Source organism: Somniosus microcephalus, chromosome 14, assembly GCF_052327205.1.
Source record: "Somniosus microcephalus isolate GS21.2 chromosome 14, FLI_Smic_1.0, whole genome shotgun sequence".
Lineage (NCBI taxonomy): Eukaryota > Metazoa > Chordata > Chondrichthyes > Squaliformes > Somniosidae > Somniosus > Somniosus microcephalus.
This window is the reverse complement of record NC_141000.1, coordinates 110,551,020-110,695,198: the sequence shown is the minus strand read 5'-3', so window position 1 is coordinate 110,695,198 and position 144,179 is coordinate 110,551,020. Positions and strand designations below refer to the sequence as shown.

The 144,179-nt window shown below is 44.6% G+C and overlaps 1 protein-coding gene across 4 annotated transcripts; it reads left to right on the top strand.

Moving 5' to 3' along the window:
• The first annotated feature begins 27,825 nt into the window (after positions 1-27,825).
• Positions 27,826-130,504, top strand: ttc3 (tetratricopeptide repeat domain 3). 4 transcript variants are annotated; one of them, XM_086007191.1, is made up of 45 exons: positions 27,831-27,979; positions 36,965-37,041; positions 40,599-40,647; positions 43,506-43,674; positions 44,713-44,800; positions 47,055-47,105; positions 48,857-48,986; positions 52,431-52,504; positions 53,649-53,743; positions 59,121-59,183; positions 61,426-61,480; positions 65,737-65,896; positions 71,393-71,444; positions 71,883-71,975; positions 72,894-73,005; positions 73,477-73,629; positions 74,248-74,328; positions 75,946-76,058; positions 77,509-77,635; positions 80,708-80,830; positions 81,065-81,166; positions 83,750-83,842; positions 86,316-86,462; positions 89,320-89,384; positions 90,350-90,486; positions 92,481-92,792; positions 93,186-93,437; positions 94,405-94,451; positions 97,567-97,623; positions 102,600-102,682; positions 106,099-106,251; positions 108,473-109,448; positions 112,023-112,091; positions 112,612-112,761; positions 113,508-113,647; positions 115,895-115,963; positions 116,105-116,201; positions 117,415-117,518; positions 119,046-119,139; positions 119,575-119,676; positions 122,311-122,753; positions 123,422-123,548; positions 125,683-125,910; positions 126,930-127,022; positions 128,166-130,504. In XM_086007191.1, exons 2-45 carry the CDS (start codon positions 36,976-36,978, stop codon positions 128,289-128,291), a joined length of 6,120 nt encoding a protein of 2,039 aa, XP_085863317.1. In that variant the 5' UTR covers positions 27,831-27,979; positions 36,965-36,975; the 3' UTR covers positions 128,292-130,504. The 4 variants fall into 4 exon arrangements, with proteins under 4 accessions (XP_085863313.1, XP_085863314.1, XP_085863315.1 ...); XM_086007187.1 differs by lacking the exon at positions 71,883-71,975 and having other exon boundaries at positions 27,826-27,979; XM_086007188.1 differs by lacking the exon at positions 86,316-86,462 and having other exon boundaries at positions 27,826-27,979.
• The last annotated feature ends 13,675 nt before the right edge of the window (positions 130,505-144,179 follow it).

The following is a 144,179-nucleotide window of genomic DNA, read 5'->3' as shown; positions in this document are numbered from 1 at the left end:
AGCGATACAGAGAAGACTCGAGTAGACAGGTGGTTGGATGCAAACAAAACCAAGATTTTATTGAAGAGGAAAACTTGATACAGTCTTATGGAAAAATTACTGGTGTACACTTCTACAGGCAAAATTACAAGAGAGTCATAATAATACTATACTTATACAGGGAATGGGGAACACACGGCACATCGAGGGAAAACAACTATCTTAACAATCTCCTTATCCTTATCCCACCCCCTACACCTAACTAGGTTAAGCTATGAGGGGTCAGAATTCATGCTCACCAATCAAAAAGGGTTTGTTAGACTCAAAACAGCGGTTGGGTTTGGGGTTCGCTCTTGGTGCTCTCTGGAGCCTGCCGTCGTCACATCGGCTCCGGGCACTGCAAGGGCGTTGTCAAGTTTGAGTACGCCAAATTTTAAAGTCTCTGCTTGGGTACTTTACCTTGCAGGGATGGTCCTTCGTCGACAGCTTGAGTTTGCATGAAGATAGTCGCAGGTCGGCTGAGGCTGAAGGCCCGATGAGTCAAAGCCTACCCTCAGTTGGTCTTCCTCAGGTGGCCTTCCCTCCGGTGGTCTTCCTCCTCCTCCCCTCATCGCGTCCCGCTTCACCTGGCCTGAATTGCCCATGTTCGCCCGACCCGGTGCCGGGGCGAGTCCAGATAGAGTGGGAGAGGGCACGGGCAAAGGCCAGGGGGTAAGCGCGGGACGAGGGCAAGGGGCTGAAGAGCCGGGGGAACGGCAGCACCAGCACCGCAGCGGAGCAGCAGGAGAGCAGAGCAGGAGTTCACCGATTGCTACCTGGGGGCCTTCAATTATACCTTCGTCAAAAACCCTTATCTGCGCGCCAAATCAGGTTAGTTCTTTGTTTTAATTTTGGCGGGCTAGTTAAAATAATGGTAACAATCTATACTGACAGTTTTTAGATGGCCGGTAATTGCATCTACCGGCCCGATAATCGACTTGTATTGTCCTGAAAGTCCTTGATGGGCTTGTCCAGCCTCGATGGATGTGCTTAATCTGTTTCCGATTATGTATGCAGACTGTTTGATGGCTTTAACTGTAGGCCTCATTGAATTTAGATCTGTCTCCAATTCGGTCTAACACATAATTCACAGTTCTGTCTGGGTCCCAAAACACAAAGTTCTTTTCACAGAAAGCCTGCAGCCTTAGTTTCGATTTCTCCCACGCTGTCTGCGCTGCAGAATCCATTTTGGAATCCCGCAGGCTTTCTGCCACGAGGCACGGACGCCATCTTGGGTACCCTTTTTAATTCAAAAATGTCCACGCAGGGCCCCTTTTATTAATAATAACCTTCGGGGAGATGCACAAATTTTGAAAATCTTACATTACAATGCCTGAGACCGGCATTTCCGATGTCCCTACGGGTGGGCACACAGCGCGTACACACCTGTAGGGATCGGAATATCCAGGCCGTTATCCGCTGCCCCTGTCCAAACTCGCACCAAGTCCCGTTCACCCATCACCCCTGTGCTCGTTGACCTACAATATTTTAAACACAAGTTTAATTTTTTGAAAAAATAATTAAAGCTTTTTACAGGGCTAAAAATAAACTTACCTTTTTAAAAGTATTTTTAACTGATAAATGACTGAAAAAATACATTTTTAAAAACTTTTTTTCAACTTTTGTCCTGGTAAAAGCAGGCCTTATGCCTGCTTTTACCAAGCGTAATAATTCTAAAGATTTTCTGCGGGCGAAGGGGCTCCAGAAAGCGGAACTGTCTGCCCGCAGAGACCCTTCTGCAGGGCAGGCGTCCGATCTGTCAAGAGCATTCTTGACAGATCGGAAATGCTGGTTTTCAGTGCATGCGCTGTGCATGCCTGAGACCGGCATTTCCGATGTCCCTACGGGTGGGCACACAGCGCGTACACACCTGTAGGGATCGGAATATCCGGGCCGTTATCTGCTGCCCCTGTCCAAACTCGCACCAAGTCCCGTTCACCCATCACCCCTGTGCTCGTTGACCTACATTGGCTCCCAGTTAAGCAACATCTCGATTTTGAAATTCTCAACATTGTTTTCAAATCCCTCCATGGCCTCGTCCCCTCCCTATCTCTGTAATCTCCTCCAGTCCCACAACTCTCAGATATCTGCGCTCCTCCAATTCTGGCCTCTTGAGCAGCCCCAGTTTTAATCGATCCACTGTTGGTGGCCGTGTCTTCAGCTGCAAGGCCTAAGCTCTGTAATTCCCTCCCTAACCCTCTTTATCCTCCTTTAAGACGCTCCTTAAAACCTACCTCTTTGACCAAGCTTTTGGTCACCTGCCCTAATATCTCCTTATGTGGCTCGGTGTCAAATTTTGTTTTATAATGCTCCTGTGAAGCGCCTTGGGATGTTTTACTACATTAAAGGCAGCACCTCGCAAACCCGTGACCTCTTCCACCTAGAAGGATAAAGACAGCAGGCGCATGGGAACACCACCACCTCCAGGTTCCCCTCCAAGTCACACACCATCCTGACTTGGAAGTATATCGCCGATCCTTCATCATCGCCAGGTGAAAACCCTGGAACTCCCTCCCTAACAGCACTGTGGGAGTACCTTCACCACACGGACTGCAGCGGTTCAAGAAGACGGCTCACCCCCACCTTCTCAAGGGCAACTAGGGATGGGCAATAAATGCTGGCTTTGCCAGCGACGCCCACATCCCATAAAAAAAAGAATTTAAAAAATATATCAATACAAGTTGTTGTTGTGGACAGTTACTTAATATGTGCCAGGGCATATTTGAATTATTGGGGTACTTGAGGCTTGTTTGAGTAGCTTTTCGCATTATGTTTGAACTGTTCTGAACTACAAGTGCCCTGAACAATTATTCAGTCCATTATTTATGCTGCAATATTCCTTTGTTTATGACCAAAAGTTTTGAACTTATGTTCTCTGTTCTGGCATCTTCTTGATTCGAGTTTTCTGCCCCCTACAGTTTTTACGTATTGTACAGTAACACAGTTCATACTATAATTCCCATTCACTGCCACGGATGTCACTGTTGCAGCCGCACTCACTAACACCCCTGTTGTGGAATTAAGTGGTAAAATGCTGCCTCAGTCAGGAATATTCAAAAAGTACATAATATTAATTAAACATCTATAAAATTGGACTGCAAGAGTTAGTCTTGTTGATAAGCAAGATGACATTAGAATTATTCATTAGCACCAAGAAGGTTAAGGGTCGAGGTGTTCGAAATTATGAGGGGCTTTGATACAGCAAATCAGGAAACAGGAAAGGAATTCTCCACTGATGATTGAGTCAGTAACTAGAGGGGCATAGATTTAGGTTCATCAGCAAAAGAGCGAAGGGGGAGGTTAGGAGAAACGTCTTTACGCAGAGGGATGTTAGGACCAGAAAGAGTGCTGATAATTTTTTAAAAGGCAAATGGATAGATATTTGAAAAAAAACATTTAAAAGGGTATTAGAAAATGTCAGGAGAATGGGATGAGTAGAAAGCACTTTCAGAGAGCCAGTGCAGGCAAGATAGTCTCCTTCTGTGGTGTAAAATTCAATGATTCTATGATATTGTTAGAGATTAAGATTGAGAAATAGTAAAGGAAACAAGTCTACATGAAAGTCTACTTGTATTCCATTTTCTGAAATTATTTCTGTAGTTTAAACACCCAAAATTTGAAAGATTGCCAGTGTATCTGCTGAAACCCTCATCCATAACCTTTGTTACTTCTAGACTTGACTATTCCAATGCCGTCCTGGCTGGTATCCTACCTTGCACCCTCCGTAAACTTGTGTGCATTCACAACTCTGCTGCCCGTATCCTAACTCACACCAAGTCCCATTCACTCATCACCCCTGTGCTCACTGACCTACCTTGGCTCCCAGTTCCGACAACACCTCATTTTTAAAATTCTCATCCTTGTTTTCAAATCCCTCCATGGCCTCCCCCCTCTTGATCTCTGCAATCTCCAGCAGCTCTACAACCCTCCGAGAGCTCTGCGCTTCTCCAATTCTGGCCTCTTGCGCATCCCCGATTTTAATCGCTCCACCATTGGCGGCCGTGCCTTCAGTTGCCGAGGCCCTAAGCTCAGGAATTCCCTCCCTAAACCTCTCCATCGTTCTCTCTCCTCTTTTAAGACACTTTTTAAAACCTACGTCTTTGATCAAGCTTTTGGTCACCTGTCCTAATGTCTCCTTATTAGGCTTGGAGTCAATTTTTGTTGGACAATGCTCCTGTGAAGCGCCTTGGGGCGTTTTGCTATATAGATGCAAGTTGTTGTTGTTGTATCTGTACCATAGGTCATGCCCAACCTGCTTCTTGTTCAAGCTTGCACATGTTTACCTTTAGATTCACTTTATCATTCTAAACTGTAGACTCAATATTGTTGTTTTGATGGCATGGCTCATTTTGTGTCATGCTGACCCCTAAAACACCAATGTTTTTCTGTACAACTCAGGGTCAGAAGATGTCAGAATTGGCATTGAGAGTGGGAGAAGGGTCATGGAGGAGGTGATGTAATGGCCTTTCAGCAAAGCTTAAAAACAGGAATACTACTGTGCGTTGGAAGATGAAGAGGGAGCCATCTGGGGGGTGGTGGTGGGGGGGGGGTGGGGGTTAGACTCACGAATGTGTGTAGCTTCTCCAGAAAAGCATCCGTTGTAATCTCGGTGTTTGTTGATAGTATGTATGTAACATATAATTATTAATAAATCTTCAAGCGTTTGACTGCGTGTTTGAACTCATTCATATTCCTAAACATAGGACAGGGGTTGGTATTGTGAAACGGAAAATTTTCTATCTCAGACACCCAGTGCCAGCAATAAGTACTCCCAACCGAACTATAATTTGCATTAATATTAAGCCCTTCCCCATACAAAATGTTGCAAAGCACTTCACAGTGAAGCGTGAGGCCACTGAGTGGTATTAAAAGAGTTGTGGGTAATGAGCGACAGCAGAATCAAAAAGAAAGCTTTCAAAGGCAGGAAAGTAGCAACAGACGGGTATAGGGAAGGAGTTTCAGGGTTAGATGGGGTAAGGCCAGGGAAGGATTTGCAAACAAGGATAAAGATTTAGGTTGAGAGGGAGGGGGCCATTGGAGTGATGGTTGAGCAGGACTTAATACAGAACAGGATGCAGATGGCAGTGCTTTGGGCAAGTTGAAGTTTGTCTAGGATGGAACTCGGGCTGGCAAGGAAAGTGTTGGAGAAATCAAGTCTTGAGGCAATTAAAATGTGGATGAGGGTTTCAGTGGTGGTAAAAGTGAAGTAGAGGCAGAGGTGGGCGATGTTTCAGCGGTGAAATAACTAGTCTTGATAATGGTTAGGATATGGGGTTTGAAGCTCAGCTTAGGGCACTAAAGATGTACACTGGCTTGATCAGTTGAAGCAAGGAGAAAGAAGACAGATTATGGGAGGATCCTAGTAAGATAGCTTTGGTTTCCCCAGCATTAAGTTGGAGAAAATTCTCCCTCATCCACGACTTAATGTCAGATAGGCAGTCTGGCAACACAGAAGTGCCAGGAAGCCAAGGTTGGTGGTACAGAGGTACAATAGGATGTGATCAGCACAGATATGAAAACTGACTCCAGGCAACTGATGCTTGGAGTAATTTCTAACCGCTGCCTAGGTGGTAATAGCAATGGGATGAAATTTGGATGGGTTCCATAATGGGCAGGCGATCCATTCCGCCACATTAGCGCCCAGGTGGTGAAGTGAAAGTTACCCTCAATGCCACCAAGGGGCAGAGTGTAAATGAGGAAAAGGAGGGGGCCGAGGATTTCTCCTCGGGTTACTCCAGTGATGACTGCACAAGGGCAGGAGGAGACACCATTGCTGGAGATGTGCTGGTTATACTGGGGTGTGAAGGAAGAAGCCATAGAATCTATTCAGAAAAAGACACCATCTTATGGAAACATTCTGGCCTCATTAAAACATGACAAGCTGGGTTTGGAAATTTAGAAACCTAACGATGAAATAGCTATGAAAACATTCTGGCTATTGAGATAAGATGGTTGTTGACCCTGAATAAATAACCTTATTGAAACAGAAGGTGAAGGGCTCTGACAGGCTGCCCTTTGGGAACAAAAACAATGGTTCACCATGACTAAGGTGTTCTAATTTACACTTCGTAAAGAAGCACATAAGATAAGGAACACCCGCCATCACACCGTTTTTATATGGTAAACTTAAAAACACCTAGAGATGAGACACGAGTCTGGCTGAGGTGGCAGTAAGAGTTGCAGAGGTCGGCAGAAAAATGACTAGAGATAATTAGCTTGCATCAGCAGAAAACCTTAAAGGAAATACCACTGGAAAAGAGTATAAATATTGAACTCTCAAATGGGATAACAGACTCGCTTTAATCGGGCAAAGCAATTCTTGGCTTCAGAGGCGGCTCTGTAAGTCTCCAACTCTTTGTACCTCGGGGATCAAAGGTATTTGATTTTGGTGGATATCTGTAGAACACTAAGAACTGTAATACTGTAGTGAAGTTAAGATTTAAAAGTAAGATTCTCTGTTAATAATAAGATTGTAAGTTTTCTCTTTTTGGAACTGTTAATGTTGCGATTGACTCACCAACTGTAAATTACATGTCGGTTCTTTAATAAATCTATATATTTTTAGAATTGTCTCACATAAGACTTCTGTATCAAACTTGCAAACTCAATCTCTGTACACTCTTTGGTGAGGAACTGCAGAATTCTGGGGGCGTTTTCTGGACCCTCATAATATCCAGAACATTACATTGTAGCTAAACTTATTAAAAGTGCTATCTGGAGGACGATAACATTCTCGGGTTGTTCCTTTCCTTTAGGGAGAGATAGCCCGGACCTTTAGATCCAATTAAGCATCTTTAGGATTCGGCTACCTCAAACTTTAGTTGAAAGTGAATGTCTTGAGAAATACGCCTGATCCGGGGTAGCCCTAAAGGGGCTAGGACTAGTAATTATCCCTTCAGGGGTAGGTAGGAGTTATACCAAGTGAATACTATCCCCCAGAGGTGGACCAGAGGCAGCGGATCAAAAAGACTTTCATCCCATCAATTTGGACTGTATTTGAACCAAAGTAACAGAGCTCAAAAGCCACTTGAGGTGCCAATTCTGAAAATCACCATGGTTTCAAGAGGTCCGCATGCACAACTGCACATGGTGGCGTTTCTGTGCTTTATTTGGGGATCTAATTTGCAGGACATTGACTGATGCACAGAATAGCCACACACATCGCCCTCTTGAAGATAACTCTTTTGAACAGGAAAGACACACACATAGCCTGCAAGAAAGTCTGGCAGCAAGGTAATGATTTTTGGTTGAATTTTTGCAATTAATAAGTAAACTCTTCTAGTATAATGATAAAACTCTTGGCTAGGAAAATTTAATTCTTGCAGTATAAAAACTAAACATGAAAAATTTCTGGTTAAATTAATTTTTAAATATTTCATTAGCAGATTTTTCAGATAGACTTATACAATTTGAAACTGTCTTGGAAAGATAAGGCATTATTTTGAAATAGGCACAAACAGTATGGGTGGAATCGCCCAACTTCTTGAATTCATGACTACCTAACGTTAGAGATTGGAAGCACTGAAATTAAGAACATAAGAAATAAGAGCAGGAGTCAGCCATTCGACCCTTCGAGCCTGCTCCGCCATTCAATGAGATCATGGCTGATCTTCAACCTCAGCTGCTTCGAACTTCTGTCTTCTATTGACATATATTTACAGAGCAATCTCCTCTGTTTCCTGATTGGCTAAGAGTCAGGAAGTGAAAGGGGCACCGCCCCACATGATCCCATGTACGCATACGTACAACGGTGCGTCCCTGGGATCCGTGGGCTACTACGCTGCGCACAATTCTGCAGCGTTTGAAAGCAACTTTTCGAAGGGGGGTTCGCACGAGGTAAGTGCGGATTCCGTTTGGGTGTCGGCAGCGTATTCCTCAGCTACACCGCTGACCGCGAATTCGGGGCAAATTTCAGCCAATTGATAAAAAAATACTTTCTGTCCTCATAATCCTGATTCATCCAACAACAACAACAACTTGTATTTATCTAGTGCCTTTAACATAGTACAATGTCCCATGGCGCTGCACAGGAGTATTAAAAGACAAAAAAAATTGACATACTATGAATCATCAACCTCACAAAAATGTATTAAAATTCTATGAACTGTGAAATAAAAACCTGCTCTACAATTAACAAATGCAACCACTTTAGTATACAATTAAAATGTGCTAGGGTGCAGCCCTTGAATCACGTTGTGGATGGGGGGGTTGGTGGCGGGGGTGGCTGGGAGGGGTACTATTTGGAAGGAATGTGTACAATTTTTAATTTTCTGCCTAGACCCAACCAAGCAACATTGCCATGTTGGCAACAAATTGAGCAATACATGTAATTTGCAGAACTGTCGTCATTGGGAAGGTCCTCGGTGTGGTCATGAGTCAGCCATAAGCCTGAGGCATTCCTCAACACCAGAAACATAAAAATGGCAAGGAGCACCAGTCAAACAGGCCTCAGAAGATGGGCTGCCCCGTGCTTTAATCCAACTTCACTGCCCTGTCCCTGCGGCAGCTGCTGATTCACGTCAAGCCACCTCTCATAGTGAGTGACTGACTGGATTCCATCTCCTAGCAACTGAGGAAGAAGCATTTTCAGCCAACAACAACGTATATTTCTATAGCGCCTTAACATAGTAAAACGTCCCAAAGCGCTTCACAGGAGCATTGTAAAACAAAATTTGACACAGAGCCACATAAGGAGATATTAGGGCAGATAACCAAAAGCTTGGCCAAAGAGGTAAGTTTTAAGGAGCGTCTTAAAGGAGGAAAGAGAGGTAGAGAGGTTTAGGGAGGAAATTCCAGAGCTTAGGGCCTTGGCAACAGAAGGCACGACCACCAATGGTTGAGCGATTATAATCAGGGATGCTCAAGAGGGCAGAATTAGAGGAGCGCAGATATCTCTGCGGGTTCTGGGGCTGGAGGAGATTACAGAGATAGGGAGGGGCGAGGCCATGGAGGGATTTGAAAATGAGGATGAGAATTTTGAAATCGAGGTGTTGCTTAACCGGAAGCCAATGTAGGTCAGTGAGCACAGGGGTGAAGAGTGAGCGGGACTTGGCGTGAGTTAAGACACGGGCAACAGAGTTTTGGATGACCTCAAGTTTGTGGAGGGTAGAATGTGGGAGGCCAGCCAGGAATGCGTTGGACTAGTCAAGTCTAGAGGTTAAGCAGTGCCTCGATTTCAAAATTCTCATCCCTGTTTTCAGATCGTTCCATGGCCTCACCCCTCCCTATCTCTGTAATCTCCTCCAGCCCCACAACCCCCCGAGATATCTGCACTCCTCTAATTCTGCCCTCTTGAGCATCGCTGATTATAATCGTTCCACCATTGGTGGCCGTGCCTTCTGTTGCCTGGGCCCTAAGCTCTGGAATTCCCTGCCTAAACCTCTCCGCCTCTCTACCTCTCTTTCCTCCTTTAAGACGCTCCTTAAAACCTACCCCTTTGACCAAGCTTTTGGTCACCTGCCCTAATTTCTCCTTGTGTGGCTCGGTGTCAAATTTTTGTCTTTTAATACTCCTGTGCAGCACCTTGGGACGTTTTACTACGTTAAAGGCGCTATATAAATACAAGTTGTTGTTGTAACAAAGGCACGGATGACGGTTTCGGCAGCAGATGAGCTGAGGCAGGGACGGAGTCGGGCGATGTTCCGGAGATGGGCGGGTCTTAGTGATGGCGTGGATATGTGGTCGGAAGCTCGTCTCGGGGGTCAAATCTGGCACCAGTCACCAATTAGAAATCATTTGGGAAGAGGTGCCCTTGCACCAGCAAAGATTGGCATTGCTACAAGATAAAATTAGCCAATGCAAATCCCTGCCCAAGAAAAGGTAACTTTTTTAGGTAAAAGCAAATTCTGGTGGCCATTAAAGCACCACTCATAATTTTAACATCTGAAAAGAACTGACAATCTTCTCAGCTCTTTTCAATCATCAAAAATCTCTCTGGTGCTGGGAGCTTACGAGCACCAGCTGACTCTTATTTGCATAACAGCAGTTGGTACGAGGAAAAAACCCTTGGCACGTATTACACCCTAAAGGATCTTTGCATTCCGTCAGGTTGACCTTCGGACCAGTTCAGTGCTGGCGTTTTAAAGGTCAGGAAAAACTGGCCCCTTTGTTAGCACAGCTGGGAAAGGCTTAGGCGTGAAATTTTCAGTCACGAATCAGCCACTTGCCTGAGGCATTGCTCCAGGTCAGTTCCCTTCAAAAGCTTGTAGCCCCTTGTAAGCCTTTTTATTGAAGTCTACTCAAATGGGACTGTCGTGCCTCAGAGAGGAAGATTTCTGCATTAAATCATTTCTTTCCAAGGACTTCAGAGGGACAAGGTAATGTGGATTAAAATAAAGCGACTTAACTTTGTTGCAATTGAGAGGTGTGCAATTTTCGAATAAGCTGCCTGCTGTTTGCAAGGCCCCTCTGGGGTCCATGAAAATTTCATTAATATACTTTTTTGTCCCTGTGGCCCAAGGGTAGAGAATACACAAACCTCTCTTACATCAGCCAACTTATTTATTGATAGAGGTACTGATTTCTACTGGTTTCTTTCATTTGATGCTACTGCCTGTATTCAGTTCAATGTTTCAGAAGAGTACAACAACCGCAGCAATAACAACAACTTGCATTTACATAGCGCCTTTAACGTAGCAAAACTCGCAAGGGTAATGGGACAAAAATTGATACCGAGCTAAAGGAGACATTAGAAAGGTGACAAAACACTTGGTCAATGAGGTAGGTTTAAAGCAGCGTTAAAGGAGGAGAGAGTGGTGGAGGGGCGAAGAGGTTTGGGGAGGGAACTCCGGAGCTTAGGGCCTAGGCAGTTGAATGCACGGCTGCCAATGGTGGGGCAAAGGAAGTGGGCGATGCACAAGAGGCCAGAGTTGGAGGAACGCTGAGTTCTCGGGGGAGCCGGAGGAAGTTACAGAGATGGGGGGAGGGGGTGAAGCCCAAGAGGGATTTGAACACAAGCTTGAGAATTTTAAAATTGAGTACTGTGGTGTATGTAACCGTTCCACCTTTAAGAGAACTATTTTAAGAGATGCACTACTTTATCTTGGCTGCTGTATACTGTAATACCGGTGGTGACCACACCGGTATATAAGTGCTGTGTAATGATTTATTGGGCAGTTCAGCCTGACCTCCGACTAGTAAAGACCTGTTAAATTTACTCTTGTGGTCTGTGTGCAGTGATTCTTATTAACAATAACTAGAACACACAGACTTAACAGTGGTGACGAGTACGATCTTACCCTGCGGCAGAGACATATCCAAGGCAGTTTAACGGGTGTCGAGAAGAGGCATCCGCCCTCATCATCCTGCTGAGAAAAGACTCGGGTCTGAAGAGCAAGGAAGAATCCTGACACGAAGCCTTCCATCAGCAACAGGCAGTGATCATCCCTTCTATCACGGTGGTGGGTAAGCCGATCAGCGACGAGCAGCAAGTCGGCCACGTTGGCTGTGAAGTAGGGGAGGGAAAAACGGAGGATATAAGGGCGGAGAACTCGACCACGGCCGGGGAAAAGAGCCGGACAGAAGTTGGGGCCAGAGGCGCTGAGACTGGGGCAGCGTAAGGCACGGGAGCCGCGGTGAATGCAAACGCAGCCGGTGTAAAAGACCGGGCTGCAAGCGGGCTGGGAGACGCAACAGCGTCGAGAGAGAGCTCGACCGCGACCGGGGAAAAAGGCCGGGCAGCTACCGAGGCCGCGAGGCGCGGGATAAAATTTTAAAAAACCGCGGAGAACTCAGCCGCAGCCGGGGGAAAGGACCGGACTGCAAGAGGGGCTGGGAGGCACGATTTGAGAACCGCTGGGGAGGGCGAACGCAGCAATACGGCAATCGCCATTACAGCCAGCGGGGGAGAAAGGCAAACGGGGGAAGCCGCCATTTTCGTAGGCGGGGGAAGACAACAAGCGCGGGAAACCGCCATTTTGAAAAAAAAAAATTTAAAAAAAATTCTTTTTGTTTCTCAAGAAGATTGCGAGGATGCCTAAGCGTGGTAACATCAACGATTTCGATCCCGATGTTGAAGATTGGGCCACGTATGTAGAACGCATAGAGATTTATTGTAAGGCAAATAAAATATCAGATGAAGATAAAGCACTAACCTTACTAAACTCAATGGGTGCGAAGGCATACGGGCTATTGAAGCATCTTCTATCACCAGCTAAACCGACGGATCAGGCTTTCGCTAATATTGTTGCTGTCCTGAGAAATCATTTGAACCCCACACCGCTGATGTTAGCGGAACGATTTAAATTTTATGCGAGAACGCAACTGAAAGAGGAAAGCAACGCGGAGTATTTAATTGAACTGCGTAAGCCAGCGAAATACTGTCAGTTTGGGGAAAGACTGACAGAGGCACTGAGAGACAAATTCGTGTGTGGGTTGTCGAAAGAAGGAACACAAAAGCGGCTGCTTGAAGAGAATGATCTTACACTTGATAAGGCTGTCACTATTGCAGCATCGCACGAAGCCGCAGCGAGAGGCACTGCGGAAATGCAGCTGAAGGCAGTGGTACTCAGCGTAGATCAAATGGCTTTGGGTACAGTGAAATGTTATCGTTGTGGAAAGACAACACACGATCAGAACCAATGCTGGTTTAAAAACCAGGAATGTAGAAAATGTGGCAAGCTTGGTCACATAGCTAAAGTATGCCGGTCAGGAAAGAAGACCAGCAACAAAAAGTCACCACAGGAAAAGTGCAGAAAGGTACATAAGGTGGCTGAGAAGAGTTCGGATGAACAGAATTCGGATTCAGACTCCAACAGCAAGGAATTGGGTAGTCTGAGAATTCACAATGTGAGTAAGGAAGCTGACCGACAAACTATCTGGGTCACACTTCAGATAGCAGGAGTCCAAGTGAAGATGGAATTGGACACCGGATCGGCGTTGACGGTCATGAATAAGCAAGATTACAAAAGGTTATTCACACATATTCCCCTACGGGATACGGAGATAGTATTGCAGACATACACGGGGCAAAGAGTATACCCCATCGGAAAGATAAAAGTCAAGGTGGTACACAAGGGCAAAGAACACCAAGGAATGGACTTATATGTACTACCTGAGGGAGGTCCACCACTTCTGGGACGGGAGTGGATCAGGAAAATAAATATGGACTGGCACTCCCTAAAAGCAATAACGGTAGATTCTGGAAAAAAAAAGATGTCAAACCTGAACGATTGTCCAGAATATTGGATGAGGGCATATGCAGCAGTGACAGTGACAAAGCAGAGAGTGAGAACTCGGTGAAGACAATCAGCTCAGACTCTGGAACTGATGATGGTAAGACCAGCCCATGTGCAAAAGACAAGTCTAAAATGGACTTGCAGACTAATGATGGAAAAACAAAGGAGTGCATAAATGCTTCAGAAGAGAACAAAGTATCAGAACAGGATTCCACTGAACAACAACAACATAGTTTGACAGAGAATCCTGAGTCTGTCCAGCCTACAGACATGCACATTTCTGAGGGCACTGCTGATTCAAAGAATGAAAAAGAATTGCTAACCAGAAATGAAAAGGAAAGTAAATCTGATAAACAAGTCACTCTGGTCCCGGATTCATTAACTCTCAATGGAGCAGTAGATTCTACCAATAGAAAGTCAAAGAGAAATTCTGATTCGGGTAGCATATCTGCATCCAAAAGCGCTGACTTGAACATTTCCCTTTCAGGTGATCTCTCTTTAAACAAGGAAAGTGGCTCTCTATCAATACGGGGTAACCAAGCATACAACAAAACTCTGAAACGAACTAGAAAATTTGTTGTCGATGGAGTGGAAGTGAGTGTCACTACTTCAAAGATTATTGGTGAGGATGAGAAGAAAGCTGAGGAAATGCGATTCCTAAGGCGGCAGGAGCTGCGAGAGTTGCGGTTGCTTCAGAAGGAGGAACACCGGGCTCGAACTCAACTCAATTTCAAACTACAACAGCAATTAGAACAAATGATTCGCCGTTTTGAGCAAGAGATGAATGCAAAGAAAAAGTTCTTTGACACAGAGTTGGAGAATCTGGAAAGACAGCAGAAGCAGCTGATTGAGAAAATGGAACAGGAACACACAAACCGTCTGCGCAATGAGGCCAAACGAATCAAAGCTGAGCAAGAAAGGGAATATGTCAAATTCATCGATCAGTTGAAAGCTAAGAAGAAGGAGCACCATTTTGTGAGCAGTGTCAGCAGTAATAAGCCACTCAGGGAATTGGTGGCAGAGGCAAAAGCTGAAGTGATGGAGGAAATAGAAGACAATAGAGAGGAAGCAGAAGATGATGACTCATCTGAACCATTATCACCCCTACCAGGTCACGCAGGTGGTCCCTCCGAACTGAGCCAAATCAGTCTGGAAGCAGAAAAACTTCCCAAGGTACTCGAGCCTTTAGAAGTCAACAATGCTGGTTCTGAAGTTACGAAAGTTCAAGCTGTTAAGTCCAGTGAAGGACTATTAGATGAGTCACCCCAGCAACGAGAACCAGAGACCCCTGAAAGGCATTATCCGTCTCGGATCAGGAGGCCTCCTCAGAGACTGAATCTGTGAACTGTTTTTACATGAAGTTGTGTATATATGTTATTATGTTATGTTAATGGGGAATATATACTGTTAAGCTAAAAAGGGAGGATTGTGGTGTATGTAACCGTTCCACCTTTAAGAGAACTATTTTAAGAGATGCACTACTTTATCTTGGCTGCTGTATACTGTAATACCGGTGGTGACCACACCGGTATACAAGTGCTGTGTAATGATTTATTGGGCAGTTCAGCCTGACCTCCGACTAGTAAAGACCTGTTGAATTTACTCTTGTGGTCTGTGTGCAGTGATTCTTATTAACAATAACTAGAACACACAGACTTAACAAGTACTTAATATCTGGATTGGTTAACGTATGCAAGTGTGCACACAGCGAGAAATGGGTGAAATCTTCATCTCCAATCTGACCCACCAATGGCATTTTGGAAGGGAGGCAGTAGCAATCGTAGTTGCCTGACCATTGAGAAGAATTCTTTCAATCTTGAAATGGAGCTTGTCTTTCGAGTGCCAAGAGACTATGGGGGAAAAATTCAGTATCACCCCGTTTGGGGCACCATTATCAGCCGTGCGCAAAGTTTAGCGCCTGGCACTAATTATCGCCTCCGACAGCAAACTTGGCTTTTATCGCCCCTGCAGGTGATTGGAGCGCTGAATCAGGCGCTTCACACCTGTCTTAAGGCGTAAAGGCCGAGGAGCGAGGCGCTACCTCAGAGCGCTGGCGAAGCAAGGAAGGGCAAATCAAAATAAACCTGCAAAGTGCTGCTCAGTACTCAAAACTCCTTCACACAGCGTTGAATCTCTCCAGAAGTCTCCCTCTCTCTCTCTCAGAATGTGTGGTACAAAAATGTCACCAACAAAAAAAGGCAGGAAGCGGTCGCCTTTAAATAGCGCTCCCTCAGTCCCTTTCTGACTGCAAAACGCTCCCCTCAACCTGTCGTTGCTAGTGGCAGGCGGTAAGGCAGGGGGCGCCGCTCAATATCCGGTCCGGGGCGCTACCGGGCCGTTGCGCACTCGACTGACGTCACGATCTGCCGGCGCAGGAGATCGTGGTGGTAGTGTTTAGTGCCGCCACAAAAGGTCTAGTTAATTTCACGAGCGGCGCAAACATCGCCGCGCCCAGGCACTAGTTGCTTTGTGCCCCATTAGCGCCCTCTTAAGGAGCTAACGGGAGGTGCAAACAACTGAATTTTTCCCCCTATAAAAGGTTCCCTGTAAGCTTTAGCTCCTTGCTTCACAACAACAACAACAACTTGTATTTATATAGCACCTTTAACGTAGTAAAACGTCCCAAGGCGCTGGACAGGAGTATCTTAAGACATAAAATTTTGACACCGAGCCACATAAGGATAAATTAGGGCATGTGACCAAAAACTTGGTCAAACAGGTAGGTTTTAAGGAGTGTCTTAAAGGAGGAGAGAGGTAGTGAGGCGGAGAGGTTTAGGCAGGCAATTCCAGAGCTTAGGGCCCAGGCAACAGAAGGCACGGCCATCAAAGGCTGAGCGATTATAATCAGGGAAGCTCAAGAGGGCAGAATTAGAGGAGCGCAGATATCTCGGAGAGGGTTGTGCGGCTGAAATAGATTACAGAGATAGTGAGGGGCGAGGCCATGGAGGGATTTGAAAACAAGGATGAGAATTTTGAAATCGAGGCGTTCCTCAACTGGAGCCAATGTAGGTCAGCGAGCACAGGGTGATGGGCGAACAGGACTTCAAGTTTACGTAGGGTGGAATGTGGGAGGCCAGCCAGGAGTGCGTTGGAATAGTCAAGTCTAGAGGTAACAAAGGCATGGATGAGGGTTTCAGCAGCGGATAGAGTTTTACAGCACAGAAAGAGGCCCTTCGGCTGAGGCAAGGGCGGAGACCAGCAATGTTACGGAGGTGGAATTAGGCGGTCTTTGTTATGCTGCGGATATGTGGCCGGAAGCTCATTTCAGGGTCAAAAATATCACCAAGGTTGCGAACAGTGTGGTTCAGCCTCAGACAGATGTTAGGGAGAGGGATGGAGTCGGTGGCTAGGGAACGGAGTTTGTGGCGGGGACCGAAAACAACGGCTTCGGTCTTCCCAATATTTAATTGGAGAAAATTTTTTCTCATCTAGAACTGTATGTCGGACAAGCAGTCTGACAATTTAGAGACTGTGGAGGGGTCGAGAGAAGTGGTAGTGAGGTAGAGCTAGGTGTCGTCAGCGTACATGTGGAAACTGACGCTGTGTTTTCGGATGATGTCACCAAGGGGCAACATGTAGATGAGAAATAGGAGGGGGCCAAGGATAGATACTGGGGGGACACCAGAGGGAACGATATGGGAGCAGGAAGAGAAGCTGTTGCAGGTGATTCTCTGGTTACGATTAGATAGATAAGAATGGAACCAGGCGAGTGCAGTCCCACCCAGCTGGACAACGGTGGAGAGGCGTTGGAGAAGGATGGGGTGGTCAACCGCGTCAGAGGCTGCAGACAAGTCAAGAAGGACGAGGAGGGATAGTTTACCTTTGTCACAGTCACAAAGGATGTCATTTGTGACTTTGATGAGAGCCGTTTCGGTACTGTGGCAAGGGCGGAAACCTGATTGGAGGGATTCAAACATGGAATTGCGGGAAAGATGGGCACGGATTTGGAAGGCGACAACACGTACAAGGACTTTGGAGAGGAAAGCGAGGTTGGAGATGGGGCGATAGTTTGCAAGGATGGAGGGATCAAGGGTTGGTTTTTTAAGGAGAGGGTGATGATGGCAGATTTAAGGGAGAGGGGGACAGTACCTGCCGATTCCACGTGAGGTGGCTCATAAATGAGCTCCGTGGAATCATCACCCACATAATGGCCCAGAACTTGATGTGCACTTACCCGGCGCGCCGACATCTGAAACCTGGCCCGCAGTGGATTTCCTGTCAGTGGCCCGGTTCTGATGTCGGCACGCTGTGCTAACCTAACCCAGCGGCGTAGTTAGTGCGATGTGCCGGCTGGGATCAGGTGAGCACTGTTCAGCCAATCAGGGGAGGGGAAACTTCATTCATAAGTTTGAGAGTAAGAGCTGTCAAACTCATGAAAGGTACTGCATCCCAAAACACTACTTAAACTTTAAATAAAATTAAAAAAAAATCCCAATTATTAAATTAAGTATAAATAAGTTAAAAAAATAATTTAAACAATAATTTTTTTTTTTGAAAAAAATAAATTTTTAATAAAAAGGGTCTAAAACTAAACTTACCTTATTGTAGATTCTTTAAAATAATAAACCTGTGAGGAAAAAAAATTCTAAATTGCACTAAAACACCACTTACCTGTAAAAATAAATACTGACGTGTGCTTTTTACAAGCGTAAAGACCGGAGGCCTTTACACATGCGCAAATCCCCCAAAACTAGCCTCTTCACCTCTTGGGTTAGAGGAGAGGAAATGCCGGTTTTCAGCGCATGCGCTGTGCATGCTGAAAACCGGCATTTCCTCCGGCCAGACGCGTGAGTACCCCTTCCGTACTCACGCATTTGGGGAGGAATTACTGCCCCAATATTTCATCAGAGGGACTCAGTCAAAAGCTGCTTCTAAGATGTTGGACTTTTCTTTATTGCTTTGGAAATTTATTTATCATGCAAGTTTTATGCTCTAGTCTCTTGTGTAATTATCTAACTTGTAAAGAAACCTATTAATTTAACCTGATTGTTACAATTTGGCTGATAGTTACTGCATGTTGGAGTGAAGGAGAGAGTGTGGTAGGCAGCCTATGCAATGCCCAGTGCATAAATCTGTGCTAAAAGGTGTTGGAATGGTGTCAGAGGTCTGAGTTATGAGGAAAGGCTGGAGAGATATTGTAAATAGTTTTCTCTCCTTAGGGATTGTCCCCCTGAATTTAGAAACTGCCAGCAACCTCCTTCTCAAAAAAAAACACCCTCGCCCCCTCTGCCCTTGCAAGCTGCCACTATATCTAACTTCCCTTTCCTTTGCAAAGTCTTTGAACGTGTTGTCATCTCCCAAATCCATGTCCTTCTCTCCTGTGACTCCTTGTTTGAATCTCTCCAATTAGCTTTCTGACCCTGCCACAGCACCGAAACGGCCCTAGCCAAAGTCACAAATAATATCCTCTGTGAGTGTGACCGTGGCACACTAGCCCCCCTTGTCCTCCTCAACCTCTCTGCGTCCTTTGACACAGTCAAACACACCACCCTCCTCCAACTCCTCTGCTCTGTTGTTCAGCCCTCGCTTGGCTCCACGCCTACCTATTTGATCGTAGCCCGAGCTACTTCTTTTCTTTCCCCTCAGCTATTCCCTCTGGAGCTCCCTTGCACCACCCCCCAGCACCGCCCCCCTCTTCCTCATCTAAATGCTGTCCTTTGGCAACATCATCCACAGGCACAGACATGAGATCAGCTTCTACATATAGGTTGAGGGGACACAGCTCTACCTCTCCGCCACATCTCTTAACCCCCTCCACTGCCTCTGCATTGTCAAACTGCTTATCCAACATCCTGTCTTGGATGAGTCACAATTTCCTCCAGTTAAACTTTGGGAAGACCGAAGCCATCATCTTCAACACGCCACTAAAAAAAATTCCACTAACTCCATCCTCCTTCCCGGCTACTGTCTCGGGTTAATAAACATTGGTTCCTGGATGCACCAAAGGGAGGGGTGAGAGGTGAGTTATATAAAATAGTATGTTAAAGACTAATCTGGAACATGACTTATTAAACTGTGGGAGTAGGACAAGGGGACACAGGCTCAAACTAATAAAAGGTAACTTCAGGTAGAGGAAGGATTTGGTTAATATAATAGCAAAATACTGCGGATGCTGGAAATCTGAAATAACAACAGAAAATGCTGGAAATACTCAGCAGGCCAGGCAGCATCCGTGGAGAGAGAAACAGAGTTAACGTTTCAGGTCTGGGACCCTTCATCAGAACTGGAAAAAGCTGGAGATGTAACAGATATTAAGCAGGTACAGAGACAGGGGCGGGGGGGGGTGGTTTTAGGAGGGGAGGAAGGAATAGAAAGAACACCCTGTATTTTTGTAAGAGGCAGGAAAGATAAAATGTTGCAAATGGGAGTGGCAAAAATCATACTGCATGAAAAATGGGGGCAGGGATAATTATCTGAAATTGTTGAACCCAATGTTGAGTCCGGCAGGCTGTAAAGTGCCCAATCGAAAGATGAGGTGCTGTTCCTCGAGCTTACGTTGAGCTTCATTGGAACAATGCAATAGCCCGAGGACAGAGAGATCAGAGTGGAAGTGAAGCGGTGAATTAAAGTGACAGGCGACCGGAAGCTCAGGGTCACCAGTACGGACTGAACGGAGGTGTTCCGCAAAGCGGTCGCCCAATCTGCGTTTGGTCTCCCCAATGTAGAGGAGACCGCATCATGAGCAGCGAATACAGTATATTAAATTGCAAGAAGTACAAGTAAATCGCTGTTTCACCTGGAAGGGGTGTTTGGGGCTCTGGACAGTGGGAAGGGAGGAGGTAAAAGGGCATGTGTTGCATCTCCTGCGCTTGCACGGGAAGGTGCCAGGTGAAGGAGAAGGGCTGTTGGGGGTGATTGAGGAGTGGACCAGGGTGTCGCGGAGGGAGCGGTCCCTTCGGAATGCTGAAAGGGGAGGTGAGGGGAAGATGTGTTTGGTGGTGGGATCACGTTGGAGGTGGCGGAAATGGCGGAAGATGATCCGTTGAATGTGGAGGCTGGTGGGGTGAAAGGTGAGGACAAGGGGAACCTTATCGTGGTTCTGGGGGGGAGGGGAAGGGGTGAGAGCAGAAGTGCGGGAAATAGAACGGACACGGTCAAGGGCCGTGTCAACCACGGTAGAAGGGAATCCTCGGTTGAGGAAAAAGGAAGACATGTCGGAAGCACTAGTATGGAAGGTGGCATCGTCAGAACAGACGTGGCGGAGATGGAGAAACTGGGAGAATGGAATAGAGTCCTTACAGGAAGCGAGGTAGGAGGAAGTGTAGTCCAGGTAGCTGTGGGAGTCGGTGGGCTTGTAGTGGATGTTTGTTGAAAGCCGATCACCAGAAATGGAGACGGAGAAGTCAAGGAAGGGAAGGGAAGAGTCGGAGATGGACCATGTGAAGGTGAGGTAAGGGTGGAAATTGGAAGTAAAGTGAATGAACTTATCTAGTTCAGGGCGAGAGCAGGAAACGGCACCAATACAGTCATCGATGTACCGGAAAAAGAGGTGAGGGAGGGTGTGGTAAACCACTGTTATTGTATATTGTTACCTCTGGGTGGCGCTGTGTACCAAGGCATGCCTCAGCTGACTCCGCCCACATGACCAGGTATAAAGGTGGGGGTTTCGCCGACTCACTTCCTTCTTGGAACCAGCCACCCACGAGAGGCATGCTCTGTTCTCTAGTTAATAAAAGCCTTTTCATCACCTTCCTGATTCATCGTCTTTTATGGAGTAATTGATAAGCGTATCAATTTTATTAACTAGAAGTAAAATGGCGACACCTGAACAGCAACAACAGCAGGCGTTGCTGCGAGCCCTCAGACCGGCATGCCTGGACCTCGACCCTCAAGCAGCGGGTTCATCAACCAATTTCGAACACTGGCTGAGCTGCTTTGAATCCTTCCTAGGAGCCTCCGCCGTGACATCGGAGGAGAACAAACTAAAAGTTTTGACCGCCCAGGTGAGCCCTCAAGTATATACGCTCATCCGGGACGCTACTACGTACACGGCGGCCCTCGAACTACTAAAAGGGCAATACACGCGCCGAGTGAACACGATTTACGCCAGACACCTCTTGGGATCCCGCAGGCAGCAACCGGGGGAATCGGTAGAGGCATTTTTACGGGCGTTACAGACACTCTGCAGAGACTGCGACTGTAAGGAGGTAACGGCTGCGGGGCACGCGGAGGGACTTACTTGTGATGCCTTCGTCAGGGGCCTCCAGTCCGACTACTCCCGGCAGAGACTGCTCGAAAGCAAGGAGCTCGACCTGAAGACGGCCGTAGCCCTTGCGCTCTCGCTAGATGCGGCCCACCGAAACCTCGAAGCATACTCACGTAACGGTGCCGCGCCATGGCCATCGCGACCGTGGGACATGGGACCGCCGCCCCCGGCACCAACTGCTGCAGCGATGTCCCGAAATCAACTGGGACAGCCGCCCCCGGTAAGAACCGCAGCGATGCCCCGTAACCAGGCCCAAAAATGCTATTTCTGTGGCCAGTTAAAACACCCTAGAGCGCACTGCCCGGCTAAGACTGCTACCTGCTCGGGCTGCGGGAAGAAAGGCCATTACGCCAATGCCTGCAGGGGAAAACCAGCGAACGCCAGCAGCGCCGCGTGCGAACCATGGGGGCAGCCATCTTATCCGCCATTTTGTGCACCTCCGGCCGCATGGCCGCCGCCATTTTATCCGCCGCACTCAACCGCCACTTCGTCTCCGGACTCGACCACCGTCTCGTCGGACGACCATACCGACTCACTAAGCCATACACTGGCCTCCGTTACGCTGGATCAAGCCCTCCCTTATCATCTATCTAGCTCCATGATGGATATCACGGTAAACGGCCGCGCCACCACTTGCCTAATCGACAGCGGGAGCACAGAGAGTTTTATTCACCCAGACACGGTACGTAGCCACTCCCTCACGGTCCTGCCGACGCGCCATCGGATTTCTATGGCGTCCAAGTCCCATTCAATGGACGTCGGCGGCTACTGTGTGGTGACCCTTTCGGTTGGGGGCACAGAATATAAAAATTTTAAACTTCCACTCCTGCCCCGTCTCTGCGCTGCCGTGCTGCTAGGGTTGGATTTTCAGTGCCACCTTAAAAGTGTCACATTAGCATACGGTGGACCCCTCCCCCCACTCACAGTCTGTAACCAACACCTTTTAAATCGCCCGCCGCAAACCACCTGCAGCCTTTCCACACTAAAAGTCCCCCCCCCTCCCTTGTTCGCTAACCTCACCCACGACTGTAAACCCATCGCTACCAAGAGCAGGCGGTACAGCGCCGGGGACAGAGCTTTCATTAGCTCTGAGGTGGAGCGGCTCTTGAAGGGGGGCATTATCGAAGGGAGCACTAGCCCCTGGCGAGCCCAGGTTGTAGTCGTTAAAACCACTGATAAACGCCGCCTGGTCATTGACTACAGCCAAACCATAAACCGGTACACTCAGCTGGACGCATACCCCCTTCCTCGCATATCTGATATGGTCAACCAGATTGCGCAATACAAAGTATTCTCCACCATTGACCTTAAGTCAGCATACCACCAACTCCCTATCCGCCCTGAGGACCGCCAGTATACTGCCTTCGAGGCAAACGGCCGCCTCTACCACTTCCTTAGGGTTCCCTTCGGCGTCACCAACGAGGTTTCGGTCTTCCAAAGGGAGATGGACCGGATGGTTGACGAGAACGCGCTGCAGGCCACCTTTCCCTATCTGGATAACGTCACCATCTGTGGCCACGACCAGCAGGACCATGACGTTAATCTAGAAAAATTCCTCCGTACGGCCCAACGGCTGAACCTAACGTACAATAAAGAGAAATGTATGTTTCGCACCAAACGCCTCGCCATTCTCGGCTGCGTGGTGGAGAACGGAGTCATCGGACCCGACCCCGACAGAATGCGCCCCCTAATGGAGCTACCCCTCCCCCACTGCCAAAAAGCACTGAAGAGATGCCTGGGGTTTTTCTCCTACTATGCCCAGTGGGTGCCCCACTATGCAGACAAAGCTAGACCCCTCATCAAATCCACCTCCTTCCCCCTGACACCAGAGGCGTGTGCAGCCTTCACTCTTATCAAGAGCGATATCGCGAAGGCCACAATGCACGCAGTGGATGAGTCGATCCCCTTCCAAGTGGAGAGCGATGCATCCGACTTCGCCCTAGCTGCGACCCTTAACCAGGCGGGCAGACCCGTGGCCTTTTTCTCAAGGACCCTCCAGGGCCCCGAGACCCGACACTCCTCTGTCGAAAAGGAGGTCCAGGCTATTGTGGAAGCGGTGCGTCACTGGAGGCATTACCTGGCCGGAAAACGGTTTACCCTGCTCACTGACCAGCGTTCAGTAGCTTTTATGTTTAATAATAAGCAGAGGGGCAAAATCAAGAACGACAAGATCTTGAGGTGGAGAATCGAACTCTCCACCTACAATTATGATATCTTGTACCGGCCCGGGAAACTCAATGAGCCCCCAGACGCCCTATCACGTGGTACATGCGCCAACGCGCAGGTTGATAGACTGCAGACCCTCCACAATGACCTCTGCCACCCGGGGGTCACCAGGTTCTTCCATTTCATCAAATCCCGTAACCTGCCCTACTCCATCGAGGAGGTCAGGACCATGACCAGGAACTGCCAAATCTGTGCCGAGTGCAAACCGCACTTTTATAGGCGGACAGAGCAAGCCTGATCAAGGCCACTCGCCCCTTCGAGCGCCTGAGCGTCGATTTTAAAGGGCCCCTCCCCTCCTCTGACCGCAATGTGTACTTCCTCAACATAATTGATGAGTACTCCCATTTCCCGTTTGCCATCCCTTGCCCAGACATGACCAGTACCACGGTCATCAAATGTCTGAATGACCTCTTCGCCTTGTTCGGGTTCCCTAGCTATATACATAGCGACAGGGGCTCATCTTTCATGAGCGACGAACTTCGGCAGTACCTGCTAGCGAGAGGTATTGCTACGAGCAGAACCACCAGCTACAACCCCCGGGGGAACGGCCAGGTGGAAAGAGAGAACGCGACGGTTTGGAAGGCCGTCCTCTTAGCCTTAAAATCTAAGGGCCTTCCGACCTCTCGCTGGCAGGAGGTCCTCCCTGCGGCGCTCCACTCCATCCGGTCACTGCTTTGTACTGCCACTAATGCCACCCCTCATGAGCAAATGTTCATTTTCCCCAGGAAGTCCACATAGGGAACCTCGCTACCGGCATGGCTGACTTCTCCTGGGCCCGTCCTACTGCGGAGGCACGTAAGGACCCATAAAACGGACCCCCTGGTCGAGAGGGTGCACCTCCTACACGCCAACCCCCAGTATGCCTGGGTGACTTACCCAGACGGGCGGGAGGACACGGTCTCCATACGAGATCTCGCACCCTCGGGTACCCCTGAACTACCACCGCTATCCCCCACCAACCCTCCCAATCCAACCCCTGTAGACGACATGCCGGAGCCCCAGGACCCTTCGTTGACCACCCAGACACCAGATCCGACGTTGGATGCTGCAACACCGCCGCCGCCACCACGACGATCAGGACGTCAGACAAGGCCTCCTGATAGACTTAACTACACGAACTTGTAGTACCCTTCACCCTGCCGGACTTAATTTTAAACAAGGGGTGAATGTGGTAAACCACTGTTATTGTATATTGTTACCTCTGGGTGGTGCTGTGTACCAAGGCATGCCTCAGCTGACTCCGCCCACATGACCAGGTATAAAGGTGGGGGTTTCGCCGACTCACTTCCTTCTTGGAACCAGCCACCCACGAGAGGCATGCTCTGTTCTCTAGTTAATAAAAGCCTTTTCATCACCTTCCTGATTCATCGTCTTTTATGGAGTAATTGATAAGCGTAACAGAGGGGACCTGAGTAGGCCTGGAACAAAGAGTGTTCCACATATCCCATTAAAAGGCAGGCATAGCTAGGGCCCATGCGGGTTCCCATAGCAACACCTTTAATTTGGAGGAAGTGAGTGGAGTCAAAGGAGAAGTTGTTCAATGTGAGAACAAGTTCAGCCAGGCGGAGGAGGGTGGTGGTGGATGGGGACTGGTTGGGCCTCTGTTCAAGGGAGAAATGGAGCGCCCGAAGGTCGTCCTGGTGGGGGATGGAGGTGTAGAAGGATTGGACGTCCATAGTGAAAAGGAGACGGTTGGGGCCAGGAAACTGGAAACTGTTAAAGTGACGGAGGGCGTCAGAAGAGTCGCGAATGTAGGTGGGAAGAGACTGGACAAGGGGAGAAAAAATAGAGTCGAGATAGGAAGAGATAAGTTCCGTGGGGCAAGAACAGGCTGAAACGATTGGTCTACCAGGGCAGTCCTGCTTGTGGATCTTGGGAAGGAGGTAGAAGCGGGCTGTGTGGGGTTGGGGGACTATGAGGTTGGCAGCCATGGAGGGAAGATCTCCAGAGGAGATGAGGTCAGTGACACACTTGGAAACAATGGCTTGATGTTTGCTAGTGGGGTCATGGTCCAGGCGGAGGTAGGAGGAGGTGTTGGAGAGTTGGCGTTCAGCTTCCGCACGGTAGAGGTCAGTTTGCCAAACAACAACAGCACCACCCTTATCAGCAGGTTTAATGTTAATGTTAGGGTTGGATTGGAGAGAACGGAGTGCTGCAAGTTCAGAGGGAGGTAGGTTGGAGTGAGTGAGGGGAGCAGAGAAATGGAGACGGCCAATGTCACGTCGGCAGTTAGCAATGAAAAGATCTAGAGAGGGTAAGAGGCTAGAGGGAGGGGTCCAAGTAGAACGAGAATTTAGAAAGCGGGAGAAAGGATCAGCCATGCGGGGGGAAGACTCCTGGCCAAAGAAGTGGTCACGGAGACGAAGGCGACGGAAGAAGAGCTCAGCATCGTGCCGAGCTCGAAATTCATTCAGATGGGGGCGTAAGGGGATGAAGCTCAGGCCTTTGTTGACTGAACGTTCGGGGTCAGAGAGGGGAAGGTCAGAGGGGATAGCGAAAACACGGCAGGGGGTGAGATTGGAAGAAGGGATGGGATCAGAGGAAAGTAACGGGAAAGAAGGTTCTGGGGGGGCGTTGGTGTCCACGAGTTGATGAAGCTTGCGATCCTTGACATCAGAAAGGAAGAAAAAAAGTTTTTTGTTGAAGCGTCGGATGAGTCGAAGGATGAAATGGAACTGTGGACCCGGACAGCATTGAAATAGAGTGCGTCGGTGCTGCTGAAGAGAGAGGTCGAGGTTGTTCATGTGGCGGCGCATGGCGTTGAGCGTGGATCTCAAGATGCGGCGAGAGCAGTAGTTCGAAGAACGATGACTATCGAGGAGGTATTTGTAATCCTGGGTGGATCCGAAACATGAAGGGTGGAAGTTTAGTTGGAATCCACGTGGAATAACTCTGAACCGGACAGTTACTGAGGAAAGAGATGTGGCTGTGAAACCGAGTCTTGGCAGATACCGGATCAAAAACGAGAAGGGAAACTGAAAGCAATGAAGATGAACAAGGCTGAATAGATAAACGGAACTCCCGTCGGAGAGAAGAGCAGAACTTCTTCAAGGTAGGCATTCCAAGAAGAGAGGTGGCAGTGAACCAAACACTAATAGCAAAATACTGCATATGCTGGAAATCTGAAATAACAACAGAAAATGCTGGAAATACTCAGCAGGCCAGGCAGCATCCATGGAGAGAGAAACAGAGTTAACGTTTCAGGTCTGGGACCCTTCATCAGAACTGGAAAAAGCTGGAGATGTAACAGATATTAAGCAGGTGCAGAGACAGGGGCGGGGGGTTAGGAGGGGAGGAATAGAAAGAACACCCTGTAATTTATTTGGTTTATTGTTTCTCTGTATATATTGTTTCCCATATATGTGTCAGCTGTGGCTCAGTTGGTAGCACCCTCACCTTGGAGTCAGAAGGGTGTGGGTTCTAAATCCCACTCCAGAGATTTAAGCACAAAAATCTAGGCTGACACTGCCAGTGCAGTACTGAGGGAGTGCTGCGCTATCGGAAGTGCCGTCATTAGGATGAGATGTTAAACTGAGTCTGCCCTCACAGGTGGACGTAAAAGATCCCCCGGCACTATTTTGAAGAAGAGCAGGGGAGTTAGCCAGAGAGTCCTGGCCAATATGTATCCCTCAACCAACAGATGATCTGGTCATTATCACATTGCTGTTTGTGGGAGCTTGCTGTGCGCAAATTGGCTGCCGCATTTCCTACGTTACAACAGTGACTCCACTTCAAAAAAAAGTACTTCATTGGCTGTAAAGTGCTTAAGGACGTCCAGTGATGGTGAAAGGCGCTATGTAAATGCAAGTCCGTTTTTTTCAAAAAATATCTTATGATCGTGACACAGCACGTCTGGGTTTGAAGTGATTGGCAAGGAGGCTGCGGGCTTTGAGCGTCGCAGGACCAATCGGAGATGGGGTGGGGAAACGGGCGACGTCACAATGGGAGGGTAGGTAGGTATTGGAACGGGCGACGTCACAATGGGGAGAGGTGCGGGAACGGGCGACGTCACAATGGGGAGAGGTGCGGGAACGGGCGACGTCACAATGGGGAGGTGCGGGAACGGGCGACGGCACAATGGGGAGAGGTGCGGGAACGGGCGACATCACAATCGAAGGCGTCTCAGTCAGAATCACTCGGGCGGCGGAGCGGACGACGTCACAATGAGGGGGCGGGGCGGCAGGGGCCCAGAAGTGACGCGCGGGGCAGGACAGGCGGTGTTTTGTCCGTCGGTTGGGCTGCGCAGTCGGTAAATTATTTGACGCTGGTGACGGGAGACGGCGGCAGGCCCAGTCAGTCAACGAGGAAGGAAGCGATCGTCAGCGGCGGCCAAGGGTGGAGAGAGAGAGAGACGGTAATCATGTCGGGGAATAAAGGGGCTTTGATCTCCCACTAGTCGGGACCCGTCGGCCTGCGGCCCACCCCGAGCTCCCCAAGCCTGCTGTGCATGTGTTGTTGGCAGGATCCCCTCACCCACCACAGGAGCCCCCTCACCTTCCACAGGAGCCCCCCCCCCCACCCACCCACCCACCACAGGAGCCCCCCCACCCACCACAGGAGCCCCCTCCCCCCACCCACCACAGGATCCCCTCACCCACCACAGGAGCCCCCCCACCCACCACAGGAGGCCCCACTCACCACAGGAGCCCCCCCCCCCCCCCACCACAGGAGCCCCCCCCACCACAGGAGCCCCTCCACAGGAGGCCCCACTCACCACAGGATCCCCCCACCCTCCACAGGAGCCTCTGTCTGTCTGACTGCACTTTGTGTGACTTGTTCCAGGCGGGGGAAAGAGGCACCAAACTCCTCAGCGCTGGACTCCAGAGGCAGTGGGCCCACTCTGCTCAAGTGTTTCCCCCTCCTCTCTCTCTGCGCCCTGTATAGAATCAAGTCCCGCGGCACTGATTTCCAGATGCTATTTAAATAACCCTCAACTCCTTAAAGTCGGGTACAGCTGTGCAGCACAGAAGGAGGCCATTCGGCCCATTGAGTCTGTGCCGGCTCTTTCAAGAGCGGTCCAGTTAGTCCCACTCTCCCGCTCTTTCCCCATATCCCTGCAATTTTTTCTCCTTCAAGTATTTCTCTAATTCCCTTTTGAAGGTTACTATTGAATTTGTATCCGTCACCCTATCAGGCAGCGCATTCCAAATCCTAACCACCCGTTGCGTTTAAAAAAAGTTTTTCCTCGGGTCACCTCTGGTTCTGCCAATCACCTTAAATCTGTGCCCTCCCATTAGTGACCATTCAGCCATTGGAAACAGTTTCTCTTTATTTACTCTATCCAAACCCTTCATGATTTTGAACACCTCTATCAAATCTCCACTTCACCTTCTCTGCTCTAAGGAGAACAACCCCAGCTTCTCTAGTCTGCCCACATAACTCTAATCCATCATCCCTGGCTGGTAATTCTGCCTCTGCTTCCCCCTCCACAGATGCTAACTCAACTGCCATGTGTTTGGGATTACAATAATACAGCACGCAAAGAGATCATTCGGCCCATCGTGCCTGCGCTCCCCTAACTTTGCTTTATTGTTTCTGTTCCGCTTTCCATCCTGGACAAAGTTCCCTTCTTGATTAATTTTGTAGACTGCCCCTCTTTGAAAATGTCAGTTTTAAGGGGAACTCTTTAATAGAAGAAGGACTTGCATTTTACACAGTGTTTGGCAGGGCAGTCACTGTTTTGTAATATAGGGAAACGCAGCTGCCAATTTGTGTGCAACAAGGTCCCACAAACTGCTACGAATGAGTAAAAGCAGTTGAGTTGCTCATTTATGTGATGTTGGTTGAGGGATAAATGTTGGCCAGGACATTTGGGAAAATTCCCCAGCTCTTCCAATGCTATGGGATCTCTTATGCCTGTAAGAGAAGGCAGACAAGGCCTTGGTTTAACATCCCATCTGAAAGACGGTGCCTGTGAGAGTCTAGCACTCCCTCAGTACTGCAATGAATTGCTGACGTAGATTATGTGCTCAAGTCTCTGGAGATGGGGTTTGAACCCCCAATCTTGTGCCTCAGGAGCCCAAGATTTCTACCACTGAGCCAAGGATGACATCCTAGGCCGGGGAGGGGGAAAATCAGCCAGGGTTCTCGCTTCTAATCATTAACTAGTAGACTAGTCCAAATGTGTACTGTCCCACAATGTATTGACATCAAAATCCTGATCTTCAGATTGTTCTGTGGGCTTTGCCCTACCCCACCTCTACAATCTTTCCAGCACGCAACCTCTGCTGTTCTGACTCTGGTGTGCTGCTTGTTCCATCTGTACCGTTCCAACTGTACAAGACCTTGGTTATGCTGTAGTTGGAGTGTTGTGTGCAATGATGGGAACCCCATTGTGAGCATGCTATAAAAGTAATGGAAAAGGTGCGCCATAGATTCATTAGGAAGTTACCAGGAATGAAGGGGTCCAGTTATGAAGAGAGACTTGAGAGGTTAAGGCTTTTTTCCACGGGTTGAGAAGGCAAGGAGCGACATGATGGAGGTCTTCAAGATTATAATGGATTATGATGAGGTATATAGTGATAGATTTTCTGCACTGGTGAGATGGTACCAAGAGGGCACAAATTTAAGATGATCGCAAAGAATTGAAGGGGAGATTGGAGAATATCTTTGCACAGTTGTTAGAATGTAGAATTCTCTGCCATAAACTGTTGAAGCAGAGTGCAAAATGCTTTTTTAAAAGGGAATTCAGTAGTTGTTGAAAAAGAGGAATATTAAAGGGTTTTGGGAGTGATCAAGAGAATTGGATTAGACTAGGTGGTTCATGTGCGGTTGGAAGGGAGATCGACACCAGCACGAACTTGATAGACAAAATGGCCTGTTTCTGTGCTGTAGCATTCTATGATTAATGTCCCTGGAATCCCCTCCCGAAACCTCTCCGCGCCTCTACCTTTTAAGAGACTCCTTAACACCTACGTCATTGATCAAGCTGTCCTAATATCTGCTTATGTGGTTCGGTGTCAAATTTTGTTTCATAATGCGCCTTGGAATGTTTTACGTTAAAGAAGCTATGTAAATACAAGTTTTTGTTGTCCCTGTCTTCTGAAATTATCTCTCTAAACTCTTTGGCTGTCTTTGATCGCACCTTTCTTATTTCCTGCTGCTTAGTGTTCTGGTTTTTTTAATTTTTAATTCAATTCATTAAATATATTCAAGAAGGAGTTAGATATATTTCTTAAGGCTAAAGGGATCAAGGGATATGGGGAGAAGGCAGGTGTAGTGTATGTAACTGTTCTACCTTTAAGAGAACTATTGTATGTAACCGTCCACCTTTAAGAGAACTATTTTAGGTGTGGCACTACTTTATCCTGGCTGCTGTATACTGTAATACCGACGGTGATCACACCGGTATATAAGTGCTGTGGCAGAATTTATTGGGCAGATTCGCCCTGACCTTCGAATAGTAAAGTCCTGTTTAAGTTACTCTTGTAGTCTGTGTATTACTTCGCTATACAACCCACAGACTTTACAGCAGGGACAGGGTACTGAATTTGGATGATCAGCCATGATTGCATTGAATGGCGGAGCAGGCTCGAGGAGTCGAATGGCCTACTCCTGCTCCTATCTTCTATGTTTCTATGTTTGTATATATTGCACATTGTTGGTCTTTTTTGGGTAATTATAGTGAAAACCTTTATGGGGAGAGGTATAGTTGATAACGGCAAGCAGCAACTTGGTTCTGGTTGGACTAGTTTCCATGAATTAATTAAATTTAATGTTTAGCTTGGGCTCCTTGTGTCTTAATTGGTAAATATACTGCCAAATGTGACTCGTAGGCTAAGAAGGTTCTAAATAACGACAGAAAATGCTGGGAAAACTCAGCAGGTCAGGCAACATCCTTGGAGAGAAATTTGAGTTGACGTTTCGGGTCGAAACCCTTCTTCAAAACTGGAAAGAAAAGAAAATAGATCGAAGGCAGGGCTGCGATCGAACAAAAGAAGGAAAAGAGACAATAAAAGGTATTTGAAACCAGACGAGATGGTAATAGGCCAGTGGAGACAAAAGACAGCGGGGGTGGGGGGGGGGAAAGGAAGACCCAAAACAAAGGGGTGGAAAAAATTATAAGTAAAAATGTAATAGGGGCCGAGGTTATGATCTGGAATTGTTGAACTCGATATTGAGTCCGGAAGGCTGCAAAGTGCCTAATCGGAGGATGTGGTGCTGTTCCTCGAGTTTACGTTGAGCTTCCGTGGAACAATGCAAGAGGCCAAGGACGGTGAGGTCCGAGTGGGAATGGAGCGGTGAGTTAAAATGACAGGCGACTGGAAGCTCAGGGTCACCCTTACGGACTGAACGGAGGTGTTCCGCAAAGTGGTCACCCAATCTGCGTTTGGTCTCCCCAATGTAGAGGAGACCGCATCGTGAGCAGCGAATACAGTATACTAGATTGCAAGAAGTACAAGTACATTTTCCAGCAATTTCTGTTGTTAAGGTTCTAAGTTTGATTCTATTTTTATTTATTCATTCACGGATGAAAGTGTCGCTGGCAAGGCCAGTATTTATTGCTCATTCCTAATTGCCCTTGAGAAGGTGGTGGCTTGAACCGCTGCAGTCCGTGTGGTGAAGGGAGGGAGTTCCAGGATTTTGACCCAGTGACGATGAAGGAACGGCGATATATTACCAAGTCAGGATGGTGTGTGATTTGGAGGGGAACTTGCAGGTGGTGGTGTTCCCATGTGGCTGCTGCCCTTGTCCTTCTAGGTGGTAGAGGTCATGGGTTTGGGCGCTGCTGTCACAGAAGCTTTGGCGAGTTGCTGCAGTGCATCTTGTAGATGGTACACACTGCAGCCACGGTGCGCTGGGAGTGGATGTTTAAGGTGGTGGATGGTGTGCCAATCAAGCGGACTGCTGTCGAACTTCTTAATTGTTGTTGGAGCTGCACTCATCCGGGCAAGTGGAGAGTATTCCATCGCACTGGCACTCCTGACTTGTGCCTTGTAGGTGGTGGAAATGCTTTGGGGAGTCAGGAGTGATCACTTGCCACAGAATACCCAGCCTCTGACCTGCTCTTGTAGTCACAGTATTTGTGGTTGGTCCAGTTAAGTTTCTGGTCAATAGTAACCCCCAGATTTGATGGTGGGGAATTTGATGATGGTAATGCCATTGAATGTCATGGGGAGGCGGTTAGACTATCTCTTCTTAGAGATGATCATTGCCTGGCACTTGTGTGGCGCGAATGTTACTTACCATTTATTAGTTCAAGCTTGGATGGTGTCTAGGTCTTGCTGCATATCTGAGGAATTGTGAATTGTACTGAACACTGCAATCATCAGCAAACATCCCCACTTCTGAGGGACCTTATGAAGCAACTGAAGATAGTTGGGCCTAGGACACTGCCCTGAGGAACTCCTGCAGCGATGTCCTGGGGCTGAGATGATTGACCTCCAACAGCCACAAACATCTTCCTTAGTGCTAGGTATGACTCCAGCCAGTGGAGAGTTTTTCTCCTGATTTCCATTGACTTCAATTTCACTAGAGCTCCTTGATGCCACACTCAGTCAAATGCTGCCTTGATATCAAGGGCAGTCACTCTCGCCTCACCTCTGGAATGCAGCTCCTTTCTCCATGTAAGGACCAAGGCTGTAATGAGGTCTGGCGCTGAGTGGTCTTTGCAGAACCCAAATTGGGCACCGATGAGCAGGTTATTGGTGAGTAAATGCTTCTTGATAGCGCTGTCGATGACACCTTCCATCACTTTGCTGATGATTGAGAGTAGACTGATGGGGCGGTAATTGGCTGGATTGGATTTGTCCTGCTTTTTGTGGACAGGACATACCTGGGCAGTTTTCCACATTGTCGGATAGATGCCAGTGTTGTAGCTGTACTGGAACAGCTTGGCTCGAGGCGCAGCTAGTTCTGGAGCACAAGTCTTCAGCACGACAGTGGGGATGTTGTCGGGGCCCATAGCCTTTGCTGTATCCAGTGCACTCTTCCTTTTCTTGATATCACTTGGAGTGAATCGAATTGCCTGAAGACTGGCATCTGTGATGGTGGGGACCTCAGAAGGAGGCCGAGTTGGATCATCCACTCGGCACTTCTGGCTGAAGATTGTTGCGAGCGCTTCAGCCTTGTCTTTTGCACGCGTGTGCTGGGCTCCGCCATCGTTGAGTTCGCTGATCACAAATGGAGTGGAGTTAAGGGTGCTACCACTGAGCTAAGGCTGGCACCCTAGACGTGGGAGGGCGGGGGGGAAATCAGCCAGGGTTCTTGGTTCTAATTGTTATCCAGTAGTATGCTGAAAGTGTCACACTAGGACAGCATGGTCCCCACACTCCATATTCAACTGACCTGCCTATTCCTAACTTTGCTCTGATTAGGTTCATGAAATTGTATTCCACCTACATGAAGTAACAAATGTGATTTGGTCACTGCTGTTCTGAGTCACATGAATGCCGTGTGACTGGATGGTGTGGAATTTTCAGCTATCCGATATTTTTCCTAATTTTGGTAAGTCTAATGACTCATGAGTGACGATTTTGTTTCACCAGTTACAATTATGTATGAGTTACCTTGGGAGTTGCTCAATCGTGACATTTAATTACTTCCTTGAGCATTCTTTATTGTCACAATGAAACCAAAATTGGGTTAAATTATATTTACCTTTTTTTTTTTTTAAATTGATGTTGTCGGACTATTTATATCATTTCTGAGAAAGTTGGCTTATTGTGTGTGGGCAATATTCTGGGAAGGAAGTTTCCTAATCCCCCACAATGGCCTGTTCACCATTGCAGCACCTCATTTTGTGAAGCAACAAAACAATCCATTGTGATGCCGGGGTCTATTCATTCAATGGGGAATCATTCAACTCTCGTATCCTTTCTTGTTACTCCTAAGCTTCAAATATGTTGCCCTAAATGCACCTTTTCTTCCATGTATTCTGTATTGAATCATTTCTACTTATTTCATTCTTTCCCTCAACATTATTGAATTCCTTGCCCACTCTAATTTGTACAAACTTTTAAGATCCACGTTTAGTGTCATCGAACCACTTTATCTCGCCATTTGTCCTGCTCATTTCAACTTCAATGCTCTGAACATTAGACTATGGCCATTCACCTAGGTTCCTTCATTAAAAAAAAAGTATAGAATAGTAATCTGTCAGAAAGTTGTATGTCTTAATTGGAGTTAGTAGAATTACTAATATTGTGATTCTGCCATCAATACTTGCCTTTTCTGATGTTGGGGAGTGGGAACCATCCAGACAGATGAAGTTTTATACCATCATTGGATTATAATACCGCTTGGGAAATGTGTCCAGAGAGAGTCAGGGGTGTGGAGATAGTATGGCCATTCTGTTTTTCATAGTTCATTTTTTTAAAAACCTTTGTTGCTCCACCTTGCATTGCTACAAAGATAGTGTTAGTAATCTGGTGACTGAGACAGGTGAAAAGGTATTGACATTAAAAACAGAAACTCATCTGTACATTATACAGTGCATTACACTTGTAGATCACCTGCCTGCCTTAATACTGGGAGTGAAACTGAGAGAGAATTTCCCATTTTCACTTGAGCAGGAGAGAATCACATGAGTAACAATGAACTCGTGGCATCAAAAATGGTGTAATATGAAGATGGAGTTTCAATAAAATGATGCATTCAAACATACATTCATTGAATCCATGAAGTCCCTGGTTTAATGTCAACAAATCCTACACCAAAAAAACCTGAAATCCACAATGTGACTGCTAGAATGTGTCTTTCCCCAGGTCAAGGCTGTTGTACTCCACAAGGTGAGATAAAAGTGTCTTCTGTCTCCCAGCATCAACATTTCTCAAGCTATGCAAGGTCTGAATTTGGAGAAATCAGGTAGAAGGAAGCATCATTAACCCCTTGTGAGACCATGGAGAAATGGCTCATCAGCATTAAAACCCTTGGCAGTATCCAGGTTCAGTGGGGGCACATCACTCAAAAAATCAACTCGGTGGGCAATCAATCGCCTGATCTCTTATAAGTACAGGAAACTTTGTGCTATCCGGCACCGGCGGGACCGAGCTGGTGCCGTCCCATCAAAACTGCCGGACAAACCAGTGCTAATGTTGAAACATACGGAGATCTCCGTATCTGGCAACAAACCCTGTTGCTTAGCAATAGCTTCTAAACAGTCGGCCGTACTCTCTGTAGCTTAGCAACAGCTTCAGCGAGACCTTGCAGAGCCTGACTGTTGAGAAAAAAGCAACGAAAAGAGAAAAAACCTAACGAAATGGCTCCTGATTTTTGCCGGTGGCTCGAGCTTGCCGGACATTTAGCCTCCGGATAAACCAAAGTTTCCTGTACATGACTTTTTAAAGAAAAATACTTTTTAAAAAGAAAAGTGATTAAGTGTAGTTGTAAAATAAAAATTGGAGTTGTTCACATTAAATATATGTTTAAAATGTATTTGCAAGTCAGAATTGTAGGAATATTTTTTTCCCCCTGATTTTCTGCTCTCCTTGGGTACAGAGTTGTAACCTTTTTATAAAAAATAGTTCTCTGGCTGTGGTTGATGCTGAGGGAGCCATACCATATCTATTGCCCATCTCTAGTTGACCTGACTAGGCGGCGGTGGGCCTTCCCCTTGAGCTGCTTCAGTTCTGATGGTGCTTGCTCCCACAGTGGTGGTAGGTTGGGAATTCCAGGGTGCCTGTTGTGACCGTGGGGTTTTAGGAGTCAATCCCCTATACCCTGGAACAGGGATTGAGCTCAGTATACACTAGCGCAGATTAAAGATGAGTGCCTGGGACCCATTAAAATTCTTGAAGCAAGTGCAGTGCCAAAATGATGCTGTACGTTAAAAATTTGTGTCACTTGGAGTAATGCTGATGGCTTTCAGTGCGTTGATTTTCACCGATCAACAATGTTCCCGAAACAAGTTCTTGTCCGTGTTTTATTTTCAAAAAGTAGTGAGTTTAAACTCGCCCCTCCCCGCCCCCTGGGTCATGAGGATAGGAGACATCTGTAATGGTTCTCTGTTTCCGACTCGAAGAGGCACACTTGAACAGGAGAGGACTGCACTCCGGACAGTTTGTCCTTCCGATTGCAGATAACCATGCCCAGGACTGCCAAAACATTTCCCTGTATAGTCTATGCAAACGTGAATGTTCCTTCAGGCTGGGATTCAAATTTCTGTCTCCTGGCTTAGGAGCTCGTGATTGGCACGGCATTGGCAATCAGGTGGAGGGAGCTTCTGGTTGATACACGAGGGAAGTTGAGTTCAGCAGGGCGCTCATCTCTAGTGAGTGATATTGTGTACTGGAAGGAGCACTTCAGGGTATCTTGCAGTCTCTTAGGGACTTGTAGGGCAAGTTTACGCAGTCCTTTGAATTACTTTATTATCGAAATAATACGGTGAATGTTGTTTCAGGTTCCACAGCCATGGATGATTCCAGCTCCGACTCGGATGACATGAAACTGAACGGCTATCATCATTACACGTTTATGGTATGTTCTTATAAAATCTGGGGGGGAGGAATTGGTTTTCAGATATTCCCAAAAAAAAAATGGGTGGTCCTTTGTTATCTAACATACACTGTGACTAAGCAAAAAGCTGCAGATTTTGAAATTGTGAGAAAACACAGAAATGTTTGGAAACAGTGAGCAGGTCAGTCAGCTGTATTCAGTACAGTGTATTTAAGCTTGTTAAAAGTTCCTATTGAATTTGTGTCAGCTGTGGCTCAGTTGGTAACACACTCGCCTATGAGTCCGAAGGATGTTGGTTCAAGTCCCACTCCAGAGACTTGAGCAGAAAAAATCTAGGCTGACACTCCAGGGCAGTACTGAGGGATGAGACATTAAACCGAGGCCCTGTCTGCTCTCTCAGGTGGATGTAAAAGATCCCATGGCACTATTTTGAAGAAGAGCAGGGGAGTTCTCCCCGGTATCCTGGCCAATATTTATCCCTCAACCAACATCACTAAAACAGATGATCTGGTCATTATCACATTGCTGTTTGTGGGAGCTTGCTGTGTGCAAATTGGCTGCTGCATTTCCTACATTACAACAGTGACTACACTCCAAAAAAGTACTTCATTGGCTGTAAAGTGCTTTGGGACGTTCAGTGTTAGTGAAAGGCGCTATATAAATGCAAGTCTTAAGAAATTATGGCAATTAGGAGGTTTAAAAACAAACACTTCCCTTTGTGGAAGAAAGGCAATTCTTTGTCATTGATTGTCATCAAGGCAGGTATCGTTAATAGGCGAGTTTAAAAGTTTACCAATCACTTTAAACGTACATCTGTTAACTTTAGCAGAATAAACATGGGGAACTGCAAGTGCTGGACATCTGAAGTAAAAACATAAAGTGCTAGAAATGCGCAGCTGATCAATCAAAGATGAAGGACAGGAAAGACCTTGGGTGTGTGTACCCTTCATCAGATGGGAACTAAATGTGGTTTTGCCAGTGTTGCTTCATTCTGCAGACTAGGCTTTTGTGGGGGGACTCGCTATATGGAGAAAACAAGGAGAGCCTGTACCCTACAATGCTAATGTTCGTTGTACTTGGATCAGAGCGTATATATTTTAATTAACTTGTGTATTTATGAATGTTAATACAGTGAACCTCATTTCATGGCACGTTAATAAAATCCACACTTTTTTTCCAAAATTCGAATTCATTTGCTATTGTCTTAATGTTAACTATTCTGGTTAAATATAGGTCCTGCTTAAATTCGAGTGTTTCACAGCTTCTAAATGTTCACTCATCCAGTCTGCAGATTGCTGCTTCACCAGCCTGTAGCTCGATGTAAAAAATTTAACGCTTTGCATGTTTCTGTGCGTGTGCATTTCTACCAGCTCCCTCAACCTTGGCTTGTTCACAGTTAGGCGTGCAGCTGATCGAGCGAGACCCACATCTCCCACCATCTGCATATGCCTCTCTTCTAACTGTAATCGCTATTTCTATAGCTCCACATCAGTGAAAACTTCTCGACCTTTTCATTCCTGTCTGTCACCAAGGTCTGTCATTGAGCTGGCCTTTGAAAAGCAAATAAGTTCTACTACTTCCAAAAAGAGCCAGCCACCTGTGGGCATGTTAATTTTTTAACTCGTGAACCTATTTCAGATATCCAAATGAATGTTGCGTTAATACAGTATAGGCAATCTGCATGGAACCAGCTACTAGATCGCGATTAGAATTATTTTTTGTATGCATGTTTGTGTTGTAAAGAGCAATAATTGGTTTAGCACCCAATCTGAAGCACAGCACCTACATGAGAACCTAAGAATTGGGAGCAGGAGTAGGCCTGCTCTGCCATTCAATAAGGTCATGGCTGATCTTCTACATCAACTCCACTCTCCCGTCCTATCCCCATATCCCTTGATTACCTTCGAGTCCAAAAATCAATCGATCTCAGTCTTGAATATACTCATCAAATGAGCATCCACAGCCCCCTGGGGTAGAGAATTCCAAACATTCACAACCCTCTGAGTGAAGAAATTTCTCATCCCAGTCCTAAATGGCCAACCCCTTATTCTGAGACTATGACAAATGTTCCCTCTAGGCTGCGCAGCTGTCTGCTGGTCCCGCTCAGCCCGGGACCGGCTTTTACAATGTGAAATTTTGCGCCTGTGTGAAGCTTTGAATGGGTTGCGCAGCCCGTTAAAGGGCTCGCGCACCCAAATTTAAAATTAAGGGGGACATTGACTGTGATCCCTAGTTCTAGACCCTCCAGCCAGGGGAAACAGCGTCTACCCTGTCAAGCCCTCTTAAGAATTTTATATGTTTCAATGAGCAGCGAGTTTGAATGCTGAAATCCTAGGGTGGTCTTGAACCCTTCTAACTCAGAATGAGACTAGGCTCAGTTGGTAGCAGTGCTCTTAGATGCAGATTTTTCTTGTTAGTACATTAAGATGTCACCGAACACTTTACAGGGTAAATTTCACATTGAGCAGCAGAAGAGGGGAATGAATGTGTTTGGGAGCAGAGGTGTGTTCTGCAAGCCTAGTCGAACAGAAACACTTTTTTGAAAACAGGAAGGAAGGTGGTAAAGTTTGAGGAGTTTAGAGAGATCTTCCCCAAGGGAATGACATTGTGACTAAAAGAGTGGCTGGTGATGGAGTACAGGGCCAGGAGAAATGGTGTCCGTGGGAGTAGAGGAGGCATACGAGTTATAGGGTATGACAAGAATGCTGACGCAAGCTGCTGTTAATTGGAAACAAGTATGTATATCTCTCATCCTACGCATTGATTTATTCTGATAGATTGTTAAAATGACTAATTGGCACAACTGTACAGATCAACTTTCATAGTTTTTAAGGAACGAATTTCACTCTTTGTAATCCCTTTGTTTTTAAAACACAGTCAAAGCTATAAATGTTTGTTTGAACGATCTAGTGGTTGAGTTGCTTTCCCGGGAAGAGGATGTGCTAAGTTGGTAACTGACTAAGTCAAAGATCATAGCATGAACAGTAGCTTCTGCCTTTTCATTTCTTTTCATTGAGCGCAATTAAACCTCAAGTTAGTATCAAATGGACATAAGCTGTTGTCTGTACAGATCATATTTGCGTGTGATAAAGGTAATTGTCAAAGTGCATACATGCGTTAATGTTTTACAGTGCTAGTGTACTATTTAAAGCCTGCAAAGGCCCCTCCAGTTTCAGTGCTGGTGAGTATTGTTAAACTAGTAGGGAATATATTGTACATTAAATAACTTTTATTTAAAAATGAATTACAATATTTCTTGGTTATTAAGGCGTTCTTTCATTGTATCAAATTTGCTTAGAATGCCATGCTAAATCAATGAGTTGTGTAAATTAATATTCCCTTCCATAATTGCCTTACAAGTGACTTATTATTTGCGTTGGTAAAGGTAAACAGACCGCTGTAGATAGATGATGAAACCTGCGGTGGATGACAGAAAACTGCCGTCGAGATGGATTGTCGTAGTGTTGTTCTGGATGAACAGTTTCTTTGTGTGATTTTGTTGAATGATTGATTTATAAATGTATGTATTAGACTTAACCAGTGACAAGGCAGTAATTACTTACGTTGTTTCCTTTCAGAGTGAAGCAATATCGGAAAGATATAATCAAATGAAGCCAAAAAATAATAGTAAGTACATCAAGCTGTTGTAGTGGGGGGGGGGGGGGGCGTTCTGTCTGTATTTAAAACAGGATTTTTCCCTCCATTTTCCTTTTTTCTCCTTGCTTTTAATACTGGACCGTAGTTCAGTAGGCAGTGGCACCTCTCCATTGTGGCCTTGGGCACTGAATGTCAGTATTTGTGGGGTTCTTGCAGCTGGTATTCACCCTGCCCTCATCCAGAATTCGCACATTCTTGTTTCTAGCAGGGGTTCCCGGATTGCAATTGCCCAGGAACTTTGAGACCATTTGTATACCCACTGTGGCCCTGGTTCAGAGCAACTAGCATAGATGGGGAATTAAACGGTAGATTTTCTTGGTCTGCTTGACTCCATGGCACATCACACTGCATATTCACACCGTGTGGTGAGAATAGACTTCTAAAACAGCAATTAAGACTTGGGGACTTGCTTGGTTATTGATGATGGTTGTTTACAATGTTGAGTCTTGGGTTTGCTTGACATTAAAGTTGTTGTATTGGAGGGTAGCAACAACACCAACAACAATAACTTGCATTTATATACAGGAAACTTTCTGGTATCCGGCACTGACGGGACCGAGCTGGTGCCGTCCCATCAAAACTGCCGTAGAAACCAGCGCTAATGTTAAAACATACGGAGCTTCTGAGCTCCGTGTGAAGCAACAAACCCTGTTGCTTAGCAACAGCTTCAAAACAGTCAGCGTAGCTTGCAAGTGTCTCTGTAGCTAAGCAACAGCTTCAGCTAGACCTTGCAGAGCCACGACTGCAGAAAAAAAGCAACGAAAAGAAAAAAAACTTATCTGAACCGACTCCTGAATTTTGCCGGTGGATAGAGCTTTCCGGACATTTAACCTCCGGATAAACGAAAGTTTCCTGTAGTACCTTTGATGTCAAAAAATGACCCAAGGCAAAGAAATTAGCTATAATCTCAAGAAGTATAAACCGACGATAAAAAATTGACACCGAGCCAAAGAAGCAGATATTAGGAGGGGTGACTAAAAGTTTGGCCAAAGAGGTAGGTTTTAAGGAAGGTCTTGAGACGAGAGAGATGTGGAAAGGTTCGGGTGGAAAATTCCACAGCTTGGGACCTAGATGGCTGAAGGCATGGCACCAAATATGGGCGAAGGAAGTGCGGGATGCACAAGAGGGCAATGTTTGAGGAACTCTGCGTTTGCGGAAGATAAATGTGCTGCCGGAGGTCGCAGCATTTGGGGGGGAGGGGGGTGGGGAACAAGGCCATGGAGGGATTTGAACACGAGGATGAGAATTTTAAATTGGAGATGTTGGCGACTGGGAGCCAATATATGTCAGCGAGCAGATGAGTAATGAGTAAGTGGGACTTGATGCAGGTTAGGATATGGGCAGCAGAGTTTTGGAAGAGCTGAATTTTAGAGGGTGGAAGGTGGGTGCTTGGCAAGGAGAGCATTGGAATAGTCGATTCTGGAGTTAAAGGCATGGATGAGGGTTTCAGCAGCAGAATGGCTGAGGCATTTGGGCATGGTAGTGTAGTGGTTATGTTACTGGATGAGTAATTTGGAGGCCTGGACTAATAATCCAGTTCGTTCAAACCCCACGATGGTAGTTTGAGAATTTGAATTCATGTTATTACCTGTTTCAGTGCTGTGGCAGGAATGGAAACCTGATTGGAGAGTTTCAAACATGGCGTTGCGGCATGGATTGGGAGGTGACAGTGTTCAAGAACAGTGGGGTCAAGGATTTTTTTTGGGAGGGGGTGAGGTTGGCTGACTGGCTTTGAAAGGGAGAGAAACAGTAACCCAATGAGAGGGAGCCATTAGAAGGGGCAGGAAGGGAAGTTGGGTGGTCAGCAGGTTAGTGGCAATGGGGTCAAGAGGGCAGGAGGTAGGTCTTGTGGACAAGGTGAGCTCCTAGAAGGGCATAAAGGAGGATGGGCGAGAAGCTAGAGAAAGCTGCAGTTCAGAGTTAGGGCAGCAACAGGTGATGGTGGTATTGAAGAAAGGGCTGTGTGCTTTGTAATTGCTTTGATCACGAGAGAAATGTCCTGCAGTGCATACAATAAGTAATTGTCCAGTCATTTTTGTTGGCTGCTATTTAGATTGCTATATACAGGAAACTTTGGTTTATCCGGAAGTTGTATGTCCGGAAACCTCGATCTAACGGCAGAAATCAGCAGCCGTTTTGGTTAGGTTTTTTTTCTTCTCCCATTTTTTTTTTTTTTTTAACAGTGAGGCTCTGGAAAGCGTCTCTAGCTTAGCAACAGCTGCAGAGACACTTCCAAGGTAGGGGCCGAGTGTTTACAAGCTGTTGCTAAGCAACAGTGTTTGTTGTCAGATACGGAGATGAAAACCTCCGTATCCTTCAACATTAGCGCTGGTCTATCCGGAAGTTTTGATAGATCGGCAGCAGCTCGGTCCCGTCGGTGCTGGATATCGCGAAGTTTCCTGTATTTGTTTCTCCATTTGTGTCTTAATTTTCTCAAAATCTCCACTTGAATACCTGGAAGAACGTGCAGGTCGCTTTTAAATGCTGTGCTCACTGTAGTTTTGAAATGTGGTGTGTTTTAGACCAGAAAGGTCTTCAGTACAGAGTTAGCTGAATTTAACCAGGACAATAGTGGGAGAACTGCATTATTGCCTCAGTTGTTTCAGGCTAGTGAGGTGTCCGCCTCACACAGTCGTCACAGTTTAGACTTGCACGTGAAAGAAGGCTACTTGGCTAATGTGCTGGAGATTTGTCAGTGCCTGTGGAACAATATACCAGCATGTGGCAGAGACAATTTGCAAAAAAATTAAATCTATTGTTTGATATGCTCAGTGTTCTTTACTCTTTTTTTTTTCTTTCTCCCCCCCCCCCCCCCCCCCCCAATTCAGTGGAAACAGCTGAGATTTGGTGTTCTGACACACACAAAACTCATCAGATGGGTTACAGACGTTGGCATATGATACATTTGCACATCCTATGGCCCTATTTATTTGCTCAGAAGAAAAAGGATGATCGCTATCAACAGTGGGCCATTGCAGCCAAATTCATAGATGCAGAGTAAGTGTTTTTGTAGTACAGTTTCTTTGACCTTGGTCTGGATAACATAGTGGTTGATAACATGGATTCTGAACTTGAACGCATAGAAATTATCCTTGCTGTTTGCTGAGTATGGTGTGCAGGTCATTAAGTGGCAGTGGAATACCACACTGTTCCTGTGCTTTAAAATGGAAAAGAAGGGGGGAGGCGGGGAAATAGAACTTGTATTTATAGAGCACATTTCACATCCTTAAGATGTTCCAATGAATTACTTTGAAGTGCAGTCGCTGTTGTAATATAGGCAAATGCGGCTGCCAGTTTGTGCTCCGCAAGGTCCCACAAACAGCTCTGCGATAAATGACGAGTTGAATTTTTTTTTGATGGTGTTGATTGAGCAACGAGTGTCAGCCAGGGTACCGGCGGGACTACCCTGCTCTTCTTCGAACAGTGCCACAGAATCTTTTGCATCCACCCAAGCTGGCAGATGGTCCTCAGTTTGACATCTCTTCCATAAACTAGATAGTGCTCATGTTAATCAGATTCTTACCATGGATGTTTAAGAAGTTATGAATGAGAATTGTGTGGAACTTTGGTTCAAATCAGTCCAGACTACTAGAATGAAAGTCTCTTCACTTAGTTCGAAGGGTTGTAAGTGACATAAAATGAGCTTCACCATTTCTCAACCAGGTTGCTACTGGGTGTGAGCCTATAGTGTAGAGCCGAGCTAAATTTAGCCCTAATTACCAAGTTCACTCATGGAAGCCATAAGGATGGCTGGTGAGAATGGAAAAATTCACACTGGCACTCTTCACAGGTGCAGGATATGGCACTTGTTGGCATAGTGTTAATGGAGCTTTACCCTACACCTGCCTCTATATGTGAGTGCTAAAGTGTTTGGAGAGGACATTGGGTCTCAACATTTCTCAAGTATTCCACTACTAACTTTTTTTCTTTCAAGAAGTGGTAGCACACGCCCAGACATTAAAAGTGCCACAGCAGCTTAATGGGTGAAGATTGCAGAAGCTTCAATCTTAAGTCTTGGTTTTTTTCCCCCCCCAGGAATTATGATGTCTTTGAATTGAATTTGATAAAGCTACAAACTATTGAGCTCCTGGAAGCGGTGCTCGAGGTAATAAAGAAACGCAACGTAAGTATGCTTTTGTAAATTGGGCATTTTACAGTTGGTAGAATATTTTGTTGATCTGTTTGAAGTTGAGTCAGTAGATAGGATCAGAATCATTTACAGTCCAGGAGCTTTTGAATCAACACCTTCTGCTGGGGAGTCAGTGGGAAGGGGTCTAACAAGGAAGGGAAAATGGAGGGGTGGCAAAAGTGCACAAATTTATAATTATCCTTGCAGGAATTTTCAGGTATTCAATTGCATGGACGTAATAGAAATGTGGCTATTTTTCTTTGATACTCAGTTTATGCTGAATGATCTGATCTCAGCTGCTTAAATTCAATTTAAAAAGAAATTTGGAATAAAAAGTTGGTATTAATAAAAGTGACTATTCGAATTGTCGTCAAAAACCCTACTGGTTCATTAATATCCTTTAAGGGAATGAAACCTGCCGTCCTTACCCGGTCTGGCCTTTGTGTAACTTCAGCCCCACACCAATGTGATTGACTCCTCACTGTCCTCTGAAGTGTCCTAGCAAAGCACTCTGTTGTATCCAGAGCAATACATTCTGGCCTTGCCTGTGATGCCCACATCCCAAGAATGAATGAGTTTATAAAAAAAAAAAAAGCTACACTGTCACAATTGGCCTCAGAGTTGCCAGTGCAAAGAATGGGGAAATCACCCAGTGATCTTCTTCCTGATTGCTATCTGGTGACACATTTTGGAAAGTTACCGTTCATGGGTGTTGGCTGAGGAAAGAATGTTGCCTGTGATGCCCTTCTACAGTTGAATGAAATGACATTGTCACGTTCCGGAGAGCCTCTGACACATGTCAAACTTTGCCCCAGCAGGGAAGGAGGGGAGAAAATTACAATTGCTTTCCAGTAAAAGAAAAGAAAGAACGTGCGTTTATACAGTGTTTCACAGCCAATTTAAGCAAGATTTAAGTGTAGTCACTTGTATTGTAGGCAAACACGGCAGAGTGGACAGCAAGGTCCCACAAACAGCAACAGGATAAATAACCAGTTAATTTTTTTTGGTGGTGTGTGTTGAGGAATAAATGTTGGCCCGGGGAACTTCCTGTACTGCTCTTCGAATGGTACCATGGAATACTTTGGGCTGGATTTTCATTCAGGAGTCGGGTTGGAGGCGGGACTATAACTTTCAGGGTTGTAGTCCCGCCTCCATCGAGATGCGGCCAATCCACGCGATTTTAACTTGATTGACCTTGTTGAGCCCACCCAGCGGGCTCAGCAGGCCAATTAAGGGCCAACCTGCAGCAGGTGACGTCACAGACTGAAATTTCATCTGTCAAGAGTTTTTGACAGATGAAATATCAGCGTTTCACAGCTGTTTGAAGCTGTCAAACTCTGACAGTCTTACTTCTAACCTGAGTCCTTCTCCACAGACTCAGTTAGAAATCTCTCCTGCACAGAAAGCTGCAGGCTGTCACTTTTGACAGTTCGCAGCCATTCTGCTTTCTGTGCCGGTGAGATGAGGGACTCCCGGGACCTAAAGGAAGGAAGGCTGAAAAGGTAAGTAAAGGTATGTAAAACTTATTTAATCACTTTAGACACACCAAACACACTTACCTTTGCACTCATGCACACATCACTCACCTAAACACTGACATCTCGACCCCTCCAAGTCCTTCAACCCGATGGCCCGCCTCCTCTAACTTGGCATGGTTTGGAGCCGTTGGGAATCCCACACTCCAGCCTTAAAAATAGGGATTAGGCTAAAAACTGCCTGTTAATAGGCAGTTAATTGGCACTAATCCCCTTCCCGCCTCGGAGGCAGGTCCCAGTGCGGGGTGGGTACCCGCCTCCTTTGAAACTGACATGGAGGTGGGTTTGGGTGCGGGATGGGGTCGGGACCCCTGATTTTGGGATTTTAACCCCCCCCCCCCCCCCCGGCACACCTCCAATCCCGACTCCACGGCCCAATGAAAACCCTGCCCTTTATGTCCACCTGCGAGGGCAAACAGTTTAAATCTCATCCAAAAGATGACCCTTCGAGTAGTGCAGCACTCCCTCTGTACTGCAGTGAAGTGTCCGCCCAGGTTATGTCCTCCAGTTTCTAGAGTGGGGTTCGAACTCCCAACCTGTTGATTCAGAGACTAGCGTGCTACAATTGAGCCAAGGCTGACTATTAATTTATAGAAAATAGTGGCATTTATAAATACTTAAAGCTGAATTCAGCAAATGTTTAACTTTTATTTAAGGCTACTGCAAGTAAATTTGAGAACCTCAGTTATGCTTCTGCTTTTCTTTTGCAACAGTCTACAAAATTCCTGTCCTGTTTATTGGATTTATGGGATAAAGTAGATGGGGTAAGTAAAATAACTAAAGTAACTTCACGGAACAGTTTATTGCTCTTAAGTGGTTGTTTGCGAAGAACTTTCATGGAGTTGTAAAGTACATTATTTGACCAATATCCTAGTGTTGAACAGCAAATGAATAGAATTTTTAATGAGGATCTTCTGAACTATCTTCATGATGCAGTAATGGTGTCAGAAATGTTGGGCCGTATATTCCGATGCCTACGGGTGGGTACGTGCTGTGTACACACCTGTAGGGACAATGCCAAGCACATGCGCTGAAAACCGGCATTTCCGATCTGTCAAGAATGCTCTTTCTGGAGAACCTCCACCCGCAGAAAACCCTTAGAAATCTTACGCCTGGTAAAAGGAGGCGTATGGCCTGCTTTTACCAGCATAAAAGTTGAAAAAAGTTTTTTTTTTTTTTTAATTTCACTCATTTAACATTTAAAAATACTTTTTAAAAAGGTAAGTTTATTTTTAGCCCTGTAAAAAAACTTTAATAATTTTTTTCAAAATTAAATTTTTGCTTAATATATTTAATTTATTGTAATTCAACTAATTTTAAAAATGTGATTTAAAAAAAAAAAAAAAAAAAAATTATTTAATGTTTGTGTTTTTGGGGTGATCTCCATTCATATATTTGACAGGTCTGTCTGTCAAGTGTATGAAGGGAGATTCCCTTCTTCGATTGGCTCCCCATGGCCTACGTGATCCCAGGGCCGCCTGCGAACCGCCTGTGCCTCTGGGATATGTGGGCCCTGTGCATTTCGAGTTTGGAGAGGCCCAGGAGCGGTAGTGTACGCACCTTGGGAGCCCTCGGGTAAGGGCATAGATTTTTTTCCAGATCGGAGGCCTCCACACACAGGAAGCCTCCAATCGGAAAATACGGGCCGTTTTATTTTAATGGATAGCCAGATATAAAATTTTTGCTAAGGCAAGGGGATGCGGTTGGTAAGGTTTCCTCCTGTCTTTTACTTCTCATTTGTTTGTAATGCATAAATTGGCATCTACAAGGTGGCCTCCATGAAATGAAATGTGTATATATATTAATTAATTGTTCACAATCTGAAACATGGCAGAGGACACTGGACTATCAAAGGACAATTCTAGAAAAGTGACTTAAATACTGTGTTGCCTGCATGCAGAAAAATGCAAATTGAAGAGTTGAAGCTTATTGAAAACCTGCGTAAAAGTGGGACTTGTAGATCAGTTTTCCAGTGCTTGAATATAGACTATTCAACCTCCTGTCGTAAGTCTTGTCCAGGGCCATATTTTACCCCGCACCAAGTCCCGTTCGCCTGTCATTCCTGTCCTTGCTAACCTGCATTGCCTTTCCCTATCTCTAACCTCCTCCAGCCCTACAACCCTGGAACTATCCTTTTAACTAACTCTGGCCTCTTGTGCATTCCTCCCCCCTTCTCCCCATCATTGGCAGCCACGTCTTCAGCTGCCCAGGCCCCTCACTCTGGATTTCACTTCTTAAACCCCCCCCCCCCACCTTTAAAACCCTCCTTAAAACCACTTCTTTGACAGAGAAGCTTGTCACCACTCCTAATATCTTTTTTTTTAGCTCAATTGTCATTTTTGTCTGATTGCACCTCTTGGGTCATTTTTCTAAATCGGTGGTGCTAAATAAATACAAGTTATTGTCATTTAACTTTATAAACGTTTGTGTGTTTGAAGGAGCATATATGCTGAAGTTGGGAAGAAAAGCAAATTGTAATTTCTGTGCAGTTCTCAGTTTAATTTCCTTTACACAGATTAATTGTGACCTCGATGATGCCATTGATATGATCGAAAAGGCGGGAGAATTTAACGCTGTGCGAGCAGAGGTGAATTCTGAAACGAATCGGTCACGGATGGCAGCTATTGCAATTGGCTGTTTTCAGTGTAAGTAGTCTTCGAACTGTACAACATTAATGGAGAATACCCACATCGATCCTGGTGCGTTAACACATTTAAGCAGCATGTCAACCTGACAATACAGCAGGTGGTGAAGCCTGGAGCATTATGCCTGGTGGGATCTGTAAGTTGTTTAAATGTGATATCCCATTTACAACAGCGTGATGACCCTCTCTTTTTTAATGGTGAATGATTTTATTAAAGTTGTTAAATATATTTATTTGTTTAAATATAGAAAAATAAATGCAGAAATATCCCATTAATGATGGTTATTGAGGAAAGTTACAGCTGTGTACAGTGGTCACTTAATGTAGTGAAAGTTCCCAAGGGGCTTTACGAAATCTGACCGCAAGCAGGAGTTGGGAGAATGTGGTTCGGGAATGTGACTGATGTTGTGTTTGAGGGCGTAGGTTTTTCAGAGTCTTTTGAAAGTGAGGAGAGATGTAGCAAGGTTTGTGGGTGGGAGGGTGGGGTGGAATCAAGAGATTAGGCCATGATGGCTGAATGCTGTACTACTATTGGAGCAGAAGGAGGAAGAATTACACATGAATCCAGACCTAGCAGAACAGAGGGATACAGGACAGGAGGAGGTGACGCTGTGAAGGGATTTGTAAACGAGGGAAAGAACTTTTAATTCAATTTGCTAATGATTGGGGAGTCAGTGGAGGTAGTCAAGGTCTGTGGTAATGGATGAGGGGGATAGCTGTTAGGGGATGGAGTTCTAGATCAGTTGTATTTGTACTTTTATGGAAATTTGTGATGGGCACCATAAGTAGTGGGTTTAAATGTGTCTGAAGAGATTTTTTAACATTTCATGAAATCTTCAAAATTTTTCATTTTTTAAGTTTCTTGATGGTCTTTTTCGTAGAATCATAGAAACTTAAAGCACAGAAGGAGGCCATTCGGCCCGTTGTGACTGTGCTGGCCCTTGGAAAGAGCAGTCGTGCTGAGTCCCACCTCTTCGCTTTTTGTCCGTAACCCTGTAAGTTCCTCATCCTCAAGTACCTGTCCAACTCCCGTTTAAAATTATTTATCAAGTCAGCTTCCGCCGCCTTTTTTCAGGTAGAACGTTCCAGATCCTGACAACTGAATGAAAACAATTCTCCTCCTAGATCTTTTGCCAATGATTTTAAATCTGTGACCTCTGATTATTGACCCACTCACCAGAGAGAATAGATTTCCCCCTATCTACTCTTATCAAAACCTCTCATCATCTTGAAAACCTCTATTAGGTCACATCTTAACCTCTGTTCCAAGGAGAACAGTCCTAACTTTTCCAACCTCTCCTCGTAACTGAAGCCCGTCATTCCTGGTAAACCTCCTCTGCACCCTTTCTAAATCCTTTACATCATTCCTGAAGTGTGGTGCCCAGAATTGTCCACAATACTCCTGCTGAGGCCTAATCAGTGATTTATAAAGCTCTAGCATGATCAATTTGCTCTTACATTCTATTCCTCTGTTTATAAATCCAAGTAACCCATATGCTTTTTTAACTACCTTATCAACTTGCCCTGCCACCTTTTTAAGGATTTGTGTATAGGGACACCTCTCATCTACGTTTTTCAGTATCGTGCCATTTATAATGTATTGTCTTTCCATATTAGTCCTCCCAAAGTACATCACTTCACTTTTCTCCACATTGAACTCTATTTGCCAAGCTTCTGCCCATTTAATCAATGTCTATGGATTGTGACCAATGATGTCTATCATCCTGAACTATCCTCTTCACTATCTATTACGTTGCCAAGTTTAGTGTCGTCTGCAAACTTTATAATGCTGCTCCATACACGCGAGTCTAGGTCATTCATAAAAATTGAAAAGAGTAATGGATCCAAAGCTGACCCTTGGGGAACACCACTGCAAACACCACTGCAAACCACCTCCCAGTCTGAAAAACATCCATCCACCACCACCCTCTGCTTCCTGTCACTGAGCCAATTCTGTGTCCTAACAGCCACTTTCCCCTTAATTCCATGGGCTTCCATCTTAACAAGCCTCCTATGTGGCACTTTGTGAATGCCTTCCGAAAGTCCATGTACACATCTACTGCACTATCTTGATCAACCTCCTCTGTTACCTCGTCAAAGAATTCAGTCAAGTTAGTCAGACACTATTTGCCTTTAACAAATCTGCTGGCTCTCCTTGATTAGCCAAATTAAATATTATTTTGTCCCTGATAATGACTTCCAATAACATCCTCACCACCGGTATTAGACTGACTGGCCTGTAGTTTCCTGGTTTATCCCCCTCACATTTCTTGGATAATAATATAACATTAGCAACCCTCCAGTCCTTCACTTGATGGTAGTTTCCATTGTGTTTTAGATTAATAGATTATCAATTCCAGTGTTTTTAGTTTTTTTTACTATTTTAGTATCTCAGTCCTTTAAAGGTCAGTTTCTTAGAGGTCCGTTTCTTAACAGTGGAAAAAAAAACAATTTAATGAAACATTTACCTGTCGTCCACCAATCCGCTCCCTCCGCGGCAGTGACGTCACTTTAGAATTTCTTGCTGTGTTCCGCGTTTAGCTCATGCTCTGGCTCTGACATAACTGCTCTCACTGACCCTCTGCCACCAGTTCTTCCGCTTTTATCTGTTAGCCTCTCGCACTGTTTCCCCTCGGGCTCGCTCTCTCCGCACCAATTTTTATCTTGGAAAAGTTGATAGTGTCGTGCATCATTGTATCAATTGGAAACATGGTACGTGGCTGCTTTATAACAGCTGTTGTCAGCTCTACAGTTCTGTCCCAAAGCAACTTTCCAAATAATTTTATCTACTTCCCCCCCCCCCCCCCCCCCCCCCCAACCAGTGGGGTAACTACCAGATCTCAGTCAAGCATCTCCCGCAGTTGAAATTGGGAACTCGCTTTGTGGGATTGTCGAGCACTATGGAGCATTTCTGCTCCAGTGTTAGTGTAAGCAACCTGCGACTTTATTAAAAGTTTGAGATCTTTTCACTTGAAAATGTAGTTTCTGCATATGGGTTCGTTTTTTTTTGTTCCCTTTCCTTATCCTCTCCTGAAAGTTTCAGTTCTTGCTAGGCATGGTTCCAAGGATGCCAGGCATGCCGTGCCTAAGTGGCTATTCATGTGTGAGTCTGCGTAGCAAGTGTTTCATATGGGAGGCATGGTAGCTGAGTCCAGTCCTGTCGTCATGTGCACATGCAATTGCGTTCAAGGAGGGGGCGATGGATAGCAAGTAGGAGCTAGAACCTTGCCAAATTTTCCTCTCTCTTGCCTAGGGACACTGAGGCAAAGTGTCCCTACTGCCACCTTATGACATCAGCCAACTCATCATAGACTGGGAAGCAAACCTGGGATTTTGTGGTCTGTATGTCTCAGCCACTTGCTAGTTTTACCAATTGGGCTGTCCGAAACCTAACTTTGTACAAATTGTGAAAGAACAATGTTCATTTTTAACTTTTTTCTTGCAGATGCATATTTTGTAAAGATGTTGTTTCTCGGCAGTGAGAATATTCCTAATCTAGTGCCAAAGAGAGAGGACCAGGTATGTAGAAAGAGTAAAGGATTCTGTTAAAAGGGTTTTGTGCTGCAGGATACTGAACTGATGAGTTTTCAGCTGAACTGTGCTCTATACATTTCCTTCAGGTATAATTGTTAACTCACTTTTCTATGACGGCTGCTGTGGAGACTCATTCTTTTTCATCACCTGTTCTTTATGTTGAAATTATTTCGCCTGTTTCCCTCGGCGTAAAAAAAAGTAGCAATTCACATTAAACTACATAAAGAAATAAATACCTTCCATTGCAAAATAAGGTGAATAGGTAGAAATGGTGACCTGAGGCAGATTAAAGGGCAATAATCTTATGACTGGTTTAGATATCAATAATGTCTACAGTGATACTCAGTTGAATTCTAACCTGCCATCAAGCTCACATGTAACCATTAATTGTTATAAAGTGGTGTTTGTGGGGCAGTTTTATGTGTTTTATTTCTGTGGCGGTGTGAGTTATAAGTAGATCAAGATTATGACCACTCTGAAGAATTAATAACTCTGAAATAAATTTAAAATACATCTTGTGCTAATCCACAGTTGATTACCAATAAATAGCACAATCTGTACATATATGGAGGACTGTGCATAGGCTTTAGTGTGTTACAATGCTCGTGGCGGTTCAGATGTGAGCAAAGCTTGAAAAGCTCATCAACAACTCCCTCTCCTGCAGCCTGGGATGATATGTTCTTGAAATGCGTCCCAGCCCACATGTAATCCTATATAAAATGTACTGAGGAGAAACATAAAATGTCTTTTATAAGAAGCAAAAGGGGAAAAAATCACATGCTTTGTATTTGGGCAAACTACAGAAATGACTCTGCGATTCCAACATTTATTGAACTTATTTTACAGTGGGGGAGGGGAGGAGCAGGTGGGGAGGAACCTATCAAAACCTTTGCTGCGATGCACTTCTAGGTTTCCCACTCTTGTGATTTTTGCAGATGCTGCTAATAAATTAAATCTGCAGTTTGTATCTGGATCTAGGAGGTCTGCCTGTGATTTTGGCATCCTTGCAGTAATTGCTTTAATAGGGGGGAAAAAAATAATACTGTCAGAATTTAATGATTTGATATTAAAAAGTGCAGCAAGTGAGAAGTTTGTATAACATTTCAGAATCTCGATCCTCTTATTTCAGATAAGTGAAGAATATAGAAAGAAAGGCAATGAAGAATTTGAAAATGAAAACTATGAAGCTGCTGTAAACTGGTACTCCAAGGCGATTGATTTAAGGTAATTGTCACTTTCAGAGCAAGGGCATAGAAATGCACTTGTTCAGTTGTACAGATGGATATTTGCAGCAGATGTTTTGTTCTGTGCTGTTCTAAATGATTTTAAAAAATCAAAATGCTTTATTAGCATTAGAAATGATCTCAAACTACACAGGTTTGAAGATACGTAGCAGTTTGACTATCCAGTCATAAGGGCATAGAGCATAAGTTGATTTTAATTCCGTTTTTTGCTACCAGTGGATTAAAATTGTTGCAGTGTCTGATGCAGTGCAACACACAAATTAACTAATTATGCTGTTAATTGATCTCCTCTGGCAAATCTTTACCACAAATTGCTAAACTTAAGTCATGCTTTTAGCAGTAGCAAGTCCAATCCCCTTTTTCACATGGGCCCGGAAACAATGATGTCATTAAGCTGGCTAAGCAGCCAATCACATTGAAGAATTCTCGGACAGCAAACCAGGAAGTGAAATGCCCAGATTCTAATTTACAGAGAGCGAAGTAAAGATTGGGACATACACATAGGATTAAGGCAGAATCTGAAATATCATAAAACTTGGAAAAAAATTAAAAACTTGTAATTCTTAATCATAATGGAAAAATTTGACAAACCACAAATATAAAATTAGTTTTTCAGGGCCAGAACAGTTCAGCAGGGGAAGTTTTTGTCCTTGTATGTGATTTCAACTGATTGCCAGCTCTGAGGAGTTCCGCAGCGCAACCTGGGGCAGAACAATGAATGACTGACTGCAACTCCTGGATTTCTGTGTTCATCTGCACATGTTCTAAATCCTGAAGTTACGATCAGTCTCCGAGGGGTAATGACGACGAATGCTGACGGCTCAGTCGCCATTACCACTGCAAAATCTGGGCCATAATTTCTTGTAAGCACTTAGCTCACAGAAACATAGAAGATAGGAGTAGGCCATTCGGCCCCTCGAGCCTGCTCCGCCATTCAATGAGATCATGGCTGATCATCCAAATTCAGTACCCTGTCCCTGCTTTCTCCCCATATCCCTTGATCCCTTTAGCCTTAAGAAATTTATCCAACTCCTTCTTGAATATATTTAATGAATTGGCCTCTACTGCCTTCTGTGGTAGAGAATTCCACAGGTTCACCACTCTGGGTGAAGAAATTCCTCCTCACCTCAGTCCTAAATGGCTTACCCCTTATCCTTAGGCTATGACCCCTAGTTCTGGACTCCCCGGCCATCGGGAACACCCTTCCTGCATCTAGTCTGTCCAGGCCTGACGGAATTTTATAGGTTTCGATGAGATCCCCTCTCATTCTTCTAAACTCCAGTGAGTATAAGCCCAATCGACCCAATCTCTCCTCACACATCATTCCTGCCATCCCAGGTATCGGCTTGGTGAATCTTCGCTGCACTCCCTCCATGGCAAGAATGTCCTTCCTCAGATAAGGCGACCAAAATTGCGCACAATACTCAAGGTGCGGTCTCACTAAGGCCCTGTACAACTGCAGCAAGACATCCTTGTTCCTGTACTCGAACCCTCTCGCTACGAAGGCCAACATACCATTTGCCTTCTTAACCACCTGCTGCACCTGCATGCTTACCTTCAGCGACTGGTGCACAAGAACACCCAGGTCTCTTTGCACTTTCCCTTCTCCCAATCTATTGCCATTCAAATAATAATCTACCTTCCTGTTTTTGCCACCAAAGTGGATAACCTCACATTTATCCACATTATAGTGCATTTGCCATGTTTCTGCCCAATCACCCAACCTGTCCAAATCGTACTGGAGTTTCACGACATCCTCCTCACAGCATACCCTCCCACCCAGCTTTGTGTCATCTGCAAATTTGGAGATACTACATCCAATTCCCTCGTCCAGATCATTAATATATATTGTGAACAGCTGGGGTCCTAGGACCGATCCTTGCGGTACCCCTGCCTGCCACTCGGAAAACGACCCGTTTATTCCAACTTTCTATCTGCCAACCAGTTCTCTATCCAAGTCAATACCTTGGCCCCCAATCCCATGTGCCTTAATTTTACAAGCTAATGTCTTATGCGGGACCTTATCGAAAGCCTTCTGAAAGTCCAAATACACCACATCCACTGGTTCTCCCTTATCTATTTTACCAGTTACATCCTCTCAAAATTCCAGTAGATTAGTCAAGCACGATTTACCTTTTGTAAATCCATGTTGACTTTGCCCGATCCTGTCACTGCTTTCCAAGTGCTCTGCTATTACATCTTTTATAATGGACGCTAGCATTTTCCCCACTACCGATGTCCGGCTTACTGGTCTATAATTCCCTGCTTTTTCTCTACCACCTTTTTTGAATAGTGGGGTAACATTAGCTACCCTCCAATCCATGGGTACTGTTCCAGAGTCTATCGAGTTCTGGAAGATGACCAGCAATGCATCTACTATCTCCAGGGCCACTTCCTTGAGTACCCTAGGATGTAGATTATCAGGCCCTGGGGATTTATCGGCCTTCAATCCCGTCAACTTCCCCAACACCATTTCCCTACAAATACTGATTTCTTTCAGTTCCTGCTCCTCATTAGTCCCTATGTTCCCTGACATCTCTGGGAGGTTATTTGTGTCCTGTGTGAAGACAGAACCAAAATATGTATTTAATTGGTCTGCCATTTCTTTGTTCCCCATTATAAATTCCCCTGATTCTGACTGCAAGGGACCTATGCTTGACTTCACCAATCTTTTTCTCTTCACATATCTATAAAAGCTTTTACAGTCAGTTTTTATGTTCCCTGCAAGCTTACTTTCATAATCTATTTTCCCCCTCTTAATTAATCCCTTTGTCCTCCTTTGAATCCTAAACTGCTCCCAATCCTCAAGTTTGCTGCTTTTTTTTTGGCCAATTTATATGTCCTCTCTTTGGATCTTATGTTATCCCTAATTTCCCTTGTTAGCCACGGTTGAGTCACCTTTTTTTGATTTATTTTTATGCCATACTGGGATAAACAAATTCTGTAGTTCATCCATGTGATCTTTGAATGTTTGCCATTGCCTATCCACCGTCAACCCTTTGAGTGACATTACCCAATCAATCCTACCCAGCTCGCATCTCATAGCATCATAGTTCTCTTTATTTAAATTCAGGACCTTAGTCTCTGAGTCAACTACTTCCCTCTACATCTTAATGAAGAATTCGATCATATTATGATCGCTCTGACCCAAGGGGCCTCTCGCACAACAAGATTGCTAATTAATCCTTTCTCATTGCATAATACCCAGTCTAAGATGGCCTGATCCCTAGTTCGTTCCTCGACATATTGGTCCAGGAAACCATCCCGTATACACTCCAGGAATTCCTCCTCCACAGTATTGTTACTAATTTGGTTAGCCCAATCTATATGTAGATTAAAGTCACCCATGATGACTGCTGTGCCCTTATTGCACGCTTCTCTAATTTCCCTTTTAATGCCATCCCCAACCTCTGCATTACTGTTTGGGGGTCTATACACCACTCCCACTAATGTTTTCTGCCCCTTGGTATTTCTCAGTTCTACCCATACAGATTCCACAATATCAGAGCTAATACCTTTCCTTACAATTATGTTAATCCCCTCTTTTTAGCCAGCAATGCTACCCCACCTCCTTTTCCTTTTTGCCTATCTTTCCTGAATATTGAATACCCCTGGATGTTGAGTTCCCAGCCTTGGTCCCCCTGGAGCCATGTTTCCGTAATTCCAATCATATCATATTCATTTACCTCTATTTGTGCTGCTAATTCATCCACCTTATTACGAATGCTCCTTGCATTAAGACACAAACCTTCAGGCTTGTTTTTTTAACGCTCTTAGACCTTTTAGAATTATTATTTATTGTGGCCATGTTTGTTTTAAACCCTTGATTTCTCCGATTGCGACCTTTTGTTATTCTCCTTCCTGTCTTTTGCTTCTATCCTTGTTTCCCTTTCCTTTGTCTCCCTGCTCAGGTTCCCAACCCCCTGCCATTTTAGTTTAAACCCTCCCCCACAGCACTAGCAAACACTCCCCCAAGGACATTGGTCCCTGTCCTGCCCAGGTGCAGACCATCTGGTTTGTACTGGTCCCGCCTCCCCCAGAACCGGTTCCAATGTCCCAGGAATTTGAATCCCTCCCCCTTGCACCATTCCTCTAGCCACGTATTCATTTGAAGTATCCTTCTATTTCTACTCTGACTAGCACGTGGCACTGGTAGCAATCCTGAGATTACTACCATTTGAGGTCCTATTTTTTAATTTACCTCCTAACTCCCTATATTCAGCTTTTAGGACCTCCTCCTGGTTTTTACCTATATCGTTGGTGCCTATATGCACCACAACAACTGGCTGTTCACCCTCCCTTTCCAAAATTTTCTGCAGCTTCTCCGAGACATCCTTGACCCTTGCACCAGGGAGGCAACACACCATCCTGGAATCTCGTTTGCTGCCGCAGAAACGCCTATCTATTCCCCTTACAATAGAGTCCCCTATCACTATCGCTCTCCCAGTCCTTTTCCTCCCGTTCTGTGCAGCAGAACCACCCCTGGTGCCAGGAAGTTGGCTGCTGCTGCCTTCCCCTGGTAAGCCATCCCCCCCCCACCACCCCCCCCCCCCCCCCCCAATCAGTATCCAAAGCGGTATATCTGTTTGAGAGGGGGATGGCCACAGGGGACCCCTGCTTGCGCCTACTACTCTGCCTGTTGGTCACCCGCTCCCTCTCTGCCTGTGCCAACTTTACCTGCGGTGTGACCAATTATCAAACGTGCTATTCATGACGTCCTCAGCATCGCGAATGGTCCAGTATGTATCCAATCGCTGCTCCAGCACCGTAATGCGGTCTGCCAGTAGCTGCAACTGGACACACTTCCTGCACACATGGTTGTCAGGGACACCGGAAGTGTCCCTGAGTTCCCACATAGCGCAGGAGGAGCATACCACGGCACCGGGCTCTCCTGCCATGACTTACCCTTTAATTCATTGCAATTAAATTAAACAAATGAATCCCACCAATTTCACTACAGTTAAATGATATATTTAAGGGCCCTGATTTACAAACTGTCCCCGCTACACCACAGAGACCTTAAAAACTATAAACCACGGAGTTAAAGTTTTAAAAAGAGAGAAATACTCTAACCAATCACTTACCTGTTTTGTGGTGAAGTCACACCTCGATTTACTTTTTACTCCTCTCCTTCCCTGAGGTTGGAGATTAGTACGCCTACCTGAGCCTCTGGGGCCTTTTGTAGTCACTCCGCCGCTCCGAGATTCCTCCCGCTGACGCACAGGAATTAAATAATCCCAAGCCACGTGGAAGTCAAAATTAAAAACTGTCTTAAGAGTTTATGATTCTTTAGCTCTGCTTTTCTTGGCTGAAGGTAAGTTGTGGATTAATGAGTACATTCATTTTCAATCTTTCAGTCCTGACAATCAAATTCTTTATGGAAACCGAGCTCTCTGCTTTTCACGTATTGAAAATTACAAGTAAGTGAAAAAATTATATAATGATCATTAAGTTAAATAATTTACGTGTAGTTGAAACAAGTCCAGTCAGTAACGTCAGGCTATGATTTCCTTGTATTTGTGTTGGGTTCAGGAAGCAAAAGTCCCACTTTAGATCTTTACTGAAGAAAAAGCAAAACACGCCAAAAAAAAAGTAATGCTTCAACCAGTAAAGATTGGAGGTGCCTTGCAATTCAACAGAAATATGTCCAGTGTTCTTCTGCTATACTTGAAGGAAGAAAGAAAGACTTGCATTTATATAGCACCTTTCACGACCCCAGGACGTCGCAAAAACACTTTACAGCCAATGAAGCACTTTTGAAGTGTAGTCACTGTTGTAATAATAAGTAGGAAACGGGGTAGAAAAATGTCACACAAACACTTCTAAAGTCCAGCAGCAAGCTTTCTTCCACTTAAATGAATCGTTTAAGGAGACTTTGGCAGTTGGGCGTTGCTTGGAAAATAGTTACATTTTATGTTTCTGAATCTTTCCAGTTGCATATAGGTTTGTTGGAGCTTGCTCCCCTGATGGTTTAGCATGTTTATCCAGTAGCTAGCTGAGCCACGCGGATCTGGAAGGTCCATATTCCATGCCCAGTTTATGCCGTTGGCTGATTTCAGCGGGGTCAATTGTAGGGATGCAGCTCTACATATCGTTGGATCATCAATAAAACAGCAGATTATCTGGTCATTATCACATTGCTGTGTGAGGGAGCTGCTGCCTTTCCTACATTACAACAGTGACTACACTTCAAAAAGAACTTCATTGGCTGTAAAGTGTTTTTGCGACGTCCTGGGGTTGTGAAAGGTGCTATATAAATGCAAGTCTTTCTTTTCTGTCTTAGGCCTACAAATTGATTTTTTTCATGGAATATTGCAGCTCAGAAACAGGCCATTTAACCCTTTGCCAGTTCAGAAACGGGCCATTTAACCCTTCGCCAGCTCAGAAACAGGCCATTTAACCTTTCGCCAGCTCAGAAACGGGCCATTTAACCCTTCGCCAGCTCAGAAACAGGCCATTTAACCCTTTGCCAGTTCAGAAACGGGCCATTTAACCCTTCGCCAGCTCAGAAACAGGCCATTTAACCTTTCGCCAGCTCAGAAACAGGCCATTTAACCCTTCGCCAGCACTTTTTTTTCCTATTCTAATACGCTCCTTGTTCCCCCCATACCATTAAGTATTCCAGCAAAAGACACCCCTCCATCTAACTTTTTTTAAAGCACTGCAGTGGTCAGCTTTCTGATCAGGGCTGCCATTTCCTCTGTGTTTCCAAGGTGAGTTGCTGAAATGTGATCCTTTGTAGTCTAAGCCCTGGAGCATTGCACTCTTTGAGGAGCGGGGAAACGTGTACAGAAAACGGGACTCCGATGCAATGACACATTTCAGGCTGACCGTGACAACTCGGGTGGTTCCGGTGATCAGGAGGCCAGTCACTGTGGAGAGATTACAAATAATGGGACTTTTTAAAATAAAGATGTACTTCAGAGAAATACCTGAGGACAAAGACTTGATCATTCCTTTGAGTTTTGCATACAATTGCCAAATTGGTTTCCTTTGCCTAGTTTCGTTCCATTCATTCAGTGGCTAATTATTTAATTTCAGGCATACTTTATGCAAATTGCAAAGATTTAATTTGAATTAGATTATATTTTTAATGTACTTCCCCAGGTTCAAGGCCATAGTTTGAGTGTGAGACTCTGGAGAAGGGGACCTGAAAAAATCAACACGGTTTGCAATAATTGATGAGCAGATTGTTAGTATGATGTCAGCTTTGGGTTACATGAAGATAAAATCTTATCAGAAGCCGTGTCTCGTTACAGTTTGCATATTGCACTAGGGAAAGCAGCAAGCAGATTGTTACCAAACCAGTTTTGGGTTGGGCATGACTACATTTTACACCTGTTCTACAGTTGAGATTGCTTAACATGCAATAGTTGAATAATGAAATAAGCATGCATAACACATCCGTATTGTGTCAAGTACATTGTGTATTTGCTTTTTTTCCTTGCTAGTTTTTTCTTCTCCCTCTCCTGAAGGTATTGACTCCTTGCTGAGATACGGCACCATGGGTGGCAGCGGCCCTCCAGTGTCTTTGTCGTTAACTTAACTGCGTTTAAGTAAAAATGCATTTGTTGCATTTTTTTATTATCACTGAAATAATTGCACTTTTGTTGTCATGATCAGTTGAAAGGGTTATTGTAATATTTTTATTTTCCTTTATAGAAAAGCACTTGGCGATGGAAAAAGAGCCATAGTCTTGAAACCTAATTGGCCCAAGGTTAGTTTTTTCTGTGTGCATTTCTCTCCCTTCTGTCCCACCCGCTGTCATGTATTGATTCATCGTATCCCATTTCATGGAGATGATGCATTGAGAACAAATTTATACTAAAATAAAAGGCTTTGCACTATCACTGGAACCTGCCTGCAATCCACCCTGAAGTAATGCAAATTTTGATGACATTCAGATCTTATTTTAATTATGTAGCTCGTAGGATGGTACGAACAGAAGACATAATTGAGAGATATAGTTTGAAGCATTTATCCTAATTTGCTCATGGTTTAATTGCTAATGATTTATTACTTGCTGGATAATTTTGTTGTATCCCACGGCTCCATCATGTTTCAAAGCTAATCTTAGTGATCATAGTATCATAAGGTTTAGATTAGCTATGGAAAAGGACAGGAAGCAATCTAGAGTAAAAATATTTAATTAGACGAAGGCCAATTTCAGTTGGATGAGAACAGATCTGGCCCGGATAAATTGGAATCAAAGATTGGCAGGCACAGCTGTAATGGAACAACGGGCTGCCTTTAAAGGAGAAATAGTTTGGGTACAGTCGAGGTACATTCCCACTAGGGGGAAAGGTAGGGCAACTAAAGTCAGAGCTCCCTGGATGACAAGAGATCGAGTAAGATGAAGCAGAAAAAGTGCGCGTATGACAGATGTCGGGTCGAGAATACATCTGAGAGACAGACTATATATAGAAAGTTCAGAGGAGAAGTGAAAAAGAAAATAAGAGGAGCAAAGAGAGGGTATGAGAATAGAATGGCAGCCAACATAAAAGGTAATCCAAAAGTCTTCTATAGGCATATAAATAATAGGGTAGTAAGAGGAAGGGTGGGGCCGATTAGGGACCAAAAAGGAGACCTACGCATGGAGGCAGAGGGTATGGCTGAGGTGCTAAATGAGTACTTTACATCAAGGAAGAAGATGCTGCCTTAGACATAGTGAAGGAGGAGGTAGAGGAGATACTGGATGGGATGAAAATTGCTAGAGGAGGTATAGAAAGGCTGGCTGTACTTAAAGTAGATAAGTCACCAGAACCGGATGGGATGCATCCTAGGATACTGAGGGAAGTGAAGGAAGAAATCGCGGCGGTACTAGCCATAATCTTCCAATCCTCCTTAGAAATGGGGGTTGGTGCCAGGGGACTGGAGAATTGCAAATGTTACGCCCTTGTTCAAAAAAGGGTGTAAAGATAAACCCAGCAACTACAGGCCAGTCAGTTTAACCTCTATAGTTGAGAAGCTTTTAGAAACAATAATCAGGGACAAAATTAATAGTCACTTGGACAAGTGTGGATTAATTAAGGAACGCCAGCATGGATTTGTTAAAGGCAAATGGTGTTTAATCAACTTGATCGAGCTTTTTGATGAAGTAACAGAGGGGGTTGATGAGGGCAATGCGGTTGCTGTGGTGTACATGGATTTCCAAAAGGCGTTCGACAAATTGCCACATAATAGGCTTGCCAGCAAAGTTGAAGCCATGGAATAAAAGGGACAGTGGCAGCATGGATACGAAATTGGCTAAGTGACAGGAAACAGAGAGTAGTGGTGAACGGTTGTTTTCGGACTGGTGGAACGTATACAGTGGTGTTCCCCAGGGTCTAGGACCACTGCTTTTCTTGTCTTGCTATATATTGGATGTGGGTGTACAGGGCATAATTTTCAAAATTTGCAGATGAGACAAAACTTGAAAGTATAGTGAACAGTGAGGAGGAGAGTGATGTACTTCAGGAAGACTTAGACAGGCTGGTGAAATGGGCGGACACGTGGCAGATGAAATTTAACGCAGAAAAGTGTAAAGTGATACATTTTGGTAGAAAGAATGAGGAGAGGTAATATAAACTAAAGGGTACAATCCTAAAGGGGGTGCACAAACAGAGACCTGGGGGTATATGCACAAATCGTTGAAGCTGGCAGGGCAGGTTGAGAAAGCAGTTCGAAAAGCTTATGGGAACCTAGGCTTCATAAAGAGGTATAGAGGTCGATTTTCATGGAGCCGTCAGACAGGGTTTCAAGTATGTGTGTGTGGGGGGGGGGGGGAATCCCGAATTCGGGGGTCCCAACACCATCCCGCCCAAAACCCCGTTCCACGCAAGTTTGAGGTGGCGGGTACCCGCCCCGCACTGGGACCCGCCAACCCCAGGCGGGAAGGGATTAGTGCCAATTAACTGCCTGTTAACAGGTAGTTAATGGGCAGTTTTTAGCCTATTTTGAGGGGTGTCATGTGGGATTCCCGACGGCTCCAAACCACGCCAGGTTAGAGCAGGCGGGCCGTCTGGTTGAAGGAGTTGGAGGGGTCGCGATGTGGGTGCATGAGTGCAAAGGTAAGTGTGTTTGGTGTGTCTAAAGTGTGTAAAGAACTTTTACTTACCTCAACAGCCTTTCTTCCTGTAGGCGTCAGCAGCCCATCACTCAGCCGGCACTTAAAGCTGAATGGCTGCGATCTGTGAAATGTGACGGCCTTCAGCTTTGAGTGCTGCTGAGAGTTCTAACTGAGTCTGTGCAGAAGGACTCCGGTTAGAACTCAGACTGTCAGTGTTTGGCAGCTTCAAACAGCTGTGAAACACTGATATTTCATCTGTCAAGAACTCTTGACAGATGAAATTGCAGTCTGTGACGTCACCTGTTGCCGGGTGGCCCTTAATTGGCCTGCTGAGCCCGCTGGGCGGGCTCAACAAGGTCAATCAAGGGGAAATCGCGCGGATTGGCCGGACGTCGATGTAGGCGGGTCTAAAACCCGAAAGTTGTAGTCCCGCCGCCTTCCCGACGGCTTCAGGAAAATCGACCCCATAGAGTACAAAAGCATGGAAATTATGATGAACCTTTATAAAACACTGGTTTGGCCTCAACTGGAGTACTGTGTCCAATTCTGGGCACCGAACTTTAGGAAGGATGTGAAGGCCTTAGAGTGGGTACAGAAAAGACTTACGAGAATGATTCTAGGGATGAGGGACTTCAGTTACGTGGATAGACTGTAGAAGCTGGGGTTGTTCTTAGAGAAGAGTGAGAGGAGATTTGATAGAGGTGCTCAAAATCATGAGGGATCTAGACAGTAGATAGAGAGAAACTGTTCCCATTGACAGATGGGTCGAGAACCAGAGGACACAGATTTAAGGTGATTGACAAAAAAACTAAAGGCGACATAAGAAAAGGCTTTTTTATGCAGTGAGTGGTTAGGATCTGGAATGCACTGCCTGAAAGGGTGGTGGAGGCAGACTCGATCACTGCTTTCAAAAAGGAATTGGATAAGTACCTGAAGGAAGAAAATGTGCAGGGCTTTGGGGAAAGGGCGGGGCAGTGGGACTAGCTGAAGTGCTCTTGCAGAGAGTCGATGCGGGCTCGACGGGCCGGATGGCCGCCTTCCGTGCTGTAACCATTCTATGATTAACATTACTAATATCTATCATTCTTCTCAGCCTTCGAATTAATGGGAATTGAAACTAATCCTAGTTAATACATTTTTGTTCAAGACCAAGTTAGAGGACTTGTTTCAATCAACTTCTGAAATGATTAATTTAAGAAGTTAACTATGTGAAGCTGACCTGGCTCACTCGTGACCTTGCCACTCTTAAGGCATCTCGTATTTGCTTAAGTACTAGTGTCTGTTTCAGTAAATATATCATATTAACCCCTTCTGCTGATCTTAAAAGACTTGGAGGGCCTCACTCTGATACTTAAGTTCTCATTGAAACATATCAAATTCTTAAGGGACGTGACAGGGTAGATGCAGGGAGGATGTTTCCCCTGGCTGGGGAGTCTAGAACCAGGGGTCGCAGTCTCAGAATAAGGGGTCGGCCATTTAGGACTGAGATGAGGAGGAATTCTTCACGCAGAGGGTTGTGACTCTTTGGAATTCTCGACCCCAGAGAGCTGTGGAAGCTCAGTCGATGAGTATATTCAAGACTCTGATTTCCTGCTCCTATTTCTTATGTTTTTGAGTTCCTTTTGGTTAGCTACAAGCAGCCTCTTGGACTTCTGTTTCCTTGACCCAGCATGGGAATTATGGGGTAACTGAACAAAATATGTTTTGTGTACAAAGTAATTTGGAATGCCCCACTACAGTGTTGTGGTTAGAAGTTATTTGTTAATTCAGGCCCATGAAATGGCAAGTTGATGTGCTCACATGTTTGGCAGTGTAAATGAATATTGTACACTACTGTTGTATCATTTTCTTTTTTGTCTTTATATACCTTGTGAAAGGATTCTAGCTCCAATTTCCTGCTTTGATGCTTGACTTTAATTTGCCAGGGTCATTATCGTCTTTGTGATGCCTTATTTTCGATGGGAGAGCACAAGCGAGCTATTGATGCTAACGACAAAGCTCGAGAATTGTGCAAGGATGTTTCGGGCGGAGTTCGGGATTTAATTCAGCAGAAAGCAAAATTCCTTAAAAAGCTGCAAGATGAAAGTAACAGCACTTTTATTTATCTATGCACCCCTTGGTGGTACCCTTTTTAGATTTAAGAAAAGTTCCAAATTTGGGCATTTCTACCTCTGAGAGGAGGCTATTGCTGAATTTTCATTTTTATCTTGCTTGCTAGGTGCTCTTTGCATTAGTGAATGATGCCCAGTGACAGTGTTGGAGTCACTGCAAGCCTATCCAGTGATATTTCGCAGTCAGTTACTGGGAAATGAATCTGGGTGTGTGTGTGTGTATATTGTAAGAATTTAATTCTACCAGAAAATTGAAGATTAAAATTAATTCACATTGTCTTAGATGCAGAAATCTAGATTTTCAATTTATCCTTCGTAATGCAGTTTTACAAAGATGGAGATCATGGTTGTTTTTGGCTGTGTTTATCTTGTGCCGTACTTGTACTCTACGAATTCTGTGTTTGAGTGTCCATTTTCTTGGCACACACTAACTGCATTTTCTATTGCCTTTACTCAGATTTTGAGTACATTTTATTCTTCAGCTGCCAAGGCCCTAAGCTCTGGGATTCCCTCCTTAAACTCTCTGCCTCGCTACCTCTCTTTCCTCCTTTAGATGCTCCTTAAAACCTACCTCTTTCACCAAGCTTTTGGTCATCTACCCCAATATCTCCTTTTATGTGACTTGGTGTCAAATTCTGTTTGGTAACACTCCTGTGAAGCGCCTTGGGACATTTTACTACGTTAAAGGTGCTACAGGAAACTTTCTGGTATCCGGCACTGACGGGACCGAGCTGGTGCCGTTAGATCAAAACTGCCGTATAAACCAGCGGCAATGTTAAAACATAGAGCTTTTTGCTCCGTGAGAATCAACAAACCCTGTTGCTTAGCAACAGCTTCAAAACAGTCTGCTGCAGCTGCAAGCGTCTCTAGCTGAAGCTGTTGCTTAGCTACAGACCTTGCAGAGCCTGACTGGGGGGGGAAAAAAAAGCAACGAGAAGTAAAAAAAACTTACAGCAAACGGCTCCTGAATTTTGCCGGTAGATAGAGCTTTCCGGACTTTTATCCTCCGGTTAAACGAAAGTTTCCTGTATATATAAATACAGGAGGTGGTGGTTGTTGTTTAGTCCAGTTCAAGAGGAAAATCTATCTATATATAAACGAGTCGATCTGTCTGTCCTTCTGTCCTCGGGTGTGCGTCTGTCCGGCTATGCGCTCGAAAGTTATAGAGCGTACCTACGCGCGCGTTACCTCCGAAGAAAGCTTACGCTTCCGGAACGGTCATAAGCGTATTTACTTTTCGGTCGGATGAAAATTGTTCGCGCCTTATGCAAAAAACCTTCAAAATTAAACTCATTATCTGCTACTTAGCATTGATTGACTGACGTCAAGGTTCGACCAATCCTGTGCCGTCACGATTGACCAATCCTACAGTGCAGTCCCCTGATGGTTGGCCAATCGGTGTGTGTGTGTGGGCGGGACTAATCGTTTTCATCTCAGGGATCTGGCAGCCATTGTTTCACTGCCATTACTTCAGCTTCCAGCTCAAACTACTTTGATCATCCAGCTTTGAAAAAGTTAGTATCTCTTTTAAAAATAACATAAGATTTACCAAAAACGTTTTATAAGTACTTTCACTTTCATCTTTCAAGGTATTAAAAGGTAGAAATGTTGCCCGGCAGCAGATTGAGAGAGGGACACAGACAGGGCCCAAAAGCCTGGGACTCGATTTAAAATGTTGCCCGGCAGCAGATTCACAGAGGGACACAGAGAGGCCCCAAAGCCTCGCACTCGATTTAAACCGCCCGGCCCAAAACAGCCCTGGCAAAGCCGGGCTCCCCCAGCTAGTAAATCTATCTATCTATCTATATATTCTATTATATATATATACGAATCGATCTGTCTGTCTGTCCTTCTGTCCTCGGGTGTGCGTCTGTCCGGCTATGCGCTCGAAAATTATAGAGCGTACCTACGCGCGCGTTACCTCCAAAGAAAGCTTACGGTTCCGGGACGGTCGTAAGCGTATTTTTCGGTCGGACGAAAATTGTTCGCGCTTTATGCAAAAAACCTTCAAAATTAAACTCATTATCTGCTACTTAGCATTGATTGACTGACGTCAAGGTTCGACCAATCCTGTGCCGTCACGATTGACCAATCCTACAGTACAGTCCCCTGATGGTTGGCCAATTGGTGTGTGTGTGGGGGCGGGACTAATCGTTTTCATCTCGGGGATATGGCAGCCATTGCCTCAAGCTAAAAACACCATTTACTTCCAGCTCAAAATCTGCTGATGCAGCTTCGAAAAAGTTAGTATCTCTTATGTTATTTTTAATAGATTTACCAAAAACGTTTTATAAGTACTTTCACTTTCATCTTTGAAGGTATTAAAAGGTAGAAATGTTGCCCGGCAGCAGATTCACAGAGGGACAGACAGACAGGGCCTGAAAGCCTGGGACTCGATTTAAACCGCCCGGCCCAAAACAGCCCTGGCAACAACCTGCGACTCGATTTAAACCGCCCGGCACAAAACAGCCCTGGCAACGCGGGGCCCCCCCAGCTAGTTATTGTATAAAGGGAGTTAGTACATCAGTACCCCAACTTTTTCTTTCTGCATTTTATCCCCCTTACTTGTGTCCATATGCAGCCTTCTGCTTTCCAGGCTTCTGCCTGTGCCTCTCTGTAGCTGACCCCCAGGACCTGTGACATAGGCCAGCTGACTCTCCCTCCTTGTGGGCAGCCCAACTGAGCTCAGTAGATCGTCCTGTCAGGAATTGAGGGGCTCACAATCACTCATTATAGTTTTGTGGTGCTACATGATGTGTCTGTGTGCTGTGCCATTTCAAGAATTTTTCCCTCAAAGACGTGTATTGATAGTAACGTGTTCAATTGCGCATCAATTTTTATCATTCTTGCAATGTCTGTTTTCCATCTTCATTCTCCACAGAATAAATGGAAGAATTATCTTGGGTCATTGCTGCACCACCTTCATGAAAACAGAGTCATCTTAGCTTTTATTTTCACTGTTCCAAAATCTTTATCCTAGTAGTGCATCATGATGTTGTATTTGTTGCTGTAGTGCAGTGCGAAGACTGGTTCAGTGACTGGTCACTGAATTTGATCTGCATTTGAAACATTTCCCATTTATCTTTAAGTGCTGATGCTTTCAGGATTATTCTAAGCATTTGCTTCTCCAATAAAATTATGCCATTTTAATGTGTTTTAGGGCTAGAAATTGGGTACCTTAGTGCCTCAAACAGGCGTTTTTACCGATTTGAGCTTTTTCTACTTGAAGGAGTTTTGCTCCTGAGAGAAATTTATCACTTTCATTTGGTTACATTTGATAGTGCAACATTTCCAACACTTAATGGGGGCTGTACTGGCACTGGTACTTGCCCTCCAGCATCACAGTCAGAGGCAGCAGGGACAGAGAAAGAGGAGGGCCAACAGGGCTCTCAGCAGGAGACCTCACCCTCCCAGGGTATTCTGGGAGCAGTTCTCCTACATTCATCTCTGAGGAGCAGTGCCTTAGAAGGCACCACTTCAGCAAGGAGGTGGTCACCGAGCTTTGCCACCTCCTGCAGCCAGACCTCCAGCCTCAGATCAGGACCAGGGCATCTCTCTGTGGCAATGAAGGTCACAGTTGTGCTCTCACTGGGCCTCTGATCAGCCATGAGATTTGTCAATGATGGTTTGCAGCTCCTTGTAGGCCCAGGTCACGAGCAGCAATGATCAGAGAGGCTGTGCAGCATGATTGAACCTCCCCTTTAAGAACTAGAAGGCGGCAGTCTGTGTGAGTACTTGTAATTGACAGCGCCAGTACTTGAGTAGCGCTCCGCGGTTGCGCCCCGCTCTGACGTTGGCGCCCTAAGAGGAGTGTATAGCGCTTGATTTAGCGCTCCAGTTCCCTCTTCGGCGCTAAAACTGAATTTTGTGGCCGCTGGTGCTAAAGTTGGTGCCGGCAGGTGATGTTAGTGCCCCAAAATGGTCGATACCGAAATTTTCCCCCTTAATGCTTTCCACAGCTCTTTAAAACACAATGGGCCATATTTTGCAATCCCTACAAGGTGCGCTCGGATGTGTACGAGGTGCACTCGCGCCCGTAAAGGCCGCGCAAGTTCCGGGTTTAGACATGCGAAGCGCATGCGCTGAAACCCGGCACATGCAATCTGTCAAGAAGTCTCTTGACACATGATCCGCATCCTGGGAAAAGGGCCTCTGCGGGTGGAGAGTTGCGCTATTTGCCCAACTTACGCCCGCTGAATGCCCGTGAAATTCTTACGCCTGGTAAAAGGCCTGCTTTTACCACCATAAGAGTTTTAAAAATAGAAAAATAAAGTTTTATCACTCATTTATACATTAAAAACCCTGACCAATAAGGTAAGTTTATTTTTAACCCCGCTAAAACATATACTGTACTTTTTTTTAATTAAATTTTTGTTTAAAATATTTAATTAAATGGCATTTTAATTCATTTTAAATATGTAATTAAAAATATATATTTAATGTGTTCGTGTATTTTTTAAGTGATCCCCATTCATACTTATGGGAGTTCCGTACGTACAGAATCTCCATAAGTATGAATGGGGATTACCTTTCATTGGTTGGGCCGGCCCACGAGATCCCAGGGCGCTTGTGAACCGCATGCGCCCTGGGATACGTGGGCCTCTACCCATGTGTACCCGGAGAGGCCCAGAATTGCAAGGTTAAATGCATAGATTTTTTACTGGTCGGAGGCATCCGACCGCAAATTTTGGGCCAGTGATTTTTTTAGGAAAAGGAATGGCCCAAACAGGGTCATTTTTTCTTGATCAACCTCGCATACCTGCCATTTTATCGTATCTGTCAATCCCTTTCTCCAGAAGTGCATCGAATTATTTCCTTGAGCCTTTATATATTTTTCACTTCAATGGCTGCTTCCAGTAACTTATCCCATAACTCACTCCTTGCTCCTCCCACCTGACTACAATGACCAATTTTGTGTAGAACAGTTTTGTTCTTTTCATAACCTTTCAAACTTCAATTAGATCACCTTCAGTTGTCTCTCTTCGGTGTTGATTTTTGAGGAAAATTGTTCATTTTCCTAATTTATTCACCATTTATTTTGATTTTCAAGTAACTTTGTAAATGAACAAATCTTTTGTGTTTTTCTTGGCACTATTCCATCTACAGGAAACTTTGTGATATCTGGCACTGATGGGACCGGCGTGTTGCCGATCTATCAAAACTGCCAGACATACAAAGTTAATGTTGAAGCACATGGAGGTTTTCATCTCCGTATCTGACAACAAACACTGTTGCTTAGCAACAGCTTCTAAAGACTCGGCTGCAGCTGCAAGCGTCTCTAGCTGAAGCTGTTGCTATAGCTACAGGCCTTGCAGTGCCTGACTGGGGAAAAAAAAAGAACGAGAACTAAAAAAAACTTATAGAAAATGGCTCCTGATTTTTGCCGTTAGATCGAGTATTCCGGACATACAACCTCCGGATAAACCAAAGTTTCCTTTATACATTAATTCTTTAGTTTGCTTTTCTTCAGATCGTGGAAGACCAAAGACTGATGGATTAAAGGAAGAACTAAACACCAAAAAGTAAGTCTGCTAATATGATACAGAAATGGGCCACCTTACTTCCAGCTGTTCGGGAACTCTCCGAACCTCTAGCAGATTCAATTCGAAAGTACACACAACTGTTGCATACAATTATGCACCACATGGCAATTCTATTTGAATATCTTTCTTGTTTTGTGATTCTAATTCTGTTAAAATTCCATCTAGTATGACATCACTCCAATTTTTTATTGCTCTAAAAGATTTTCATTGGGCCGTGGAGGCAGGATTGGAGCCGTGTGGGGGGTTAAAATCTTAATCGGGGGGCACGAACCCAACCCGCCTCCATGCCAGTTTCAAAGGAGGCGGGTACCTGACCCACCTCCCCGAGGCGGGAAGGGGATTAGTGCCAATTAACTGCATGTTAACAAGTAGTTAACAGGCAGTTTTTAGCCTAAATAATCCCTATTTTTATTGAAGTGTGGGATTCCCGATGGCTCCAAACCACGCCAAGTTAGCGAGGCAGGCCGTTGGGATGAAGGGCTTGGAGGGGTCGAGATGTCCAGTGTTCAGGTGAGTGATGGGTGCATGAGTTCAGAGGTAAGTGTGTTTGGTGTGTGTAAAGTGTTTAAAGAAGTTTTACTTACCTTTACAGCCTTTCTTCCTTCAGGTCTCGGGAGTCCCTCATCTCACCGGCACAGAAAGCAGAATGGCCGCGATCTGTCAAAATCTGCAGCATTCAGCTTTCTGTTCTGGAGAGATCTCTAAATCATCCTGAGAGGAAGGAATTAACTTAGTGTACAGATTGTCAGTGTTTGACAGCTTCAAAGAGCTGTGAAACGCTGATATTTCATCTGTCAAAAGCTCTTGACAGATGAAATGTCTGTCTGTGACATCACCTGTTGCCGGGTGGCCCTTAATTGGCCTGCTGAGCCCGCTGGGCGGGTTCAACAAGGTCAATCAAGTGAAAATCACGTGGGTTGGCTAGAACTCGATGGAGGCGGGACTACAACCCCGAAAGTTGTAGTCCCACCTCCTCAATGAAAATCCAGCCCTATGTATTATTAAGACACACATTATTTTTGTTTTGCAAGTCAGTCAAAGCGTTTTTATCAAATTTCAATTTTGCATCTTGCCACTTTTTGACCGTTGCTGTTTTGTCAAGCCAGACATTGCAATAGCTTATTCTTCAGCAGTGTCATCTACCTCTGTCTTCGTGGTGAAGCTGTGTATCATCATCTTGCCTTGTTGATCTGCACCACCTTCCCGCCAGCTGAGCAGCTCCTTGCTGAGTGGAGATCCAAAAATGTTTGGTTGTTATGCGGATAAGTTCAGAATTTTATTTTGGCTTGTAAGATATTTTCCTGACTAGCACCCCTCCCTATCCCATTACATGTACACATACAGACACTGCCTCATTTTAACACAAAAAGGGGTCATGATTTTTCACCATTTTTTGCCTTTGTTTTGTAAACTCTTTTTTCTCTCCAGGGAGCAGTCAAGGTTACCAACTCAGCCATTATGTGAAAGCCACAAGAATGAGTCCAAGAGGAGCCAGGAAAGAAATGGATTAAAGACCCGACTTCCACAATGTCCCGAAAAGGTGACTACGCACGGCATAATATTTAACCGTCGCATGGCTAAGCACTCGTACTACATATTTGCAATATCAGGATCTAGCCACAGCATCTAAATGAGCTCTCTCGTAAAGTATTATGGCAGTAGTAATATTTGTAATAGGGTCAGACTCGTCATTTTCAATGGATCTGCTGCATGTGTTCTCCATTCATACACCCCCATCAGTTGTGTGATGCTGCCGGTACTGGAATTCTACACTGCTCCCTGTTACGGAAAACCGGGAAGATTGTACACCAGAAATACTCTGCTTAGATCAGAGTATAATGCATGGTACGGTTCTCTAGTCCTAAAACTAATCATATTTCAAATTGTTGTTGTACCTGGTACATGTTCATTATGGGATTGGGATCTGATCAACTGAAGAATGATTGATAGCTTTGAAAGCTGTTGAAGATGCAAACATAGGTACTAACCTCTGGTTACTTTGTTTTGTTAGATGCTGATGTCTTTAAATGATTCCGACAACTTGATGGACAAATTGAAGTCTCTGATTCACGATGGATATATAGCCTTATTAGACCACCGCGCCCGCAATGCAGAGCATGCCTTCTTACAAGTGCTGAACCTCGTGGATCCTGAAAAATTTGAGGTAGGCTTATGATGATTCCGCCCGGGATCTATTTTTTTTTACGGTGTTAAAGGAACTCGAGTATGAGGCTTGGCCTTTCACCTAGATTTTTCAGGTTAAACAAAATGGTGGCGCTAAATATGTGGAAAGTCAGTGTGATCTTTAGTACAAAGTGGGAAAAGTAGTTTTTCATTTCATACGCAGTGAAGCTTGATATTACAAATGGCGTTGTAAAAAGCTTTCCCTCCCAACTGATCCCAACAAAAGCTCCTTTGTGAAGCCCGTAGTAATTATCAAATCTCGATGAGGTTACACTTGTATACACTCAAATTATTTAATGGAGCAACATCCGCCTTTAATTGTTCCTACCCCAGTGTTTACCCTTAGTTACGTTCCTTCTTTGACACTGTTCAGTCCTAACTGAACCCCCACTCAAATAACACCGTTAAACTTTTCTAGATACTTGACCTTGTTTCGGGAGAGCTTATTCAGATAAGCTTCAGTGAAATCAATATATAGTTTCCTAGAATGTCTTGGTTTTAATTAAAGGCACAAACCATGGATCTTAATTCACCAGCTATACTAACAAGTTGAATCTTTAATACATATCTAGTTGTTGTTTGTTTTTGTCTTTATTAGGAAGTGCCTTTGTCCACTATCGAATATGTGATAATTATCTATGGTCATGCCTGTGCCCTTCTTGGTATTGGACTGCCTGAGGTAAGAACCATAACTCTCAAAACACCACATCTGAGAAAATTATCAATTATGAATATAGGTGCACATGTTTGAAATGTGTGGTGTATGAAGTAAATTATCACGTTTTCTTCTACTGATGGTAGTACTGAGGTACAGTTCCATGGTTGCCATCAGCGCACCAATACCTCACTCAAGTGGCAATTTTTCATAATTGAATCTAGACGTTGGATGTTTGCGCGCTATTCAATCCTGGGGATGATCATTGCCAAGTGTCCTTACCCAATATTCATATACAGGGACTTTTCACTTGGAAGCTTTTCTCCTCCCTAGCACGGGACATTGAGGTGAATTGCATTTCCTCCACTGCTGCCAGGATCAGCTAGCCGTGCTAGGTATAAAACTAGGGCCTTTCTAGTCCCTATAGCTCAGTACATCCCAACCCCCTCCTCCCTTTATGTAGTGCTCAATGTAGTGTATTTACCCAGTGAGGCACTTGGGAGCCCCATGCAAATATCTATAAGCCATCTTCTGCCTATATCTAGGAGCACTCTACCTATATGAAAAAGTAATAACCACTTCCTCCTCTCCCACTAAAAAGATCAAAAATTCTAGTAATGTGTTTTAACAGAATATAGAGGATAATCACAGCATGCTGCATTAAGCCAGAAATACAGTGTATATATGTCTATATAATATATAAAGAAGCCACTATTGGGGAAGGAAACAAATGGTTCTGGATATCCCTATATTGAAGTACTTATCAACTTGTAAAGTTTTGGTTCCGCTTGCTAAGCAATCGTAAAAGTAGAAGTTTCATTTGCAGAAAAACACTATCAAATGGCACTTTGTGATTGCAGTAGCAGGTAAAGGTACATGCTGCCTCTAGCATGATTGCTAGGTGGTTTATTATTAAGTGATTTTAATACATTGTATGCATTTATGAAATCTTATCCAGTGTATACAGTTGCATACAGGAGCAGTATCAGATAATGCCAACAGACCAAATGAGATTTGGGATTGGAATAACTCTATTAAACACTGTTTTGCATTTTTTCCTGTGGAGGGGTACCTTCCATATTCACGTGCTTTTCAAAAAAGGGTTTCAAATGTTCTACGTGTGAATATAACTGTTCGCAGCAAGATATTCGCAATTGAAATGTAGGTGGGTTTTCACTCTCTAGAGTGAACCAACACACTGATCAAGCTGCCATCTTCAGAGCTGTACATCCAACACAACACGTGATCCTGAAGAACACCAGATCATGAGAAAACCTGATTTATATTTAAGTTAAATGTACATACAGAAACAGTTTTTTCCTTACAAGCCTGTCTCAACACTAAACTGCCTCACAGGAAAGGACAACAGACCAATACAAAAAGGGTAAATAAGCCAGGAACTGTGAACCCCCCCCAACCAACCAGACCAGTTAATGTAGTTAAGGTGCCCTAGCCCTACTTGCAAATCCATGCCCCAAGGACTAAGTCCAACAGATCACTACATGTGAACAGGCCCCCAGCATGTGATAACTGTGACAACAAACCTAATGTATCATCTACTTTGTAGATAGCTGTAGTTTGTGCTGGTTAGCTGTTTTCCTCAGTGCTCTGGAGCCACTAATTCATATTTTGCATATGCAGGAGCTGAATGAGGCTGAAAATCAATTTAATAAAATCTTGGAGCAGTTCCCAAAGCAGCGGCTTGACAGTTTGGCATTTTACGGACTCGGCAAAGTGTACTTTCGGCAGAACAGGTTCGTAGCCAGCAAAAAAAAAATGCAAGAATAGAAAATGGAAACGGGGTACTTTCTACGATTGGCAGAATATAACAAGTGGTGTCCCCCAGGGATCTGTACTGGTCAAGTGTCTCAGGTTTTCACCATTCATATTAATGACTTGGATGAAGGAATAGAGAGTTGTATATTCAAATTTGCAGTTGACGGTAAGTTAGGCGTACTAAGTTGTGTGGATGGGAGCAGGAAGTTGCAAAAGGTCCTAGACCGATTAAGTGAGTAGACAACACTAAGGCAGATAGATAGTCAATGTGGGGGAGTGTGAAACCATTCACATTGGATCCAAGAAAGCCAAATTGGAATATTTTCATAATGGTGAGCGACTAGGAGCTCTAGAGGGGCATGGGCATTTAGATGTCCCTGTACACAAATCACAAAAGCTAGTGCACTGGTACAAAAAGTAATCAAAGGGTAATGGAACATTGGCCTTTATCTCGGGGTTGGATTACAAAAGTCAGGAAGTTATGCTCAAGTTGTGCAGAGCCTTGGTCAGACTTCATCTGGAGCACAGTGTTCAGTTTTGGGCACCGCACCTCTGGCCTTGGAGGGGCTACGGTGCAAGTTCACCAGATTGACTCCGGGGCATAAAGGGTTAAATTACGAGGCTATGTTGCATAAACTTGGTTTGTATTCCCTTGAGGATAGAAAGTTGAGGGGTGATCTGATCAAGGTGTTTAAAATGATAAAGGAATTTGATAGGGTATATACAGAGAAACCATTTCCTCTAGTGGGGGAATTCTGCACAAGGGGGCACCACCTTTAAATTACTGCTACGGTGCTTAGGAGTGAAATCAGGAAGCACTTTTTCACAAAGGGTAGTGAAAATCTGGAACTCTTTTCCCCCAAAAGGCTGTGGATGCTGGGTCATTTGAAATATTCAAGACCGGGATTGATAGATTTTATTAGGTAAGGGGTGTCGAGGGTTATGGAGAAAAGGTGGGTAAATGGTGTGAGGTACAGATCAGCCATGATCTAATAGAATAGTGGAACCAGTTCAAGGAAATGAATAACCTACTTCTGTCTCTGTTCCTGTGTTATCCAGGGTCAATGGTTATGGTAAGTTCTGCTTTGTTACCTTTTAGGAACTAGAGACAGTTTGTGGAGCAGTTTTCCTCAGTAATTAAATGGCTGAGCTGGAGTCTGTGATGTGGGAGATTGTACAAGAGCTGTGGAAGAAGTGGGCTTAATGATCCAAATTTGACCTGTGCTGAGCCATGCACTAGTACAGTTACAACTTTGGTGCTACTAGATAGCTTACCGTATGCTGGTTCATATAGTGGTCGTCTGCTCTTCCCTTCCCTCTCCCAATCCACTACCTAGAATATGGCTGCAATGTACTGAAACACACCATATTGATTTTTTTTTTCCCCCCAGTAATTCTTCTCCATTTTCCATTGTGTTTTTCCCCTAGATTTTCTGATGCTTTAGATCCTTTCACTAAATCCTTAACTATGGTAAACCGTAAGATTGTTCCAGGCATATTAACATGGCCCACAACAACTGTTGTTATTGAAGAAACACAGAATGAAAAATTAAAGGTAACACATTTTAAAGATATGCTTTGTATTTGCTCTTGAAACAAGTAATTAATTTAAGGAATATAGGACCAAGAATATGCCATTTGGGCCATTGAACCTCGTATGCCATTTTGTCAGCGTATCCACTATCTTAATCTCCAGTCCCTGCCTTTTCTCCATATCCCTGAGTACCTAAAGGTTTATATCCCAGGTAAGTCTCTCTCTCTCCCTTTGAAACACCTGATTTAACTTTGTATCTATGGCCTTCTGGGCAGTATTTTCCATATTCTGTCAACCCTTTGTGCGAAGGTTATCATGGATTTTCTTTTAACCAGTTTAGCTCGAATTCCACTTGTTTGGCTTTCCACTTGGGGAGCCATTCTGCATCTACCTTGTCAATTCCCTTCAATATTCTAAACATCTTGTTCAGATCACTGCTTAACCTTCCCAATCTCATTCTAACTAGGTCCCTCCATCCCAGGCATCATCCTGGTGAATCCTCCAGCCCAACAACCCGCAAGATAATCTGCACAATTCCAATTCTGGCCTCTTGCGCATCCCCAATTTTAATCACGTCACTATTGGCGACTGTGCCTTCAGCTGCCCCGTGCTCTGGAATTCCCTCCCTAAACCTCTCCGCCTCTTTCCACCCTCTCCTCCTTTCACCTGTACTAATATCTCCTCGTGCGGCTCGGTGTCAAATTTTGTATGATCTCACTCCTGTGAAGCGCCTTGGGACGTTCAAGGTGCTATACAAATGCAAGTTGTTGAATTATCACAGGCTATTTTCCCAATTTATTTCCTTGGGCAGGGCACCCATATTACAAGTGACATCTAGCCAGCATTCAGTATAACTGCAGCTGTATGTCCTTGCATTTATATTCTGTATCTATGATGAGCATCCTAGTCACCTCTTTGATTGCATTTTTCACCTGCGATCTGTGTTTTAATGACTTGTGCGCCTGGACTCTAAGCCTCTTTTGTGCATCTACTGACCCTCCCTTGTGCGTCCCTGTTTAGGCTATCCTCCCAACTGCTTTTCTTGTGTTAAAAGTATGCTACGTCACACTTTTACATCAAAGTGCATCTGCTGCCATTCCGCTCAATGCATGACTTTTGTAATATTCTACTCTTTCACGATTCTCTGCACAACAGCAACTTGTATTTATAGAGTGCCTTTAATGTGGTAAAAGTTCCAAGGCGCTTCACAGGAGCGTTATAAACACATTTGGCACCGAGCCACATAAGGAGATATTAGGGCAGAGAGATAGGTTTTAAGGAGCGTCGCAAAGGAGGAAAGTGAGGTAGAGAGGCGGAGAGGTTTAGGGAGGGAATTCCAGAGCTATGGGCCTTGGCAGCTGAAGGCACGGCTGCCAGTGGTTGAGCAGTTAAAATCGGGAATGCTCAAGAGACCCGAATCGGAGGAGCGCGGATATCTCTGAGGGTTGTAGGGCTGAAGAAGATGCCTCCTCTCTTTAGTGTAATCTGCCTCTTGCCTCAACTCCCAAGCAGTTTCCTATCTGCACTGAGATTGCCCCTAATTACAGGCGCCTCAATTTTAGCCAGCAATGTGTTGAGGAACTTTTTTAAATGTCTTCTAAAATCAATGTATGTGACATCCATCGGTCCTTATGTATCCACCACTTCAGTGACTTCAAAGAACTTTAGACATGATTTATTTTCACAATCATGCTGACATTCCATAATCAACTTGTACTTTTCTGCGATCTTATTTACTGTCCCTGATGGCAAACTTTCCTACTACTGATAAAATTGGCCTATAGCTACCTGGTTTGTCCTGTCTTTTTTTTGTATAGTTGCTACCTTCCAATACTATCCCCAAATCTACCAAGCTTTAGAAGATTATAACTATTACACTCCACCTTCCTGAACCTCTGGATAGATAAACCTGTGCCTGGATACTTATCTGGCTTCAATTCCATTATTTTGTTCATTTACAATGGGCTGGATTTTCATTGAGGAGGCGGGACTACAACTTTTGGGGTTGTAGTCCCGCCTCCATCGAGTTCTAGCCAACCCACGCGATTTAGACTTGATTGACCTTGTTGAGCCCGCCCAATGGGGGGCCACCCGGCAACAGGTGACATCACAGATTGACATTTCATCTGTCAAGATCTTTTGACAGATGAAATATCAGCGTTTCACAGCTGTTTGAAGCTGTCAGACACTGACAATCTGTACTCTGTTAATTCCTTCCTCTCAGGATGATTTAGAGATCTCCCCGGAACAGAAAGCAGAGGCTGCAGATTTTGACAGATCGCGGCCATTCTGCTTTCTGTGCCGGTGAGATGAGGGACTCCCGAGACCTGAAGGAAAGAAGGCTGTAAATGTTAGTAGAACTTCTTTAAACACTTTACACAGACCAAACACACTTAACTCTGCACTCATGCACCCATCACTCACCTGAACACCGGACATCTCGAACCCGCCAAGCCCTTCATCCCGACGGCCCGCCTCGCTAACTTGGCATGGTTTGGAGCTGTCGGGAATCCCACATTTCAACAATGAAAATGGGGATTAGGCTAAAAACTGCCTGTTAACAGGCAGTTAATTGGCACTAATCCCCTTCCCGCCTCAGGGAGGTGGGTCCCAGTGCGGGGCGGGTACCCGCCTCCTTTGAAACTTGCATGGAGGCGGGAAGGGGTCGGGACCCCCGATTTCGGGATTTTAAACCCCCACATGCCTCCAACCCAGACTCCACGGCCCAATGAAAATCCAGCCCAATGTTTCTATTTATACTGGTGGATGCATTTTAATGCAGAGAAGTGTGAGCTTCGTGCATTTTCAGGAGGACAAACAAGGAAGACACTCATTGTACAGTCTCTTACTCTGATTCATTCTTTTCCAAGACCTCAGAATTGTGACATTCTCACCTCTGCCACTCCTACAATCTTCAGGATTTCAAAAACCTAGTTTGCTTTCACCTAATTACTGCAGCTTTGCTAGTATCCTGCATTATAGGCCTAGGCCCAGCATATAGGTTTCCTAATGAAAACAAATATATTATTCTGGTGTAGTCTGAAAACTTGCCATGTAGATCTCCTCCTTATTCATGTAACTTTTATCTTCCAGGCAATGTTGGAAGGATACATCGGGAAATGTCGATTCCCCCCAGAATCCGATGCAATCTGTCGCTATCAACATTGCCAGGGCCATTCTAAGGTCCAGATCTACTTCTCAGACCCAGATTTTAAGGTAATGAGCTTTAAATGTAAGGGGCACTTGCGCAATGTTTTTAATCGAAAGTTGGGCTTTTATTATGTCGTTTTTGACTGTCAAAATTACCCAGCGGTCATCTCTGACCTCGTACTCTTAGCGGAATCAGTGAACATGCTATAAAAGCATCCATTGTACCTGGAAGAAATACAGTAATATCTCTGACTGACTGTGCAGTACGCACCATTGACCATTTTGATTCTTGTATGTCAGGGTTTTATTCAAGTGATGTGCTACCTACAGTGCCGTGTGGAGTACCATATCAACTGTTGGAAGAAATTGAAGGCAACCTCCTTTGAAGATAAAAATGACAAGGTTAGTTCCCTTTATAAATGGGATTAGGTGTGTATTTATGATATTTCTACAATAACGTGAGCAAGGATGTGATTGTGCACAGAATAGGTAAATGACCAGTTGAGTTTTACTGTAATCTGAAATGAACTGCTTTCACAATCAACATGCATGCAGTGTTTAGATTCATTCTTTACCAGTCCACTATCACTTATAGAATGTAAGTAATATTTACCCCATAATATTTCTTGTTCCCATCCAAGTGCTGCTGGAAAGCCAGGTGTGTGTGGACTTTGTTAGAGCTCCTATTAATCCCATTTCAAGAGTGGTAGGCAGGTGTTACAAGTGTACGAACAAGTTAATCCTGAAACTGTTGTTGTGAGCAAGGTGATCGCTTTGACAAAGTATGCCAGTTGAATCTAATTTATTTGTGCAGATTCGGTTGATTACAATGTAGTTTTTAATATTTAACTAGGAAAGCACAAAAGCAAATGATATGGCCTATTTAGTGTGATGCGATGCACTGTAATTGAGTTACGGTATAAGTATACAGTATTGAGTAAATGAGTCATCAAACAGCGCAGTGTAATTGTACTGGTCAGAATGTATATTCACATTTTTACAGGCAATTACTGTGTAGCCCATACCCCAACATCAATTTTTAAAAGTAGTAATACAACCTTTTATCACAAATACAGATGAGGAAGGCTTTTGGGCCCATTTTAGTTGATCCACCCAGAAAGAATCTGAAAGTCCCCCCCCCCCCCCCCCCATTGCAGCATCCAATTGGTACTTAATTTTAAAGTTTTGTCTCTACTACTTTATCTGGAAGTGCATTCCATGTGTTGATCAACTATTTGTGAAGAAGACCTTTCTAATATCAGTTCCGAATATGCCTTTTACTAGTTTGAGCCTGTGTCCTCGTGTTCTACTTTTGGAATTGAATTGAATTTTTGGGATTTAATTTTTCCATTCTATTTACTATCTTGTATACCTCCAAGATCACCTCTTTCAAGGCTGAAAGCCCCAGATTCTTCAGTCTTTTCTCGTTACAGATTCTAACCCGAGGGATCAGCTCCTTGGGCTTTTCCCTGCACTGCTTCCAGTGCTTGAATGTCTCCCTTGTATCTCGGTAACTAGAACTGTTTTACACCGGGGTTGCAAATTGAAAGTCCGTCCCAAGATCTAGTCTGACCAGAGCACAATGTAGCTTGACCATAACTTTCTCTAATTATCTACTCTACTGTTTTAGCTATGTAGTTCAACATTCTATTGGCTTTGTTGATTGCTGCATTACATTGGTTAGACATGTTGGGTGTCAAAGCCATTAAGACTTCTAGGACTTTTTCAACATTGTCCTTAACAGCTTCAACACCATTCTTGGGAGTATGTATGTTGCCCATTTTTCCTTCCTGTGTGCAGTGCTTTATAGTTGTACATTTAAATTTCATCTGCCATTGTTCTACCCACGTATATATCTTGTCCAATTTCTGAGCTGCCTTCTCCGATTCCACTGCCCCTCCTAGTTTGGTGTCATCTACATGTTTGACCAATTCACACTGAGTTTGAGTCCCAGTCATTGATGTAAATTTAGAGTCGGTGATGGTCCCAATTCCGATCTTTAGGGAATCTCACTTCGTAGTCTGTCCCCACGCTCCGTCTTCCAACCCAACGTAACCTTAATCGCTTTTCAAAGAGAATCATCAATGGATTTTAAAATCCAGACGATATTTATTTGCAGAGTATCGGAGAGCCGATTGTGTGAAAATCACTACATACGGGAAATATATTAATGTAACAACAGAAAATGCTGGAAATACTCAGCAGGCCAGGCAGCATCTGTGGAGAGAGAAACAAGAGTTAACGTTTCAGGTCTGGGACCCTTCATCAGAACTGGAAAAAGCTGGAAATGTAACAGATACTAAGCAGGTACAGAGACGGGGGGTGGTGTTAGGAGGAGAGGAAGGAATTGAAAGAACATACTGTGAAAATGTTGCAAATGGGAATGCCAAAATCATACTGCATGAAAAATGGGGGCAGGGATAATTATCTGAAATTGTTGAACTCGATATTGAGTCCGGAAGGTTGTAAAGTGCCCAATCGAAGGATGAGGTGCTGTTCCTCGAGCTTACGTTGAGCTTCATTGGAACAATGTAATAATGTCTCTGCACCTGCTTAATATCTGTTACATCTCCAGCTTTTTCCAGTTCTGATGAAGGGTCCCAGACCTGAAACGTTAACTCTGTTTCTCTCTCCACGGATGCTGCCTGACCTGCTGAGTATTTCCAGCATTTTCTGTTATTTCAGATTTCCAGCATCCGCAGTATTTTGCTATTATTATAAATATATTAATGTAGTCGGCAGTGTTTCAGTTACATAGTTAATTATTGAAAAGTTAGTTATTTTAGGAAGTTTGACTGTTAAAGTACTATATAAATGCAAATTGTTGATCACTTGGTACAATTTTGAAATGTGCTTTAGGAATTCAGCCTAATAGACTACAGTTAATATTGCAATAGTTATATCTTTTGAGCATAACACTGATCAGAATTTTTTTTAATTTTATTTTTAAACCTAATCAGTGCAGTTTGTTTTTTTATTTTGAAGGATTTTCTCAGAAGTCCATGCTTCACTCCCGATTGTGAAGGGAAAATTTCAAGAATCGTCATCTTTAATTCAAAAGGTCTTGTGAAATGTGAGGTAAGAATTTTGAAATGATGACTTCATTTTGATTTTCAGTGCAATTGCCGCACCAAAACTAGAAAATATGTTGATAGAATGTCTTGGAACATAGTGTAATTTGGCATAATGGGAACTGCGGGGGGACTCGGAATGGGGTCAGCCAGCATCTGAAACATTTAATAGGATGCCGTAGGGTTTTTTGCCACTTCTGAAGATGTTGCCATAAATTTTTAATATTTTTAGTCTTTTTTTGTCCTTTGTCTTTTTTTTATTGTTTTGTTTTGGTCTTTCCACTTTTGGAAAGTTGTAACCAGTGAATGGCCCACTTTTTTGCCTCTTCAATGACAGTCCCTGCTGAGAAATCTTTCAGACATCAACACCTTTTTAGGAAGTTGTTGAATGTGATCATTACCCTGCAGTACTCTTCTATGAATAATGCCCGACTCCTTTGTAACTGAGCATGATCGTACCTCTAACGTTTTACTATATGTGGAGCCATTGTTGGCACCACTTCTGGCCAAAAAAAATTACTTTTCTTCACAGTCATTGCGTTTCAAAAGTGTCATATTGAGCTCCCGTGGCGTTACTCGTGGGAAATAAAGACCCGAGTGCATTATTTAAGTCAAACGGGTATGGGCGAATAATAGCAGCTGGAGGAGGGAGGACCGAGACGGGCAGTGGAGAGGGAGGGAATAGGGAGCGGGAAAGCAAAGGGGATATGTGCAGGAGCAAAAGGAGGGAAATTATCTCCGGGAAATTACACTGGCAAGTGAGCTCCGCACTGGGCGAGGGGATGGTGGCAAACACTCTCTTCCCGCAACAGAACAAGACCAGTAAGGCTGGAAACAAATAAGCAACCAAATCTCCCGGGAACACACACTCTTTGGGTGTGGGGGGTGGCGTTCTAGCATGAAACCTCAAACTCCTTCAGTGGGGGCTGGGGGTTAAACAGGGTTAGTAAACTTTCTTGGGGGGGTGCGGCAAGGGCTGACATTGTAATAGCTGCCTGATGATCAGTCTTCGCAAAGTGGAGGGGAAATGGGGAGGTTGGAGAAACAGGGAGCCTGGCATAGTTTCTTGGGATGTATGCAGCAGGCTGATGTTATCCCGGCCACCCCAGAAATGGTCAGCAGGAGGTCTTCCAACCCAACGTTTCGCTGCATACTCGAGAGAATATGCTCATCTATAGGTGGGTGGATTGCGATGCCAGGATACCAGTTGTTAGTTTGGCCAGCCTTCAAGGAGGTTATCTTTGAAGGACAGCTATCTCTATGAAGGTGCAGGTAGGTGCGAGGTTGTACAGACCCAAGCAAATAATGGGGTAAGCAGCAGTTGGAATATTGGAGGCAGCCAGGGAAAAAGAAGGGTGAGCTGATCTGGGCTAGCCAATGAGCAGGTCAGATAGGGTCATCATGAAGGTGCTGAGGGAAGATCAAATTGGGGGGAGGGGGCTGGATAACTGAGTTTTAGGAGGAATGAGGCTTCATAATATATCTTTTCATCTCCTTCCCCCCCCCCCCCCCCCCCAAACATGGCCAGAAAATTTATAGTTGCCGATAGGTTTGGTAGCTGCTTAGTTTTTTTCCCCCGACACCCACTGGTCTTGTTTAGTTCAAGTTTGGATTAGATGTAGTGCTAGGGTTTCTGTCAAGTAACATTAGGTCACGAACAAAGACCAGGCAGAACACCTAATTACATTGGACTCCCTGATCTACAGTACCACCGTGTGGAGATGCCGGTGTTGGACTGGGGTGGACAAATGTAAGAAGTCACACAACACCAGGTTATAGTCCAACAGCTTTATTTGAAGTCACAAGCTTTCAGAGCGCTGCTCCTTCGTCAGGTGAAGTGGAGAAATGCATAAAGACACAGCTTATATAGTCAGAGAATCATGTCAGATGTTTACAGGTAATGTTTCCAACTGCCATTTATCACACCTCGGCAGAGATAATCACAGCAATCAAAGGTGTGAATTCACACCATTCACACCTTTTGATTGCTGTGATTATCTCTCTGCCGAGGTGTAACATAGAGATAGGAACAGGAGTAGGCCATTCGGCCCTTCGAGCCTGCTCCGCCATTCAATGAGATCATGGCTGATCCTCGTCTGAGATCATAGCTGATCTTACCAGTTCAGTACCCCGTCCCCGCCTTTTCTCCGTAACCCTTAATCCCCTTAGCCTTCAGAAATATATCCAATTCTCTCTTGAAAATATTTATTGAATTAGCCTTCACAGCCCTCTGTGGCAGGGAATTCCACAGGCTCACCACTCTTTGAGTGAAGAAATTCTTCCTCATCTCTGTTTTAAATGATTTGCCCGCTATTTTTAGACTGTGGCCCCTGGTTCTGTGCTCCCTGGCCATTGGAAACATTCTCTCTGAATTCAGCCTGTCCAGGCCTGCCATAATTTTATATGTTTCGATGAGATCCCCTCTCAATCTTCTAAACTCCAGTGAGTACAAGCCCAAACTATTTAATCTCTCTTCGTAGGTCATTCCCGCCATTCCAGGTATCAGCCTGGTGAATCGCCGTTGCACTCTTTCCATGGCAAGAACATCCTTCCGCAGATGGGGCGACCAAAACTGTACACAATACTCCAGATGCGGTCTCACCAGCACCTTGTACAGCTGTAGTAAGGTATCCCTATTCCTATACTCGAACCCCCTTGATATGAAGGCCAACATACCATTTGCCTTCTTAATCGCCTGTTGCACCTGCATGCTCTCCTTCAGTGACTGGTGCACAAGAACACCCAGGTCCCTCTGCACTTCCCCATCTCCCAATCTATTGCCATTTAGATAATAATCTACCCTCCTGTTTTTACCCCCAAAGTGGATAACCTCGCATTTATCCACATTATAGTGCATCTGCCACGTATCCGCCCATTCCCCCAACCTGTCCAAATCGCACTGTAGCCTCCTGACATCCTCATCAGAGCCCACCCCTCCTCCTAGTTTAGTGTCGTCAGCGAATTTGGAAATATTGCATCCAATTCCCTGATCCAGATCATTTATATATATTGTGAACAGCTGGGGTCCCAGGACAGATCCTTGCGGCACCCCGCTGGTCACTGCCTGCCACTCTGAAAACGAGCCGTTTATTCCAACTCTCTGTTTTCTATCCGCCAGCCAGTTCTCTATCCACGTTAATACTTTGCCCCCAATCCCATGAGCCTTAATTTTGCATGACAATCTTTTGTGTGGAACCTTATCGAAGGCTTTCTGGAAGTCAAGGTACACCACATCCACTGGCTCTCCCCCATCTATTTTACCAGTTACTTCCTCAAAAAATTCCAGCAGATTAGTCAAACACGATTTACCCTTTGTAAATCCATGTTGACTCTGTCCGATCCTTTCCCCATTTGTCAAGTGCTCCGCTATTTTATCCTTAATAATGGACTCTAGCATTTTGCCCACAACCGATGTAAGGCTTACTGGTCTATAATTCCCTGCTTTCTCTCTACCCCCCTTTTTAAATATTGGGGTAACATTAGCTACCCTCCAATCCACGGGTACTGTTCCCGAGTCAATGGAGTTCCGGAAGATGATCCTTAGAGCATCTGCTATCTCCAGGGCCACCTCCTTAAGTACCCTAGGATGTAGTTTATCAGGCCCCGGGGATTTGTCGGCCTTCAGTCCCCTCAACTTACCCAACTGTGATAAATGGCAGTTGGAAACATTACCTGCAAACATCTGACATGATTCTCTGACTATATAAGCTGTGTCTTTAGGCATTTCTCCACTTCACCTGACGAAGGAGCAGCGCTCCGAAAGCTTGTGATTTCAAATAAAGTTGGACTATAATAACAACAGAAAATGCTGGAAAAACTCAGCAGGTCAGGCAACATCCGTGGAGAGAAATTTGAGTTGACGTTTCGGGTTTGACCCTTCTTCAAAACTGGAGAGAAAAGGAACTAGATCGAAGGCAGGGCTGCGATCGGACAAAAGAATAAAAGACCCAAAAGAAGTAAAAGAGATTAGAAGCTAGACGAGATGGTAATATGCTGGGATTAGGTGTAAAGTGTACTGGCAGGGCAAAAGATAGCTGCCAGGTGTGAGAGAGAAACAAAAGGAGAGGGGGGGGGAGGAAAGGAGTGGAAAAATATAAGTAAAAATGAAATAGGGGCCGAGGTTATGATCTGAAATTGTTGAACTCGATATTGAGACCGGAAGGCTGCAGAGTGCCTAATCGGAAGATGAGGTGCTGTTCCTCGAGTTTACGTTGAGCTTCCGTGGAACAGTACAAGAGGCCAAGGACGGTGAGGTCCGAGTGGGAATGGAGCGGTGAATTGAAATGACAGGCGACCGGAAGCTCGGGGTCACCCTTACGGACTGAACGGAGGTGTTCCGCAAATCGGTCACCCAATCTGCGTTTGGTCTCCCCAATGTAGAGGAGACCGCATCGTGAGCAGCGAATACAGTATACTAGATTGCGAGAAGTACAAGTAAATCGCTGTTTCACCTGGAAGGGGTGTTTGGGGCCCTGGACAGTGGGGAGGGGGGAGGTATAGGGGCAGGTGTTACATCTCCTCCGCTTGCACGGGAAGGTGCCAGGCGAAGGGGAAGGGCTGTTTGGGGTGATAGAGGAGTGGACTAGGGTGTCTCGGAGAGAGCGGTCCCTGCGGAATGCTGAAAGGGGAGGGGAGGGGAAGATACGTTTGGTGGTGGGATCACTTTGGAGGTAGCGGAAATGCCGGAGGATGATCCGTTGAATGTGGAGGCTGGTGGGGTGAAAGGTGAGGACAAGGGGAACCCTATCGTGGTTCCGGGAGGGAGGGGCAGGGGTGAGGGCAGAGGTGCGGGAGATAGAACTGACACGGTCGAGGGCAGTGTCAACCACGGTAGAGGGGAATCCTCGGTTGCGGAAAAAGGAAGACATGTCTGAAGCACTGGTGTGGAAGGTGGCCTCGTCGGAGCAGATACGGCGGAGGCGGAGAAACTGGGAGAATGGAATAGAGTCCTTACAGGAAGCGGGGTGGGAGGAAGTGTAGTCCAGGTAGCTGTGGGAGTCAGTGGGCTTGTAGTAAAGTTGGACTATAACCTGGTGTTGTGTGACTTCTTACATACAGTACCACCTGCATGTGTAACTGGTACTGCTGGTACCTGTGGATGCTTGCAAAGCAGATTTTGCAAAGAAATCATCTGACTATGGTATTTTTTAATGCATTTTGAAATAGAATGCTGCAACCTACCTAGCGATTTTAACATAGCAGGTAAGGGTCAGAGAATTGCTTTGTTAATGGTCCATGACCTTTGATTCACTTTGATACAAAGGATCGGACAGTCCTTGATTTGACACAGTAAATAATTTATATAAAAGCAAAATACTGCGGATGCTGGAAATCTGAAATTAAGAACAGAAAATGCTGGAAACGCTCAGCAGGTCAGGCAGCATCTGTGAAGAGAGAAACCGAGTTAATGTTTCAGGTCGCTGGCCTTTCATTAGATAATTTATATCTTTATCCTTGCTAAATGTGCATTGTGTTGTTTTTCAGTTTGAGGCTAAAATAGTAAAAAGCAAAGACCCTTCAAAAACAGTTGTGAAACAGAAATGTTCAAGGTAAAGTTTTTTTTGTATCTGTCACAAGTATGCACGTGTTTTTAAGGCTTCTACCACAGATACCAGTTTGAGATTGAAGCAGACAGACGCGGGTTATGCTGCCTTTCTGTTTACCTCTGGCCAGAGGCGGGGAAGAAGCAGCCCTATGCATGCATTTAAGCAGAAAGCCTCTGAACTCCACTCACTGGCATTGAAGTACTGGTTAATGTTTAAAAAGTTGACCATCTCTGTCAACTTGCTAACATTAAAAAAGAGTGCCGATAGTTTATAAACAGTGCGGTCTCTGCTGTCAGTATTACAATGCGCCCTATGTCTCCGTCTTCCCCTTAACTAGGTTAGCACTTATACTCATTGTTGCTGATTACATTTTATTTCTGAAGATGACTTTGTGCTGCTTGCCTAAATTCAATTTTGAGCAACCACACCTGAGTTACACTAGTTTGCATCGTGTTGAGCTGAAATGGCTTTCCATTGTGCAAATTGTAGTATAACTGTGATTGATTTTGAATATTGGTCAAATCCCATCTAAACCAGTGACACAATGTTTCATTTTAGCTGTCTGTCTTAATAGTTCTTACGTTTAACACAAATGTAAATATACGTATATACATAATCCTAAATATTTAAATTGCAACTACTTTCCAGCACTTTGTTTCTGGCACTTCCGAAGTTAAATCTTCTGTTATCCAATCTTTCACCTAGTTCTCCTTTTAAGGAGGTGGTCTCACAAACACAGTGTGGTCTCTGTTGCTGTCGGTATTACAATGCACCCTGTGTCTGTCTTCCCCTTATCTAGGTTAGCACTTATACTCATTGTTGCTCTTGAATTCCTATTTTCTGGCCTCTTCCTCTTTGCTGCGGTCATCTCCAGATAGCAATTGCTTGCTGTTTTTCTCCCTTTCTGCCATGGCCTTTATCTCTTTGTCGCTGCTGCAAGTGACTGTGAGTACTTTTTCTCCTAATAGTGCTTTGAAGTTGAAGATTAAAGAAGACCGTAAGCAAACCAGAAAACAGTTGAGAAAAGAAGCATCAAGGAACAATGCTGAAAAACAGATAAAAGAAAAGGGTGAAAAGAAAATTGATGAAACCAATTCTAAAACGGGTAAAAAGAAAAGAAAATGCCTGTTTCAAAGTGGTTGTTTCACCTGATGATCTCGGACTTAGCATGCCCATTAATGTTTTTAAATGAAGCCAGGTTATGATAAGATCCTCTAGTTGGCGAGACAGTAATGTGATGGCACAAATGTAAGATTGTCACAGAAAAGAATTAAAGGAGAGGTTAGAAAAATAAACTTTGCATAGCGTGGTTACAATGTGGAATTCTTTTGCCACAAACTATTACTGAAGTAGAATCCATAATTTTTTTTATTGGGAATTGTTACAGATGTTTGAAAAGGAATATTAAAATGTATGGGGAGTGAGCGGGTGAATGGAATCCCATTAGTTGCCGTGGATGAAGAAAAACACGAGCACACACTTGACGGGCCAATGGCCTGTTTCTGTGTTGCAACATTCTTTAGTTCTAAAAACTTAGATGGATTTTTTTATGTCAACTTTCAAGCTTAATTACTTATGGGCACAATGCTCTCTCTTGATTGTATTGTATACCCCATCTGGGATCTCAATCTTAATTAGGTCAAATCTGGTTTGGCTAGGCTTTAGGCACAGGAGTGGGCCATTCAGCCCCTTGAGCCTGCCCCACCATTCAATTAGATCATCGCTGATCTGTACCGTAATCCCTATTTACCTGCCTTGGCTCTGTATCCCTTGATACCCTTACCTAATAAAAATCTAGCGATCTCTGTCTTGAAAGCTCCAATTGTCCCAGTATCCACAGCCTTTTGGAGGAGAGAATTCCAAATTTCTACAACCCTTTGTGGCTTCCTGACTTCCCTCTTGAATGGCCTAGCGCTAATTTTAAGATTATGTCCTCCTCATTCTTGGTTCCCCCATCAGAGTAAATAGATTCTCCGTATCTACCCTAAAATCCTTTGAACATTTTAAACACCTCGATCAGTTCACCCTTTAATCTTCTATACTCAAGAGAATACAAGCCAGGCTTATGCAACCTATCATAAGTTGTCCCTCTACACCCAGTATCATTCTGGTGAATCTGCGCAGCACCCCCTCTACGGCCAATATACCCTTCCTGAGGTGCGGAGCCCAAAACTGAATGCAGTGCTCCAGACTGGCTCTCTACAAGGCTTTATTTGTTGAAGTTGTTTTCAGCTGCAAACTCCTCTCAACCCCCCCACCCCCCATCCCCAGATTGTTCGCTGCTGTAATTCAGAGGGGTGGAAGTTTTCCTTAATAGGCCTGATCAAAAGGGTCAGGCCTTGGGCAGGGGCACCCTTTTGGGCCTGAATCAAAATGGTGCGCTTTTTCCATCCCCCCATGGTATCTGAAATGAAATGTATTCTGCAGCATAGTCAGCCCTCCCCTTAAACAAAACTGCGGTGAGGTGGGGAAAAATTAAATGAGGTGAACTATATACATGTTAGTGAAGGTAGGAAAGGGGTTGTGCCCCTTGGTTACTTGCATGTCTAATTTAAGTTAATTATGGCTGGTTGTGATGGTACTGTGATAGATGAGAAGTTATGCAAAAAGTGAGTAGTATATTTTGATGCTTTGGAATTGTTTGATTTTGCTGTAATGTGGTCCAGTATATAGTGCATATACAGGAAACTTTTTTTTATCCGGCACTGACGGGACCGACGTGGTGCCAGTTCACCAAAAATTCCGGATAACCGAGAGCTATAGTAAAAGATACGGAGAGCTGAGAGCGCCGTATAAAGCAACAAGCCCTGTTGCTTAGCAGCAGGTGCAGAACAATGGCCACAAGTTCCAAGTGTCTCTGTAGCTTAGCAACAGCTGCAGCCACACCCAATTGCACAGCAACAGATCGAGGAAGGCAAGTAATATGAAGTAAAACTTACCTGAACCTACTCCTGAATTTTGCCGGTTAACCGAGATTTCCGGTTATTTAGGTGCCGGTAAATCGAAAGTTTCCTGTGCAGTATTCCTGATGAGGTTGAACAGATTTCAAGTACAATATTGCATGCTTCATTTTATACCTTGGCCTCCTTTTATACACAGGTCATTCCTGGAATCCTCTTGGTGATCGGATGTTGCAGCTGATAACTGAGAACAAGGAGCAATTAAAAGCTGGCGTGCAGAATGTTTCAAACCTACTTCAAGAGTTGCTGTCATTCCATGTTCTAAGTGAAGGGGACTATGATCTGCTTTCCACGGGTGCCTCCAAGCCATGCCAGGTTATGGGCCAACTTCTTGACCTCATTGTGCAGAAGAATAACAGAATAAAGACCAGGGCATTCCTCTACACCCTTACCAAGTGCCAAGAAGTTGACAACAAGCTGTTAGATTGGATCAATTGGTTAAATGATGCAGGTAATGTTACAATGCATGCAAACCTGTGATGCTATATTCTATGAAACTGGAAAAATGCCCGTGGAATTCACATCAGAGTGATGAAGAAAATGAGGGACTAGCAGGAGAACTGTAAATGAGTGCAGAAAGGTCTATTGAATGTTAAAACAGAGTAAAGGTGAACTTGTGTTCAAGTTGAATGTGATGTTTGCAATCAAAGTTCACAGAACTTAAGTGAGTGTTTCCATTTCATCTTTTGGAATTAAATGTTTTAAATAAAACTCTTCCGTCAAGATATTCAGGGGCGAGAGAGCAAAGTTTAAGAAAGGTAATGTGGTTATTTAATATACAGATAATCATTTATATAGTTTATTACTGTTGATTCCGAAGTAATGTTTCCTTAATTATTCGCAGGCTGTGAAGCAGCAGAATTGTTCTTGTCTCGTTACTCAAACTGCATAGAGCAGTTGGACTTGAACTCCCTACTAGAGCTACTGGATGCATCTGAGATTGACCTACCACTGCCTGATAGCGCTAAAGAAATTGTAGAACAATTAAAACAGGAATCGCCTACCAAAACCCGCAGTTTTATATGGCTGTTGGAAGAGAAGAGAGAACGATTCCCTTCCCTGCAGAATCCTTTAGATGAATATTTTAATGCAATGGGTATGTATTTAAGTAATGGGTATGTGCTTAAGCAGCTAGCAAAAGTGTTAACTACTCCTGACTATTCAAATTAGTCGATACTCAATTTTCAATCTGAAGATTGATAACAATGGTGAAAGGGTGAATATGTAAAAATTACTGTTTCAGAAATTAGTTTGGATGTAGCGGCATTATATTTTACGTTTGGAGCGGCCGAAGAGTTAAGTACCTTTTTTGACTCCTTTCCTTCATCGCACTGCCCAAAAAACTGTTACAATGGCAAAAGTGGAAGAGTGCAAGGTAGGTGTTGGAAATGTAATGCTATTCACTCAAGATAATTACAGATGAAGAAAGCCATCTTAGTTCATCCATCCAGAATGACATTGCATTTCCCTATTGCACCATCTAGTTGTTTCTTTAAATGATTCCTGGGTTATTGCCTCCACTACTCTATCCAGGAGCCCATTCAATATGTTGATCAATCTGTGTGAAGAACTTCCTCATATCAGCCTTAAATTTACCCTTTTACTAATTTGAATCCTGGAAACACTCCGGGTCAGGCAGCATCTGTGGAGAGAGAAACAGAGTCGACGTTTCAGGTCAATGACCTTTCATCAGAACTGGTGGAATCGTCAGAACTGGGTTCTGACAAAAGGTCACCGACCTGAAACGTTCTTTCTCTCTCTCCCTCTCTCTCTCCCTCCCCCTCTCTCTCTCTCTCTCTCTCTCTCCACAGATGCTGCCTGACCTGAGTATTTCCAGCATTTTCTGTTTTTATTTTGGATTTCCAGCATCTGCAGTATTTTGCTCTTGCCTCTAATGTATAGATGTACATTGCTTTGTCAAAGAATTTGTATAATTTACATTTTTTCTTATTCGCTAGTTAGTTGCTACTCAATGTTTTAGCTTCTACTTTTGGTTTCGATCATGTTACTACTTTGATTCATTCTAGATGAATTCTTTTAAAACATTATCCTTTCTTCTGTAGATGCTCCTTGTACTGTGCTAAAGAAACAGGAAAATGAAGAATTATCTGTAAGTTGTGCTTGCATTCTGTGCAAACATTTCATTTAAGATTGATTTCCAAGTGAAAAATCCAAGATTGTAATAGTTGATATAATAGTCACTTCTCTGATTACTGCAGTTTATTACTGGAGAGATATACTGCTTATCAAATATTCTGGTCTGGCCCTACCTGGAGTAATGTGTATAATTGTGGTCAGCTTATTATGAGAAAGACATCCAGGCATTGGAAAGAGTGCAGTGAAGGGTGACTAAATTGAGGCACCCAAGTTACGAGGAGAGGTTTAAATAAGCTGGAATGTTTACACTGGGTAGAGAAGACTGAGGGGTAATCACAGAAGTATTTTTAAAAACATGACTTCAGGACGTCCAAAGGTGTTGCATAGCTAATTAAGTACATTTAAAGTACATTTAAAATGTGCTCACTGTTGTATTCTAGGGAAACACTGCAGCCAATTTGCACACAGCAAGAACCCACAAACAGCAATAAAATAATGACCAGATAATCTTGTTAGTGTTGATTGAGGGATATATGTTGATCCAGGGGACCAGGAGAACTCCTCTTCAAATAGTGCCATGGGATCTTCTACATCCAGCGGAGAGGATAGATGGGGCCTCAGTTTAATGTTTCATCCAAAGAGTGGCATCACTAACAATGCAGCACTCCCTCAGTACTGCACTGAAATGTCAGCCTAGATTATCTACTTCATTCTCTGGAGTGAGGTTTGAACTCTCGCCCTTCTGACTGAGGAGAGTAATATCACGGAGTCAAGGCCGTGTTAAGTCCTAAAAGGCATAGATGAGATAAACATCAATATGTTTAACACAGCCACAGATTCTCCAAGAATTCTTTTGCTTAAACTTAGAAGAGGGAGGGTAAAAAAAACCATTTAGATTTAATTACTTTACACAGTGGTAGAGGAATGTATGCCAAGCAAGGTGGTGTATCAGCAATAACAACAGAAAATGCTGGAAAAACTCAGCAGGTCAGGCAACATCCGTGGAGAGAAATTTGAGTTGACGTTTTGGGTTGAACCGCTAATTGGATAAGTACTGGAGAAAGATATCCTAGCGTGGTATGAGAATTATCATTGGATGTGATATTTCCTAGATATTGAGACTGGCCAGGTGGACCACAATGATTTTTTTCCAGTCTTGTATATGCCTTTGTACTGTGAAATACCACTGGAAAACCGCGAAGTAGCTGAGTAAAATGGTAGTATGACATCTTTCACATCCAGCAAGAGGGGCTGAACACTGTCCATTCATTCTGTGGTGCAGTATGGGTTAGAACCCATATTATAAACTCCTCATCATTCCACTATGAGCAGATACATAATGTGTAGGGAAAACCTCTCTAGATCCTGCTGCTAACTCCCCCTGTCATCTGGGACCATGTAATCGTTAAGGATGATGGAATTGCAATAATGCAACAAAAACTCCAGTCAAGAGTGTATTGCGAGGACTTGTAGTTATTGCTGAGGACGAGATCACGCCTAAACTTAAATTTTTAAGATGGGGGAAAAAGTTCTGTTAGTGCTCGGGAATAATTAGCTTTTAAATCAGCAAAACATACAAGAAACATGGGCCTAGAAATTCAGTGGCGCTACAGCCGGGCGTTCGTTAAATTTAGCGCCCGGCGCAACTTAGCGCCACCTTTGCCGAAATTGAGTTGCATCGCCCCAAGAGGTTGCTGCTGCACTAAAGCAGGCGATGCACGACTATCATAAGGTGCTAAGCCGGCGAGCCGAGGCGCTAACACCGAGGGCGGGCGCAGCGCAGGTGCGGCGAGTTTCTGAATGAAGGCAGACACGCTGGCGCCGGTCAGCTCTTAAAGGGGGAGGGTCGACTTGTTTGGCTGCCATGCCCTGCCCACTGCAGCCCTGAAGCAAGGCCTGACCATTGCTGGTTCATCAGTTCTACGCCCTGGACCATGGGGAAGCCCGCTATTCTTCCAAATCCCATTGCACGCTCTTGCTGCTTGTCCAGGGTCATGGGGAAGGAGATGTACTGACGTCTCCTTCTGAAAAGGGCATTGTTCACTTTGCGGATGCAGCAATGTACCGCGAACTGGGAGATGTTGGCAATGTCCCCAGTAGCGGATTGGAAGGAGCCGGTGGCATAGAAGTTGAGAGTCACCGTCACCTTCACTGCCACCGACAGAGACGTCCTGCTCCTCAGCTGTGGCTGCAGATCTCTGCGAAGCAGGTGGCAGATCTCAGTGACCACCTCCCTTCTGAATCACAGCCTCCAAACGCACTGCTCCTCAGACATGTTCAGATATGAGAACTGCTGGCAGTATACCCTGGGTGGGTAAGGCCTCCTGTGCCGACGCCTGTTGGCCCTTCTCCATCTGGCCATGACTGGCACACTCTCACGGCGTCTCTGATCCCTTTGAATGCAATGCAGAAAGCCAACGTTTCCACCCATTGCAGCCCCCATTATATGTGGCGACTCAAGGCTATGGCACTGAAAGTTAAATCCAAGTGCAAAGCTCTGGCCTGAAGCCAGAAGTACCTGTGCGAGCGCTGAGTCAAAGCAGAAAGCTCTCTGCCTTTGTCTCTCTCCAAATATCCGTCTCTCACACAGAAGGATTGGCACAAAATGGCTGCCACTTATAATGCAGGAGGAGTCCCCTTTAATTAGCGCGCCCCGCAGTGACTGGGAACCGTTCCCCTCTACCAGTCGCTGGGGGCGCCAGGCGCAAAGAAGGGCGGCGCCACTGAAGTTCCGGTTCAGGGCGCACCAAGGGCGTTGCACCATGAAATGACGTCAGGATCTGCGCGAGCAGCTGAGCGGGCGCTGCGGTTTGGCGCCGCCGCTAAATCTTGTGAAGTTCGCGAGAGGTGCAGATCGTGCAACGCCCGTGCATGAGCCGCTTAGCGCCCCACTTCTCCTCCTAAGGTGCTAGCGGCTGGCGCTAACAACTGAATTTCTAGGCCATAGAGTCTACTGGTGTTTCAAACCCTTATTCAAGAAGGTATTTTATACCAAAACAAAATAAACTGTCTATTTGGACCCCAAGTAAACAATTCATTATAAGGTACCGTGAGAAATGTATATGCTCCTTGAGAGATGAACATTCTTGGTTTCAATTCAGCTGATGATTTTTCTGATTTTCCTGCAGAATATTGGCCTTAAAAGTAAAATTAGAAACAGAAAAAAGAAACCAAAGGATTCCAAGGTTAGTACATATTGATAACTAATGGCCATGTAATTTTCACTGGTCTGTTTTAATAGCAACATTGTGAGTATGACGAAGACTCCCCTGCTTTCTTTTGAGAAATCTTCCCTGCAATTTATTGGGTTATCACACAATTATTCTCAGTTGTGGAGATGGGCAGTCACTCTGGCCTGATGCTCCCACCAATTCGTTCTGAAACTGCCTACTGGGAAACAGCGGAGTGAAGGCTGGAGTGTGTCTCTGATTTGTCTCCCTCTCCGCCTGTGGGGATTGCCTCTCCTCTGCATTCATGCCTCCCAAAGTAGAGTTATGGCAGTAGTTTAGTAATTTCCCTATATAGTAGCCTAGCGGCCCTTACCTTATTGTTTTACAAGGTGTTAATATGCTGTCGCTGTAATAATCTGCCCATATTGCGTTTTCTGTGTGTAAACATGTTTTTACTTTTTAAAAATTCAATTTTGGCCCCCTCCTCTCTTGAAGGCACTAGCTCTTGCTGCCGCAAGCACTGACATCCCTTTGGCACCTTGTTCTATTTGACATTTTTTATCAATGAACGTTGGCAGGCTGTTTGATATGGAGGGCATCGCCGTCGAACCTGATTTCCCCTCCCATCCCCTTGTATCCACGTAGGTGCACTTTCCAGCAGGGTTACTGGATAGCAATTATATGAGGCAGCCCTGACTGATTTCCAACCCCCTTCCCCACCATACTGAAACCATTTGTAGAATCTCACCAACTCTCTCGACTGAGATAACCAACTCTGCAAAGACCAGGGATCCAACATGGGACATTCTGGTTTGTATGGCTGAGTACCGTGCCATTGTTGGTGTGCACCATAGCACAATTTGCTCCTTTATTAATTACTCTTTACTAATTACTATGCGGACACCTTCGCAGCTGAAGAATATGTTGTAGAAACTTAACATCTTGTATAGGTTAGCCAGTCTTTTGCACACAAACGTCAAAGCAGTTGTTTCTTGCAACTGAAATGCATTGATCACAGCAGTCTAAATCATACGAGACTCCCAAAACAAGCGCTCTACTCTGAGCTCTGGCACGGCAAGAGAGCCCCAGGTGGGCAGAGGAAACGCTTCAAGGACACCCTCAAAGCCTCCTTGGAAAAAGTGCAACATCCCCACCGACACCTGGGAATCCCTGGCCCAAGACCGCACAAAGTGGAGAAGAAGCATCCGGGAAGGCGCCCAACACCTCGAGTCTCTTCGCCGGGAGCAAGCGCAGGCAGCGCAAGGAGCGCACGTCAACCCAAGCACCCCACCCACCCGCCCCTTCAACCACCGTCTGCCCCACCTGTGACAGAGGCTGTAGGTCCCGCATTGGACTCATCAGTCACCTGAGAACTCATTTTTAATGTGGAAGCAAGTCATCCTCGGTTCCGAGGGACTGCCGAAGAAGAAGAAATCATAGGTATTTCTAACCTGTCCGAAGTAACAATAATTAGTGCAAGAACAGATGGTCTATGGGACAGCAGATAGATTTTGACATAGCTAAATATAAGATTAATGTAAATGTGTATCCATTTGAAGGGGTGTGCATTAACAAAACTGAAAAAGGACCTAAATAGTAGAATTGACCGTTGCCAGAAAATTCCCAGTCAATGTGAAGCTGTGATCAACAAAGCAAATACAGGAAACTTTCTGATATCCGGCACTGACTGGACCGAGCTGGTGCCGTACCATCAAAAGTGCCGGACATACCAGCGTTAATGTTGAAACATACGGAACTGGAAAGCTCCGTGTGAATCAACAAACCCTGTTGCTTAGCAACAGCTTCAAAACAGTCCGCTGCAGCTGCAAGCATCTCTAGCTGAAGCTGTTGCTATAGCTACAGACCTCGCAGTGCCTGACTTTTGGGGGGGGGGGGGGGGGAGCAACGAGAAATAAAAAAAACTTATAGAAAATGACTCCTGATTTTTGCCGTTAGATCGAGTATTCCGGACATATAACCTCCAGATAAACCAAAGTTTCCTGTACTGTGATGATCCAAGTCTATAAAATGCTGAAAGGCATCGATGATATTGCTATACTATTTGATTTGGATTGTAAGCCAAAAGTGCAGGACATGGGTTCAAAATGAACGAGCTTCAAGTAAGACTATAGAGGTTGGTATAGAATCAGAAAGGGCTTCCAGCAAAAGATGCTACGTCGTCGTCTCCTTCAAAAAAGAATTGGATAAATATCTGGGAGTGGAATTTGTAGGTTCGAGGGACAAGGGTCGACGCCGATCAAATCCTCAATAGAGCTATGTATAGTTTAAATATTGCAGATTTCCCAAAGCACTGCTTGCCATAAGCCAGCGGATATATTGTTTGATGAGCACAAGTGTGTTATACTGTGTAATGTACAAAAATTTGTGTCCCTTTTAGGTTACATAGAAACATAGATAGAAAAATAGGAGTAGGCCATTTGACCCTTTGAGCCTGCTCCGCCATTCAATATGATCATGGCTGATCCTCTATCTCGATACCATATTCCCACTCTCTTCCCCATACCCCTTGACACCTTTTGTGTCTAGAAATCTATCTATCTCCTTCTTAAATATATTCAGTGACTTGGCCTCCCGCCTTCTGTGGTAGAGAATTCTACAGGTTCACCATCCTCTGAGTGAAGAAATTTCTCCTCATCTCAGTCCTAAATGTCCTACCCCGTATCCTGAGACTGTGACCCCTCGTTCACATGGTGCCATTATTCTACATTGTTGAGGTCAAATTAGCTTTTTTTTTAATAATGCAGATCAATTAGGAGTTACACATTGACTCCTCCGTCTAAGGTATTTTCTTAAGTGACTGACTGACTGGCTAGCATTTTTTAAGATTGCCTTTCATCCGTAACAGTGTGGCATCTGGCAGATAAGTGCGCCCTTGGGATCTGTGTTGACAATTGCAGAAGGTAGCCTTGTAATTCCAAGTTAATCAAATTATAGGTTCTTTGAAAGGCATGAGGTAGTTCATATGCTGTTTACATTTAAAACCACCCAGACAAAGTTGTGGCTTCACTTGCTGTTGGATATCAAAAAGACCATTGTTAACGTAATGTTAACATTATAAAAGTAAAGAAAGATTACATTTATACAGTGCTTTTCATGACCAAAGCACTTTACAGCCAACAAAGTACTTTTTGAAGTGCAGTCACTGTTGTAAAGACTTTCAGAAGGCCTTCGATAAGGTCCCGCATAAGAGATTAGCGTGGAAAGTTAAGGCACATGGGATTGGGGGCAAGGTATTGACTTGGATAGAGAACTGGTTGGCGGACAGAAAGCAAAGAGTTGGAATAAACGGGTCTTTTTCTGAATGGCAGGCAGTGACTAGTGGGGTACCGCAGGGATCGGTCCTTGGACCCCAGCTATTCACAATATATATAAATGATCTGGACAAGGGAACTAGATGTAATATCTCCAAATTTGCAGCTGACACAAAGCTGGGTGGGCATGTGTGCTGTGAGGAGGATGTCGAGAAACTCCAGGATGATTTGGACATGTTGGGTGATTGGGCAGAAACATGGCAGATGCAATATAACGTGGATAAATGTGAGGTTATCCACTTTAGTGGCAAAAACAAGGCAGATTATTATCTAAATGGCAATAGATTGGGAGAAGGGGAATTGCAATGAGACCTGGGTGTCCTTGTGCACCAGTCGCTGAAGGTAAGCATGCAGGTGCAGCAGGCGGTTAAGAAAGCAAATGGTATGTTGGTCTTCGTAACGAGAGGGTTTGAGTACAGGAACAAGGATGTCTTGCTGCAGTTGTACGGGGCCTTGGTGAGACCACACCTGGAGTATTGTGTGCAGTTTTGGTCGCCTTATCTGAGGAAGGATGTTCTTGCCATGGAAGGAGTTCAGCGAAGATTCACCAGGCTGATACCTGGGATGGCAGGAATGACGTATGAGGAGAGACTGGGTCGATTGGGCTTGTACTTGCTGGAGTTTAGAAGAATGAGAGGTGATCTCATTGAAACTTATAAAATTCTGACAGGACTGGACAGACTAGATGCAGGAAGGATGTTCCCGATGGTTGGGGAGTCCAGAACCAGGGGACACAGTCTAAGGATAAAGGGTAGGCCATTTAGGACAGAAATGAGGAGGAATTTCTTCACCCAGAGAGTGGCGAACCTGTGGAATTCTTTACCATACAAGGCAGTTGAGGCCAATTCATTAAATATATTCAAGAAGGAGTTAGATATATTTCTTAAGGCTAAAGGGATCAAGGGGTATGGGGAGAAAGTAGCGACAGGCTACTGAATTTGGATGATCAGCCATGAGCGCATTGAATGGCGGAGCAGGCTCGAGGGGCCGAATGGCCTACTCCTGCTCCTATCTTCTGTGTTTCTATGTAGGAAACGCGGCAGCCAATTTGCGCACAGCAAGCTCCCGCAAACAGCAATGTGATAATGACCAGATAATCTGGGTTTTTTATGTTGATCGAGGGATAAATATTGGCCAGGACACTGGGGTAACTCCCCTGCTCTTCTTCGACATAGTGCAGTAGATCTTTTACGTCCACCTGAGCGAGCAGGCGGGGCCTCTGTTTAATGTCTCATCCGAAAGACGGCACCTCCGACAGTGCAGCACTCCCTCAGCGCTGCACTGGAGCGTCAGCCTAGATTTTTGTGCTCAAGTCTCTGGTTTTGTAGTGTAGTAGTGTTTTAGACTGTCAGCTTTTTTGTTGTTAAATTTTTCAAATGAATTTGCTTTTATTACATACGAGAAAGAGAAGTTATAGAATGTGACAGTGCCTTATACTTTTTATTCAATGAGGGGAAAAAAATCACAGCAGAGATTCTTTAAGAATAATATGAAAAGGACTAAAAACCAAAACTATTCCACCCAGCTAGAACCAATAAACCTTGTGCCATAATGGAACTTGCTGTGTCTTTCAAGTCTGTGCAGTTTTTAATCTTGAGTTTTTATTCATGCTTGTCTTTATGGAAGTACTGAATCCTTTTCTTTGATTTTGCTTCCCAGCCTTTTCTCCTTCTGTCTGGGATGGTTGGATCTGGAACCCGTGAAGAGGAAGATGATGAAATATTCTCAGACGATGGCATCCTGTAAGTATTCCCACACTTCCTTTTCGTGCATTAAAGTAACATGCCTGCAGGTAAGAGCCATAGCTGATGTAAGGAGCATATTTCTTCTCTTGGCTGTCACCAGAGGTTTGGTAACCAGCACTGATGGGCTTCACCTAGGCATGTTGTGCCTCAAGATCAGTGTCACCGATCGACGCTGTGAATGAAAATGTGAGAACAACATCTATCCAAAAAAATTCCTGCATCTCTTTTAAATGGAATTAAAGGAAAAAATAAGGAGCTGATCTACTCCAATAAGATGGGGTAGTCGGTGAGGCGCTGCACCGCAGGGCTAGGAGGGATGGAAATCATTAACATGTATTTCTCTCTTTTTCTGATCTTGACTCATTTATGTTTATTTTATGAATATGTAGATGTAGGGTTATTTAGACAGCTTTTTTTTAATGAAGGTGATGGTGTTATCACATTTGTGACCTCACTTGAAGCCAAGATCCAGGAGCAACATTTTATTTTAAAAGAACTGTCATCTTGTTAATCCATGGAATCACTAGGCTTTCTTTAGTCAAAGAAAACTGAAGTAAAAATAAGTTTGATTGTTTAAGTTGGATGGTATTAAGTGAGATATATCTGGATCTCCCTGACAACAAGATACAAGTAATAGTTTTGGTTTCTTTTAAATTAGGGAAACAACTTGTACACATTTTATGATGATCGCAAATGAGCAGTGACCACCAGATGCCATGAGCAGAGTGGTTCATTCCCTATCTGAAAGATGGCCAGTCAATGAACTGGCCAGTTGATAGTTTTCAGATTTTTTGAACCTATGGTCTTTCAGCAATACAGGTAGACTATCCTTTATCCGAACTTCCGAAAACCTCTAAAAACCGAAAGTTTTTTTGTTCAGCGTAAGTCGTGCGCACGACATGACCAGAGTGGCGCACGACTTACGCTGAGCAGGGCAGAGGGTCACAGAGTTCCCTCCTGGGTAGGAGATTGCAGGCCGAGCCGGGCAGTGTGAAGGAGGTACCGGGAGAGTGAACCCAACAATACAGCGGCCGGCCCGATAGCTGCAGCGGCCCGTCCGATATTCTTTTCTCCCCTGACCTGACCTGCGGCCCGTCCGATATTCTTTTCTCCCCCCACCCCCCCCCCCCCCCCCCCCCCCACCCGACCTGATTTGCGGGCCAGCTTAGTAGGAGTCAGCCGATATCCGGCTTTCCAGAGAAGCAGGAAGGGGAATGAGACACGGAACAGTCGCAAGAGGTAGCCTGAACTTTTAAAATTTATATTAAATGCAAATTTCCCAGTCTTATAATAATACCTTCTGAAATCCGAAAAATTCCGAAAACCAAAACTCAGCTGGTCCCGAGGCTTTCGGATAAGGGATAGTGTACCTGTAGCTAGATTTTCTGTTACTTTATATGAAAATTATATTGGTTCCATTAAATAATGTCTTTATTAATTTCCTGCCAAAGTAACATAATTCATTTTAAGTACATAAATTAATTGATAGTTTTGTGATAACAAATTTATGAACTTCCGCAGTATGTAAATTTGCATTAGGATTGCTAACCTATTCCTAACGCACTCTTTCACTGACATTCCTAAGCATAAGCTGGACTACTTTTGTCGGATCATAATTAAACCTTCATGATGCAGGATCAGTTTTTTTCCTTGCCCCATCTACTGGTTAAGGTTCCACGAGTGCCATCTAGTACCTCATACAAGTGAGTGTTACTCATGCGTGAACCTTGAGAATGAGTTGGCAGTTTAATCTCAACTGGTTACCCACATCTGAGCAACCTGGGTAGAAATTAGCAGTGGGGACTGATTTGTCCTTCCCTAATCCAGTGGCTCTGGAGCCAATTGTAGCATAAGTAACTTGCCCCAGCTTAGATCAATGTAAGAAGTCACACAACACCAGGTTATAGTCCAACAGTTTTATTTGAAAGCTGCTCCGAAAGCTTGTGATTTCAAATAAAACTGTTGGACTATAACCTGGTGTTGTGTGACTTCTTACATTTGTCCACCCCAGTCCAACACCGGCATCTCCACACCACAGCTTAGATCAGCCAACTCCTGACCAGTGACTGAACTAGGAACTTGCCTGGTCTGTGTGGCTCTGATTCAGTGACCTCACTTGTGATGCCATTGGAGATTTTTTTTCCAAAAGATGAAATTTGTTTTGCTTGCTGTAAATAAGTGCTTTGTTGTGACTAGGCTTATTTAGCATTTTGGTACCAACACGCAACTGGAGAAATCTCCTGTAATACAATACGCTACCATGTTTTGTCAATATTCCAGTGTGCTGTGCTTTATCGGGGCCCCGTAGAATTCTGTGGCACCTCCAGACCAGTTTCTATAGCATTAGAATGTAGATTCTGCAGCAAGTTTGTCAATGGTGTGGAGAGATCTCTGTTTCAGTAAATATTTAAAAGAAAGTGGTAAATTGGTGGCTTTTTATTCTTTTTTTAAAAATGAACATTTTAAACTGTTTAAAAATAGCCTAATGTGCTCCACATACTTTAGAAAGGCTTGCATTTATATAGCGCCTTTCGCAACCACCGGACGCCCCAAAGCGCTTTACAGCCATTGAAGTACCTTTGGTTGAAGTGTAGTCGCTGTTGTAATGTAGGAAACGCGGCAGCCAATTTGCGCACAGCAAGCTCCCACAAACAGCAATGTGATGATGATCAGATAATCTGTTTTAGTAATGTTGGTTGAGTGATGAAGATTGGCCTGGACACTGGGGAGAAAACTCCCCTGCTCCTCTTCGAAATAGTGCCTTGGGATCTTTTACGTCCACCTGAGAGCGCAGACGGGGTTTAACAGCCTTCCGAAAGGCGTCCTCTCCGACAGTGCAGCGCTCCCTCAGTACCGCACTGGAGTGTCGGCCTGGATTTTTGTGCTCCAGTCTGGAGTGGGAATTGAACCCACGACCTTCTGTACTGAGATCAGTGAGCTTCAGTTATGAAATCCACGGACAACAAGGGCCAACAAAACAATGGGGATTAGAAGATTAGTGACCCCTGATGCCATTAGGATTCAGAACACCTGGTTCCAATACAGCTGGAACGGAGAAAACTAATTGTAGAAGGAAAACAAGGGGCAAAAACTAGCACCAGTGAAATAGATGCTATATTTTTCTGAGGTGCCTCTGAAATTGCAGTGTGTTCGGTACTGTGTTCTTAATTCATCAGCTAAGATTGCTTGTACCAGCATTACTTCACCATAGTTGTTTAGCTCAAAATATTGCTTCCAGATGACACAAGGTTAGTAGGGCAAAATCAACTGATATACTTCAGGTGGATATAATATAGAAATTTCCCCATTACATTTTGCAGAAATTAAGGTTGCAGGGAGTGAATCCACTATGAATATTTCACTACTGATATCCCAATGATATACTAATCTGTGCTGGTGATTCTCTCCAATAGTGTGCAAATGAACGCCACAGTTCCTTTTACGGTACCAGAATATCTTCGCAATCAGTTGGAGGAGTTTGAAAATATTTATGCTATTCCAGACGGCAATCATTACCAGCGGGTCTTGGACAATAACCCAGACCCAACACATGAAAGTCTATATGAGTAAGTATACTTTTCAATTACTTCCTGGATGAAGGCAATATGTGAAATGGCAGAAATAGCATCGCGTTCGCCAATGTTGAGTGACTTAAAAATGATTAATATGCACTGAATTCATATTGTAAGTTAACCATTACCAGCTTTGGGGGCATTTTAACATGTGCTGGTTGTATATTTTTGAATAAAGTATTTGGGTTCATTATGTTCATACGAAAGCCGCAGTCTGCATCATTGTTGCATTCATACGAACAATGATGGACAGGTAAAGACCCTCTGGTCCGTCGAGCCTGTCCCACACAATTGTGATACCTTGTGCATCACAATGTATACACTCCACCTGAAACCATGTGATCACCTGGAAGAGGCAAAAAAAAACCCCAGGCCAATTTGGGGGTGAAAATTCTGGGAAATTCCTCTCCGATCCATCTAGACGATCAAAACTAGTCCAGGAGATCACTCTGGCCCTGATAATTCCCTGCAGCACCTACCTTCTGTAAGAGGTGATCTCCACCCCAGCCAGAAACAGGTCCAGCTCTCGCTTGAAGGAATTCAGTGAATCAGCGTCCACCGCACGAGACGGCAGCCTGTTCCTGAGGTCCACTATTCTCCGGGAAAAGAACCACCTCCTGACATCTAACCGAGATCCGGCCTTACACAACTTAAATTTGTGACCGCTGGTCCTGCCTAACCTATTTAATTGAAACAAAATCTCAACTGGAACACAATCTATTCCCTTCATTATTGTATAAACCTCAATCAGCTCACCTCTAAGTCTACGCTTTTCTAAAGTGTAGAGTCCCAACTCTTTTAGCCTATCTTGATAACTATGATTTTTTTAGCATATCTTGATAACTATGACATTATCTTGCTTTACTGTGCTTTTTAACAATATGCGTTATACACTTTCAACGTGGAGCATCACTTTGTAAATGGGCACAATGTTAACATCAGCGATTATGCCGTTGGGATATATTTTGGGGGGTTTTCAATTTTTTTTTAAACAAACATATAAGACTCACCACCACCTTCTCGAGGGTAATTGGGGATGGGCAGTGAATGCTGGCCTTGCCAGCGACGCCCACATCCCATAAACGAATAAAAATAGGAGAGCTGGAAATTGGGATTAGGCTGGATAGCTCTTTTTCAGCCGGCGAATACACGATGGGCTGAATGGCCTCCTTCTGTGCCGTAAATTTCTATGACTTCCGGCGAGCGGGCCTAAAAAATAAAAAGTATACAGGACTGGTTTCTTTTTATCACAGTAATTCAAATTCTGCAAATTGCACATCAGTTGCAGCATTTGGCATCTAACCTAAGTTACTAACGTTTGAAATGAGCAGCAAATAATTCTCATTCAGTAGCCACTGTGACACTCCAATATCACCTAGATCACCGATATAATTCAGACTGGAGACAAAAGGACATTCATTGAGTTAACGCACTGCACCATCTAGCCCTCCTTGCTCAGTTCATTCACAGAATCACAGACTCTGCAGTGCAGATAGAGGCCATTTCGGCCCATCGAGCCTGCACCGACACATATCCCACCCTATCCCCGTAACCCCACGTATTTAATCCCCTAACACTAAGGGTCAATTTATCATAGCCAAATCAACCTAACCTGCACATCTTTGGACTGTGGGAGGAAACCGGAGCACCCGGAGGAAACCCACGCAGACACGGAGAATGTGCAAACTCCACACACAGTCGCCCGAGGCTGGATTTGAACCCAGGTCCCTGGCGCTGTGAGGCAACAGTGCTAACCACTATGCCACCGTACATTCTTAATGTATGGTCTAAACAGAATATGCTTATACTGTTGTAAGTTATAAAGTTTACTCATTAGATTACATCCTGTGGGTCTCCATTTGAGAACAACACAGGATATGTTCTGAAATGTATCTACATTGTAGTAGTGCACAAATGGGGGAAAGAAAACCTAAAATGCTGGAAATCTAAAACAAAACAAAGTACTGGAAGTGTGCAATAAATCAGCTGATACCTGAAAAAGAGAAGTAGGTTAATGTTTTAGTTGGGACTGGGTTCTGATGGAGTCCCACCTGAAATATTAACCTACATTTTTCCAATTGACCTGTTTTGCAGTTCCAGCATTTTCAGCTTTTGTCACTGTTGCAGTGCAGGTGTGTAGTGTACCATTAATGCTTCAGGTATAACATTACTATGATGTCTTGTTTTTCTCCCTCCCCACCCTCGTTTCTCCTAGTTACTTCGCCCAAATTCTGAACGAGCATGGTCCAATGGAAATTGATGACCCAAGATTAGTCAGCGAGTTTGAAAACTTCCCCCCAGAGGCTCAAGAGCTGGTGCGAAATGCAGGTGGTTTGAAATCATTCCTTATGGAATCACTGCGATTTGTGGTGATTAATAACCTGATAGGACTGATGAAACACGCAGTACAATTGAAGAACTTGGCTGTAAATGAGAAAGCGGCAACCGGAGGCACCGAAGCAGCTGAGACCAACTCGGATGAAGTTTCTAATGAAAGCTTACGACCAGTGGCTCATCTCAACCCCACTGCTAAAGAATTTACACCAGTGTCTTTTCATCAATCATCTTTATCATGTCCGTCAAGTGCAAGTTCACTAAGTGAAACACAAAATCATAATCAGAATTTGCATTATGATACTGAAGTAGGAAATAATATTTCAACAGATAACGTGTATATGAATATTAATCCATATTCTGATGTAAGACCAGAGATTCATAGCTCAGACATCAGCTTATTGGATCATAATTTGAAGACTAGTTGTCCAATGACAGATCATTACTTAAGTGCGGTTGCTTCTGCCTCTCAGTCTTCTTCAGTTTTTGCTCTGGATCCGATATTCTCTAGTGGTCTATCATCCTGTCCTATGCACTCTGACGTAGAAAAAGTAATCCCTGATTTTTCCATAGACCAATCAAATCTACCTATTACTAATTATAATTATCAGTTTCATTCTCTCAATCCCAATGATGGATGTAACCCCATGACAAATGAAATGGAACATATGAGGCTTCAATCTACTAGTGCGAATACAACAGGAATAGGCTCACTTGAAGAGACGCCTCACAGCAATTTTAAGCCCAAAGGCGCTAATGGTGCATCAAAAAAGATGAGCAACGAGGAGTCCGATAATACAAGTAACAAAAAGTGCGAGAATAAACGAAGTCCATTATTAAGGACCATTGCGGTACAGGTAAGGAGGATTACTTGTAGAGTTTAAGTATGGCTATTGTAACTGGTTGTTCTGGTTCAACTAGAGGGGGGGGTGGTGGCAAAGATGACTGACATGTCAGCTTAAATAACAATGGTCCTACTTATTCATTGAACCATAAGTCAGTCTTCATTAAGAGAGAAAAGAGGAGTGAGGAAAGAAACATCCCATGTCTATACTAGAGATTCAGAAGTAGCAGGATGATGGCTCAGACAGGAAGCCTAACCTTTAAGCAGAGAGTTTATTTTGTTAAAAGTTTAATTGTATTGCATTAAAAAAAGTGGGGGAATCATTTCCAGAAATACTTCCATTGTTGTGCTCTACCCTGGTATTCCTTCACAGAACATCCCAAGATAAACAGTTCACTACTATATAATCTGGAACAGAAATCAAATACTATTCACTTCATTAAATTTTGTAGCCAACATTTTCTAGACCGTTAAAGGAGAAGGAAAGAAATGTGAGAATACTTCATATATAAATTATTTATCCCTCTGTCTCAATGTTATCTATTATCTATTACAAGATGTCCTTATCAAAGCATTTCTGCTTTGGGGACCTGCTATTACAGTTCATGGCTGGAGGAACTTCATTGATTTTGTTGGGAACCAATTCCTTGGTCTGGCTCGGCGGGATTGTCTGGAATTGCCCAAGCTTGCAAGAAACTGAGTGCAGTTAAAGTAGGGTGTGCAATAGAGACAGTTGATGCAGCTGGGGGTTAAATGGGCAATGCAATTAGGCAGACAGATAGCAAATTAAATTTAACATTAAATGTGATCTTTTCCTCATTGGTTCATCACAAGTATATGATGAATGAAACTGAATTTGGCAGAGGGAGGATTCAAAATGGGAGTGATGGTAGGATACAATATCTAGACAATGTAGCAAAGCAATTAAATATAATAAAGATAACTTTTTTTATCTGGCACCGACGGGACCGGCGTGGTGCCAGTTTATCAAAGTCCGGATTACAGAGAGGTATAGTTAAAAGGTACGAGAGCTCCGTACACAGCAACAAATCCAGGCTTCCCTGTTGCTTAGCAATGTGCAGGAACTCCAGCCACAGACCAAGCGTCCCTGTTGCTTAGCAACAAGTGCAGGAACCCCGTTTACACAGCCACAGATCCAGGAACGGCCACTAATCTGAGGTAAAACTTACCTGAACCTACTCCTGAATTTTGCCGGTTAACAGAGATTTCCGGTTAATTTAGGTGTCGGTAAATCGAGAGTTTCCTGCAGTAGAATACAAGCCTACAGAGACTACTCTAAAGCTGGTCAGGCTTTACTTACAGTACATTGATCAGTTCTGATCACCATACTACAAAAAGCGCATCAATACTTTGGATATTGTACAGAGAAGAGAAACGGGACTGGCTCCAACTGTAAAGGGGATCAGCAATGAGGAAAGATTGGAAGTCTTGAGCTTGGATCGCATACCGTCCCAAACAAAAACTAAGAATATTTAGCTTTTTAAAAAAGTAAATAAATAATATATACAGACCAGCATGTCTCATGACTGTGGCTTCTTGTTTCAATATAGATAAGTGTGAGGTAGTACATTTTGGTAGGAAGAATAAGGAGGTCACATACTCATTGGAATATAGTGTCTAAATGAGGTAGAGGAACAGAAGGATCTGTGGGTACAGATACACAAATCACTAAAAGTAGTGACGCAGGTTAATAAAGCCATTTAAAAAGTAAACAAAACACTGGGGTTCATTTATAGAGGGATAGAATTGAAAAGCAGTGTAGTTATGTTAAACTTGTATAGACCTTAGTTAGACCACACTTGGAGCACTGTGAACAGTTCTAGTTTCTTATATCATTATAAAAAGGACATGGAGGCACTGCAGAAGGTGCAAAAAAAGATTTACTAGAATTGCACCAGAACTGAGAAGGTTATACCTATCGGGAAAGATTGAACTGGCTGGGGCTCTTTTCTCTAGAAAAGAGAAGCCTGAGGGGTGACCTGATGGGAGGGTTTGATAGGGTCGATGTAGAGATGTTTCCACTTGTGGGTGAGACCAGAACATCAATATAAAATAGTCACTGATAAATCCATTAGGGAATTCAGGAGAAACTTCTTTACCCAGAGAGTGGTGAGAATATGGAACTCACTATCACGGGGAGTAGTCGAGGCAAATAGTATAGATGTACATGAGGGAGAAAGGAATAGAGGATATGTTGATGGGGTTAGATGAAGAAGGGTGGGAGGAGGCTGGTGTGGATCTATTGGGCCGAATGGCCTGTTTCTGTGTTGTAAATACATTGTAATTATTGCCAAATTGAGGTGAGCCAGAACACCAAGATACAATAGAGTAGGAGAGAAGATGCATTAAATCAGGAAATAGTGTTGAGATGATGCCAAGCTTGAGTTTGGAAATCCTGTAGATTAAGGGAGGTAAAGAGTTCCATGGTTTTGAAGTCCTTGGAAGGAATTTAGCTATTTCTAGCCAGCATTGTTTAGATGGAAATTAAGGGAAGTTGTTCTGATGGGGTTTTTTTGTACAATTGAATGCCTGTTGTTGAAAATATTTGTGTCTGGATCTGTTGTAGGTTCATCGGGAATCTTTATGTAACACCAAAATCAATACTGATCCATTTCAACCATTTGAAAATCAACAGGTAAGTGATGAAAGAAAGAACTTTCATTTATATAGTGCCTTTCACATCCTCGAAAGATCCCAAAGATTCTTGCAACCAATGAATTACTTTTTGATCACGGCGGCCAGTTTGCATACAGCAAGGTCTCTCAAATGGCAACGAGATAAATCTGTTTTAGTGATGTTGGTTGAGGGATAAATACTGGGAGAGAACTCCCCTGCTTTTCTTCAAATAGTGGCATGAGATTTTTTTTAAGCCCAGCTTCGGTTTAACGTGTCATCTGAAGGACGGCACCTCGGGCAGTGCAGCACTCCCTCAGTACTGCCCTTGAGGTATTAGCTTGGATTATGTGCTCAAGCCTCTGGAGTGAGGCTTGAACCCATGATCTTCTGGCGCCATAAGATAATGGTATAGTCGCAGCATCATGTTGAGCAATGCATTGCTGATGGGGAGCAAAGATCCAACGCTGTACTTTTTAGAGCTGTTAAACCATCTTGATACAATTTAAAGCTAATAATTTGTGGCTTGGTGCCCTCAATAGGGCGATATCTTGAGGATTGAGAAAGAGCACAATGTTCTGCAGCAACAGCTGCAAGAAGCAGAAGAAAAATATGACCAGCTTGCGATCCGCAGCAAAAATGAAATTACTGCACTTGAAGAAAAGATGTCTGAATTCATACAGAAAAATGAGGTACGTGCAAATTTATCTAGCTAGAATTTGTATGTTGTAACTCAGATCTGCAGTCACTATCATTATAAATTCTTATGTGCACACTTATACTGGAAACTGGCTATGTAAACTTCTCGCTGTAATTATATCTTCCTGCCTGCGGTGGCAATGTATAATGCCTCTGTTTTGTGTCTCAGATCCTCAGCCTGTACTGTTCTAGTCAGCTTTACTTCTGCTTCTTAAATTGTCCTACGTTTTTCTATTTAAGCATAAATAATAAAAACCAAAATACTATTTTTTTTAAATGACAATATAGGACTTTAAAATTGGGGACTGAATTATGTCTGCGCACTGTGCTGGAAATACCTCTCGCCTTCAAATATTGTTTCGCCTCGAGCCTACACATGACTCCCTGCGAGGTAGATTTTAACTTTTTGTGAGAGAGTGTAAAACTGGTGATAGCGAATTGGCAGCCCGTTTTACATCTCCCAATTTTTATTTCCATTTTAGTCCACGGAAATAAAAAATCGGGCGTGATGTAAAGCGAGCTGCCGATTTGCTATCCTCCCATTTTACACTATCGCAGTATTTAAAATCTACCCGTGTGCAGCACCACGAGATGTCAACTAATAAAATATTAAGAGTCTTGCATATAGCATGAACTGCCTGTGTGTCACGCTTGCTGGAATACTTTCCATCCCTTTAGATAAACACTTAACTCAAAGCATGTTGAAAAATGTTCTAATTTATAAATCTTGTCTGTGCAGCTACTAAAATCTGATTTGGACTTGCTACGCCAAGACTTGGAGGGTGAAATCAAGAAGAGTCAACAAGAAAAGCGAGAAAATAACGACACCTTAAAGATACTCAAGTCAAAAGTTAAATCTCTTGCTGACCTGAATCAAATGTGAGTAAAATCAATACAGGAAACTCTCGCTTTACCGGCACCCAAACAACCGGAAATCTTGGTTAACCGGCAAAATTCAGGAGTAGGTTCAGTTAAGTTTTTCTTCATATTAGTGGCCATTTCTTGATTCTTGGCTGTGTAATCGGGTGTGTCTGCAGCTGTTGCTAAGCAACAGGGACGCTTGGTCTGTGGCCGGGGTTCTTGCAGCTGTTGCTAAGCAACAGGGAAGCCTGGATTTGTTGCTGTGTACAGAGCTCTCGTACCTTTTAACTATAACTCTCTGTAATCCAGACTTTTTGATAAACTGGCACCACGCCGGTCCCGTCGGTGCCGGATAAAAGAGTTTCCTGTATCCAGAATTTACATAGATTAATATGTCTTTGGCTGACCTGAGGCATAATATAATGTAGCTACCTGATTTATCTGTACCTGTATGGACCGAATGCAGCTTAAAAGATTGTTGATCATATTAGAAAGAAACTGTGCGTGTGTTTTCTCGTTGTCTTGAGATACGAAAGCCCCTGTTTTTGTGGGCCTGGGAGATTCTAGATGAGTGTATGCCACTTATTTTTCCATAAATGGTTTTAGAATAATAATTGTTCTGAGGAATTGAAGTTTTCAAGATGATTAAGAGAAATTACAAAATTGCTCCAGGCAAATTGTTCACTAAAGTGAGAGGTACAAATGCCAGCAGATGCAAGTTAAAAAATTACGAATAAGAGGAGAAGTCGGGCAGAAAGTTTCCATGCACAGAGCAACAAGTTTGAAGAATATTACCAGAGAAGGCTGTTGGAGTATTTAGGGGTTCAAGACAATTGGATCTCTTTCTGGAGAGAAACTATATTGAGATATAGTAAGAAGGTGGATAGGGACAGACTTGTTGGGCCTAATGTCCTTTCGCTGTTTCTAAACATTCTTGCCATCTGTTAAGTCTTGAGCGAAAACTGAATACTGGTTTTTAAGGAATGTTAAATCCCTCCAATTTTTCCTGATTTTTTTATTCTTTGGTCTGTAGGCAAATCCCCAAGGCCTTTGTTTTTGCCTTTCTTCAAGCAGATTCTAAGCGACATACTTCTTGCAATCTAATATACTGTATTCGCTGCTCACGATGCGGTCTCCTCTACATTGGGGAGACCAAACGCAGATTGGGCGACCGTTTTGCGGAACACCGCCGTTCAGTCCGTAAGGGTGACACTGAGCTTCCGGTCGCCTGTCACTTTAATTCTCCGCTTCACTCCCATTCGGCTCTCTTTGTCCTCGGCCTATTACAGGAAACTTTGGTTTATCTGGAGGTCAAAAGTTAAATCTCTTGCTGACCTGAATCAAATGTGAGTAAAATCAATACAGGAAACTCTCGATTTACCGGCACCCAAACAACCGGAAATCTCGATCCACCGGCAAAATTCAGGAGTCGGTTCAGTAAGTTTTTTTTCTTTTCATTGCTTTTTTTTCACCAGTCAGGCTTTGCAAGGTCTAGCTAAAGCTGTTGCTTAGCTACAGAGACGCTTGCAAGCTACGGCCGACTGTTTAGAAGCTGTTGCTAAGCAACAGGGTTTGTTGCTAGATACGGAGCTCAAAAGCTCCGTATGTTTTAACATTAGCGCTGGTTTGTCCGGCAGTTTTGATGGGACGGCAACAGCTCGGTCCCGTCGGTGCCGGATATCTTAAAGTTTCCTGTACATTGTTCCAATGAAGCTCAACGTAAGCTCGAGGAACAGCACCTCATCTTTCTATTAGACACTTTATAGCCTGCCGGACTCGATATCGAGTTCAACAATTTCAGATAATAATCCCTGCCCCCATTTTTTCATGCAGTATGATTTTGCCATTCCCATTTGCAACATTTTCACAGGATGTTCTTTCAATTCCTTCCTCCCCTCCTTAAACCCCCCCCCCCCCCCCTGTCTCTACACCTGCTTAATATCCGTTACATTTCCAGCTTTTTCCAGTTCTGATGAAGGGTCCCAGACCTGAAATGTTAACTCTGTTTCTCTCTCCACGGATGCTGCCTGGCCTGCTGAGTATTTCCAGCATTTTCTGATGTTATTACTGATGTCTTTCTTTGGTCTACCCATTAACCCCTCTCTCTGGCCTGGCCTCTGTTTGGGACCACCTGGAAGTGGCCCACTTTGAGATTCAGGAACTCGAGAGTGGGAGAATCTAACCTGTGTCCTACCCTGCCATTGCACCATGCCTGGTGTTTTATAGTTAACTTGTAATGTCTTTTTTTTCTTATTTCCCCTGAAGGTACACTCAAAATATTCAGGATAGAGAACAGCTTTATGAAAAACGTTTTCAAGAATTTGAGGAAATTGAGTAAGTTTTTTTTGGACTCCCAACAAACGTTTCTGAAATGTGTGTTTTATTACTACATTTATATTTTAAAAATGATAATAGAAAATGATTGCACATTCCTTTATGCTGCTTAAAAGATAATTATTTTTGCTGAATTCTTAGTAATCAGTCATCAAGAGAAAAGAAAAAGCTGGAAGAAGCCATTAAAAAGAGTGTTGACGTGTACCAAGAAACGAATCAAAGAGCCAGTGCAGCAGAGGTAGAGATTTTATTTTCAATTTTATCTCTTTTTAATCCTCTTTTCTCTTCTGAAGCCTGTGACTTGTGCCTGGGTACAGTCCCACCACCCCAGGAGCCCACTGGTACTGTACCCAAGTGGTCATTCTTCATGTGTAAGTCTGGACAGTAAGCGTCAGCAACCCATTAGAATTAGGAACAGGAGTCGGCCATACAGCCCCTCGAGCCTGCTCCACCATTCAATGAGACCATGGCTGATCATCGACCTCAACTCCACTGTCCCGCCCGATTCCCCATGTCCCTTGATTTCCCTAGAGTCCAAAAGTCCAACTATCACAGCCTTGAATATACTCAACGATTCAGCATCCACAGCCATTTGGGGGAGAAAATTCCAAAGATTCACAATCCATTCACACAGGAGAGAGGGGTGGGGGGAGGCCATGCAGGTGAGAGCAGTTAAATAGCTCAGTTGTCTGACTGCTGAACTTGAAGCCAGATGGATTTGAATCTCAGCAAGATTCACTCAACCTTTCATCCTTCCAAGATGGCTAAAATGAGTATCATGTCTTGAAATGTGGGGAGGAAAGAGAACACTGCAATGCCTGAGCAGTGCTTCCACCTTTGTTGCAGCATCTCCTTGCTGTTCAGCAATAATTTAGGTCACCTCTCTCTCTCCTTGTATCATTTCTCTCCTTTCTCTTCATATGATAGATAAACCTGACAACCTCACCTGCACACCTTCTAGCAAGCGATACTGGGTAGCAAGCTGAAGAACTGATTTATTTCTTTCCCCAACCATCTCCTTTTACACTAAAATCAACGGCAGTGCTCTCAATGCACCTAATCAGGGATTGAACTGGGGCCTTCTTGATCTCTATACCTCAACACTACACCACGTTGGACTTGTCCATTAATCTATTGGCGGAGCCAACAAAGATCTCCAATTGAAACATTACAGTTCTGTGGTTTCCTCTCAACAAATGTAGGCAAAAATCTGAAGGGCATAGTTTCATTCAGACATGATTATCGAAGATGGGAACAAAAGGTGATCTTTAATTAGTACGAAACCAGAAAATAATGTGGTCACATCGTGAGTATAGTTTTGAGGATTGTGTTATTACTATTTTATGAAGATTGATTTTTTTTAAAGTCAATTTAAAATCTTCTCTTGATTGAAGTGGCACCTGTTTTTTTTTTTGACCTCTCTATATTACCTTTCCCTCCTCTTGGCTCAGGTGTCTGTGCTGGAGGGCCGGCGGACCACACAATTGTTTTTCCATTACCAAGCAGCTGAAGATGCAAAAAGTCATCTAGATAAAATGAAAGCAATGGCTGCCAGGTGAGAGTGAACTACCGTCTGGTTTATAATTCTGCAGTTAGTGGCTCTTCTGTTTTGTTGTTGCCAATTTCCCGTAAGATAATTCCAGGTGAGGAAGGCCTTTTGGCCCATCTCCGTTCACCCAGCCAGAAAAATCCTCAAGCTCCCCGCCCCCCCCAATCATTCTGGCATCCAATAGTTAAACGATCACAGGATTTTCACCCTGACTACTCTAACAGAAGTCCATTCCACGTATTGATCATTTTGTATGAGAAATAATTTCATGATATCTGTCCTAAATTTATCTTTTACTAATTTGTACCTGTGTCCCCTTGTCCTACCATAATTTAATTTAAAGTACTATTCCAGATTTACCCTTTCAATTCCCATAATCTCACCTGTCTGATATTTCCTTTCAAGGCTAAAAACCCTGGGTTTCTCCAGTCTTTCCTCATAACTCACATCTTGAACATTGGGATATTCCTCACAGCTCTTCTTTGCACTGTCTCCAGTGCTTGAAAGTCTTCCCTGTGACCAGAATTGGACACCATACTTGGTGTGGTCTGGCCATGACTTATTCTGACTCGCACTCTATATTGTTCAACTTCCTATTGGCTTTGTTAGTTACTGCTCTGCACTGGTTGGACGTGTTGAGTCTAAGACTCTAGGGTCTCTTTCGCTTCATCCTTGGCCGTTTCAGCCCATTTGTTAAATTTCTAAGCTGTCTCTTCCAAATTCACTAACGCTACTCGTTTTGGTACCCTCAACAAATTTGACCCGTTTGCCTCCCCTCCTCTTTCTCTCTCTTTTCCCCCCCCCCCCTTCTGATTCATGCTTTGGTGCAGCTCCATGTGGTCATTCTTCGAGTCCCTAGACTGGCATCACAGCCGGCCCTCATCCTGTCCTTGTCCAGCATGTGCGGACACTCATTTCAAGGGCACGGCAGTGTAGTGGTTATGGTATTGGATGAGTAGCCCAGTGGTTGAGGGTTCAAATCCCACTCCGGCAACATGTAAAATTGAAATCGCTAAATCTGGTCATTTGTGGACTGGCACCAGAAGAAAATGACCATCAAAACTAGTTTATGTATGTTTAAAAAAAATACTCAACTAGTTCACTAATGTCGTTCATGCCTGGTCTTGGCCTACACGTGACTCTTGACCCACCTCAAGTGGTTGACGCTTATTATCCTCCGAATTAGACTAGCAAGCCACTTGGATGTAAAAACGCCTTCCAAAGGCAGCCCCCCAGACAATTCGAGGGGTTATAAACACAGCTCTGCCACTGCTGGCCACATCATGAGAAGAAGCAAAAAATAAATGCAGGGATCATTCGATATATGATCTTTTCTGATGAGAAATCTATTACCGACATATGACTGAAGATGTGCACGTCAGAAGTGCCTAATGTCCCTTTTGAAGGAGGGAAATGCTAAGAAATGACCAGCCTGAACAGTAGCTGCTATCAGTGTAGGGGTTAAAGCGACAGTGCTTGCAATTCAAACAGTGGCCTTATGACATCTGAATGTTCTTCTCTCTCTTTATGCAGCAGACCAACCTTGGCTATTCCACAACTACTGATGTCGATTGCTGCCTGGGAATCTTTTCTACTTAAAATCAAGCAGCAAATCCATCAAAGTGAGGTGAGTTTGTCTTGGATTTGGCACAACTGTAGTCATCGCCTTTAGTCCAAGTGTTGCCTTGATGACACGGTTACCAAAACAAGAATAGTTAATCAGAAAAGAATGTTTACTGCACATAAAGTTCTGTAAATTACCTTGCATGCAGTATAAATTACTATAAAACAATGGGATCATTCAGTTTTCAATTGACTTGATATTGTGCTTATACTGTGTATTTCCCTCACCCAGTTGAGTACCCAATAATGTTCTGAAGAATAGGATAGGTCCCTTCTCGTCCCTCAACATGCCATGCTGAACCGAGACTTGAGATTTCTGGATGGAGGTTGATGGTCTTTATCAGTAGAGTTTGCCAAGTTGACTTTTCATTCCTGCTTTGCAGAAAAGCATCGAACTTCTGAAGCTTGAACACTAATGCAAAGTATTTATCTTTTACAGATGCACTTTAATGATCAGATGACTCGGGTAAAAACTGGAGCAGAACTGAGCAGCCTTGCATCAGTGCCTATTCCAAGCCTCCCAGCGCCACCCAGTTCTAACGTAAGTATTCAGTGAAGTCTTTTTTTTCCAAAACACTTTTGAAACCATGTAGATGCATTCTGTCGAAGGGCCTACATCCTGCATCATGCTTCAGTTATACTACAGGTAATTCAAATCGGACAGAATTGAGCATTTATCCAATTCGAAAACACGGGACCTTGAGAAAATGCTTCTGCTGTGATTGCGCACATTTAGGACTTTAGCTGAAGGACACATGTGTAAGCTCACAAAACAAATCACTACGGCCAGTCTTTGGTTCTTTTATATTACAGGATGGGTCTTGAGAATAGCCTAAGAACACTGGTCCACTGACATTAACTGGCAGCATAGGACTAACGTGTGTAGATTGTCATCAACTAGTGCTGTTGTGACACACAAAACATGAGGGACAGGGAAATACGTGTTCATGATGTTGTCAAAGGCACAATAGATGCAGTTAGATCCACAGCAGGCACTGGGACATAGAATGGTGGCCAAGCAACCAATTTTCCATCATATCTGACAGTCTTAGCTTAATTTGCTGTAGGCCAAGGGAAGTCTAGGAACAGGAGGAAGTCCTTCAGACCCTCGAGCTTGCTCCTCCATTCAGTCAGATCATGACTGATCTGAACCTCAACTCTATTTACTGCCATAGCTCTGTATCCCTTGATACACTTACCTAACAAAAAATCTATTGGTCTCACTCTTGACAGCTCCAATTGTCCTAGTATCCACAGCCTTTTGTGGGAGAAAATTCAAGATTTCTATTACCCTTTGTGGAAAAAGTGCTTTCTGATATCCCACCTAAATGGCTGCGCTCTAATTTTAAGAGGAGATAGTTTCTCGGCATCGACCCTATTGAATCCTTTGAACATTTTAAACACCTTGATCAGATCACCCCTCGGTCTTCTATATTCGAGGGAATACAAGCCAAGTTTATGCAACCTGTCCTCTTCACAATTTAATCCTCTAACCTCCGGCCTCATTCTGGTGAATCTCTGCTGCACCCACTCCAAGGCCAATCTGTCCTTCCTGAGGGGTGGTGCCCAAAACTGTCCGCAGTACTCCACGTGGGTCAGGCCAAGGCTCTGTACAGCTGAAGCATCACCTTTTCCCCTTTGCCTTCCAGCCCCCTTGAGGTAAAGGCCAGCACTCCATTAGCCTTTTTAGTTGCTTTATATACCTGTATACTAGCTTTTAATGATTGGTGTACTTGGACTCTCAAACCCCTCTGCTCCTCTACAGTTTCTAGTTCCTCACCAGTTAGAAAATAATCTTTCTGCAGTCCAAAGTGGATAACCTCTCACTTGCCTACAATTGAATTCCATCTGCCATAGTTTTGCCCACTCACTTAATCTGTATGTTCCTTTGCGACTTCCTGCTCCCATCTGCATGACTTCCTGTCCGTCCCTAACTTAGTGGGCTACAGAATCTGCCAGCCAAAAGTAAATGTAAAAGCGGCTTTGATGGACCTTTTGAATAATACGTGAGGGCGAGGCCATAAGAATTTTCACTCCTGTCTTTCCTCTCTTCCTGTCCCTACAGATGTGAGAAGTCACATAACACCAGGTTATAGTCCAACACCTGACGAAGGAGCAGCGCTCCGAAAGCTTGTGATTTCAAATAAAGCTGTTGGGACTATAACCTGGTGTTGTGTGACTTCTCACATTTGTCCACCCCAGTCCAACACTGGCATCTCCACATCATGTCCCTACAGATGCAGTGTCTTTCTGTGCTATCACTGATGTTTGTTCCTATCCTGTGTGTGTGTCAATGTCAGTGTGGGTGGCACTTTAATACAGTGCTGTGCTTCAACTCACGAACCTTTGGGGGGAGATGGAGAGAGACTCGACTAGTCTTCTCATTGCTGATAGTTACAATAACTTGCATTTTCACACTGCCCTTAATATATCAAACCATTGCCAGGCATTTTGCGGTTAAGTGATAGGCTTCAGTTGGAGGAGTAGGGCTAAGGAAGGTGGTATTGAAGGGATAGCTTTTAATTGTTTTTTTTACAAATGTGTAGAGATGTACCAAGCCAAATGGGCCTCTGGAGGAAATATAAGTTGGGGGGAGGGGCAGAGAAGCATGCAGTAGATCTAAGAGGAGAGATCAGTGTTAGACTCGAGGCTGTGGGCAGGAACGTAGGGTTCTAAAGGAAGTTGTAAAGGCAGGGAAGGGTGAAGCCAAGGAAGGATTTGAAGACTGGACAAGGATTTTGAAATCGAGGCACCAGAGGATGGAGAGACAGTGAAGATGAGCACGGATGGGGGTGGTAGGTGAAATGGGGCTTTGTACAGGATAGGACGCAAGCAACAAGAGTTCTGGATGAGTAGGAGTTCATCATGTAGGGCGGTGTTCGGGGTGGGGGGCCCAACAAGGAGGGCATTTGAAAAGTCAAATCTGGAAGTGACTCAAAGACGTGGATGTGAGTTTAAGCAGCAGTAAGGGGAGGGAGGTCATGTTTTGGAAGTGGAAGCGAATAGCCTCGGTGATGGGTCTAAATGTGGGTTTGACTACCTGATTGGGAGTCAAGTGCATACCATTTGAGCAACTGAGTTTAGAAGGAAAACAAAATGCTGTACAGAAAAAGCACAAATATTTTTATATTCTCATCTTGTTGCCATTTTAAAATAAGTGTTTTTTCAATTTCAGATAATGCTGGAGAAGCCTCCCATTGATGACCCTGCTATTATAGCATCTTTCCCTCCTCCAAGTCAGTTATTGGGCTTCCAGATGCAAAACCAAATTTCATCTATTCCACAAGCCTCATCTATTACAACACAGAAAGCCCTGGCTTCTCTAATGCAAGCGGCCCCAAGAACCGCTGAAGCAAAGACCAAGTCTCTGTCTCGGAAATCTGGGACATCCAGCTTTCAAAACGAGTCTTCCTTAAACCAAATTCAGAGTGAAGCTTCTTCGTCTACCTGGTCACCATTAAATAATCGATCAGCAACGCCTACAGTACCTGAACTTGCGACCTCTGCTGATACTCAGCCTTCTACAAACCAGCCCGCGAATCCGAAATCTCAGCAATCCAAGAACAGCTTTGATAAGATCATTAGCCGTCTCTTAGCCATGTTCCCCCATTATACAAGGTAAATTTGCTTCACAATTAACAAAATTACTTCATATTACATGAACATTTCTGTGATTCTGAGCAGGTTTAATTCAAAACTAACCAAATGTTGCTGGATTCCAGTAGTACAGTAATAAGGTCAGCGATAGTTTTTTTTTAAACCAATGCTGGGCCCTAGCTGTTCACTCTGATTTCATTCATTTTCTTTCTCTCTCTCTCTGACTGTGTTCTTATCAAGGGAATGTGATGAAATGGAAATGATTGCATCTTTTGGGAGGATCTCTAGAGTTACATGGTGTCGGCAATGAGCATTTCAGGTTGGGCAGAGCATAGGAGACAACCTACGCCTACACTATCTCAACAGTGTGCATTGCCGCCAGCCTCTTAACCTCACAGTCAGAGACAATCCTGTTTTTTGTAGCCTTTCTGAGGATACTGCTCAATCAATGCCGGGAAGGAATAATTCCAGACTGTGGAATCCATATTCATTTAGAGCAGGGTTGACATTAACACAGTTTATCCTTGCACCTGCACTAACCTGGGTTCGACTTGACTCCAGGTTCTATGGGTGAAAGGATAACGTTCCAGCCGGTTGAACTAACAAGCTTCTGTTGGTGCCTCTGCATAAAATGTGTGCATTTGTTTTGTACGCCATTTTCCATCTTGCCCTGCATTTTTGCTTTTCAGGGTCAGTCTGACTAACTTCATTAAAGAAGTCCGTCGTGCAAATGGCGGTTCCCTATCTGGATTAGTGTACGATGAAATAATCAACCGAGTGGCAGATCTTATCCTGGATCATCAGGACAAAACAAAGGTGAGCGACTACTGAGGCTTGGCTTTGTGTAATACACAAATTGAAAGGGTTAAATGTTTGTGTAAGGTTGATGCCTGTCTTGCCCCTCTACTGTTTAACAGGATAGGGGAGGCATCTAAGTGGTTTGAAAGGTTTACTCCCGTAGTGTGTGGGACAAGAATGTGGTGAGGTATAGGTTTGAATTCTTTTCTTCCCCCCCCCCCCCCCCCCCGCTATGTTCTGTATTTCTGTGTGGAGATTTAAAACAAAACTTGTTCAGTTTGATCTGCCTTGCCACTTGTGCTGTGAACAAGAATGACAGTACCCCCGATCTCCAAGCAAAGCGTGCCTGTTTCTATCCGCCATTACAGTGGAACCTCCACTATCTGCCATAATCCAAGTGTCCCCAAATCACCGTACATTGCTGATTGCTCTACCTAGAAGGACAAGGACAACAGGTGCATGGGAACACCATCACCTCCAAGTTCCCCGCCAAGTCACACACCATCCTGACTTGGAAATATATCACCGTTCCTTCATCGTCGCTGGGTCAAAATCCTGGAACTCCCTCCCTAACAGCACTGTGGGAGCACCTTCACCACACGGACTGCAGCGGTTCAAGGCGGCTCAGCACCATCTTCTCAAGGGCCATTAGGGATGGGCAATAAATGCTGGCCTTGCCAGCGATGCCTACAACCCAGAACAAATTTTTTTTAAAACCTCTCCTCACTAATCTCCCTCCGTCCGCCTCACCTCCATTACACAGCAGCTGTCGCTGGAACAGCTGGTTTGCCAGATCATATTACAACACCTCTGTGCACTCGCCTGATCCAGAGATGGTATATTTCAGGTAACTTCCCTTTTATAAGAGGGTTTTATTTAGACTTTAAGATTGTATGGGGCATAAACCCCTTAAACTACAGAGGTGAGAGCCAAAGGCAGTACGTGTTCATCTCCCAACAAAGCCCATCAGCAGCCTCCGAAGGGTCACCCTCGGTGGGACTACGGGCTCAAATCATTGTGTTTAAATTCACTGTTCACCAAGCAGTATGCGCCGAGATGACTGCTACACAGGCTGCTGCCTGCCTGGCTCTGCTGGAAATGAGCACCTGCTGCCTTTGGCGCTCGCCTCTGTAGCCAAGTGGACCCATGGTAATCTAAACAAAGTCAAAACAAAACACTTTGTGAACGCAATAGTCTTCTATTCTATTTTTCTAGCTGAATTTGCAGGCGAGTGTGTGGAGGATCTGTAATATCAGCTACCAGATCAGCTGTTGTAGTGGCCACTCATTCACTGACGCGAGGGCAGTGTTCTTTTTATTCAAAACAAGCCTGAAAAACCCCAACCCTCACCAGTCTCCCAATATCTCTGCATATTTTTGCAGATAATCGAGATTCCACTGAACCTGCAGTGCAATGCCTGTGGAACTCGGTGTTGTAGCCAGTACTGTTTCAGCTGACGCGAGCTGTAAGTCGTAACATTATTACCTAATATAAGTAAGCACTGTCATTCCCCTCCCCCGGCTTTGTTTGTTACCCTGTCTGCTGTGTGATCCCTCGTCTGTATTGAGGCAGATCATCTCGGCCAGTTTGCAATAAGGATGGTGCAATTGGCCTTGATGCCTCATGGAAAAATATTGCAGGGTATATAAATTTGTAAGGAAAGCTGTAAAATGGCAGTAATTGGGTCATTCTGAACCAGAACAACTTGCATTTATATAGCACCTTTAATGTAGTAAAACGTCCCAGGGCGCTTAACAGGAGCGTTATCAAACAAAATTTGACCTCGAACTACGTAAGGATAGATGGCCAAAAGCTTGGTCAAAGAGGTAGGTTGTAAGGGGTGTCTTAAAGGAGGAGAGAGAGCCAGAGACGTTTAGGAAGGGAATTCCAGAGCTTTGGGCCTAAGCAGCTGAAGGCAAATATTACTAAACTAAAAGAAAATATTACTAAACTTAATTCTGCAATGTCATTTACTAAAAGCAGCTACTTAAAAATTGTAATGCTTGACCAGAACGCGCATATATGTTTTACTGAAATCAAAGTTAAACGATGGTGTCCAGAATTGGTTTTATTATTTTGAATGAAGAGCAGGTGGCAGGTTTAATTATGTATGTATGTGTTTTTCCTTTTTCCCCCCACCCTTGACGTACAGGTCCAGTTTCCATCTGCCATCCTTCAACAGCCAGCAACCCTGGCTCACCAAAGGCCGAGCTCTGACTTTGCTGCTATTTCACTCGCAATACCTGCTGCAACGAGCGAGGGCTCGAGACCAAGTACTCTCTCAGCCGCCAGAAACAGCAGAGCACGAGATGCCCTTTCACAGCCATGGCGCTCTGTCAGTGCTCAGACTGCCTCCCAGTGGCACGGAAGTGATCCTGCAGTAAGTGACCGTCCAGTGTACATTTCATTACCTTTGGTAGGGATAAGAAAAGACTTCAGACTCCTGGCGCACTGCACAAACAAAATCAAAATATCGAATTCTTGCGCATAAACAGGCAAGATAATGGAGCAGAATTTGTTGGAAAAAAGTGTGTGAACAACGCGCGCTGTTAATGCGCAAAGCGGCATGTGGCGAGTAAGAGGTATCCCGTGAATTGCGAATCACTGGCCGATTTGCTGCTTCGTGAGAACGGCACCTCTCCCTTAACCTCCCCGTGAGTTTCATGAAGTTGCTGCATTTGCACATTAATTGCTCATTAAACTCGCCACAAAGTTAAGCCTAGTCATTAATAGCGTAAGTACCTTTTAACAACGTGATCATTGTTAATGACTTGACAATCAACCTCTCTGGCCCAGAATGTGAATAATTAAAAATGAGTCTCATTCCTTCAGATAGTGAATTGTTGGCGATTTTAAAATGTCAAATTTAAACATTTTAAAAATCCTACTTTTCCTTTGTCTTTTTTCTCTCTCTCTCTCTCTCAATCCAATCTTTATTCCACTCTCTCTTCCTGATTTGACATTGAATTCACCCAATCTAATCCAACCTGTTGCTCAGTTCTGTTTATTTCTCAGTCCTTAAATCTCATCGCTGGAGGCGATACTGTTTGCCCTGATGTTCACCGAGGTCCCAGATACCCTCACCGTGCCGTTATCAGCTCGCACTTCCAGCAACTTTGATGAACATTTTTTAAGCTGAAGGGTGCAGGAACAAGTCTTAACAGGGCACACCACGAGATGCTCCTCTCCAGTAAATTCTGGGCCATTGAAAACATTAAGCTCTAGTTGACTATTCTCCCTTTCCCCTGCTAGCATGGTGCATTTAAACAAGGTTGGGGGCGGGGGGGCGGAAGAGAGACTAATAGTAGAGCTAAGGTCATTAGATGGAGCACAGTGAACATGATGGTTTTTAATTGGTGCGGCTGGTTGTTGAAAAGTTTTCCTTGTTTCTCATCATAGACATTTGACGACGAGCCATGTATTATTTGTCATGAGGATTTAACCCCAGACACTATGTGTGTGCTTCAATGCAAACATCACTTTCATGAACGGGTAAGCATAGCTGTCAATTCATCTCATTTTTGTCATTCAGCAATTTTAATACATGACCTGCTTAGATGGTAATGATGGGGGTGGAAGGGCACAGATACCAAAAGGAAGGGAGAACGGGGTTGATAAAAGGTCACCGAGCCAGTGATTGCTTCCATACATGCTGAAGCCAGAAACTAAAACTATTGCTGATAGTGAATAACTCAATGAATGTCCATGTTCATTGGCAAGAGGAGACAATTGAAACTTGAAATGAATAAAGACCGAACTGCATTTCTTGATCTCAGGAAGTTCCAAAACACTTTACAACCAATGAAGTACTTTTGAAGTGAGTCACTGTTGTAATACAGGCAATGCAGCACCCAATTTGCGCACAGCAAGCTCCCACAAACAGCAAAGAGATAAATGACTGGATAATCTGTTTTATGGATGAGCATAAAAGAGGATTTGCAATGCTGCAGTGGCCACATAGCATGTCTTTTGTGTAACTCTGCCCTCCTGCCAGGATCACGTAATACTGTAAGAATTGCTGCAGCATTGTCACTAAAGGGCTACCGTCCAGTGGCCAGGTCAAAGTGATGTTCCGATAGTTCTGGAAAATCCAGGTGAGTTGCGGTGTGAGCTGGATGGGAAACAGGGTCATTCCTGCAACTTCTCCAAGTGGCAAGTTTGAAAGTGGTCAAGGTGAGGATAGCGACTGCTACAGAGAAGGGGAAACCCGCCAGCTTTAACCATGCAGGTTACCGGCCTGATTTTTCAGTCGGGATCGAGAATGACAAAGGAGGAAAGTGCTCCTCCTGCAAAGCTATTTGAATTGTAGTGTTTTCCTGATTATTTTGAATCAATGGAGGCTGAAGAGGTGGTTAATTTAGGATACAACCTGATTTAGCCAGTTGAAAGTTGCATGTGATTGTTGTCTGTTAACTGCTCGCAGAATGACCAGTTGTACCACTTGGTCAGTCTGGAAGTGGTTTATTTATTGGCCCATAAAGAAGATTTTTTTTTTTTGTATTTAAAAACTGTCAATAGCAAAGTACTTCAACATCACTGACAGTTATTACATTGTATCGTTGTTAGTCCCATGTGAAATCAGTAGAATAACAATGTTCTAAAGATGCTTTTCTTTTTGATTTTGTCATCCTCCAGTGCATCAAGCAATGGCTGAGAGAGAATAGCACCTGCCCTACATGCCGAGTTCATGCTCTCCTGCCTGAAGACTTCCCTGCGCTGTCTGGGATGATAAAAAATACACAGACCTTTCCTTTTCCCTAAGTGTGTGTTGTGTGAGGGAATCGATTTTATATAGAATTGTAGAAGTTGTGTTATTACTTTCTGCGACTTTTTTCATCGACTCTCGGATACATCTGTGAAAGTCATTCTTTTTTCCATGAAGCTTCTTGTGATTTTAGGATGGAGTGCAAAACAAAAGTGACTTCTTGAGACTTGCGCAGAAAACTAAATGGGATTCTGGTTCGATAAATGTGTGTGTGCGCGCAGTAAATTCTTTGTAAATCTCAGTGACGAGTGCCTCTGATCGGGAGCGCCAACGTTTAACGGTCAGCATACCAGAGCAACAAGCACGTTAAACACTGGGATAAGGGAAAGGGTATAACTGGGTTCAGCTGTTCTGTCTGGAGGACCCAATTCTGGTCATGATCTCGCTTCATTTCTGTAGCAAGGGCTTGTTGAGATTTACAAGGGAACAACACGCTGAACACAACTCGGTTGTAATGTTGGCATTTAAAAAAATTATTTCTGCAATATAATAAATAAGCCAGCTGGATATCTTACATAAGTCTTATATAATATTCATACAATTATCTTTATATAAATCATATATAGATCTTCATATTTCGGAAATACACAAGGATTTCTTTTAAGGTGAGATGTCTTTGTTTGGAGAAGCCTTTGCACCATCATGTGCCATATGCATTTATTTTATTTCTCAGCAACAACTGAAGTGTGTTTTTTATATATCTCGTGCATCATATACTATGGTAAAGGCAGTATACAAACGCAAATTGTTATTTTAGAAGCCATCTTGCTGTGGGGAATTTGAGGATAGAAAAACTTTAAAACGCCACAGGCCTGAATGAATTGTGCAATCTGCCCCTCACTCTCAGGTAATCATGGTTTGAGCTTCCAGTTTGTGGCAACATTAACTGCTAGAAGCATAATGGGTTTATTTAATGTTCAAATTTACGTGCAAATCACCGTTAAAATCTGTTCACTATCTTGAGAGGGGGGAGAAAACAAAAGCTACGTAAGTTAATAATTTGCCTGTGTAAGAAAGATTAGGGTTTGGGTACACTGGAGGAAATCCTCCTCGACACACCATGTCACCCAAACACCCCTTCCAGGTGAAACAGCAATTTACTTGTACTTGCAATTTACTGTATTCGCTGCTCACGATGCGGTCTCCTCTACATTGGGGAAACCAAACGCAGATTGGGCGACCGCTTTGCGGAACACCTCCGTTTAGTCCGTAAGGGTGATCCCAAGCTTCCAGTCGCCTGTCACTTTAATTCACCGCTTCACTCCCACTCTGATCTCTCTGTCCTCGGCCTATTACATTGTTCCAATGAAGCTCAACGTAAGCTCGAGGAACAGCACCTCATCTTTCGATTAGGCACTTTACAGCCTTCCGGACTCAATATCAAGTTCAATTTCAGATAATAATCCCTGCCCCCATTTTTCATGCAGTATGATTTTGCCATTCCCATTTGCAACATTTTCACAGTACAGGAAACTCCCTGGTATCCGGCACCGATGGGACCGGGATGGTGCCGGTTAATTAAAAGTTCCGGATGACGGAGAGGGTTATCTACCGAGGCTATTTTTAACAAACAAAGAGTCAGACTCCTGTTATTGAGGTGTTCCAACTTCCAACAGCGCCAAGAAGCCGAGTAGTGGCAGTTTGGAGAACTACCCCCACTGACTAACTCGGCCACCGTGGGAGACTCGGACTCGGACTTGGCAACATTTCCGGTTATTGAGGTGTTTTTGGAGTATGAATTTTGCCGGTTAATAGAGAATTCTGGATATTTAGGTGCCGTTTAAACGAGAGTTTCCTGTATGTTCTTTCAATTCCTTCCTCCCATCCTAAACCCCCCCCCCCCTGTCTCTGCACCTGCTTAATGTCTGTTCCATCTCCAGCTTTTTCCAGTTCTGATGACGGGTCCCAGACCTGAAACGTTAACTCTGTTTCTCTCTCCACGGATGCTGCCTGGCCTGCTGAGTATTTCCAGCATTTTCTGTTATTTCAGATTTCCAGCATCTGCAGTATTTTGCTATTATGTCACCCAACCTATTTTGTTCCATGTGTTGCTTTGTGGTGAACCTGGGCCCCATGATCTACATCTGAAAGGTGATGCTGTTTGTATTAAATAAACCTGTACTGACTGTTTTAATGATTTTATTGCTTTACTGTTTTTAAAAGTTGTATTGAAACTTTAAATAAAAGCTACATGGCATTTAGAATGTTATTGCAGTCTAATGTAGACCCATGTTCACCGGGCTATCCATTTCCCTCCCTCACTTGCCCTGGCTATCAACAGGATTCAGTCCTTAACATATTGACATTTTCTTTTTGCTTCACATATTGAAATATGTTTTTACCCTGTTTACAAACATTTTTTCCTTTCTCCATCTCTGTCTTTATCTCCCACCTCGTTGAGGTGTTAAATTACAAAATGGAGATCATGAAAAGTAGGATTCACGTTGAAACCGGGAAGAAAACAAAGCTGGTGGTATTTGCGGTGGCAGGACATCACTGTGTCTGCCGTTAGTTAGACTTGACCCGCGAGTGAAGTTTCTAAATTTTTTTGTGTGCCAATTTTCTGAGTGTCTGCTGATAATGTTCCAGCAAGGGGAAACTGGGCAAACAAGTTGGTATCGCAGATTGAAGGCCTGAGCGCAAGGACCAAGAAGGAATTGTAAATTAGTGGGTGAATTCATGTCAAATCAGATACAGAGAGGGAAGGAAAAACTGGATTAAGGGAGAGAGACAGAAAGGAAAAGTGCCTTTAAAAAAAATTTACATTTTAAAAATCTCCAGCAACAATTAACCTGAAGGAATAAGACTCCACACTTGTTCATTTTCAGTGCCTGAGATTGATTGGCAGTAATTAGCAATTATCACATCATTAAAAGGGTACAGGAAACTTTCTGATATCCAGCACTGACGGGACCGAGCTGGTGCCGTACATACCAGCGTTAATGTTGAAACATACGGAACTGAGAAGCTCCATGTGAATCAACAAACCCTGTTGCTTAGCAACAGCTTCAAAACAGTCGGCTGCAGCTGCAAGCGTCTCTAGCTGAAGCTGTTGCTATAGCTACAGACCTTGCAGTGCCTGACTGGGGGGGGGAAAAAAGCAACGAGAACTAAAAAAACTTATAGAAAACGGCTCCTGATTTTTGCCGTTAGATCGAGTATTCCGGACATACAACCTCCGGATAAACCAAAGTTTCCTGTACTTAGACTTGAAATGACTTCACTGTGGTGCGTTTTAGTTTGTCTCTACCGCACACATACAGTAACTTCACACCATTCAATGGTGAGGCAGGCAGCGATCTGTTGTTTTCACAAAGCTAACGGCAGAGCAGCACAACTCGGATATCAGCGTTTGCATTTTTGAGTTTAACTACGCATCTGCCCCTCGCCTGAATTTGCTGTATCATTTGCGCCATTAGCTTCACCGTTATTTTGACAGCAAAATCTGGTCTGTTAAGCCAGTAGATGGGATCAGTTGAGGATAGGTCATTGAAGAGCTCATGGCAAGCGAGACGTTTCTAAATCTATTTTTTGGGTGAATCTTTGTCCTTACTGAGATATGACAGGCATTCACTAGAATACTTCTCAGCTAATGTCGGCATGAAGCACTCCCCGGTAACTTGACATGAGTTAGCTTCAGCAAAGGAAAATCATATAACTCGATCCTTGAGCTGCCCCATAGCCTGAATATATGGTAGGTTCCACCTGGCTGTGGGCTATTCCACTCAACGCTGGGTAAACTCTCTAAAGCATTCCCTGAATCGTTTTCTCACTAAATTGGAAGGGGGTGGTTTAGACTTTTAAAATTCTTCCTATTACCCTTTGGACTGCCTTCAGCACTGGTGAATTTCAGGCTCCCTATTTTGTATTTTGCTATGTGCTGCTGAAGTGAATCTAATAAAACTAGTCAGTCATTAGGAATGATTTTACTATATTAACCTACTACACCAAATTATTTCCACCCTTCCCTCACCTTCACATGGTCCATCTCCGACTCTTCCCTTCCTCGACTTCTCCGTCTCCATCTCTGGGGATAGGTTGTTGACCAACATTCACTACAAGCCCACTGACTCCCACAGCTACCTGGACTACACTTCCTCCCACCCCGCCTCCTTCAAGGACTCTATTCCATTCTCCCAGTTTCTCCGTCTCCGCCGCATCTGCTCCGACGATGCCACCTTCCACACCAGTGCTTCCGACATGTCTTCCTTTTTCCTCAACCGAGGATTCCCCTCTACCGTGGTTGACACGGCCCTCGACCGTGTCCGTTCTATCTCCCGCACTTCTGCCCTCACCCCTGCCCCTCCCTCCCGGAACCACGATAGGGTTCCCCTTGTCCTCACCTTTCACCCCACCAGCCTCCACATTCAACGGATCATCTTCCACCACCTCCAACGTGATCCCACCACCAAACGCACCTTCCCCTCCCATTTCAGCATTCCGTAGGAACCGCTCCCTCCGAGACACCCTAGTCCAGTCCTCTATCGCCCCCAGCACCCCTTCCCCTTCGCCCGGCACCTTCCCGTGCAAGCGCAGGAGATGCAACACCTGCCCATATACCTTCCCACTGTCCAGGGCCCCAAACACCCCTTCCAGGTGAAACAGCAATTTACTTGTACTTCTTGCAATCTAGTATACTGTATTCGCTGCTCACTATGCGGTCTCCTCTACATTGGGGAGACCAAACGCAGATTGGGTGACTGCTTTGCGGAACACCTCCGTTCAGTCCGTAAGGGTGACCCCGAGCTTCCGGTCACCTGTCATTTCAATTCAACGCCCCATTCCCACTCAAACCTCACCGTCTGCGGCCTCTTGCATTGTTCCACGGAAGCTCAGCATAAACTCAAGGAACAGCACCTCATCTTCCGATTAGACACTTTACAGCCTTCCGGACTCATTGGCCTAGAAATTCGGGTCTCCACGGGTGAGTACGCACGGGGTACTCACCCGTAAGCCCAATGGAAGTGCTGGTTTCCTGCATGCACTGCGCATGCGTGGGAAACCGGCACTTCCGTTCCCCTGAACGAAGGGGTTCAGAGTTCGAATGCGTGCACGGGAGAGGCTGCGCGTGCGGGTCGAACTTAGGTTTGTTTTACAGGTTTTCCCGGGAGGGTAAGTCTGCAGAATTTACACATAAAAAGCAGGCGTAAGGCCTGCTTTTTACAAGGTAAGTGGTGAATTAATTAAAATTTAAACATTTTTTCCACATGTTTATTATTTTTAAATACTTTAAAGCAAGGTAAGTTTATTTTTTAGCCCCGTTAGAAAATAAAAAAAATTCAAAAATGTAAATTATTGTTTAAAAGTTATTTCATGTAATTTATAGTTTATTTAAAAATGTGATTTTTTAAAAATTTATTTGAAGATTTAGTGATGTTTTGGGGCCCGTAGTATTTAAGTTTTGACAGCTCTTCCTATCAAACTTATGAATGGCGCATCCCTTGCTCTGATTGGCTCCCCATGGCCCATGTGATCCCAGGGGACGCATCGAACTAACTGCGCCCCTGGGATACGCAAGCACTGCGCGCCGGCAGCCGGAGCAGACCCAGGATCGGAATTCCACGGGGGGCCCACAGCTCAACGGCCGGCGCGCAAGGTAAGTGCAGGTCGGGGGCTTGCACCCGCGGGAAGCCCCCGACCCGAATTTCTGGGCCAATATCGAGTTCAACAATTTCAGATCATAACCTCGGCCCCTATTATTTTTATATTTTTGGTTTGTGCCTTTTTCCCTTGTTCCTCTCCCACATGGCAGCTGTCTTTCACTCTGCCAGCGCATTTCACACTTCATCTAGAGCCATTGTTTGTTTCTTTACCTGTCCTATTACTATCTGGTCTCACCTCGAATATCTCTTAATGTCTCTTCTTTCATCCCCTCCCCCATTTCCCAGCTCCCAAACTGCCTTTTAATCTTTTCATTTCCTGCCTTTTTTTTCTCAGTTCTGTAGAAGGATGTTGCCTGGCCTAACATCCGCAGTATTTTGCAATCGCCACATTTTATACATTCAGCTCAACCTGCCTGCCTTTTTTTGGTTATGGGACTGGAAAATCAGCTGCTCTTAATTGGGCTCTAATCACTCCTGTGTGAAATGCTTGTATCTACATCATGGAATTGGGGCTAGGTATCGGCTTCTTGATACCGGGCCACCATTTCAAAAGACCACGACCCTTCAACCACCGTCTGCCCCACCTGTGACAGAGACTGTGGGTCCCGCATTGGACTCATCGGTCACCTGAGAACTCAATTTTAATGTGGAAGCAAGTCATCCTCGGTTCCGAGGGACTGCCTACGAAGAGAAGATTTCCAAAATCTCTGGAAAGTCAGCATCACCCACGTGAAAACGGATGAATCAAGCTGAGTGCCTCTACAACCATGTGGGGTGGGGCAATGCTCTTGTAGTCACATCTTGGTGCCTGGAAAGAGCCCATCGCAATCAAATTGATAAGTGCCGTTTCAGTCACTGCTGAAAACAGCGCAGTATCAGAGGGCTTGGTTCCAGCCAGCCAGCATGTGGGCGGTGTTAGTGAGTGGCGAACTGCACAGACGCTACTGTTGTGTTGCAGCACAAATAGTTGGAGCTTGACCTGTCAATCCTGACATGCTGCAGTTTCACCTTGTACACGTTTAAATGGATTTGCAATTGGTCTTGCCCTTTGCTCATGAATCTCAATCCTGCATGTGATGAAATATATTCCATTCATCACTGCCTGTTTTCTGTGTCTTGTAACTGCCTGCTTTCTGTGTCTTTTCCCTTCCCCCAGTCCTCATGTATTATGTATTGGAATGTGCTGGAACTGGTTGTGTGCAGGGCTCCGCCCATACCTGGCTCCTTTGTAATCTAAGTTCAGTCGGGCATCAGCCTCCTGAAGGAAGACATCTCTCTATTTTACGTGTTATGTTCTGAGTTAATAAAAGCCTTACTTTTGTTCTGCTAACTTCGAGTCTCGGAATAATTGAGGCACATCAATTTTATTAACTCAATTTTCAACACTATGGATCAACTCCTGAAACCCGAACGTTTGGATTTGGATCAACATGCTCCGGACGCATCAGCACGCTTCGGACACTGGTTTGACTGTATGGAATTCTTCCTGGACAATTCCGCAGCCGTCAAAGACGCTACGGACACTGCGAAGATGAGACTCGGAATGCTACGGAATTGGGTAAGCCACCGGGTTTACCCCCTCATCCAAGACGCCGATACGTACCTGGCCGCCTGCAACACCTTAAAGGCGCATTACCAGCAGCCTACGAATGAGGTGTATGCTAGGCATCTACTCGCTACTCGCGCACAGCGACCTGGGGAATCGGTGGAGGAGTTCCTAAGCATCCTGAAAAAGCTTGGCAAGGACTGTAAGTGCCGAGATGTAAAAGCCGCAGTGTACACCGACGAGCTTGTTCGCGATGCCTTTATCACAGGCCTCAGCTCCACTCACATCCAGCAAAGACTGCTGGAAAAAACGGAGTTGGACCTGAAACAGGCTGCGGACACCGCGCGGTCCCTGGAGATGGCCCAGAGAAACTCGGACGCCTACTCTTCAGCCCACGCCGCCACGTGTGCGCCGAGGGCGCCGCCATCTTGGAAGGCATCTTCCCTGCCCGGCAGCCCAACACCGGCGGGGCCCAGCTCTCCCCCCAGAAGCCCTACGACAGCCGCGACGCGTCAAGGACCCAACTGCTACTTCTGCGGGCAGCCAAAGCACACCAGAAACCTGTGCCCGGCGAAAGGCACCACCTGCTTTAAGTGCGGTAAGAAGGGGCACTTCGGGAAGGTGTGCAGAGGGAACCCCGCCGGAAAACCCGCCACCGCCGCGTGTGCGCCATGGGAGCGGCCATCTTGGACGCCATCTTGCCCGACCTCGTGGGGTCCGCCATCTTATGAGCAGATAGCATGGACGCCATCTTGTCTCAATCAGGGCCCTACAGTGGCATCGGTCACAGTGGACCAGACCAGGCCGCATCCGCTATCCAAATCAATGGTGGACATCGAGGTAAACGGGTGCCGGGTTAAATGCTTAATTGACAGTGGAAGCACGGAGAGTTTTATCCACCCTGAACTGGCACAACAACTCTCCCTAAAGGTGGTCCCTGCTCAGGGTACTATCTCTATGGCCGATAAAACCCAGACATCGACCATTCTGGGTTACTGCACGGTACAATTGTGCGTTAACGGAACTGTGTATGATAATTTTAAAGTATTAATCATGAAGAATCTATGTGCAAGCGTGATCTTGGGTTTGGATTTCCAGTGCAACCACCAAAGCATCACGCTCAAGTACGGTGGGTCCCAGCCGCCCCTCACAGTGTGCGGTCTGGCTACCCTGAAGGTAAAGCCGCCTTCGCTATTCGCGAACCTTACCCCTAACTGCCGGCCAATAGCGACCAAAAGCAGGAGGTACAGCTGGGAGGACAGGCGGTTTATCGCGACCGAGGTAGACAGGCTCCTGAAAGAGCGCATTATTGAACACAGCAACAGCCCATGGCGTGCCCAAGTGGTAGTGGTAAGGGGTAGCGAGAAGAAACAGATGGTGATCGACTATAGTCAAACGATCAACAGGTACACCCTACTAGACGCCTACCCGCTACCCCGCATATCAGAAATGGTGAACCAAATCGCCCAATACCGGGTGTTCTCCACCATCGACCTCAAGTCAGCGTACCACCAGCTCCCTATCAGACCAGAGGACCGCCCGTACACCGCCTTCGAGGCAAACGGACGCCTCTACCAATTCCTCAGAGTCCCCTTTGGGGTGACGAACGGGGTCTCGGTCTTTCAGAGGGAGATGGATCGCATGGTCGATGACCACCACTTGCAGGCAACCTTCCCCTACCTCGACAACGTCACCATCTGCGGTCACAACCAGCAGGATCACGACTCGAACCTCGAGAGGTTCCTGAAAACCGCACAAAAACTCAACCTCACCTATAACGAGGACAAGTGCGTTTTCAACACCACGCGCCTCTGCATACTGGGCAGCGTGGTGGAGAATGGGGAAATCGGACCAGACCCCGACCGATTGCGCCCCCTACGGGAGCTGCCCCTGCCCAACACTCCCAAAGCCCTGAAAAGGTGCCTGGGGTTATTTTCTTACTATTCCCAATGGGTCCCCAACTACTCCGACAAAGCCCGCCCCCTCTTGAAAGCATCCTCTTTTCCGCTCTCTGCTGAGGCCCACGCCGCCTTCAAAAGCATTAAGCAGGATATTGAGCGGGCCACGCTACAGGCAGTGGACGAGAACACTCCATTTCAAGTGGAAAGTGATGCGTCCGACTTCGCCTTGGCGGCCACCCTCAACCAGGCGGGGCGGCCCGTGGCTTTCTTCTCGAGGACCCTCCAAGGCCCCGAGATCAGACACTCCTCCGTGGAAAAGGAGGCCCAAGCCATCGTGGAGGCAGTGCGCCACTGGCGCCACTACCTAGCCGGCAAACGCTTCACCCTACTTACCGACCAGCGGTCGGTAGCGTTTATGTTCAACAATAAACAGAGGGGGAAGATTAAAAATGATAAGATTCTTAGGTGGCGGATCGAGCTCTCCACTTTCGAGTACGACATCATTTACCGGCCAGGGGCCCTTAACGAATCCCCTAACGCCCTCTCACGAGGGATGTGTGCCAGCGCCACCGAGGATCGGCTACAGACCCTCCACAACGACCTCTGCCACCCAGGGGTCACGCGGCTGTTCCACTTCATAAAGTCCCGTAACTTACCCTACTCGATTGAGGAAGTTCGGTCTCTGACCAGGAACTGCCGCACTTGCGCTGAGTGCAAGCCTCGGTTCTACCGCCCAGATAGAGCCCACTTAATCAAAGCTACACGGCTCTTCGAGCGGCTCAGCTTAGATTTCAAGGGCCCCCTCCCGTCCGTCGACCGCAATGTTTACTTCCTGAACATTGTGGACGAATACTCCAGTTTCCCATTCGCCTTCCCCTGCCCAGACATGACTAGCGCCACGGTCATTAAATGCCTCAACAGCCTGTTCTGCCTGTTTGGTATGCCGAGCTATATCCACACGGATAGGGGGGCGTCCTTCATGAGTGAAGAGCTACGCCAGTACATGCTGTCCAAGGGGATCGCCACGAGCCGTACCACCAGCTACAACCCCCGGGGTAACGGCCAGGTGGAGCGAGAGAACGGGACAGTGTGGAAAGCAGTCACTCTAGCTCTAAGGACCAAGGGCCTCCCTATCTCCCGCTGGCAGGAAGTCCTCTCGGATGTGCTCCATTCGATACGGTCGCTATTGTGTACGGCCACTAATGCCACGCCTCATGAACGAATGTTTGTCTTTCCTCGGAAATCCACCTCAGGCGTATCCATGCCGTCATGGCTCTCCACCCCAGGTCCGGTACTCGTGCGAAGGCATGTGAGGGGCCACAAGACGGACCCTCTCGTGGAGCCAGTACACATACTCCACGCCAACCCCCAATACGCATATGTCCGGCACGCCGACGGAAGGGAGGACACCGTGTCCATAAAAGACGTCGCCCCAGCCGGCATCGACAACAACCATGGCAATAGCAGCGACGACGATCACAGCAACCCTTACCCACCCACTATTCTTTCATCACCTCCGGAAGAACATTGACCAACGGCACCCCCACCAACTACCCCTTCAACAACCCCGGCGGCACCCCCGGCAGAGACCCAGGAGGCTACCGGGGACACCCAGCCGACACCCGCGGCACCACAACAGCCACGTCGGTCGCAGAGGACTATCAAACCCCCGAACAGACTAAATCTATAGAAGGGGTGAATGTGATGAAATATATTCCATTCATCGCCTGTTTTCTGTGTCTTGTAACTGCCTGCTTTCTGTGTCTTTTCCCTTCCCCCAGTCCTCATGTATTATGTATTGGAATGTGCTGGAACTGGTTGTGTGCAGGGCTCCGCCCATACCTGGCTCCTTTGTAATCTAAGTTCAGTCGGGCATCAGCCTCCTGAAGGAAGACATCTCTCTATTTTACGTGTTATGTTCTGAGTTAATAAAAGCCTTACTTTTGTTCTGCTAACTTCGAGTCTCGGAATAATTGAGGCACATCACTGCATTTCCCTGATAGACAGCTCTACCAACACCGAAGAACAATCAGGCAGCACCTGGCCCAGATCTACCCTATCAAATTCTTTTAACTTTTTAAATACATCGATCAGATCACCACTCAATCTCCGATACTTGAGGGGATACAAGCTGGGTTTACGCAACCTGTCTTAGAGAGTTAAATTAAGTCCTGGTATCATTCTGGTCAAATCTTTCCCTTCAATGCATCTGGAAAGAGCCTGCCAAGCATTGTGATCCCACCCAGCCTTTCACAGGCCAGATCCTCACTGTTTCTTGCTGTAGGTATCCAGGCAGAAAAAGACAGAATAAAGCACCTTGAACAGACAAAGCACAAAATAGAATTTTAACCCACTAACCTAACAAATCATGTTTGAAAATATTCTGGCTTATTGTAGCCAGATCTCCCTCCAATAATAAACAATGTTTTAGTCCCGGTGTAGTATTCCGTTAACAATCCATTCAGCAGGAATTAGAGAATAGCTGTGGGCTGTAGAAAAGTGCCGCAATAGGCAGTAACATTAATGTATGCAAGGATGATCCAGGTACACAAGTATTTCACAATACACAAGCATCAAATGATCTTGTATCCAGTGTTGAGGGAAATAATAAATAAATTGATTAATTCTTTATCAAGTAAAAATAATCCAAAAAGGTGAAACTGCCACTCTCAAAGCAGCCATTTTGAACAATGGAATGCAAAAGCTGTAGTTTGTACACCATCAACTTGATGTACCTACCACATTAGCACAGTGACGACCACCTCAGGGGCTGTGAAGCGCTTTGGGACGTCCTGAGGTCGTGAAAGGCGCTGTAGCAATGCAAGTCTCTTTACCACTGACAATAGGCACCATTCCTTTCTATTTTTATCTAGATTACAACAGTGACTACGCTTCAAACTACTCCATTGGCTGTCAAGAGCTTTGGGACGTCCTGGGGTTGTGATAGGAAGGATTATATAAAATATATACAAGTAGTTTTCATAACTAGAAACCCCCCGTTGTTGCAGTATCCCTATTCTGCCAGCAGAGGGCAATCTTGCACTGGCAATGTGTGCAATTGTTCTACATCGAAGCAGCAGTTCCTGGTCCGTTAAAGGAGGATTGAAGATTCGGCACAAAATGCCCATGTGCAAAACTTTTTAAGGTTTGTATTTACAATTACGGCGTGGTGGAAATAGCAGATTCACGAATTAAACCGCACATTATTAAAAGGAGTAAACTGCATTTATATAACACCTAATATACTCAGGACATCCCAAAGCACTTCGTATCCAAATCCAACGCGTTACTTATTGAAGTCTAGTCACTGTCACTCAATTGTCTACATCACAACAGTCAATTTGCACAGCAAGATCCCACAAACAGCAAATGAAAACAAATGACCAATTAAAGTCCCCAAATTTCCTTGGGTCAATATCGGGATGGCTGGGGGCAGAAATTGGGCTAGGTCGGAGTCCCGGCCCTGGTGGTCCCAGTGCACATACCCCTTGATGCACCAATACAGTAGGAACAGTAGCATAGTGGTTATGTTACTGGACTAGTAATTCCACCATGGCAGCTGGGGAATTTAAATTCAATTAATTAAATAAATCTAGAATTTTTAAAAAGCTAGTATCGGTAATGGTGACCATGAAACTACCGGATTGTCATAAAAAACCCATCTGGTTCACTAATGTCCTTTAAGGAAGGAATTGCCGTCCTTACCTGGTCTGGCCTATATGTGACTCCAGACCCACAGCATGTGGTTGACTCCTAACTGCCCCCTGAGGTGTACCAAGCCGCTACAAAGAAGTATCACCTCACGGACTGCAGCGGTTCAAGGCAGTGGCTTACCACCACCTTCTCAAGGGCAAGTAGGGATGGGCAATAAATGCTTGCCAGTGACACCCACGTCTTGTGAATGAATATGTAAAAAAATTGCTGGGTGGCAGAAGTAGGGACCACGAATTTCAGCAGGGCCAGTTTTGTTAAGGCAGCTTCTCGCAAAGTGGCTGCCATAAACACGCTTGAAAAAGGGCCAGTTCTTTAAAGTGCAAAGTTAACTTTGACCGGACCCGTTAGCAGTCGGTCCCAGCAAGTGGCCTACGCAGTTACTGTCTTCCCTCCCTCCAGCACCAGGCAGGTGTCCCAACTGCATCAATATTGGAACGGGCACCTGTCCACTTTGGAAAACATCCCGACTGTAGGAATTCCGGCTGGCTCAAGGTCACCGGCCCCGGGTTCGTCCCGGGGCTACGCCTGTCTGAGGGTCGCTTGACCATCAATCGCACTCACCGTGCCGTCGGGTGAGGTGAGAGCGCGGCTGGGGTGCAGACCTAGAGTTTCTCCCCCAATGGAGAGTTTGACCCGTGTCCTTTGGGGATGTCTATTCGGCGTCGCCTCAGGGAACATCGGCACAGCCGAGGCCAGCCTTTTCCAGCACGGCTGTCGTTGGGTTGCAAAAACGATTGACCGCGTCGGTGTTGGGACTGTTGCGCCGGGACCAGAGGCAAAAGTCACGCCCCACCGGTTACAGTGGCCCTGCAGACTCCAAGGAAATTCGGGGCCAACCCCTGTTTTTGGTTGAGCGAGGAATGTTGGCCAAGAGAAGTCCACACCCAGGTCTAAGAGACAAGATGCTAACTCATTTTTTTCAAGCAGTTTGTTTCAAATAAAACGAGCTCGAGTGAAAAGTGTATGAAAAGTATTTTTTTTTTAAAGGGAAAGAAAAGTTAATCGATATTTCTAGTTCTCATTAATTAAAGAGAAGGAAGAGCTATTCATAAGAACATAAGAAATAGGAGCAGGAGTAGGTCACATGGCCCCTCGAGCCTGCTCCGCCATTCAATAAGATCATGGCTGATCATCGACCTCAACTCCACTTGCCCGCCCGATCTCCATATCCCTTGATTCCCCTAGAATCCAAAAATCTATCGATCTCAGCCTTGAATATACTCAATGACCCAGCCTCCACAGCCCTCTGGGGCAGAGAATGCCAAAGATTCACAACCCTCTGAGTGAAGAAATTCCTCCTCATCTCAGTCTTAAATGGCCGACCCCTTATCCTGAGACTATGCCCCCTAGTTCTAGACACTCCAGCCAGGGGAAACAGCCTCTCAGCATCTACCCTGTCAATCCCCTTTAGAATCTTGTATGTTTCAATGAGATCACCTCTCATTCTTCTAAACTCCAGAGAGTATCGGCCCATTCTACACAATCCCTCATCATGGGACAGCCCTCTCATCCCAGGAATCAAACGATCCCATGGCACTATTTCGAAGACGAGCAGGGGAGTTCTCCCCGGTGTCCTGGCCAATATTTATCCCTCAATCAACATCACTAAAACAGATTATCTGGTCATTATCACATTGCTGTTGTGGGAGCTTGCTGTGCGCAAATTGGCTGCTGCGTTTCCCACATTACAACAGTGACTACATTCCAAACATACTTCATTGGCTGTAAAGCGCTTTGAGACGTCCAGTGGTCATGAAAGGCGCTACAGAAATGCAAGTCTTTTTTCTTTTAGTGAACCTTCGTTGCACTGTCTCTAAGGCAAGTATATCCTTACTTATATAAGGAGACCAGAACTGTGCACAGTACTCCAGGTGTGGTCTCACCAAGGCCCTGTACAATTGTAGCAAGACTTCCTTACTCTTATACTCCAACCCCCTTGCAATAAAGGCCAACACGCCATTTGCCTTCCTTATTGCTTGCTGTACTTGCATGTTAGCTTTCTGTGTTTCCTGTACGAGGACACCCAAATCTCTCTGAACACCAACCTTTGAAAGTTTCTCACCATTTAAAAAATATTCTGTTTTTCTATTCTTCCTACCAAAGTGAATAACCTCACATTTCCCTACATTATACTCCATCTGCCACCTTTCTGCCCACTCACTTAGTCTATCTATATCTCTTTGCAGACTCTGTGTTCTCCTCACAGCTTACTGTCCCACCTAGCTTTGTATCGTCAGCAAACTTGGATACATTACACTCGGACCCTTCATCTAGGTCATTAATATAGATTGTAAATAGCTGAGGCCCCAACACTGATCCTTGCGGCACCCCACTAGTTGCAGCCTGCCAACCTGAATAAAATCCATTTACCCCTACTCTCTGTTTTCTGTCCGTTAACCAATCCTCTGTCCATGTTACTATATTACCGCCAACCCCATGAGATCTAATCTTGTGTAATAACCTTTATGTGGCACCTTATCGAAACCTTAAAAAACTCTAATGAATTTGTTAAACCCGATTTCCCTTTCATAAAACCATGTTGGCTCTGCCTAATTATGTTATGATTTTCTAAGTGTCCTGATACCACTTCCTTAACAATGGATTCCAACAATTTCCCAACAACTGATGTCAGGCTAACTGGCCTGTAGTTCCCTGTTTTCTCTCTCCATTCTTTCTTGAATAGCGGGGTTACATTTGTGACCTTCCAATCCTCTGGGACCGTTCTAGAATCTAGGGAATTTTAGAAGATTAAAACCAAGGCATCCACTATCTCTTCAGCCACCTCTTTTAGAACCCTAGAATGTAGGCCGTCAGGTCCAGGGGATTTGTCGGCTTTTAGTCCCATTAGTTTCTCTAGTACTTTTTCTCTACTTATATTAATTACGGTAAGTTCCTCACCCTCATTAGACCCTTGGTTCCCCACTATTTTTGGTATGCTTTTTGTGTCTTCTACTGTGAAGACAGATACAAAATATTTGTTTAACGTTTCTACCATTTCTTTATTCCCCATAATAATTTCTCCTGTCTCAGCCTCTAAGGGACCAATGTTTACTTTTGCTACTCTCTTCCTTTTTACATACTTGTAGAAGCTCTTACAATCTGCTTTTATATTTCTTGCTA

Coding starts and splice junctions, on each gene's coding strand:
- ttc3 (XM_086007191.1), top strand. CDS start 36,976: ATGGATGATTCCAGCTCCGACTCGGATGACATGAAACTGAACGGCTAT. Junction 80,831..81,064: donor TCTCAGACCCAGATTTTAAG/GTAATGAGCTTT, acceptor CTTGTATGTCAG/GGTTTTATTCAAGTGATGTG. Junction 123,549..125,682: donor ATCATCAGGACAAAACAAAG/GTGAGCGACTAC, acceptor CTTGACGTACAG/GTCCAGTTTCCATCTGCCAT.